The sequence below is a fragment of the Diabrotica virgifera genome, chromosome 3, assembly GCF_917563875.1.
Source record: "Diabrotica virgifera virgifera chromosome 3, PGI_DIABVI_V3a".
In the NCBI taxonomy this organism is placed as follows: Eukaryota; Metazoa; Arthropoda; class Insecta; order Coleoptera; family Chrysomelidae; genus Diabrotica; species Diabrotica virgifera.
This window is the reverse complement of record NC_065445.1, coordinates 251522070-251623087: the sequence shown is the minus strand read 5'-3', so window position 1 is coordinate 251623087 and position 101018 is coordinate 251522070. Positions and strand designations below refer to the sequence as shown.

General features: G+C 33.0%; 1 protein-coding gene and 1 pseudogene across 1 annotated transcript; both read right to left on the bottom strand.

The window, feature by feature from the left end:
* Positions 1 to 10106: 10106 nt before the first annotated feature.
* LOC126881691 (cytochrome P450 4C1-like) lies at positions 10107 to 49799 on the bottom strand. Its single transcript, XM_050646100.1, has 8 exons — positions 49632 to 49799; positions 40072 to 40181; positions 39929 to 40019; positions 34640 to 34825; positions 25830 to 26185; positions 25595 to 25663; positions 22016 to 22364; positions 10107 to 14403 (listed from the first exon to the last, which is right to left on the bottom strand). The coding sequence occupies exons 1-8, from the start codon at positions 49786 to 49788 to the stop codon at positions 14243 to 14245; spliced, it is 1479 nt and encodes a 492-aa protein (XP_050502057.1). The 5' UTR covers positions 49789 to 49799; the 3' UTR covers positions 10107 to 14242.
* Positions 49800 to 50803: 1004 nt separating this feature from the next.
* On the bottom strand, positions 50804 to 90306 carry LOC126881692 (cytochrome P450 4C1-like; annotated as a pseudogene).
* Between the last annotated feature and the right edge of the window lie 10712 nt (positions 90307 to 101018).

Below are 101018 nucleotides of genomic sequence, written 5' to 3'. Positions count from 1 at the left end.
ATTAACGACAATGCCCGGCCATTAACGACAATAACCTTAATTATTGGCCAATGTAAAAACTTAACGTAAAATTAGATTTTTCATCAATAATCGGTCAATAACGACAGTGGCCAGAAGCAAATGTCCAATGTTGATAAATCCATGCCTCAGAAGCCAATCACTGGTAAGTTAATAAGTGTTTAAAATGAGATGCTAAGATATTTCTGAAAGTAGTTGCAGAAATATAAGTAGTTATTAAGAACAAATAAAACATCTTTATTTATCATATTACGGGCAACATATTCATAAATACGAACAAGGAAATAATAATATTTTTATATACAGTATGGTGCAAATGAAAGGAATAAATTCTTTATTTCGTAAACCGGCGACTTTAAGGAAAAATCCCGAAACAGGTCGATTTTTATTTTTAAATTATGATATTTTGGCATATATAGCATACTAGTGACGTCATCCATCTGGGTGTGATGACGTAATTGATGATTTTTTTAAATGACAAAAGGAGTCGTGTGCTAAATTTAATTTATTTAATTCAAAATACATTTTACTGCTATCATGAATCAGAAAAAAAAATGTTTATTTCACAAATAAACAATGGTTTTTCGCTTAAATTAATGTTTAAACTTCATTCCAAGAGGCAGGTGGCTGGTGGGAGCTGGCTTGATCACTGAATTTCATTCTATAGTGATAGTGCTTTGTTATTTATTTTTTTAGCACCCGGTGTTCTCAAAATATTTTTCGCGTCTTTAATTTCACTTATTCGGCAATTGTATTCGTCACAGTTTAAAAATTATTTATTGTCATCACGTTTTCACTTGACTATTAAGTTTATATAATTATTAAAACCAGTGCGCACATCGTTGATATTGATATCCATGATAACACTTATTAAATAAATTTACGAGTAATTTCAACACGAAAACAATACACACACACATGAGGTAAAAAATAGTAAACCTACACATAACCTATCTTTTAGTCAAAATTTCAACATTGACCGATTAACAACGGGCATTGTCGACATTGGCCGGGCAATGATAGAAATGTTATCAAGAATTTAAAATTATCATCAATGTCCAGTTTCTATGGACAATAACGTTAATATCCGGCCATTGTCGACAATGACCAATTCAACCGGCCATTGTCGATATTGGCCGGCCAATAACGTTTTTGGCCGGATTTACGTCATTGTCCGTAACATATATAATATTATAGAAAGCTACTATGACGCAGAGCTCGGTTACCAAACTTGAAATACCAAATATTTGATAAAAATGTGTTATGGGGTGCTGGTAGCACCCCACGTGGCAGGTGATGGCTTAAAGTTGTATCTTCGACGCCATAGCCCATTTTTATTTACGGCCCCAAAAATGTTTCTAAGAATTTTTCTCTCAAAAATACCAAGAAGGCTTTCATCATTTTGAGATAAGGTCCACGTTTCAGCCCCATCTATCAAAACCGGTTTTATTAAGGTCGTGTATATATCAAGCTTTACTGCACGTTTTATATTTTTATTTTTTAAATGTTTCTGGCGGACTGGGACGTTTCGCCGTCGCCGTTTCGCCGTCGAGCCAGTTCGCCGTCGGCCGTTTCGCCGTCGCCATCCAGGCATTGGTTAAGTTTACAAGAACGTGATAACATACTAACTTTTTTTGTATTAAATGTCAGTGTAAATAAAATGCTGATGTTGCTAGTAAAACCAAGTTATATTTTCGTATTCAGCTATACATTGTTTTCGTCTGAAAAATAAAATAATTACAGTATTAAAAATATTTAAACAGTTACATTTCATAATTATGAGCAAGTTCTCTAAGATATTCTAAAATATCTCCATCGACATCGAAGTTTCGGACTAATCTTAAAATTCGCTCATCCGCGTCGCTATATTTTTTCTTTTTCAAGGGTGGCAGATTCCCAGCAACTAATTGTTTATAGTGAACGTCCCTACCCTTCTGCACCTTACGGAGGCTGTCGATAAATTTCTATATTGTAGGGTGGTCGACTCCTCCCTATTCATCGTCCTTTGATAGAGATTCCACATCTCCTGGGGAAATAATGGAGGGCGTCTACCATCTGTAATGATCATTCCGAAATTATAAGTACGAATGCTAACAACGCAATGGGACGGCGAAATGGCTCGACGGCGAATCGGCGACGGCGAAGTGGCTCGACGGCGAAACGGCGACGGCGAAATGACGACGGCGAAACGGCGACGGCGAAATGTCCTAGACCCTGTTTCTGGAGACCGTAAACAGTTCTGTTTGCTATTGCTATGCGTCTTTTTATTTCGTCGCTTGTCGTGTTTATTGAGTTTACTAGCGATCCAAGATATGTGAATTCCTTGACTTGCTCAAAGGTATGGTTGTTAATTTGAATTCTCTGTTCAACATTTCGGGAGTTTTTAGAAACCAACATATATTTGGTTTTTTACACAAGTCCTAATTCACTTATCGCGTCCGCAAGCCTTGTAAAACACTACACCATATCTCTCATATTTCTGCCCACTATAACTACTTTTCCTGTTTCATAGACTGTATTAATAAGTTTAGTAAGCATTTGTATATTGTCTTTGTTAAAAAACTTTAATAGTTCAACATGCATCTGGTCAAAGTCTTCTTATTATTAGCGCATAATAGTACCTCTTCATTTATTACACTGGTTAACACAATACTTGTTTCCTTAAATTTTTTTTCTCTTCTTGGGTATTTCTATGGGCCTGACTATGAAAAAAATTCTTTAAGATTTCTAACAGCTTTACTTTTTAAAATATACAGTTTTATACTTTTGACAAAATAAATGCAAAAAATTAATATATAAGTCAATAAAATCTTTATTGAACACTATCAAATGACCTTTTATATGATTTTCTTGAATGAACAACTTCAGGTAGATCTCGTTTCAAATTCCAGCAGTAGTCTGCCATCATATGTGAGTCCCACCTTCCCTGATATCGCTCTTCCATTGTCCGAAGATCCTGATGAAATCATTCACCCTGCTCCTCACTAAAATCACCCAGATTTTTTGGAAATCGGTCCAAATGTGAGTGTAGGAAGTGGAGTTTTATGCTCATGTTGCACTTTAGCTCTTGCAAGTTCGATAGCATACACTCGACAAGCTCGACATAGTCGTCGGATTTCTTATTGCCTAAGAAATTACTCATAACCGAAACGAATGAATTCCAAGCTTTGGATTCGACTTCAGTCATTGATTCGACAAAATTAGGATCTTTCACGAGTTGTCTAATCTGTGGCCCATCAAAAATACCAGCTTTCAATTTTTCTGTACTTAATCCTGGAAACTTGGGTGAAAGAAAATTGAAACATTCGCCACTTTTGTCAAGCGCCTTCACAAACTGTTTCATTATGCCGAGTTTAATATGAAGTGGTGGAAGTATGATGCGGTCTCGGCTAACTAAAGGCACGTTTATAATATTTTTTGTACCAACTTTCAGCTCTTCCCGCTCTGGCCAAACTTTTTGTGACCAATGAAGTTGTTTGTTACGACTGTCCCACACCGAGAGAACAATTTCTTTTCTCCTACACCGAGAGAAAAAAATTCTTGACATAAAGAAACTTTATTAATATTTAAGAAAGATCGACTTGGCATATTGCCTAAGAAATATATCTTTGTATGTAAGATATAATTTTCTAAAATATTTCAAATAAATTCTACTACAGCCAAAGAAATATATCTTAAACATGATTGAACTATCACTTTCTGGCAAACTTCAAACCCATTTATCAGAAAGAAATTACACTTGATGTTAATTAATTTTATTAGTCATAAAAATATATTTTCTACACATTAGAAAACTATTCTTTCTGAGCAATAATATTTCTTAGTAAGGAATATTATTATTTTACTATTAATAATTAATTTATTTAATGTTAACAAATATATTTCGCAGAGATGAACGTATATTTAGAGTTAAGTTAATATTTCTTGAAAATAAAGTGATATTACATACGGCGAAATAAATCATTGTGTTAAGGTAAAATCATTATTTATTAATAAAACAAGATATAAAACGTTATTATAACATACAAATATTTTCTCCACTCTTAAACCACTGGCTTCTACACAACAATAAAGGGATGGAGAGGCAAATCCAACTTCCTCAAATTTTTCTTCTTTTGTTAATAGCACTTTGTATATCAGCAATTCACTAAAACAAAATCATTATGTAGAAAGAGTAAACTTATTTTAATAAAAATTTTTTATAAAGATATAGATATTTATTTTGACAAATTTAGGAAATACAAAAAACACAAATACACGGCCCCACATAAGAACTATTAATACTAATAATAATCAATCATATTTAGTTCAAACATTGCATTATTTAACCTATACATCTTTGTTTATTTTTTTCTTTTTGTTAATGAAATATTAATTATTTATCTGTATAATATTAAGTCACACAATAAACATTGTTTAGCTAAAACAAGAGGGAAAATACAACCAATGTAAAACATTGAAGCAGACATAATAATATGTAATTTTCTTAATTTTTATAATCTAAAAGAGATAGCATACCTAATCATTAAGAAATTTTATTACGGGAAGTATTATTAGTTTACATCTAAGTCATTTAATGCATATTAACTAATTCACGGTTTTCGGCAATAACATTTCTTAACCATAAACATATATTTCTTTTAGACTAACTGATTTCTTTATCTCAAATAAATTAACAGAAAAAATCCTCAGCGTTGCACCCGCCATGTTTGATATAGCGTTGCATTGTATATTTTTATAGAAGACGATACATTCAAGAAACCTATTATGGTTGATACACATTTTTAAAAAGGTACTTACATGTATGAAGTTCTACCATTTCTGGAAGGCCCCGCAGTTGGTTAATAACTCCTTTCTTAATATTGTTCTGAAGCTATATTATATCATTCTGTCCCAGCTTTAAATTGTGGCATATTTCCCAGTTAGAATAATAAGCTCGTTTATTTCAGAGTCGTCCATCATTATACCTAAAAAGCATATAAAGATACTATTATGTTTCTTTTTTAACCATTCGGATACGCAACAATATTATTATTACATCTTAAATTACTCAATTTACTTTTATTTAATACCTATATATGTACGTACCTTCAAAATATCCGTTAATTTTTAAAGTACACCAATAAATCCAACATCCATCTATATTAACATGAACATATCACGCCATCTTGACAAACACTGACGACTAAATCATAAATAGTTAATCTGCGCAATTCTTTTGTGGAAGAAAATCTCTTTGCAAGTAACATTTCGGCATTAATGACAAAGTTTTTATTTTATAACCACACTTACTACAGAGGGTATTTCTGAAGAATTATTTCTTGTGGTTTAAAATATTTATTTGATTGCAAGAAAATTTCTTGTTCACAAATATAAATATGGATTAACTTAACATTATATTTCTTATACTGCAAAATATTTGTAGTTTTCAATTTAAGAAATAAAAACTTTAGGATAAGAAAATTAAATGTAACCATTAATGCATTTCTTAGTATTGAAGAAATTATCTGTAAGAAATTATTGAGTTGTGTTTAAAAAACTCGTTTCTTTATATGTGAACCGGTATGTTTAAGTTAATAGGATATGTTAACTTTTAAGAAATATTGCTCAAAGAAATCGGTGTTTTAGGAGAAAAGAAATTGTTCTCTCGGTGTAAAACACCGATTTCTTTGAGCAATATTTCTTAAAAGTTAACATATCCTATTAACTTAAACATACCGGTTCACATATAAAGAAACGAGTTTTTTAAACACAACTCAATAATTTCTTACAGATAATTTCTTCAATACTAAGAAATGCATTAATGGTTACATTTAATTTTCTTATCCTAAAGTTTTTATTTCTTAAATTGAAAACTACAAATATTTTGCAGTATAAGAAATATAATGTTAAGTTAATCCATATTTATATTTGTGAACAAGAAATTTTCTTGCAATCAAATAAATATTTTAAACCACAAGAAATAATTCTTCAGAAATACCCTCTGTAGTAAGTGTGGTTATAAAATAAAAACTTTGTCATTAATGCCGAAATGTTACTTGCAAAGAGATTTTCTTCCACAAAAGAATTGCGCAGATTAACTATTTATGATTTAGTCGTCAGTGTTTGTCAAGATGGCGTGATATGTTCATGTTAATATAGATGGATGTTGGATTTATTGGTGTACTTTAAAAATTAACGGATATTTTGAAGGTACGTACATATATAGGTATTAAATAAAAGTAAATTGAGTAATTTAAGATGTAATAATAATATTGTTGCGTATCCGAATGGTTAAAAAAGAAACATAATAGTATCTTTATATGCTTTTTAGGTATAATGATGGACGACTCTGAAATAAACGAGCTTATTATTCTAACTGGGAAATATGCCACAATTTAAAGCTGGGACAGAATGATATAATATAGCTTCAGAACAATATTAAGAAAGGAGTTATTAACCAACTGCGGGGCCTTCCAGAAATGGTAGAACTTCATACATGTAAGTACCTTTTTAAAAATGTGTATCAACCATAATAGGTTTCTTGAATGTATCGTCTTCTATAAAAATATACAATGCAACGCTATATCAAACATGGCGGGTGCAACGCTGAGGATTTTTTCTGTTAATTTATTTGAGATAAAGAAATCAGTTAGTCTAAAAGAAATATATGTTTATGGTTAAGAAATGTTATTGCCGAAAACCGTGAATTAGTTAATATGCATTAAATGACTTAGATGTAAACTAATAATACTTCCCGTAATAAAATTTCTTAATGATTAGGTATGCTGTCTCTTTTAGATTATAAAAATTAAGAAAATTACATATTATTATGTCTGCTTCAATGTTTTACATTGGTTGTATTTTCCCTCTTGTTTTAGCTAAACAATGTTTATTGTGTGACTTAATATTATACAGATAAATAATTAATATTTCATTAACAAAAAGAAAAAAATAAACAAAGATGTATAGGTTAAATAATGCAATGTTTGAACTAAATATGATTGATTATTATTAGTATTAATAGTTCTTATGTGGGGCCGTGTATTTGTGTTTTTTGTATTTCCTAAATTTGTCAAAATAAATATCTATATCTTTATAAAAAATTTTTATTAAAATAAGTTTACTCTTTCTACATAATGATTTTGTTTTAGTGAATTGCTGATATACAAAGTGCTATTAACAAAAGAAGAAAAATTTGAGGAAGTTGGATTTGCCTCTCCATCCCTTTATTGTTGTGTAGAAGCCAGTGGTTTAAGAGTGGAGAAAATATTTGTATGTTATAATAACGTTTTATATCTTGTTTTATTAATAAATAATGATTTTACCTTAACACAATGATTTATTTCGCCGTATGTAATATCACTTTATTTTCAAGAAATATTAACTTAACTCTAAATATACGTTCATCTCTGCGAAATATATTTGTTAACATTAAATAAATTAATTATTAATAGTAAAATAATAATATTCCTTACTAAGAAATATTATTGCTCAGAAAGAATAGTTTTCTAATGTGTAGAAAATATATTTTTATGACTAATAAAATTAATTAACATCAAGTGTAATTTCTTTCTGATAAATGGGTTTGAAGTTTGCCAGAAAGTGATAGTTCAATCATGTTTAAGATATATTTCTTTGGCTGTAGTAGAATTTATTTGAAATATTTTAGAAAATTATATCTTACATACAAAGATATATTTCTTAGGCAATATGCCAAGTCGATCTTTCTTAAATATTAATAAAGTTTCTTTATGTCAAGAATTTTTTTCTCTCGGTGCAGAGACGCACATGAAACAAGGGAACTTTGTGTACCCCCCTTGTTGACCTAAATGGAAGTTAACCATTTTAAGATCAACACAAATCACCCATTTGTGTGTGTGTTATTCATACTTAATTTTTTCCATAACCTTAGAAATATTTGCGTATGCTTCTTTTAAAGTCGTCGAATGTGCAATAGGTATGGATCCGTATTTGTTACCGTTATGAAGTAAAACACACTTTAAACTTCTTTTGCTGCTGTCTATGAAAAGACGCCAATCACTAGGTTGGTACTTTTTAAACCTATCTGTTGCAAAATACCACCAACATCGTTACAAAAAACTAAATCCTTCTCTTCAGAAAAATACGGCAACAGATTTTTTTCTCGGGTACGATAAAATGTAATTTTGGTTTCCGGAGTAAGCAAATTCTTTACTTTTAAACGAGATGCTAAAATTTCAGAAGCTTCTTTCGGTAAGTTCAGATCTCTTATTAAGTCATTTAGTTCTTTCTGATTAAATGGTTGAGGCTCTGAATGGCTACATTTGTAGTCTGGATCAGAGTCTTCACTTGATGTATTTCGTTCGGTTTCACAGAGATTTGGATCATCAGAAGATTTAGATGTGCAGAAGGTAAGTTATCATCTGTCGTTGAGCAGAAGGTAAGTTAGGATATGACCACTTGCTTCGATTTCCAGGGTTAATTCCATTTATTTTCACAACGCAGAAGTAGCAGTCGTCATGATGGTTTCGAGGTTCTCGCCAAATCATGGGTGTTACGAACATTATTGCATCTCTTTTTCCATTGGACCACAACCGTAGACATACCACACATTTTTGGCACACAATATGAGGAGCCCATGGCTTGTCTTGATAACACAATTTTATATTAAAATATTGATGGTACGCAGTTTTCACAAAGTCCGATATAGGTTTTCGATATTGTTTAAATATATATTCACCACAAATGTAGCAAAAACAGTCTGGATTAAGCAGACAACATCTTCTAGAGGAAGCCATATTGTTGAAGTTTGCCGGATACGGTAGTCGGAAAAACAAACACATGCACGACAAGACTATTACAAAATTAACAACAATAATGACGCCGGACTCTACGCACACTTTTTTGATACTAATAGTAACTAACAGTGTTGCCAATCCACGCTGTGCTGGTGGCAAAAACGGTTGTGCGCATAGGCAACCCAAATAACATTTAAAATCTTCGAATATCTAAAACGACGACAAAATTTGTTTTAGTGACCAATAAATAACAAAAATCTAAGTAAAAATAATTAATGAGGGTAGTTAGCCATAACTTAAAAACAAAAGCTGTTATAGAAAAATAATTACCGTATTTAAAAAATCTGCGCCGATTTGAGAAACATAAAAAAAATCACAGGAAACAAACAATTTTTTTTTGTTGACCAGTGTTATCATTGACCCGCTGCCTGGTTCTTCTGATATTATTGGACTGAGTATTTCATCTTAAAATAGACCTTCTATATATTATTATAATCTTTTTATGTTCGTTCTTTTGTTTCATGGTCTACTGCTGGCTTCTATCCGCTAGTTGACGTCAATTAGTTGATTTCCGTACCTACGTCTGTAGCTTCCGATGATTTCTCTAATCTTATGTATATTATATACGAGTCGCATCATTCTTGTAAATTTCCTGTTTCACAGCATTTCTCATTCAACCAAGTTTTCTTGGTTTTCCCTATTTTCTTTGTATTTCCCTGTCTATCTTGGCATATCTTGTTCTGTCTACAATTTTTATGATAATTCTGTTCTCCATCAATTTGAGTATCTCATACTTATTTGTGAAAAATTGTTTTATGTCTCTTCTAATTGGATGTTTGCATCCCGATATTTTTTGTTCTCGGTTGTAGCTGGCAATAATTCTTGATTTTCCTTATTTCAATAGTACATTTTGTTTTATTATTTTTCAGTGCTTGAGTACTTGGGACATGTGATGAGAGGACAAAAATACTCATTATTACAACTTATATGCAAGGAAAGATCCGAGGAAAGCGGAATGTGGGATGACGAGAACATCCTGGCTTAAGAACTTACGGAAATGGTTCGAATGCAGTAGTGCAAAGCTATTTAGAGCGGCAGTCAACAGGATCCGCATTGCCATGATGATTTCCAACCTTCGATAGAATATGGAACTTAAAGAAGGAGATTTCTCAGTGCCGAGAGATCAATGTTGTGTGTATTTTGGCTCTGTTTAAATTGTTTTAGATTTAACCTGAATTTAGCAGGAACTGGGTTGTGATCTTAAGATAAGTCGTTGCAAATTTGATATGAGTACAAAAACGACTTAATCAGAATTAAAAAACAAAGTGATTTACGCAGTGGTTGTATTCTACATTTTATGGTTTTCAAAAATAAAACACTTAATATATAGTTAAGTCCATGAATCTTTACCCGTGCGTCATTAATACCTGGAGAGATAAAACGCAAATTTGATAACTCAAATTTTAACCCGTAATAGGAATTTTAACCCAATTGCGAATCTGGACCTCCACTTACAGTTGAACAAGTAAAGTATGCCATCAAAAGAACCAAAGATGGTAAAGCAGTAGGCCCTGATCATTTTCATTCCGAATTCTTAAAACTTATGGACTATGACGGCATAAAATGGTTGACAAATATATTTATATTAAAAATATAAATATATGACACAGGCATAATTCCCCAAAAATGGCTAGAATCAAATTTTATAAATTTTCCAAAAAAACCTAATGTGAGAAAGTGCGAAAACTATAGAATTATAAGCCTTATGAGCCATTTACTTAAAACATTTCTAAAGGTCATTCACAAAAGAATATATACAAAGTGCGAGGAACAACTAACAAGAACACAATTCGGATTTCGTGATGCTCTGGGGACACGGGAGGCCCTTTTTGCTGTACAAGTGCTATTTCAGAGATGCAGGGATGTAAATTATGTAAATTATGATATACGTATGCTATATAGATTACCAGAAAGAATTTGACCGAGTAAAACATGAAAAATTAATAACTATAATGCAAGAAATTGGAATTGACAACAAAGATCTGAGAATTATTAGAAACATTTATTACAATCAAACGGCCAAAATCAAAATAGAAGACCAGTTGACTGATAAAATTGCAATAGAACGAGGAGTACGACAGGGCTCTATTTTATCTCCACTACTATTCAATATTTACTCTGAATGGGTATTTAAGGAAGCTTTAGACGGTTTTGCGAAGGGAGTATTAAATTAATGGTGAATGATTAAATAACATTAGATATGCAGATGACGTTATAGTTTTTGCCGATAATCTGAATGATTTACAGATATTAACAAATCGTATAACAGATGTCAACAACAGATACGGACTAGCTCTAAACATATAAAGAAGACCAAATTTATGACAATTAGTAAAAAACCAATACTAAACGCTCAACTTACAATCAACCAATATATCGAAAGAGTTGAGAAATATATATATATATATATATATATATATATATATATATATATATATATATATATATATCTGGGCACGAATTTAAATAGCCAATGGGACCACTTAACAGAAATTAAACAGCGAATAATAAAAGCGAAAGAAGCATACGTTAGAATGAGACCCATTTACAACAGTCGAGATACATCATTAAAAACAAAATACCGTCTGTTGAAATGCTGCATATTCACAGTTCTGCTCTACGGAATGGAAGCGTGGACACTAACTGTTGCATCTATGAATCGGCTCGAAGCTTTCGAAATGTGGTGTTATAGGGGCATCTTACGTATATCCTGGGTTGACCGAATTACTAATGTGGAAGTCCTGCGTAGAATGGGGAAAGAGTGTGAAATTCTCATAACCATCACAACAAAAAAAATTAGAATATTTAGGACCTGTAATGAGAAATCAAGAACGTTACGGCCTTCTCCAACTAATTCTCCAAGGGAAGGTAAATGGTAAAAGAGGACCGGGAAGAAGACGCATTTTCTGGCTTCAAAATTTACGAAAGTGGTATAACACGACTACCACTAAACTGTTCCGCGCTGCGGTAAACAAAGTTAAGATAGCCATGATGATCGCCAATATCCGGATCGGATAGGAACTTTAAGAAGAATAGGAGCCGTAGTTACTTACTGGTCACTTACTGTTGCGTTTAGTAAATTTCAATTTCCGACTTATCAACGACTTATTTCGTATGCTTTAAATGATGACGCACGGGCAAAGACTCGTGGACTCAACTATATGCCTGGTTTAACCAACAGATCTTAAGATTAAAGCGTGCTTTAAGCTCAGCTTAGGAAACATACGCGTTGAACCAATGAGTCATAGATCAATTTTTGGCTTGCCACGTGGATTGCCTCTTAAACTTCGCCTCAGTTAAGACGTGTTTAGATAAGAATCGAAAATTATGGTGTAACGTACACTCAAAAAAATTTAGTTCGTATTATTGATTAACAGTGATTATTGAATAGTATTTCGTTGTAACAATTTAATTTTTTGTTTCAACGAACTTTTAGACATTGACGAATGTATTTGGTTATTGTCACAATAATTGTAAAAACAACTAGAGTACATTAATCAATAACACTCAATTTATTCAGCCAATAATTAAGTTTCGAATATTTAATCAATAATGTTAATTCTGGCAGCAACTCACTTTCTTGATTTCGTAGATGACAAGCAATTACCTTGGTTTTTCGTGACAACGTACAGATTTCATTAAAACATGGTACAAATGTTAATATAGAGTAATATATGATTATTGTATAGATATAAACTGATTGTTGTGACAATGAATGCATTAAGCAATCTATTACTGCATTTAATAACCACAATCAATGTGGTCGTGGTGACAATAAACGTAGTTATTGAGACAATAAATGTTTTGCTTGACCATTTGAAATGTAACCGCTTTTCCTTATCGTGATACCCCTAGCTTCTCTGTGTTACCGAAGTGCCGAATAATAATTTCATTTCGTTTCCAAGTGTAGTTCGTAGTAGTCCAAGTTTTCGTGTGTCTATTATAGTGAAATTTCGGTCGAATTCTTTTTAAATGTATTCATTTTTTTCGAATCCTGAGAAAACTAATTATTATTTTTGAAAATTTAAACGCAAAATAAAATATTACAGTATTATCGAGGGTCTGAAGTCCCTAAGAAATTCTATAATGAATATTTTAATAAGTCACAGGGGTGAAAAAGAGAAAATTTAGTATGATTTTTAATTTCAAATATACCATTCAAAAGAAACTTTTTGTTTATTCTAAGGGACTTTCAGCCCTCGGTAATAATGTAATATTTTATTCTGCGTTTAAATTTTTCAAAAATACTTATTAGTTTTCTCAGGATTAAAAAAAATGAATGCGTTTAAAAAGAATTCGATCGACATTTTGCACCTGCATTCTCAAAGAGTATTAAAGTGTTATACATTTTTGGAATCACTATTTCAAACGCCTTTAAATGAGCTGTCACATGATGTACTTTCCCATTAAAAACAACAAAGTTATGCCTGTCACCTGAAGAGGGATCGCGTAAAGTTCGAAACATTGATGTTCTAATATACTTTGAATATTTTAAAAATCGACCTGTCCGAGCGTTTTGCTTATGTGCCAAAAATAAATAAGTTAATAAGGGGAGGGGGGAGTGTAACACTTATTCCAGCGCACTGTATAAGTGAAATCATATGAGAAATCACACAGTGTAAAGTCTATTAGGTTTAGGACAAAAAAGGGGGATTTAAAAAATAATATTAATCAATATCATACATTGGGCTAATGCATTCAGTAATTATTAATATAAAATACGTTTATACTAGGAATGAACGAAACTGATTGTAATAATGAATAGAATTGCTTGTAAAAATAACCATATTTATTGTGGGAATGAACGGAATTAACTGTATGAAAAACGGAATTAATTGTAGAAATAAACGAAATACGTTAGGAGAAATAAATAACACTGTTATTGGCACAACGAATAGTCTTCGTCGGTCAATTAACGACATTGTTGTTTCAATGAATAGTGTTCGTTGACTCAGTGAACAGAGTTCGTAATATCAATAAAGTGATATTATGGTATACATAATGAATATTCATCCATTCAATAAACGTAATACATTGGCTCAACTAACGAAAATATTGAATTGATGAACATCGCTTTGTTGTTCCAATAAAACCAAGAATTGGACAAATTTTAAATATTGCGTTTGTTGTCTGAATTAAAATTTTTATTGATATTACGTACCTTTTTCGTTGAGTGTAAGTGAGACTTAAAGCGGCCCTATCTATAAATTGAGCTGGGCTAAGCTGGAGCTTAAGATTTGTTGGTGAAACTAGGCATTACAGATTATTTTATCAATTAATATAAAATAAATTCAATTTACACTATAAAAGTTGGTCACTACAGTCACTACAAAATTCATTGGCTATAAAACAGCCAGTTCAGCATTTCTTGATCTAAATTTTTTATATTAAATATATTAAATGTCTTAATCTTTTGGTATAAACTTAATTCTCATTTCACAAGCATGTCGTAATACTATATCCCCTTTGTGTCGCATATCACATGGTTTGGTAACTGCTTCCATTTTGAAGCTTCTTAAAATTCCATAAAGAGCAGCCTTCATTTCCAGTAGGCCATATTTCTGTCCTGTAAAATAACAAAGTATTGGTCAGTTTTTAATACAGTAGATATATCTACTTACATTGTTTATTATTTTTTTCGAATTTCTTAGGAAATTATAGAAAAAACAAAAAAGTGACAATGGCGAAGATGATATCAGCAGTAAAAATTCAAAACGACTCGTCAACCCCATTTGAAATACATAGGGGTTAGATGCGCTGGCGTGTCAACTTTTTAATGTAGCATTAGAAAAAGTCATACGGGACGCTAATTTAGATAGCAGGGGAACAATATTCAATAGATCTGTCCAAATTCTAGCATATGCAGACGATGTGGACATTATAACAAGGACTAGAGCGAGAACTGCGGAAATCCTAACCGAGCTAGTAGCAGCAGCAGAACTAATGGGGTTACATATAAATCGAAATAAAACCAAACTCATGGCGACTAACACAAACACAAGAGCTGGAAATGTTGAAGCAGATCTAATCATCAATGACCAAAACTTCGAAGCGGTCAAGAGTTCATATATCTAGGGACATCGGTTAACCCCAATAAAAAAACCTTCAGGGAAAATTAAAAGACGAATAATAATTGCAAACAGGAATCTATTTTTTCACAGCAACGAAGGGTATCTAACGTAATATACTTGACGATGGGAAATTATCAAAAATTATCGGGTATAATATCACAAGAGAGTGAGAAGAAATTTAAAATAATGCGACAGTTTTTCGAAAATTTGTTGTCTGGCAATAGGCTATGGCCCAATGACAACAAATTTTAGTAAAAATGAAGCATTATTTTCTTATTTATTCTTACTGTCGTGTGATATTCGTAAGATAATTTTTTAATACGTATATTATGGATATTTTCTTAAATGTGACAGTTGTCAAAACTAGGAAACTGGTTGCCATTAAACAGAGACAATCTACTTAAAAAAATTCTATCGGTAATTTTCTACAGTAGATAATTCTCAGTATAATTTTAATCTGATTAGACAGAATTAAACACGTGATCAAATATCTTACTATACGATTGGAAATAATCAGTATAATTAAATGAAACCGCCTGCAGTGGACAAGACATGTAGCCCGGGCCCCTGAATCGAACATGATAAAAAAAATTCTAACAGCGCAACCCGTGGGAAAGAGAAGACGGGGTAGACCAAAGCTGAGGTGGATGGACGGGGTCACAGACACAAGATGCCGAGAAGATCGGTGTCGGCAACTGGAAAATGCAAGCAAGGGACAGAACAGAATGGCGTAGAAAGTTGAGAAGGTCCAGGCCGAGAAGGTCGAGGCCCTCTAAGGGCTGTAGCACCAAAATGATGATGATGAATAGAAAAAACAAACTAATCAGAACTATCAGGAAATATATGTTATCTTCTTTTTATTTTTTTTATTATATGTTAACGACTCATCGACAAGATCAACTCGACCTGTGAGCAATTTGGTATAGAAATAGACATTAAAAAACCCAAAGTGATGTCAAACTGAAAAAACCAAAGCGTACCTTAACCTTGCACAATAATTGGGCACATTTTAGGTCAAGGGATTCAAGTACCTGGAATTTTGGATCGACAGCAGCCTAAATCCTGATCTAAGATCGTGAATAGAACAGGCCAGAAAATTTCGCCAGAAAAAACTGCTTTGTGATTATCAAATAAAACTCGGAATTCGACTACTATCAAAATACTAAGTCTGGTCGACTTTCCTCTATGGAGTTGAGATATGGAGCCTTAAAACATCAACCGTAAACAAATTGGAGGCCTTTGAAATGTGGATCTACCGGAGAATCCTCAAAATTTCAAGGACATCGTATAGGTACCTCCAGAGCCGCCGCTACCATGTGTGCAAAGTGTGCATCGCACACGGGCGGCCGATTATAGGGGCGGCCAAAAGCAGGCAACTGATAATTTTTTTTGAAACGACAATAAATTACTGAAAAAATTACTTTAATTTCTAAAAAACTGAAGAACAGTTCCAATTACTTCAACAGCATGCAGACATTTTTAGAGTAATATATGGCATATCTAACTAAAGTTAAAATCGATGATGAACCTAAAACCAATTCTGAGAAAGTGTATCAAGCCCTTAGAGATGTAAACAGCTCAGAGACTGACATTAGTGCAATCGATTTATATGAAAAAACTAAAGCTATTCAACCATATTTTATCACATAAAAAAGTCCTAGTGCTATTCTTGAATACATTAACGAGAATAAACTTATATCAACATTTCCAAATTTAACTAGGTATAATTGTACGTATTAGCGGTCGTTTTCAAAACTTAAAATCATTAAAAACTATTTGCTCTCCTCAATGAAGCAAGATATACTTTCTGCTTTAGCAACGTTATCTATCGAACATGAAGTGTGTGCGACATTGGATATTAAAGACATTGTCAAATTGTCAAAAAGTTTTCCAAAACGAAAGCCCGAAAACTTCGTTTATAGTTTTTGTATGTGTTTATGTTATCTATTCATAGTTTATTTTAATTAAATGGACGTTTAAATTAGGATATTAGGATGTACCTAGAATGGACTTTGGATCATGGATACTATTCTGCATTCACAATCAAGCTGCAGTAGAAATAAACAAACCAAGACACGTTAACTGTTACAAGGAACACTCCCGAATCCTGATTTATAATGTATAAACTTTGTAAATCATCATTTGGGATTTACAATGTGTACACATTGTAAATAATGATTCAGAAGTGCTCCTTGTAACAGTTAACGTGTCTTGGTTTGTTTATTTCTACTGCATCTTGATTGTGACTGTGGTATAGTCTAAATGTTATAACGTGTCTTGGTTTGTTTATTTCTACTGCATCTTGATTGTGACTGTAGTATAGTCAAGTGGGTCTAGGACATTTCGCCGTCGCCATTACTTGTATATAAGTTTTGAATGGTTTTCGAACAATTATATTTCGAACACTTTTGCATAATACAGTTTTTTATTTTTGATACAGTAAAAACAATTGAAATTGAAATCCTTTTCTCAATATTGTTTATTTCCGGGAATCTGATAATGGTCATATTTTTAATACTGTAAATATTTTATTTTTCAGACGAAAACAATGTATAGTTGAATACGAAAATATAACTTGGTTTTACTAGCAACATCAACATTTTATTTACACTGACATTTAGTATAAAAAAAGTTAGTATATTATCACGTTCTTGTAAACTTAACCAATGCCGGGATGGCGACGGCGAAACGGCCGACGGCGAACTGGCTCGATGGCGAAACGGCCGACGGCGAAGTGGCTCGTCGGCGAAACGGCGACGGCGAAATGGCGACGGCGAAACGGCGACGGCGAAACGGCAACGGCGAAACGTCCCAGTCCGTAGTCAAGTATCTATTTACAAGTTATCATTGTTATGTATATCCTGCACGTTTCTTTAAATACTAGTACCTATGTTGAAACGACTAAAGTGTTGGAAGAGGGGCGGCAAATATTTAAGTTGCTCACGGGCGGCCAACACTTTAGCGGCGGCCCTGGGTACCTCAAACGAATAGCAATACCTGCATAGAATAGGCAAGGAAAGAGAACTTTTTAACACAGTGAAAGTTAGAAAAACATTATTAGTCCAGGGCGCATCTGTTTTGAGATGGACGTTGAGAGGTGACTAATATTTTTTTGCAGAAATTTCTTGGAATTAACTCTTATAATAACAATATAAAAGTTGCGTAATTAAATTTCCTATAATATAGGGTTGGTTACAAATTTTAAAAATTGTCACCCTTGTTGCAAAATAGCAATAATTGCGAAAAAACCATAAAAAACAAGTATTTGCATTTTACGTTTTTCAACCATTTATGCTACACTTAGGACTTTCATATTTTATTGATAAAAATTATATAATATAGTAAAACAATACTGCAAATTTCAATAATATCGGTGCAATAGATTTTGCAAAATAAATTTTGCAATCCAGCTTTCGCAAAAAAACTTCATTTTTTCAAAATGTTGCGAACTGAAAATAAAGCAGATAGCAAGTTGAAATTTTTTTTACACACAGAAGAATACCGTACCTTTCATTTGTAATTTTTAAAATTACAATCCATTAACTACCACGGCGTCAGGAATTTTTTTTAAATAAACATTAAATTTTGGTGCTACGCGCAGGATAGCGGTGTTCGATTCACAAAAGTTGATTTCCACCAAAATTTCTTCCAATCTTTATCTAATATATTATTTTCTTACACTATATTTTGTGGTATTTTAATGTTTTATTTCCAAAAAAGTCAAACTAATTTGATTATTGTCTGTGAAATATTTTTTAAACAGTTGCATATGTTTAAAAATAATAAACTTTTATTCTCTAACTTAAAATATATGAACAAATAAAATTTTTGCCAAAAAAGTGTTATTTCAAAGGACAAAGCATGTGTTTTTATTTTGAAATAAACAAATTTATTTATTTATATCGAAATGTACTAAAAATTAAAATTTGTCAATAATTATCAAAGGTCATTGGAATAAAATCAGAGCAAACTATCCATTGTCCTGCGCGTAGCACAAAAAAAATGTGTATTTAAAAAAATTCCTGACGCCGTAGTGGTTAACCGATTTTAATTTTGCAAATTGCAAATGAAAGGTACGGTATTCTTCTATATGTAAAAAAAATTAAACTTGCTGTCTGATTTATATTCAGTCCTGCAAGATTTTGAAAAAAATAATTTTTTTGCCAAAGCTGGATTGCAAAATTTATTTTGCAAATTCTATTCAACCGTTCTTAATGAAATTCATAGTATTGTTTTCTAATATCATAAAGTTTTTCTTGATAAAATATGAAGATCCTAAGCCTAGCATAAATGGTTGAAAAACGTAAATTGCGAATACTTGTTTTTTTTTATCGTTTTTTCGCAATCATTGTTATTTTGCAACAAGGGTGACAATTTTTAAAATTTTTAACGAATTTTATATTGTAGGAAATCTAATTACGCAACTTTTATGTCAGTACAACTTTTCTCAGAAATGAATACTTTCAAAGTTATAATCAAAAAACGAAGAAAAAAATCGAATTCTTCCTTCATTTTTCGACATTTTCATTATTTAAACAATGTTCCGGACCTTTTTGAGTGGGAAGATTTCTGCAAGCAATTTCTGCAAAAAATATGAGTCACCTTTCAACGTCCAAATGTACTAATATTTTTACAGATGCGCCCTGATCTATATACCTAGACCATACACAGTGTCGAACCCGCTTATTGGAATACCAGTTAAAGGAATATCCCGCTTTAAGGAATAGAAATTTGAGGTTCCAAAACGTTTCTACCAGGCACCAATGATCGGTTATTAGAATAACCCCGTTATAGGAATACTTTCGCTTGTCACGAAGGCTATTCCAATAAGCGGATTCGACTGTACTGAGAAATGATAAGTACCAATATGCTCAATTTATAGTGAAAGGAAAGATCGAGGGAAAGAGAGAATTAGGAAGGAAAAGACTATCGTGGCTCAGAAACATCCGACAATGGACGTGGCTAAATTGTGAACAGCTAATAAGAACAGCTGAAGATAGAGAAGAGTTTGCAATGTAGTAGCCAACCTCCATTGGGGAGAGATCACTTTAAGAAGAAGAATACCCAAGTAGCAATTTTTCGACGCATTGGTTGTCAGTACAAACAAATGCACTGTATATAACGTTGCCACAGTGGACTTTCAGTTGTTTCGGCCAACGACCCCTAACCCGACTGACATTACGATGTTACAACGTTAAGTAATATCTTTAGTTATATGGGCAACTAAGTTATTACTATTGTGACAACTACATATCACAGTTAAGTTTTTTCAACAATCGCAACTACTTAAAAACGTTATAATGCTAAACTAATTTACGCCCATGGGTTTTCTGGCCGACTAGGTAGTTGTCTCTCACGACCCCAGGGCCTTTACGTATAGTTCTATAGATGTGTGACACGTTTACGGCAACTTCAGGAGCAAAAAAAATTTACTTTATAACCTTACTTTTTTCTTATTTTATATTTTATTTTGCTGGAAATTTTCGATTTATTTAACAACCTGTTTATTTGTTTTTTATTAGCTGGTTTCTCCATTGTCCATTGTTTTATCAGTAGATTTGATAAGCTTAAATCTTTGTATCAGCTTTGCTAGACAGGGTTGTAAGGCCAGTTCTTACTCTTTCAGTACTATATCCGTTGCAAGATAATTTGGCTGAAACTCCGACAAAATATGTACTTTTTGTACATATTTTGTCTGAATTCCATCCGAATTATCTTGCAGCGGATAGTAGTTTTGCTTTTAAAAAATCAATAGAAATCAGTAGATTCTTTTTAGGCCTTGTAAATACAGTACAATCTGTGTTAACGGTTACCTGTCAAAATCGCCCGGTTTCATAATCAACTTAAAATAAACATTAAGTAAAGTTCACTTTAAAGTTGACATTTACCCATATATGAATTGTGATAAAGGTAGGTACCAACTTACTTAAAATTTAAAATCCACTTTAACTGATTATGAAACCGAGCGTTACAATCATTTTGAAAATTCTCCAAACCAATTATATGAAGATTTCCTTATTTAGATCTGGTATTTACCAGTTTCATTTCTCTGTCAATCTATTATCATCCTCTACGTCCTGAATCTTATTTTCGGTAATGACATTGGGAAATTGTAACAAAATGTCTGAAGATTAATTTAGAAATGGGGTGAATACTATTAAAAAGCAAATTTTATTTTAGTGATAACAAAATATTGAAATATACCAAACATCTAATAAAAAACATTGCCTACTAGAATTTTTTAAATAATATCAAAAATATACCAAAACAGTAGATATCTACTAAATGTGGCAACGCTGTTAAGGAGAATGATGCACTTCATTGCACTGGTCACATGACCTCTGTCACCCAATAAGAGGGTGCGTTCTAAAGTGGTTGGGATAGTCGGTCCAGGCCGTGTTTGGTCGGCGATTGGACTTCTCGGTTGTCTCATCCGTCTATGGTTTCTAATAAGGTATATTTTAAGTGATATTGGTAATGTTGTTTAATGCACCATTTTGTTTTTTTTGGGATGTAAAGAAAATAAAAACACAAAATATAAAAAATGCAGGCATTTTCTAATACCTTTAAAAGCACCATCAATACATTAAATTTATACAAAACATCTTTAACATAAATTCTGGCTTTTATATTAAAATTAGATTTTTTAAATTTGCATATTTTTTGTTAAAAAGGTGATAAAAAATGAGCGCGTGTGTTTTTAAAGGTGGAATATCCATATTTGACGGTAATCTGAGATGCGTTTATAAATTTCACATCAGGTAATTTTGTTTAAGTCCTTATTTATGTATTTATATAAATTTAAATACCTGATATGATGTCAAAATAGTTTACTTTTTATATAGGTAAAAAAACATAACCAGTCAGACTCTTTGAGCAACCATTGCACGCAGGCACTTTTTATAGTCGATTCAGTTGTCTCATGCAACGCTTAAGGTTGCCTAGGCAACGTCAAGACAACTCAAAAATCGTCCACCAAATTAGTGCAGAATTGGGTCGTCTTCTAGGCAATAACAACGTTGTAACAAAACGTTGCCACGCGGTAGACAACGTTGTCGCGTCGACAAATTGCTACTTGGGTAGACTAATAAATTATGGTTTACAAACCTAAACAGTTTCTGCTTCCAGCGCTAAAAGGTATATAAGAATACTGATGCCTTTTTAAAACATTTTCGAGTAAAAATCTATCCGCGTCAAATCTTTCGGGATATTCCCAAAATTCTGGCCGACGATGCAAATCAAAAATATTAATTCGTATGTTGCACCTCTTTGGTATAATGTATCCAGTAGTGGTTGTTATATCTTCCCTTGCCACTCTGGAAATAGACGGAATACTGGGAAATATCCTCAAGCATTCCTTTATGCATCTGTCCATATATCTTAGTTGTGCCAGTTGGGGGAAATTGGGATCATCAGTGTTTCCTGCTACGGTTACTATTTCTTCATAAATTTTTTCCTGAAATATATGTATTGTTATACGTTAGATCTATACATTTAGTTCATAACACATGTTACACAATAAAGACATCAAAACTGTACTTAACACGGATGTTCTCTTACAAATCATGGATCCGAACACAACATAACTCTCACTGGGATAATACACCCGGTCAAGCCCAAGTAAAATGCATATCGTCCCTTAGCTTACAACACCGCTCAAGTCGAAAATTAACGGTTTTTAGATTTTAATACCATTGGATAGATCTGCTCATTGCGCATCTAACCATTTGTCACATGATTTAGATTTCAGTCAATCAGATGCCGTAATTCACAAAGTAGTGACACCGCGCAAGTCGTCAACACCTGTATCATGGTCAACACCGCACAAGTCACTCTGTGATTATTATGTGTGTACGTGAGTTTTACTGCTGAAAAGTCTAGTATCCAAGAAGCTTTTATAGAAGATTAAGGGGTAATCTATATTATATAATAAAGTAATGTTTATTCATTTACGCGTATTAATATAGAAAGAAATGATAATAAAATAATTTAAGCGGTGTTTACTAACGGTATTTTTTTAACTTAGGCGGTGTTTCAAAATATTTATTTTCCTAAAAAGTGCAGAAAGTAATACTTTTCCGCACGCGACTGCAGTTTGCCGAACGACGCGAAGCGGGAGTTCGGCAAGCAGTCGAGTGCGGAAAAGAGACTTTCTGCAAGCGTTAGGAACAATATTTTTTCTACGAGTCTTTCACAAATTAATTCTTTGACATGGTTGTCAAAACCAAACTTTCAGCATAATTGGTTAGCATGACGACGGTCTTGGTTTCCATGACGACGATTCAAAACCACTGTTGTTATTGTCTGCTGATTTGACTTTCGAATATTATTTCAAAATTATTTTATTTCATCGAATTCTCGCGTTAATTTCATTAAAACATGAACACAATAAGATATATTTGAAATTAATTAGTAAATAATATCTAAATATTAGTTTATTGCATGCATTATAATTACTTTAAGGCCATATTAACATATCTAAATTAACACGCGTGCGGAAAAGTAAAACGCGTGCGGTAAAGTAAAACGCGTGCGGAAGAGTAACAAGGGTGAGGAAAAGTAAAACTTTCTAAACTAAAACGCGTGCGCGAAAGTAGACATTTTTGCACGCTCGTAGAAAAAGTAGTTTTTTTCGTCTCCTGTAAAGTTGGTAAAAATGACTTATGCGGTGTTGTTAGCTAAGGGAAGATATTGGATTGTCATGTGCTAAGAAGGCTAAAGTGCTGAGAAAAATATGCAGGAATGGGCCCACCAGGAATGGCAAAAAACTGGAAAAGGTTAGATCGCATGCAGACACATTTTGTGGACTATTAAGTGGCTAGACTAAGACCTAGAATGTATCTACGGGCTGCAGAACGACTGGTTTATAATAGAGCGTTTCCTAAAAGACCCCCTCGTTTTTATTTTTTCCTGGTGTTTCTGGTGTTTCTGTTTCTAACGTCATTTGTTGTTCCTCTGCATACCATACTTACAGTTTTTTAAATAGTCAATGCATGTATTCTGTTATATATGTATGTTTCGCCTTTATTAGCATTTTCACCTCCGTTTTTTGGCCTTTTAAAAGATTTCTTTTTTTTGTGTAGAGTAAAAGTTATGCTCTGGCTCTATTTCTTCTAAAAAACTTTCCTAGTGATCCAGTTCCTATATCCACTGATCATTTTTATTCTTCTTTTAAGAGTTTATATCTTTCCATTCTTAGTGTCCTATAATTATTCTCGTACGCTTTTTGTGACTTGGTTGGCACGTATTTCAGGTAAGCATGATTTACTTTCGCCAAGAACTTCCTTACAGAAAAACTCTCTAATGCTGGGGCCACAGTGACGTCTAATGCCGTTAATTAACGCGTTATTTGCATTACCACAAGAATGGAGATCAAGCATCCTAATACCTCTCTTTAAAAAAGGAGACAAATCGGACACGGAGAATAACAGAGAAATTAATTTATTAAACACAACATTAAAATTAACAACCAAAGTGGTTGTTCATTTTAGCAGCAAATATACTGAATGAAACTATAACATTAGCAAAAGAACAACAAAGTTTTAGATCGGGAAGATCATGCACTGACGATTTATTTATAATGAGGCAAGTTCAAGAGACATCGTTAGAATACAACAAATCGGCATATTTATGTTTCATGGACCGTAAGAAAGCATTTGACGGGGTCAAACTAAAGGACGTTATCCATTTCTTTATACTCAAGAGAGGTACCTATAGGAATAATTAAAACGCTCGAAAACATCTACCAGAACAATAAAAGTAAAAGTAGAATATGAAAGAACTAACGGACCAATTGAAGCTGGCAATGGGATACGACAGGGAGATTCCTTGAGTCCTTTATTGGCCAATCTGATCATAGTATAAATAATATAATTGGATAATAAAAAAAGTAAGAAATAAAAAAGAATAGGTACCAAATGGGAGAAAAATAACTTAAAATAATATGCTATGCAGACGATGCAATACTAATCTCTTAAAGTGAAAATGATTTACAACGTACGCTGGACCAGTTTAATATAACCGCCATAATATTTAACATGGTAAATTTCCCCAGAGAAGAAATAATGCACGGTTATAACAGCAAATCCAATAAGTGATGGAGTTTAAATATCTAGGCTATCTAGCTATGGAAAGCTCGAAACAGAAGTGGAAGATCAAGTAAATAGAGCAAACAGAACCGCAGGTTGTGTGTCGGAATGACACAATATGGAGAAATAAAAATATCGGAAAAGAAATAAAAGATAGAATTTACAAAAGAGTCATTAGATCAATAATGACACATGCAGCAGGAACACCTACACAGAGAAGATATTGCTCGAAATAGCGGAGATGAAAACCCTTCGAAAAATCGATGGTAAGACACTATGGGACAGAGCTAGAAGTACAGATATACAACAGAGTTGCAAGGTGAAGAATATTAATAACTGGGTAAGAAACAGAAGAGTAGAATAGAATGACCACATAAGACGAATGACAACAAATAGATTAGTAACGACAGCGAAAGACGGTTGTCCAATAGGAAGACGATTAGTGGGAAGACCACGAAAACGATGGAATGACAACTTACTGGAGGCACATTGAAAAACAGACAGATTCATGTCTATAAAAAAGAAGAAAAAGAACTTCCTTAGCTGAGTCTTAGATACTTGTTATGTTATAAAAAATACAAATGTAAAACAAACATACCTGTACTAACGGCTCGTTAGCCAACAGCAACAAAGCATGACAAAGTGCGGTACCCGTGGTATCATGTCCCTAAAAATGATAAATAAGAATAACTAAGAAAGAGAAAAAAAAAAAGAACTAATTAATTCTATTTTCGATTTGAAGCAACATATACAAAGCCTAAAGTCAGTTACGACCTTGCGGTCGCTTTTTATAAATATAAAACCCTTTTTAACAATTTATTCTTTATACTTACACCAAAAATAAAACCATTCACTTCATCTTTAATTCCCCCATCGTCTATCCCTCCCCGTTTGATTTTAGTGGACAGCATCAAATCTAGCAATCTCATTCTTTTAGATTCATACACATTCGAGTTTATGTCGATCTTGAACGACTTACTTCTTTCACTGATCACCACCGAAGAAAAATCGTTTAGAATTTTTAAAACATGTTGATGTCTTCTACCAGAGGGACTCAGTTTGTATAGCCACGGTATTAAGAACCAAGGCCTAACTATTCTATATACAAAGTCCTCGCCGTAGTCATGAACAGCTTGAACGTAGTCTTCACATTTAGGATCTTCTTGGAAATCTTTACCAAATGCTGTTTCTAAAAAGAGATACACATTGAAAATTTAACACTGATATTCCTCTTAAGCCACCACTCTGTAGGATATTAGGTCCCACAACGAATGCATAGGTTTTGAGAACTTCTACATTGTTTTGAAATCTGGCTGTATCTCAAACACCTATAGCACTAAGCAACCCTGCTTAAAACTGGTTTTACTGGACAAAAACATGATTTATAATAGCATATTGGGGCAGCATATTACCTTCAAATCCTGGCTGGGAAATCTCAGATAATGGTTTGGATGCAGCTCAACTGAACTCTTTCGGGGTGTAGTGGCAAAAGTGAGAATAACAATGATGATTGCCAACCTTCGTCGTCGAGATGGCACGTAAAGAAGTATATTACCTTCAAAAGCTACAATAACAGTTTTGTTTTGCAACACAGTCAATTGTACCATTTTTTTCAACTTATCTATGCATTCGTTTAATATCTTAGGTACGTGAAGGAGATTCAATATTTTCCTGTAAATATACAGTATCAAGTTGAGTACCTATCAATATCCCGAACCCTTGCTTTATAATAAATGACTCGGAATAAAGGTTCTTAAATTTTCTTCCTTTAGTTTACTATTATTTATAAGACTATTTGCATCATGAATAGAAGCTACTGCCACTTTAATTCTGTTCCTACCAATTCCTCTTACTTGAAGGATATTAGAAATTCCTAGTTCCTTGTACAAAATATGACCTAGTGTAATCGGATGTAAATGACCAAGATCGGTGTTATTTATTCTTTCAAAATAAACAAAAATATTTTCTTCTTCTTCTCGTTGTCCTTATACCCTTTAAGAGCGTCGGACACGCATTAATATAAATATTTTCAAGATTACAATTGTCTGAATATATGTTAAATCCTATATTGGGCTCTCGTTTTCTTCCATACTTAAGCTCAGATGACCTCCAGATGGTCAAACAATATTTTTAAAGACTCCTAAAAGTGTCTTCGTGTCTACATCATCCCCATAGGGGACAGTAACAGTTTTGTAAGTACTATGTGAGTTTGATTTTTTAAACACTACAGTTTAAAGTATCCATACAGAGAACTAAAACATCGTGTATCGTATCGTATCAATTTGACAGGTATTTGATAAAGGAAAATGAGTAATGTTTAATTAACTTTAATAAGTTATTACTAAAAGTTTAGTCATTACCTGCTTTTTAATTATTTCAGAGTTCTTAAAAATTTCAATATAATTTCAAAATTAAAGTCATTAAATCATCTGAGCAAAAAATTGAAGCGAAACATTCAACATTGTTTTTGGTATTCTTTTCAAATATGCAAACGGATTTGGAAAATTTCAATATACAGGGTGTTGTCTCAAGGTTAAAATTACTGTTTGCTCTGAACCCTTTTTCTTCGTTGGAGGACTGTAAAAAGCCAACGAGGGTATTCAGCACTTTTCGTGATGTCCTATCTTTTTTGCACAATGGTTTCTGCTGTAGGAAATTCACAAGGTTTAAAGATGGTTTGATAGGTTCTTTATTTCAGCGCATTCCACAGCACTAAGCGAACGTAGATTCCACAAAAATATATTTTTTCTCGTTGAAATTATTTGATAGATATGATATTTTTAATTTTCTGACTGTTGCTCTGGGTTACCGATTCCAAAAACTACTCGTCCCCCGTGAAATAGTATACGTACTTGTTTTACTTTAATTTATATTGACAATTTAAAATATTTTATACAAATTAGGATCGAACATACCGCCGCCCTTGAAGTTATATAGGGATACACTTCAATAAAGAAAGGTAGTGACTAATTACTTAAAAATCGGCTCGCTTAGGCTGTGGCTTGCAGAATTACAATGACTTATTATACAATACTTATACATACATACCTAAATACTACATAAATGAAAGAAAATTTAAAAGTAGTTGTTTCGGTTAAAGTAAAAAAAAAATAAAAACCGAATGTTTATTGTTCATGGGGTAACGGGCACAGTTTAGTAATGCTACGTTTGATAGTTCCATTTGGGGTAGCGACGCTCACGACGCGCACAAGTCCGTCTTTGCCAGGATGAAGAGCACTTATACATCCACGGGACCATTGATACGGAGGAAGACCATCATCCTTCAGGAGCACCATCTGTCCTTGTAATTTGGCCGTGTCTTTGCTATATCTCCACTTTTCTCGTTGCTGCAGAGTATGCAAGTATTCATTTTTCCACCTCGACCAAAAGTGCTGCATCATACGCTGCAAGAGCTCAAATCGGGTGAGCCGGTTGATCGGAAAATCCTCATAGTCTATAGCAGGAACCATGTTAAGCGGATGACCAATGAGAAAATGGCCTGGAGTCAGCACTTCCATATCATTGGGATCGTTGCTCATAGGAAACAGGGGTCGAGAATTTAATACACCTTCAATCTGAACTAAAAGAGTATATAATTCCTCATAGGATAAAGGATTGGAATTGTTTATAATACGGTACAAGTGAGTTTTTATTGATTTTATGGCACTCTCCCATAGCCCCCCAAAGTGTGGAGATCTGGCAGGAATGAAATGCCATGTTATTTTATTTTCTTGAGAAAAATCTCGGATGGCATTTGTTTTTAATACATTATATATACCTTGCAGCTCGTTGTTAGCTCCAGTGAAATTTGTACCATTATCTGAATACAAATCGGTGCATAGACCTCGTCTCGCAACAAAACGTCTTAAGATGCTCAAGAAGCATTCCGAAGTTAATTCACTAGCTAATTCAATGTGAATCGCTTTAGTAGTTAAACAAACGAATACGCAAATATATGCCTTAGTAAACCGACGATTTCGAAATTTCGATTCCTTAAGTTTGAATGGTCCAGCGTAGTCGACGCCAGAGCGCGCAAAGGGATGAGAGATATTGACTCGAGAGGGTGGTAAATCCCCCATTAAATTGTCCATGGGTTGAGCATTGCTTCTAAAACATGGAATACATTTACGAAGAACATTTCTGACCACATTTCTACCGTTTAATGGCCAAAAGGATTGTCTGACGAAGGATAGCGTCGCCTGGGCTCCAGGATGAAGGTTTCGCTTATGCTCATAAAATATAATTAATTCTGTCAGAGGATGCTTATGTGGAAGTAAAACCGGATGTTTAGCTGAGAATTGGATAGAAGCGTGTCTTAAGCGACCTCCCACCCTGATTATGTTTAGGTCGTCAAGGAATACGTTCAGAGAGCTTAATTTGCTGGAAGGTTTGACTTTACCATGAGACTTTAATTGGTGAATATCCTCAGGAAAGCTTTCTCTCTGAACGTGTCTAACAAGATGATGTGTGCTTTGGACCATCTCCGTTAAGGTGAGATCTCCAATTATCCGGAATTCCCTTGAAGTCTTGGCGTTGTAGATAAATCGAAAACAATAGGCCAGAACGTTCCGAAGTTTAGTATAACTAGAATATCTATTAACTAGTGAAGATATTAAGATTGAATGAGATACTTGAGATGATAGAACAATAGATTTTGGATTAAGTTCCATTAAATCGAGATCAGGAGTATGAGCTGTGAAGTTCGATATATGATTGTTTGAGGGCCAAGTATCCTGAGATTGCAACAAAAATGAAGGTCCATGCCACCATAAATCACATTCATGCAATTCGGACGGACTAGCTCCTCTAGATATTATGTCGGCAGGATTTACATTGGAGGGTATATGATGCCACTCATCTATTTTTGTCAATTGCTGGATTTCGGATACACGATTGCATACGAATGTTTTTAAAGTGCGAGGTTCAAGACCCAACCAGCATAGAACAATTGTGGAGTCGGTATAGAAATAAATTTTTGAGAAAGTAAGTTCTAAAGATTCGATTACGTTTTTAGTTAGGCGAGCAAGAGTAAGTGCTCCACACAATTCCAGTCTAGGTAGTGAAATAGCCTTTAACGGAGCAACACGTGATTTAGCGCACAGTAAATTGCTAAGTATACGACCATGTATATCAATAGATCGTACATATATGCAAGCTCCATATGCATTTATTGAACTATCGGAAAAGCCATGTAGCTCAATGTAAATAGTATCTTTCGTGGTGACTTGACGAGGTATATTAAAAGAATTAACGAGAGTAAAGTTGTCTATAAACGATTTCCAGATCTTATAGAGTTCGACAGGAATAGGATCATCCCAGTTAAGTCGCTGAATCCATAATTTTTGCATTAGAACTTTTGCTTGAACGATCATGGGCCCAAGGCAACCTAGAGGATCAAAAATAGAAGCTATGGTTGATAGGATTGTCCTTTTTGTAATAATGGATGGATTTGCTGTTATCCTTGTATTGTAGATAAATGAGTCAGTTAAAGAATTCCACGATATGCCAAGAGTTTTACTGTTTGGTGAATCTGTTATTATATATTCTTCTTTGTGATCGTCTATATTTATATCTGATAGCAGGGCCGTACTGTTTGATGAAAATTGTCTTAGATTGAAGCCATAGGAACTTAATATTGAAGTTAAGTTTCGACGAAGAGAAATCAAGCCTTGTTCAGTTGAAGCACCTGTGACCACATCATCGACATACGTATCTAGGTTGAGCTTACGACTTTCTTCAGGAAATGTAGCCAAAGAATGTATAGAAATTTCCTTTAAGCATCTAGTAGCTAAATATGATGAGCTTGCCAAGCCGTATGTCACGGTGTTTAACTGATAGATGGTAATTTCTTGGGAAGGATCATTTCGCCATATCACGCGTTGAAGGTTACGCTGTGCTGGTTCGACCAGTACTTGTCGATACATTTTGGCAATGTCACCGGTAAATACGAAGTTGTGCTGTCTAAATCGTAGCAATATGGAAAAAAGATCGCTTTGAACAACAGGGCCCACCTTGAGTGTATGATTTAGTGATATGCCGGTAGAAGTGGGACACGAGGCATCAAAAACGATACGAGTTTTAGTGGTAAGACTATCATTCTTTTCGACAGCATGATGAGGCAAATAATACAAAGGAGAAGAATCAGGTTCAAGATCCGAAATTTTAGACATGTGTCCAAGCTCGATGTACTGTGACATAAATTCGCAATAGGCTTGTTTTAGAATGGGATTTTTCTGAAGCTTCCTTTCGATTGATAGAAATCGTTTAAAAGCTATGTCATAAGATTTGCCTAGTTGTGCAATTTGAGGTTTAAGAGGAAGACTCACTTGAAAACGTCCAGTGTCGTCGCGAATTGTGGTACATTGAAAATGGACTTCACATTCTTCTTCTTCCTTAGTGTATTTAGAAGGAATCGTAATATAATTCTCTTCAATTTTCCAGAATTTTTCGATACAGGCCTGAAGAGGATCGGCCGATAAAAGAAAGCAAGAACTGGGACCAGAATGGTAGCAATAAGCTTGTGAAGGAACTGGGCCACTAACTACCCACCCCAATTTCGTTTGTTGTAAAAATGGTTGACCTTTATTACCCTTTATTTGTCCAGAACCCATGAGATTAAAAAATAAACCTGCACCAATGAGTAGGTGTACTTCAGAAGGATCGTAGAACTGAGGGTCAGCTAATGTGATATTATTGGGTATATTAATATAAGAAGGGTTGATTGAATGCTGTGGTGTTAGATCGGTTATTTGATTAATTACGAGAGCAGGCATTTTGAAAGTGAAATCTCCGTTTAAAGATTTTACTTCTAATTTTACACGTTTAGTAAGTGAAGTTGTAACGTGATTTATACCTGTTATAGGTAGGTTAACATGTTCATATGGAAGATTTAGTTTCTCAAATAGTTCTTGAGTAATAAAATTGGATTGGCTTCCACTATCTAAGATGGCTCTGGCCAGTGTGGGTTGCCGATTTTTGTCAAATGTTTTTACTACAGCAGTAGCTAACAGTATGAATGAATTGGGATTTTGATTAAATGAATATAAGTTACAGGATGTCTCTGGTTGTCTAGAAGTGCTAGGATTATTTTGATGAGATTGGGGAAGATTAGATGTGGAAGATATATGGTTTTTATTATGATTTTGCGACTCGGATTGAGTTCTATGTAAAAGGCTATGGTGTTTATTTTGACAAGTCTTACAAAAGTAGCTAGATTTACAATCCAAAGTTTTATGTCCGGACCTTAAGCAATTGGTGCACAGATGAAGCTCCTTTGCTTTTGCAAAACGGTCCGGTATCGGCATGGCATGAAACTTAGAACAAGAGTAGATAAAATGGTTATCTGAGCATAAACTGCACCTTGGTGGCACTTGAGCTAATGCGGTAAGGGTTGAAGATTTGTCAGATGACTTGACATTATGCCAATCTCTTTTATGAGATATCTTTTGGTCGCATTTTTGTTCAACAGATTCTAAAATTTTACACCTTTCTGATAAAAATTTTAAGAAGTGTTTCACATCGGGAGATTGCTTTCCTGCTGAGACTCTTTCCCATTCTTTTCGAGAATTGATGTCAATTTTGGATGTTAAAAGATATATTAGAATGGTACTCCACTCGAAAACGCGTTCCCCTAAGTTTTCCAAGGATTTGAAATGGTTGACGAAAGTGTCTAAAAGTTTTCTCAAGGAACGAGACGACTCATCTTTAGTAGGACTTAGCTCGAAGATGGATTTGACGTGAGCATGAATAATTGCCCTTTTGTTTTCATAACGGTCGCACAATAGATGCCAAGCCGTTTCATAATTTGCTTCGGTTGCGGAGAGTGCTCCAATAATTTGAGCGGCTTCTCCCTTTAGACTGGATTTAAGATAATAAAATTTTTCGATTTTATGAATAGTAGGATTGTTCTCAATAAGTGCCTCAAAGGTTTCTTTGAAATTTGTCCAATTTTCATATGTGCCAGAATATATGGGCAAAGGGATTGGTGGTAAATATGAATTAAGACGATGAGAGTTGAGCATTGGCGAAGATGACATGGATGAAGATGACCCATGAATGGGTGGTTGCTCCGTTGATGTGGGATTGAGAAGTAATGTTGCTTTAGCTACTAAGGCATAATATTTGCTTTCGAACTCTCCTCGTTCATCATCTTGATTGCCGAGGTTAGAGGTTGTATCAAATAAACAAATACGTTCAATGTCACACTGTATCTTTTCAAACTCAACAACTGACTCCTTTAAGGCATCCAGACGCGCTTGTAATTCAAGACGGATTGTGTCAGATAAAGGAGTTACACATTTTTCAAGGAAAGTGTTAAAACGAGTCACTGTGGATTTAACAGTGCCACGACGAGCTACAAGATGTTTAAGGTCTTCAGCACTAGCCATTTTTATCAATTAATTAACGCTAATAGGTTTGAGAGAAGGTTATAAATTTACTGTGTTTTGTGGAATATACTAATTAATAAGAATATTGCTAGCTATTAGTTGCAGTACCAAGTTAAAATAAGTAGATAAGCTAAGTAAGCAATAAAAAATAAATTGTTGAAGATGTGGATTAGGTATAAGGATGATACGGCTATGTTGGGCCAAATATTAATAATGCTTAGGATGTCTTTATTATAAGTAAATTGATTTTAAATGCGTTGATTATATTATAATTAAACGATATTCCCTTCGATGGGTGCTGCTATGGTAGGCTGGTTGTTGTATATTATGTATTAATTAATATGATTAATATTGTAGATTATTATACAAATAATATCTGATAACGTTTATTTCAATATTTAGATATGTTAATTAGCTTAAAGAAGTAAGTTTTTTTTTTAAGATATAAATCCAAAAATTATAATTTGTTTTTAAAGAAATGTGCCAAATGTTTAATATTTTGTATGATAAAGTAGAAAGAATATGAACTAAAACAAAACCATATGCCAATAAATTATATACTCTCAAAGCAAGATTAAAATAAGTGAATCAAATATTCTAACCTTACTTCTCGATGCTGCAAGCTGTAGGTACCAAATTCAGACGAAGGGATCGATGTTTTCTTCGGTTGTCAAAAAATCCGGACGAAGTAGACCAATGTTTGCTCTGAACCCTTTTTCTTCGTTGGAGGACTGTAAAAAGCCAACGAGGGTATTCAGCACTTTTCGTGATGTCCTATCTTTTTTGCACAATGGTTTCTGCTGTAGGAAATTCACAAGGTTTAAAGATGGTTTGATAGGTTCTTTATTTCAGCGCATTCCACAGCACTAAGCGAACGTAGATTCCACAAAAATATATTTTTTCTCGTTGAAATTATTTGATAGATATGATATTTTTAATTTTCTGACTGTTGCTCTGGGTTACCGATTCCAAAAACTACTCGTCCCCCGTGAAATAGTATACGTACTTGTTTTACTTTAATTTATATTGACAATTTAAAATATTTTATACAAATTAGGATCGAACAATTACTTTATAGTTTTTGATTAATCCGGCCTTGTTTTTTCCTTATGATTAGTGAGTAAAAAGAAAGAAATGATTAAATTCGATAAAACATCCTGTAACTCGGTTTTAAAAACTGTTAGAGCCAACTATTTCTGTTTCCCTATGAAACTCTGTATTTAATCTTTCCCTATCATAAATCAATGAATACTTACCTCCTATAGAAAATAAAGTAAATCTTGTGATGGGATCAACTACATCAATATAAGGTTTATCACAGTTCTCTTTGAAGTATTGGACGAGCTGTTTCGTTTCTTTGTTAAAAATATGTAAAAAATCTTCTAATATTTTAAAGTGAAAGGCAGGAGTCAATAATTTTCGTCTTCTGTGCCACATCTCACCTGAAGATGTAAATTTTTATCGTAAATATATTTTATTTTTTGTATTCGTATGGAATAACACTTGAGTATGGTTTAATATGATACACCTTTAAGAGCAACATACCGATAGCTATGAAAAGGAAGACATCTGGCCAATGCGGTCTTCCTATGGGGCTTATTAACGTTTCTCATTTGTTTCGAGCTTCTGTCATATGTCGTATAATCCGTGTATAATATTATTATACGACATATTTATGACAGAAGCTCGAAACAAATGAGAAGCGTTGAAGAGTCCTATTGTGACGTATGGAGCAGAAACTGTCACGCTCACAAAAACAACAGCAATAAAAATGCGAGTGGCACAAAGGCGCATGGAAATGGGAATATCGATTCTCGACGTGATAAAAAAAGACAAAATAAGGAACCAACACTCAACGAAAAAGGTACATAATATCAATAAAAATGTTAATTCAGACAACAAACTCAAAACTTAAAATTTGTCCAATTCTTGGTTTTATTGGGACAACAAAACGATGTTCATCAATTCATTATTTTCGTTCGTTGAGCCAATGTATTACGTTTATTGAATGGATGAACATTCATTATGTATACCATAATATCACTTTATTGGTATTACGAACTCTGTTTACTGAGTCAACGAATACTATTTATTGATATTACGAACTCTGTTCACTGAGTCAACGAACACTATTTATTGAAACAACAACGTCGTTAATTGACCGACGAAGAATATTCGTTGTGTCAATAACAGTGTTATTTCTCCTTACGTATTTCGTTTATTTCTACAATTATTTCCGTTTATTGTTACAATTAATTCCGTTCATTCCCACAATAAATACAGTTTTCCTTACAAGCAATTCTATTCATTCTTACAATCAGTTTCATTCATTCCTACTATGAACGTATTTTATATTAATAATTACTGAATGCAATAGCCCAATGTAGGATATTAATTGATTAATAATAATTTCTTAAATCCCCCTTTTTTGTCCTTAACCTAAAGGACTTTACACTGTGTGATTTTTCATATGATTTCACTTATACAGTGTACTGGAATAAGTGTTACACTCCCTCACCCCCTTATTAACTTATCTATTTTTAGCACATAAGCAAAACGCTCGGACAGGTCGATTTTTAAAATAATCAAAGTATATTATAACATCAATGTTTCAAACTTTACACGATCCCTCTTCAGGTGACAGGCGTGGCGTAACTTTGATTTTTTTTAAATGAGAAAGTACGTCATGTGTCAGCTTATTTAAAAGCGTTTGAAATAGTGATTCCAAAAATGTATAACACTTTAATCCTTTTTGAGAGCGCAGGTGCAAAATTTCGATCGATTTCTTTTTAAACGCATTCATTTTTTTTTGGTTTCTGAGAAAACTAATAAGTATTTTTGAAAAATTTAAACGCAGAATAAAATATTACATTATTACCGAGGGCCGAAAGTCCCTTAGAATAAACAAAAAGTTTCTGTTGAATGGTATGCCTATTTGAAATTAAAAATCATACTAAATTTTCTCTTTTTCACTCCTGTGACTTATTAAAATAATGATTATAGAGGTTCTCAGGGACCTCAGACCCTCGATAATACTGTAATATTTTATTTTGCATTTAAATTTTCAAAAATAATAATTAGTTTTCTCAGGATTCGAAAAAAATGAATACATTTAAGAAGAATTCGACCGAAATTTCACGATGATCGACACACAAAAACTTCCTTCTACTACGGACTACACTTGAAAACGAAATGCAATTATTATTCGGCACTTCGGTAACACAGAGAAGCTAGGGGTATCACGATAAGGAAAAGCCGTTAACTTTCAAATGGTCAAGCAAAACATTTATTGTCTCAACAACTACGATTATTGTCACAATGAACGCATTGATTGTGGGTATTAAATGCAGTAGTAGATTGATTAATGCATTCGCTGCCACAACAATCAATTTACATCTATTCAATAATCATATATTACTCTATATTAACAACATTTGTACATTGTTTTAATGAAATCTGTACGTTGTCACGATAAACCAAGGTAATTGCTTGCATTCTACGAAATCAAGAACGTGAGTTGCTGCCAGAATTAACAGTACTTATTAAATATACGAAACTAAGTTATTGGCTGAATAAATTGAGTGTTATTGATTAATGTACTCTAGTTATTCTCACAATTAATATTCAATTATTGTGACAATAACCAAATACATTCGTCAATGTCTAAAAGTTCGTTGAAACAACAAATTAAATTGTTGTGACAACGAAATACTATTCAGTAATCACTGTTAATCAATATTACGAACTAAATTTTTTTGAGTGAAAACCTTAGGAAAAGAACAGGTATCACTGATGTCGAACCCATAGCCAAGCTGGAATGGAATAGCGAGACTAAAAGACTCTAGATGGACCAGAAAACTAATTGACTGGCGCTCAAGGAAGACAAACGCAACAGAGGACGACATTAAACGAATGCAACAAGAAATGGCAACAAGACGCACAGAACAATGGAGAGTGGCAAAGTTGTACCCAGTGCCGGATTAACCATAAGGCAAAGTAGGCAGTTGCCTAGGGGCTTCGATCCCAAAGGGTGCCTCGCAGGACCCAAAGCGAAATAATAATAATCAGAACTAAATAAGAACTATAAATCATACTTATGTTGAAAAATTCAAATATCACCATAAAAGTAATGGTGGACGTATAAACTACATGACAATGTCTATATTTCTTCACATAGAAAGTCTATGCTGTGAGACTAAATCACTAATAAATGCCCTTTGGTAGAAGAAACAGTAGGTATTACAGATGGAAATAAGAAAAAAATTCGAGAGTGGAGCAGAAAAAGCAAGAAAAAGCAGGAGAAAGAAAAGATCCTTAAGCAAGATCTAAAACAGAACCAAAACTTATTTAAACTCAGTTTCACACAGAAATCCATAGCTTGTGAAGCTGCAGCCATTGAAAATACACGTGATGAAATAGAAATTACTGAGGGAAGCATAACCTCCGTAACTTAAGAAGATGAAAAAACATGTACCGACAATTCTATTCCAGTTCAAGAAGTTAAAGAACCAGAAACCAAAACTAAGATAGAAATTGAAGTTAAAGATAAATTGGGTCCTAAATTCGGAAAACGACATAGGATTACGAAATACAATAAATGAAGAAGTACGAAAATTTTGGATTGTAAAAGGTCCTCATAATGTAAAAACTTTAAAGGAAGTTTTTCAGCATAAAAAATAAATTTTAAAGACATTACCATTCCTACACAATCTACGGTTTTTCGAAAACATATCAGTGGAACAAAAATTAAAAGAGATTGGCTAACGTATTCTCTCTCAAGTGGAATATCATATTTTGGGTTTGTTCAGTCCGTGTACAACTTTTTGTCAGCCTCTACCCACCATTGGGAAGTTACGATCAAATGCTTAAATGAAACTCCACTAAGCGATCACATTCGCCACGATCTAGTCCTTAAAAGATCAAGTAGCATAGATAAACTGCAAGGACACATGCAACAGGACCTTTGTCTAAAGGTTATAACGCGTTCAAATCTGCTCTTCATACTCTTACTGAAGTCACTAATCAGAAAGCTGAAACAGTTCATCTAAGTGTTTGTTGAAAGAAATGTCAAAAAAGAAACATTCATAATTAATTAGTTTTGGTCAACAATTTTAGAACGCTTTCAGTAAATCATTACAAAGAGTGAACATCAAACTGCAGTTTAGCTTCTAAATTCACTTTTAGAGCTCTTAAAATACCAAAGAGATAGGTACTTAATTTTGCTTACTGCGAGCAGAATGCCTGAATAATTCGACTCGAGTAAACAAAAAGCGAGCAAGAAAACTACATTTTGATGATACTAATTCTAATAAAATTTTTCTACAGGATGGACAAAAGTTAAAGGTTGAAACATATCTACCAATGTTTTGCGTTTTTCCAAAATTGAGTGAATAAAGAAGTGTGCTTCAAAACTACAGGAAAACTATCCTGATGATATTGAATCTGAACTTGAAGATGAGCTAGAGCAGTTTAAATATTTTATAGCCCAGCTTCAAGAATTATAGGTAATAGTATATTATGCAACGAGCATTTAATGATGGTCATTATGAAGCGAGTATGAGGGATACGAAACGAGCCGTACGCGGCGAGACCGTATGTGATATAGAGTACGAGCTTCATAATGATAATTAAATGCAAGTTGTATACACTATTGTTTCTATGATCATTCTTAACAAAAAATATATTCAAATTTATTAATTTTGCAACACAAACAAATTAAGTAGTTTGTCAGTTTGACAGTTTGTTTACATATTGAGAACTGTCGAAGCGTATGTATTTGACTCGGCTTTCTTCACTGCGCGTGTACCACCTTTATCGCGATTTTATTGGTTAAAAATCTGTATCTTAATAAAAATCTGTATCATAATGAAGTTCATTATGATACAGGTATAGTAATTTTACTACAAAAGCGATATTACCTAGGTCAAAATTTTTGACGTAAGAGAACTGTCAAAACATTAGAATGTGACTTTTCATTATTGCCATATTTATAATAATAATAAATTATAATAATAATAAATTAATAAATATTATATAAATAATATAATTAATAATAAATAAAAATAATTATAATAAACATGGCAATAATGAAAAGTCACATTCTAATGTTTTGACAGTTCTCTTACGTCAAAAATTTTGACCTACGTAATATCGCTTTTGTAGTAAAAATACTATAGTAATTGATATATTGTAGTATGAGAATAGAAAAAGCAATTTATTCCTGCTTCACAGTAATTTTCGGTTATATCACAACAGGAGAACAGACATTTTCAAAAATGAAAATTATTAAAAATGGAGAATGCCTGGGACCTCATAGCTTGGATTGCCTAGGGGCCTCAAGATTCTTAATCCAGGTCTGGTATACCTTATTTAAGTATTTTCAGACGCATAGTCTAAAAATATTTGACAACCATTCTCGCAGAGAATGCTCCTCCAGCAGCTTTCAGCTCCTCAATTGTGGGAAGCCTTAAAAGAACTTAAAATAGATTGGCACCTGTTATAGATTATTATCGAAATACATATATTGATTTAGTGACAAAACTCACCATTACTCGTTAAAACTCCAAGCCCAATCCAGTCTTCGAGCATTCGATAAAATATACCTTTCTGGTTATGTTTTGAGTTTGATAAAACAAGCTACAAACAAAATAGGTTATCACAGTCAGTAAACGAATACTTAAAAACTTACCTGTATATCCTCTGGAGTGGTTAAGTTAACGATAGCGAAACCAAAGGCATATTTCTTGTATATAGGAAAATAGGTATTACATAGCTCTCTGTCTCGTTGGAAAACTCGCTCTAAAATTAGAGAATTTTTTAGTTAACACTTTCTTCTTAATAGGTTCCTATGGGAGATACATCGACAATAATTGACACAATATCAGGAGAAATGCTGTAGTCACTAGGAGACAAAGTATTACATATCATTCATTTAACTATGTAGCTGTTTGGAATTCGGGATAATGGTCATCTGATTGATATCTGTTGTCACCAAAACGAAGTTGCAACCAATGAACACCACAGCGTATGCAATGCAATACCGTATGTGCAAAGTGTGCAATGCACACGGGCGCCATCCTTTAGGGGCGCCAAAACCCGGTGTCAAAAATTGCAAAAAAAAGCAAAGAAACAAAAAACAAAAATTAATTTTAAAATAAAGTTGAGAAATTAAATAGGATTCAGTTTCAACAGACACGAAATTTTATTAGTATATCATCCAGTTACTGCCGATTCCCATTTGCGACAACATGTCAGAAGTCAGGCATTTTAATTTATTTTGTTATGCTTTTATTCTGTTTGTTTCGTTTTGATATTTTAGCCTACTAATAATATTCCATATACTTACGGTTTTTGTTGTAAATTTTAAAGAAGCGCTTATATTGACATAAAATTTGTCATACACATAGCTAACAAGAAAAGAAGCGATACCTACTGTGCCGATGGGGTACTCTCAGGGGTGAGAAAACATTCCTTCAAAATAAGTCCGGAATTGGATAAACTGACTAATTCTAAGCAAGTTTTGTTGTATAGAGATTTTCACTAAGTCAATTCTTTTCGAGTTATTTGCGAGTGACTATGTTCATTTTTCAACAAAAAACCCCGTTGTTAGACGGTTTTTCGCAATTAAAAAATAATTATTTTATCGAATACTCTTAGCAAAAATATAGCTTACAAGAAAGTGAAAAAAATCATCTATATGAAGTCTGCAAAACCCAGTAGAAGCAGAGTTGTAGCTAATGAAAAGTAGGTTCTTGTTCGCCAAATTCCAAATCGAATATTTCAACGTGAAATAACCAAAAAATTAAGCACTTTTCGGGGAAAACTCATTTTAACTTCTTTAAAATGTTTAAGAAAAACTTTATTTATATGATCTGTAATTTTCATCGGTTTAAGTGCTCATTTTTGAAAAAATTTGGTTTTAAAGTATTTTTTTTTCAATCTTGAAAACATTTCTTCTTCCAAATAACTTTAAAATTAATTAGTGATACCAAAAATCTCAAGCAGTAAAAAAATGTAGATTTTGCTTTTCTGAATATTTTGGATGTTTTGTTTTCCTGTAAGACAAAAATTGGAAGATACGGCTGTTCAAATTTTGCATACACTCATGATTAGTGACTCGTTCAGCCCTTTCGCGCATTTAACTACAGCCCTTTTCAAAAATAAGCACTTTGAACCGATGAAACTTCAGATCATATAAACAATACATAAGTAAAGTAACTTGTGATGAAGCGGTAACGAATAATTTCATTTGGGATGCTAACTAGGGGGTGGTTTTTATGATTTTTTACCAAAAAAGGGACTAACATTATTTTTAACATACTTACTTTTGATGTTAAAAAAATATAGCTTCTTATAAACACTTTAAAGTTGTAATTAGTTTTCCCTGATAAGTGCTTGATTTTTTGGTTATTTCACGTTAAAATATTTGATTTGTAATTTGAGAAATAAGAACCTCCTTTTTATCAGCTACAACTCTGCTTCTACTGGGTCTTCAGACTTCATATATACAGTATGTCCCTGTCAGTTGTATCCATATGGAAAACTTTTTTATTATTAATTTTACGAAAAAAAGTTATTCTTTATAAAAAGCTCTGCATGGTCCAAAACTTAAGATTTAACCATCAAATATCAAATTTTTTGAATATTATACGAGATATGTCAAAAAGTTTGAATTTCACTCAATAGTAAAGTAGCTTTATTTTTCACAATATTGAAAATTGCTATTATGAAAAGTTGTTTGGAATTAAAAACTTTATTCTAGTATGCAATTACATCCTTCTAATTGAAAATTTTTTTTTTGAAAAATTATGGATAACGAACATTATTTTCAGTTATTTTAATTCAGATAACTCTTTTGTTATTAATTTTACGAAAAAAAGTTATTCTTAATAAAAAGTTCTGCATGGTCTAAAATCTAAAATACAACCATCTTTTGTCAAATTTTATCAATTTTATACGAGGTATGTCAAAAAATATGAATTTCGCTCAAGAGTAAAATACGTTTATTTTTCACAATATCAAAAATTGTTATTATGAAAAGTTATTTAGAATTAAAACCTATGTTTCAGTATGTAATTACATCCTTCTAATTGAAATATTCTAAACTATAAAGGTACTTTACTTTTGATCTAAATTTTTCTTTTTTGACATACCTCGTATAAAATTGATAAAATTTGATATAAGATGGTTGTATTTTAAGTTCTAGACCATCCAGAACTTTTTATTAAGAATCACTTTTTTTCGCAAAATTAATAATAAAAGACTTATCAGAATTGAAATAACTGAAAAAATAATGATAGTTATCCATAATTTCTCAAAAATAATTTTATTCAATTAGAAGGATGTAATTGCATATTAGAATATAGTTTTTAATTCCAAACAACTTTTCATAATAGCAATTTCCAATATTACGAAAAATAAAGCTACTTTACTCTTGAGTGAAATTCAAACTTTTTGACATACCTCGTATAATATTCAAAAAATTTGATATTTGATGGTTAAATATTAGGTTTTGGACCATGCAGAGCTTTTTATAAAGAATAACTTTTTTTCGTAAAATAAATAATAAAAAAGTTTTCCATATGGATACAACTTACAGGGACATACTGTATGTACTTACACCATTTCTTTTCACTTTTTTAGGAGCTATATTTTTTTGATAAAATACTAACTTTTTGAGTTATTTGCGAAAATCCGTCTAAAAACTTATTTTTTTTTGTTGAAAAATGAACATAAATTGACTTGCAAATAACTTGAAAACTATTGAAAAGTATACAGAGAAAAATCTTTATAGAAGAAAATTTATTTAAAATTAGTCATTTTATCCAATTCCGTACTTTTTTGAACTTATGTTTTTTCACAACCAAGAAGGGGTGAAACTCACATTCTAAAGTTCAGTTTTCTGGTTTATTTCAAGCACCTACCTACCTTCAAAAAATAAGTAAAAAACATGATCCAAAATGCCTTAAGGGGCGCCAAAATCCTTTTTTGCACACAGGCGCCAGTACCCTTTACGGAGGCCCTGAGCGTATGGAATAACGTTAGAAAGAGTCCACAATATTACCTATTTGGGCGCCAATGTTAACTATAACTGGGATATAAATAGAGAATAGAGAACTTCATAGCAAAGGTTGGCGATAACTTCTGAAAAGTCTTCTCTATTTTGGGCTTTTCTTATTAGACTTTGAAAGTCTAACATCTTTGATATTGCGCAGCCAGGTCATTTATCGTCTACCCGGACAGTAACTTCCTTATATTTTCCCTTCTATAATAAGTTGAAGGAAGTTATACTTGTCGGGTCTAAATATGTGTCCAAAATAAGATGTTTTACGTTTCTTGACAATTTCTGTGAGTTCACGTTCTCTATTCATACGCCTTAAAACTTCTTCATTTCTAACTCGGTCGGTCCATGGAATTTTCAGCATACGACGAAATACCCATATCTCAAAGCTCTCTAAACGTCATAACGAGCTGACTGTTAACGTCCATGCTTCCATGCCGTGTAATAGTACACTATATACATAACACTTTAATCATGCGGTATCGTAGGGACAGATCAAGATTGCAGGCAGTGAGTAACTGTCGCATCTTTAAGAAGGTGTTTCTTGCCTGTTCTATTCTACATTTAATCTCTTGTTATTGGTCCAAGGTTTCATGTCAATAACATCCTATGTAGGTACTAAAACTTTTTCCCTTGTTCAACAAGATTCTTGTTAACTAGGATATTTATACACTCACACTATATAACGAAACTTATATGGAATCACCTGTTATTTTTTATTATTTTAAGTAAATTAATGCTAAATTAAATTTTCTTCCATCACATCTCTCAGGAGTCTAACCACAGGTTATAGAATCAAATTAACATACCTGCGAGCTATTAAAGTTGGTTGGATGAAAATTAAAGAATTTTTTACCTATCATAATTCCTTTCCAAACTTCCTCTTTTATATTTATGAACAAATCTGGTAGTTTCCGTTCTTGCTTGTCTTCCTCACCCTCTACGTACACGAATTCGTTAATCATCTGATTTTACACATCCTACTTTCGTTTGACAATAGCACACTTTTCCAAATTCCAATGTTCCAGTTTTGGTGTTGAAGACACAAATTTACGTGATCAATATTGTGCATGGTGATCTCAACAGAGAAAACTAAATCGATAGTGGTATTAACGGAACCGAGACGATGTAAATTGGTCGTAAATAACAAAATAATACAACAAGTGATGGAAACAGAATATTTACTTGGAAATAAAACTGTCAAGCTACGGAAAAGTGGAAGAAGAGGTACAAAAACAAGTGAACATGGCGAACAGAGACGCAGGATGTATCAACAACACAATCTGGAGAAACAAATACCTCACAATGGAAACGAAAACCAGCATATATAAATCAACAATAAGACCGATAATGACGTATACAGCGGAAACAAGAGCAGATACGGCTAAAACGCAAAGACTGCTGGAAACAGCAGAAATGAAAGTCTTACGAAAAATAACAAACCAAACTCTAAGAGACAGAGTAAGAAGTGAGGAAATACGAGCGGGATGTGGTATAGAAGAAATAAACATGTGGACCAAAAGAAGAAAAATATAATGGAATCAACACATAGAAATAATGACAGAAAATAGAATAGTACGAATAGCAAGAGACAAATCGCCAAATGGAAGAAGGTAATTGGGACGACCGAGGAAAAGATGGTCAGAAAATGTCAATTGAGGCTAAAAACCGAAGTAAAGCAGATATTGAGCCTATTTATAAAGTAGGAAGAAGAAGAAGAATATTGTGCTGCCGTATTCTCTGGATTCCATAACTTCCTCCTGCCATACAGGGTGTCCCAAACTAATTTAGCCACGCAATATCTCTTAAACGAATAGAGATTTTCGAATGGGACAAAAAGTGGTCTATTCTACTTATAATACACTTTAATATGGCGTAGAAAAAAAATCATCCCCTAAATATTCATCCCTTAGTTACAACCCCTAACTTTAATTTTTTAAATAGCACCCTGTATATTTTTTTATAGTTTTGGATGTGGTTTTCTATTGTCTATTCATCACATTTTTTTAAAATAAAATCGGTTCGTAAATAACCAAGAAAATATCAGTTTAGTTTTGTTAATTATGTGTCCCAGACTAATTTATCCAGGCTATATTTCTTAAACGAGTAGAGATTTTCGAATGGGAGAAAAACTGATCCATTACATTTTAATACACTTTAATATGGCGTAGAAAAAAAAATATCCCCTAAATATTCATCCCTCAGTTACAACCCCTAACTTTATTTTTTTAAATAGCACTCTGTAAGTTAGGGATGAATATTTAAAGGATGCATTTTTTTTACTCCATATGAAAGTGTGTTACAAATGGAATAGATCAGTTTTTGTCCCATTCGAAAATCTCTATTCGTTTAAGAAATATAGCCTGGATAAATTAGTCTGGGACACACAATTAACAAAAATTAACTGATAGTTTCTTGGTTATTTACGAACCGATTTTATTTTCAAAAAATGTGTTGAATAGACAATAGAAAACATCCAAAACTATAAAAAAATATACATGGTGTTATTAAAAAAATTAAAGTTAGGGGTTGTAACTAAGGGATAAATATTTAGGGGATGATTTTTTTGTACGCCATATTAAAGTGTATTACAAGTAGAATATATCACTTTTTGTCCCATTCGAAAATCTCTATTCGTTTAAGAGATATAGCGTGGCTAAATTAGTCTGGGACACCCTGTATAGTCTTTGGGCACAGCAACTCTTCTTCTTCTCGTTTCAACTAAAATATTTACACCTATAGCTTCCAAAAGCTGCAGGTTTCAAATACATAGTGATTCCATATAAGTTTGGAAGAGTGTAGATAGCTTAATGGGAAGTTCAAAAGCAAGGGAGGTAGAGAAACGTTAAATGGAGGAATGGGTAAAATATTACTCAGAGTTAATACAAACAAAAATATATCTATATACATATTTTCTCAACTTACGAAATAAGAGACACACAAACACAAGTTGCGGATTTTTGAAAACGAAATAAGGAATGTGCTAAAAAGGAAAAAGGATGAAAAATAGGTCAGCTGGCCCTAGAGACATACTTCTGTCTTAATAAAAGAATTAAAACAAATTTTAACAAATGCTAGTTCGATAAAGAAAAACTACCAAGGAATCGAAAATTGGCTACTTGAGCTGGGTACATAGAAAGGAAAAAGGCCCCAATAATTATTATATAGGAATATATGTCACACCATATGTGTAACCGGATTAACAGAGAAAAAATGTGGGGAATATTAAAGAGATATGGAATTCCATTAAAATACATAAGAATTATCAAAATGTTCTATGAAAACTATACAGCACAAATCATGCACAATGGGAAACTCACAGAACCAATCAACATAGACAGTGGAGTCAGACAGGGGTGTATTCTATCTCCAACCATATTTTTGATCTTAATCGACTGGGTCATGAAGAAGGCAACGAAAAATAAAACAGGAATTAGATGGAATGCTTTCGGTCAGCTTGAAGATCTAGATTTTGCGGATGATATACAGAGTGAGTTTTATGTATTGAAACACTCAATTATCTCGAAAACGGCTTGGACGATTTTTATATATTTTGGTAGGTAGGGGTTTTATAATGCGGCCGATATTATAATGCTAATTACATTGTTGTCATATTTTCCAATTTTCTGGAAATCTAATGAACTCTCTTATTTGAAATGTAATATCCTGTATATTTTTTGCGTTTTGAAGTCCTTAAGAAATACTGATTATTTTTTATGTTATATTCCCTACACCTAAATGCCATAATATCCGAGTTATTGCTACATTTATTTAAAAAAAAAATTAAACAAATTATAACAATAAATTTTTTTGGCCCGGGTAAACACTATTTTAGGTTGTTTGGATCATTGGGAACAAAAAAATCTTTTGTAATTTTTCTCTGAAATTAATCGTTACAAACAATTTAAAACTGAAAAAAAAAATCGAATAATGACGATTTTCAAGGTTCAAGAACACAAGTAAAAAATATAATTTTTAAAATTTTAAAGTACCTAAATTCAAACCCAACTCTTCTTCTAATAGCTTGCCATAAGATTTTTTGCCTCCTTTTATTGTATAACATCGCATTTTAATTTTTAATGAAGTGCATATGAGAAAACGGGCGATCGGGCTGCATTAACAACTAAAAAACTATGTTTTAAAATGAAACAATCTCAAATCGGCTCAAATCTCTTCTATAGGCAACTGATAAAATAAGCCTTGAGCTTGAATTTGGGTACTTCGCAGTTTCAAAAATAGCATTGTTAATGTGTGTTCTTGAATCTTGAAAATCGTCATTATTCGATTTTTTTCAGTTTTAAATTGTTTATAACTCGAAAACGATTCATTTTAGAGAAAAATTACAAAAGATCTTTTTCCACTTACCTCTACCGAAAGTATACTTTTCAGGAACTGATTGTAGGGAGTTGTACCTTTCCTCCCTAGGGAGGAAAATATTTTTCCTCCCTAGTAAGGAAAAGTAAAAGTGACGTCATGGTATTTCATTCATGAAATATAACTTATTGACGCCCTGTATAATATATATTTTCTATTACGTAAATATCTATACATTTTAACGTTTATTTATAAAACACCCTGTATTTTGCAAAATGGTAAAAACCAGTAAATTGTTATTTTGATTTAACAATGTTTACATTAATAATTTGACTTATATTTGACAGTTGACAGTTATATTGTACTTACTTGTTAGTTTTAGTTCTAATAAATTTTGTTGGTTAGTTACATAAATAAATTAAGTAAAAATGAAAAAATGACTTGTTATTTGAGGAAGGTGGAAAAACCATATGTATAACATGGGAGTAAAGTGTCTTTTCCTCCCTTGAATGATTACTGCCCTCCGCTACGCGTCGCAGTAGCGGAGTAGCTCCGCTACGCGCCGGGCAGTAAACTTCATTCTCGGGAGGAAAAGTAGCACTTTACTCCCTTTTTATACAAATAGCTATTTTGTTCCCAATGATCCAAACAACCTAAAATAGTGTTTACCCGGGCCAAAAAATTGATTTTTATAATTTGTTTAATTTTTTTTTAAATAAATGTAGCAATAACTTCAAACTTATGGCATTTAGGTATAGGTATAGGGAATATAACATAAAAAATAATCGGTATTTCTTAAGGACTTCAAAACGCAAAAAATATACAGGGTGATTCATTTGAAATAAGGAAGTTCATTAGATTTCCAGAAAAACGGAAAATATGACAACAATGTAATTAGCACTATAATATCGGTCACATTAGAAAACCCCCACCTACAAAAATCTATAAAAATCGTGGAAGCTGTTGCCGAGATAATTGAGTGTTTCCATACATAAAACTAACTCTGTATGTCTGGTGTCCGAAAAAAGACAACATATGCAGATAAAAACAGAAAAGGTGACAAAAGTAGCAAGAAAAATAGGATTAGAGATTAACACAAGAAAAACCAAATTTATGAAGATAAATACGGAAAGAGAAATGGGTATATTCATTGAAGGAGAAGAAGTAGAAAATGTACAGAAGTTTTGCTATCTGGGAAGCATAATTGACGCTAGCGGTGGAATATAAGAGGAAATTATTGGAAGGATAACTAAAGCCCAAAACGCGTTCTATGTGCTGAAGAAAACATGGGAGTCCAATAAATTAACAACCAAAACCAAAATCAGAATATTTAATACAAATGTAAATAGCATTTTGCTATATGCAGCAGAAACTTGGAAAATAAAGAAAATATTATACAAAAGGTTCAAACATTTGTAAATAGATGCCTTAGACGAATATTATAGATATTTAGATAGAAAATTTATTAGATAAATCGGATAAGTAATAAGGAACTTTGGAGAAAAACTAATCAAGAGCCGATAGCTAAAACGATAAATAGACGCAAATGGAAGTTTATTGGACACACGTTAAGGAAAAATGAAGGTGATATAACCAAACAAGCCCTGGATTACCAACCAACTGGAAAAAGGAAACAAGGCAGACCAATGTCATCCTGGAAAAGAAATATTACCAGAGAGCTAGAAGACAATGGGTTAACATGGAAAGAGGTGAAAGCCCTGGCCAGAAACAGAGATGAATGGAGGGGGACTGTAGAGGCCCTATGTTCCAAATGGAATCAAGAGGAGTAAAGTAAGTAAGTATGTGTCACACCTATGGTTAGCATAACTCAGTAGATATAGATAAAATTATATTATTGGATTAAAATGTTTTACCTGATGAATCTAAATTGTAGGCTGTTCCTATAATAGGCAAACCTTTGGGTCCGGGAATGGCCATTACATGTTTCCAAAATAATCGATTTTTTCGCTTTTTATTCACTAACCACATACAGGCTACACAAACTAGAATAATCAACACGACCCAAGACATTGTTATCCGAATAAAAGTGCGTACCTACTAATTGTTTATTTATTATAATCATAGTGAAGACAAAAAAATCACAAAGGTCACACGATATCGGCAGTCATTAGTTTGAAAATTGTTAAATTTTCCTAGATACTTTTTTGGTAATTTACACTGAATGATATACCGGTTGTCCTAGCTTTTACAATGTTTACCTACTTATTTGTTCATTACATACCTGTGTATTTTTAAATTTTATTAAAAATAGATTTTAATAATTTTCACTAATTTTGAGTCATTTTTACTAAACTTTTGCTCATAATTGTTTAAACGGAAATGATTTCAAAACCTGGACTAAAGAGTCAAGCTCGACTTTTTGATATTCTTCCATTGACATGCCTCATGTACTATTTCTGCGACTATAATATGGCACTTCCGGTTAGAACTTTTTAACCGGAAATTATATAAAAACCAAAAGTATCCATTTGTTCTTATCTTGCTGAGGCACATCGAATAATATATCGCTTATACTATTTCGGCGACTTTTAAACAGTACTTCCGGTTGCAACTCTAAAACCGGAAGTCCTATGTCAAATTTTTCATCTTTAGTACCATCCTTGGGTTATAAGCTTTTATTCAACATCTCATTTGTCGTTCTATCTGTATCAATAACGGAGTAGTTATACAGATGGACAGATAGTCATGAAACCGGAAGTATATATTTATTCTGGTCTTGCGAAGGCGCGTTGAATAATATATCACTTGTACTATTCTGGTGACTTTAACACAGTACTTTCGGTTGCATTTCTAAAACCGTAAGTTTTAGGTCAAATTTCTCACCTTTAGTACCATCCTTGTATTATAAGCTTTCATTCGACACCTGATTTGTCATTCTATCTGGTATAATGACGGAGGAGTTGACTTTATAGACAGACGGATATACGGACAGACAGACAGACGGACGGGGAGAAAGGTGTAAATAATTCAACGTTTTCACATTTTTCACTAAGTAAAGTAATCAGTGGTTAAAATAACTTAAAACTTTGTACAAAAAAGTATCACAATTTATTAATCTTAACATGGCAGCCATAAATTAGTAAAATAAATAACTATTTTCTAGGTATAAACTTGATTTTGATCCCAAATGCTGGTCTTAATACAAAATCTTGCTTGTGGACAAGAGTTTTCTGTGTTGTCACTGGTTCCAGTTTAAACCGCCTTAATACCCCACATAGAGCCGCTTTGAGCTCAAGAATGGCGAACTTTTGACCTACAAATTAAATAATAATATTTAGTTTTATTAATAATATTAACATTGTAACGTAACAAAGGTCACATCTTTGCTATTTTATTTTTAAATAATTATTTTACTTTATTGTCTTTAATATTTCATTAATAATTATTATCTTCTGTATTCGTTTTAACTTGCTTTTTCGTTAAAAACTTGTTTGGCGCTCGTTCTATAGGCAACTCTCTTTTCATTTAAATCATCTACTGAACGTACCCTGTATATCCTTACTCTCTAGATATCTGTCGTTTAATACGGAACATGGTTGTCCATCTACTCATACTTTGCGCTGTCATATGTCATGTCATACAAGCATTCATTTGGGAAATGTACCGATAGAAAGGGTTGATAAATACAAATACCTAGGAACCTGGATTTCACAGAAAAATGATCAAACAACAGAAATAAGGACCAGGATAGAAATAGCAACAAATAAATTTGTAAAAATGAAAACAGTTCTCTGCAACAAAGACCTTAGCTTAGAACTGAGAGTAAGAGCTTTGAGATGCTACGTGTTCTCGATACTACAATATGGACTTGAAAGCTGGACATTAAAGCAAGAACACATCAATAAGCTACAGCCATGTGAAATGTGGTGTTACAGAAGGATGCTTAGAATAGCATGGACACAGAGGAAAACGAACACGGAAGTACTGCGAGAAATGGGTAAAGAATGCAAAATAATAAACAGAATAAAAATAAGAAAGTTACAATATCTGGGATACGTAATGAGGGGACCGCGATATGAAATGCTAAGACTGATAATACAGGGAAAGATAAGAGCCGGAAGGAGTATAGGAAGAAGGAGAGTGTCATGGTTAAAGAATTTAAGGGACTGGTTTAGATGCAGTTCTATAGAACTCGTTAGAGCAGCGGTGGATAGAGTAAAGATAGTGATGATGATATCCAACCTCCGATTAGGAGACGGCACTTGAAGAAGAAGATGTCATGTCAATGAAAGTGGCAATTAGTAATGGAGGGGAAATTAATTTATTTAAAGAGATGAGCCCATCACATTTCCATTTTATTTTCATATTCTCTCTTGGGGTAAGAAAATTCATTATTTTTTTTGTAATCTCGGTTCAACATATAACAGTTTTTCTAATATTTTTTTTATATCTAACCTACCATCTTGTAAAAGCATGTGTTCTGATAGTTTAGCTTTAAATATATATTTTTAACTTACATATATGCATGGTTAATCAAATTATTTGACTAGTCCCGTCAGTATTAATTTTACTTTATTCCTTTGCCAATTACTACTTTTTACGATTATTTGGCAAAGGCTCGTTTTTCGTTTTTCTTCTTGATGTGTGTTTTTATCTTATAGATTTTTGAAAAAAAAAACCACTTTTCTCCCTCCGGGAGCTTCAAGCATCCTCAAATCGCCGGCGATACAAGAAACAGGAACATGTTATCCAGACTGCAACCACACCACCTAGACTGCAACGACCAACACCTGTAGGCCTGGTGGCCCTGCACACCTACAACACCAGATCCAGTTGCAGAACCAACAGCAGTACCATTCGACATCAAGAAGTTACCATCGAACCAATACCAAACGCCATAAGTATCATCTACAAATTGTTAGTTTTTGGCAAGAATTTGAATATATTTGTTAAGGCATTTAATAAGTCATATTTTTATTATATCTTTATTGAACAATAAACACGATTAGTTAAAAGTGTTGTTTTGTTTGCTTCCATTCTAAATTTTTAGAGTTCATATCTAAGATTAGGACAAGACGAACAAACACCCTGAGAGACTGAGCTAATCTAGGGTGAACGATAGCTATCTTAGTTCGTTGAAATATTATTTTCAATTAGCTGGGGTAGTCTATTGACTTATTCGTTTCAACATGTAGATACAGGGTGATTGATTAGTAGGGTAAAGCTCAATAGCTCCGCTATAGTAATAGATAGCAATAAAAGTTAAAAACAACAATTTTAGCCACCTTTGAGCTTCACATTACAAAATTAGTTAGAATGTTACAGGGTGTTCGATATCACAGTGGCAGACCTAACTTATGTTTTTTTTTTAAATGGAACACCCTATATTTTATTTTATATTCGAAATCCTGTTTAAAAATATAAAGGTTTGTAATGTTATACAGGGTATTTACAAAGTTATAACCAATTTTGTATGAAAATCGTAACAAGTTCAACTCCCTCTATAAATAAAAATTAGCACAACAGGAATGGTTTATTAATGCCATATTTTTTATTTATTGTCAAAATTTTTAAGAATTATTGATATTGCTAATTTTCTTTATATCAAATACAGGATGAGTCAAAACGCAAGTACATTATTTTCTCAGTAATGTTAAATGGAACACCCTGTATTTTATATCAATACTGAAAAGTAACATTAACGTATTTTAATTTTTATATAACATTCCCTATGCCCAAATTTATTAGTTTTCGAGATATTTTCATTTTTCAGAGCAAATTATTTTAGGTGTTTTAATTTATCTAAATTTTAAGTAAGCCATGACTGAATTGACAATTGAAGATTACCGATTATCAATCCGGTAATCAATATTACACTGTAGCAAATAAAGAAATAAAAATAATTTATTAGTAATAAATTTTACAAAAAAAAAACACAAAATACAATATTTTGTGAAGACAATTAAATAGTACATTTGCGGTACGGATACAGTACTTTTAAACTTGTATGTAAATGTAACAATGTAACAAATAAAGAACGAAACATAATTTATCAGTAATACATTTTGCAAAAAAAACATGTTTGAAAAAATTAGAAGCTACTTTTAATAAAATATTTGAAAGGCCTCAACTCAGCAAGAATATTTATTGCATCTGATAGTCAGGCTGCTTTGAAGGCTCTGAAGTCCACAACTTACGAGTCAAAAATAGCCTGGAATTGCAAACAATCCCTTAAACAACTGGTAAGTCGCAACAAACTAACGTTGCTATGGGTGCCAGTGCATAAAGGAATTGTCGGAAATGAGATTGCCGATAGTCTCGCAAAGGAAGGAGCTTGTACTCCTTTCATCGGACCTGAACCATTTTGTGGCATACCAAAAAGCCGCATAATGGAAGAAGTTCGAAAATATGAAAAGGAACTCAGTGCAGCCTACTGGAAAAATGTTCCAGGACAAAGACAGGCAAAAAGGTTATTACGACCCTCTGCCCGGTACGCGAAATTACTCTTAGAGCTTCAGAAATCTGATCTCAGAGTAATCACAGGAATTCTCACTGGACACTGCTCACTCAGATATCATCTCTGTAAAATGGGCATACTGGACAGTGGGACATGTAGATTCTGCGATGAGGCAGATGAGACGTCAGAACATATTATCTGCAATTGCAGAGTAATTGTTCGGCAACGCCATAAATATCTGGAACAGGTATTCCTTGATCCTGATCAGATTACAAACCTAGCTCCAAAACGGATAATGGACTTTCTTAGAAGCCTAGATCTTTTGGACTAAAATATAGATGTAGGGTATACACAAAAGATCTTATAGGTCGCAGTGTAGTAAGGTCAACTGGGCCAATCGACTCCTTTTGCAATCTACAATCTAATAAAATATTTTTAATATTTAATTACATAAGGTGTTCAAAATTATCTCCTAACACATTTATGTACGCCTAAAAACGATCATTGAATGAGCTACTTACTCTACGGAGCATTTGTAAATTAACACATCGAAATACACTTTCTATTCTATTTTTCATCTCATCCCTTGTTGTTGGAGGTATTTTATAAACTTCATTATTAACGTAACCCCAAAAAAATCAGTCCAGTTTATTAAATTCTGGTGATTTGGGTGGCCACGCTACTCTTTCATTGAAAAATGAAAATATCTCGAAAACTAATAAATTTAGACATAGGGAATGTTATCTAAAAATTAAAGTACGGTAATGGTACTTTTCAATAGTGATATAAAATACAGGGTGTTTCATTTAAAATTACTGAGAAAATAATGTACTTGCGTTTTGACTCACCTTGTATTTGATATAAAGAAAATTAGCAATATCGACCATTCTTGAAAATTTTGACAATACGATAAACAATATGGCATTAATAAACCATTGTTGTTTTGCTTATTTTTATTTATACAGGGAGTTATTTTTATTTGTACAGGGGAACTTGTTACGATTTTCATATAAAATTGGTTATAACTTTGTAAATACCCTGTATAACATAACAAAACTTTATATTTTTGTGATGGAGAAGTTAACAGAATTTCCAAAAACTCTCGAATCCCCAGAATATGACGTGCCTTAGGAACCAGGTACCCCGATCTCTGTTCTGATGGCGTATTTGTGTTCAGCAGCCCCAAAAATCCATGGATAATAAACATCTGCAGCAATTGTATGCCGAAATCTGTCGAAACTCCAGAAGAGAACCTGCCTTAGGCACCAGGTGCTCCGTGGGTCGGATCTGATGGCGTATTCACATTCAGCAGCCCCAAAAACCTGTGAGTTTCAAGTTACATTAATTTAGTACCGAAAGTTCTCGAATCTCCAAAGGTACTTAGGCAACAGGTACACCGATGTCTGTTCTGATGGAGTATTCCTGTTCAGCAACTCCAAAAACGTATGAGTAATCCGTTTGCATCAATGTAGTACCGAAGACCTTCGAAACTCCAGGAGCCCCTTTCATTGACCTTAAAATCCAGGTGCTCCGGGAATCGGTTCTGATGGCATATTCGTGTTTAGAGACCTTAAAAACCCTCGAGTAATTTATTTGCATCAATTAAATGCCGAAAACCATCGAAACTCTAGAAGATGACGTCCCTTGCAGTGGCCCTGGCCACCACGTCCTCTGGAGATCAATTCTGATGGCATATTCGTGTTTAGCGATCCCAAAAATCCACCAGTAATCTGTTTATATCAATTTTATGCTGAAAACCCTCGAAACGCTAGATGATGACGTTCGTTGAAGGTCAAGGTAAGGTCAAAGTAAAGGTCACCATTGGATCGCCCGGAAAAAACCCAAGACTACTAGTACTTTTAATTAATCCAAAATCTACATGTTGCCAGATAACCAGTAACTTGGGAATTGGAATACCCGGTAAGTCTTATAATTTTCAGAGTTTGTGCCTCTATATCTTGAAAATCCTCCATACGATCGAGATGTGCCCATGAAAACTTTTTATCAGATTGCTTCAAAGAGTATTTTCCGAAAGTATGAACTAAATCCACGGAGACCTAAGTTTTATAAGTAAGGTTTGTGCGGGGTACTTTTGGAAATAAAAAAATAATTACTTTCTATGCATTCGTCTCTAATGATACAAAAATAAGATTGCCAAAATTATAGGTAAAAAGATATATTACCTATACAGTTCCTGCTTCCAGCACTGAACGGAATATAGGCATACGGATGCCTATCTTTACAATTCTCAGGCAGAAACCTATCTGGATTAAATTTGTCAGGGTCTTCGTAAATTTCAAGTCTTCTATGTAAATCGTGTATCATTATATGTATATAACATTACTTTGGAATTACATAACCCGTTTTTGTGTGTATTTCTTCACCTGCTACTCTTCCTATTAGTGTCACACTAGGATAGAGCCGCAGGCTTTCTTTAACGCACCTGTCCAAAAAGGGCATATTTTTAAGATCCTGAAATGTGGGGGGCTGTGATTCGCCTAGTACTGACACTATTTCTTCGTAGAGTTCTTCCTGAAACAAATTTTACAAAAATTTCAAATTACAGGATTTTTATCAAATTTTTATATACATAAAAATATAAAGATTAATCTATTGAAATAGTGCGTTGTCGAAAAGTTGGTCGAAAACACTTCGTCGACGGAAAATTAGTCGACAACATTTGGTGGAAAAAGAATTGGTCGAATGCACAATTCAATGAATGTACAATTTGTCGACGAACATTTTTGATCGAATGGATTTTTCGTCGACAAAGACCCAAAGGGAATAATACATGGCGGAAACACACCCATATATAAAGTTAGTTTCTTTGTACACTTCGCGTCATATAAAACTGGTACACTTTTTTTCCCAATGTAAACTTTGTAAACTTGTGTTAATTCAGACTGACAATTATTGTTCGTGAATCACTTCGTTGTTGCCATCACAGATAACGGAATTGCACTAAATCTAAATACAAAAAATAACGTTTAAAATGTATATTTCACACATATTGTGTAACACATATTGTAACACATATATTTAAATTACACACTTGTTTACTGTAAAAGTTATTCATTTTGTGTTAATTTCAAATCAAATTTTTAATTTTTCCAGTGTGTTTTATTTATTCTACACAATTTAATGCAGTTTTGTCCTACAATTTACGAGAAATCAATCACACCTCTCAATTTGACATTAAACATAATAATTTAAAGTCATGTCAAGATTTATTTCTAGCATTATTTTTGAATTGAAATATTTTCATAAATTATAATAAAACACGAATCAGTAGAGAGTTTTTGCACCTCTAAGGGCCGGTTGTTCGAACGCTAATCAACAATGATCATTATCAAATATTTAATTACTGTCACCAACTGTCAATGTCAAGTTTGATTGTGTTGCTGAAATCATAATTATTGATTACAATTATGAAATTACTTAATCAGTTATGTTAATAATTGTTATGTTAATTGATTAACTAATCTCATAATTTTAATCAATTATGTTTTCAGCAACCCAATAAAAGTTGACATTGACAGTTGGTGACAGTAATTAAATATTTGATAGTGATCATTGTTGATTAGCGTTCGAACAACCGGCCCTTAAAATAACCGCTGATTTTGGCTCCGCTATGGTTAACTTTATTAAGCATAACGATTACGGCAACGTTAAAAAGCAGAGTTTTTGCAGCCTGTCAAGTAGGTTTTTCGTGTCATCGTTATCGTTATTTAAACATAACCTCACTTCACAACGTTATTGTAATTTTAAGCATATACTTGAACAGTTTTTGATATTTTAATTTATAGTTCATCAAAATTAGAATCTATGTAGATGTAATTTTACTGATTTTTTTACATTCTGGAAACAAAGAAATTTAACCATTACTATAACGATAACGATAAGCACTACTTTAAACCTCCGTAAATTAAGGAATCCCTTATGTTTAATAACGATAACGGATCATATATTCGCTACTGCGCAGAAGTAGTATAACGATAACCATAACGGAATTGCAAAATAAGAGGTGCAAAATCTCTCTAATGTATGAATACTTAATTGAGATGACGGAAAAGTACAATTGTTTTAGTTTTTAGTATATTAAAAAATGCGGTCTGTCGCACAGCCCCGTTTTTACCTAGTTTGATATAATATTTTCGTTGAACTGGCAACGTTGCCCTAGAAATTGGAATGACACTTGTGACAAGATCAACTTACACAACTTGAAAAACACGATTTTTGGTTATAAGAGTTGTACCAGTTTTTTTTGACGCGAAGTGTACCATATCAAAAAAAATTATTTTATAGATTGGCAGTCCTAAGCCTTGGATAAAGTGTGAAGGGAAGTTTATTCTCACGATTTCTTTACTTTTTTTTTATTGATATTGTCTGCTTATTGCAGTCGAAAACATTGTACGGAAATGTCTCGGATTCCCTAACAATTTATTAACACTTGTCCGTAAGTGCCCCAAAATTTGACTTGTCCGGAAATGCTCCGTTCGCAAGTGCGCCAACACCAAAAAGAAGAACTGTACAAGATCACTAATTAAAATATTGGTTTATATTTGCTGTCTACTCTCCCACCGCAGCCAATATTTTCATTAGATTTAAAAATAATTTTAAGATTTGGAAAAAAAATTAACAAAACCCCAAAAAAATAAAATCAGATATGTATAAAACAATATTGCAGTTAATAAAATAAATACCGATAATCCGTCGTTTGCCACCATTAATCCCTTTATCCTAAAGATAAATAACAGTTTGTCGACGACAAATTCATTCGAACAAATGTTCGTCGACGAATTGTACATTCGATGAATTATGCATTCGACCAACTGTTTGTCGACCAAATGTTGTCGACTAATTTTCCGTCGACGAAGTGTTCTCGACCAACTTTCCTAGACCCGCAATATTGAAGCTCCAAAATAATATTTATCATTCGATTTTTCGATTGAGGTAGCGGGTAGCATTTTTCTACAATCCCTGTAGAAGACAGGATGCTACGGAAATTGGTGACCATGCCTTATGGTAGTTGCTGGGTCTCCCTCCTTCCATGCCTGAAGGGGCCATGCTTAAAACAGCAAACACACGGCCTTCAGTCCCCGGCAGTGGGCTGATCCTTGGTCAAGGTAGTGAGCATATCATGGACAACGACAAATATATATCACTACGTGGGTCTCTACACATTTGGACAAAGAAATTAGGCCAGTCCAGATGGAGTGACTAAAAATGAAATCGACTTTGTCTATACTAACAACAAAAATATTGTCCATGATGTAAGAGTCCTTAATAGCTGTTCAGTGGGAAGTGACCATAAAATGGTATGAGCAAAAGTCATACTAAATCTCCAAAAACAAAGATACAAAATGGTAACAAAACACACCCGACAAGATGGAATCCAATCAAAAGCACCATGTCCTTCGAAGAGGAAATGCTGAGATGCTTGGAGACAACAAATGTAGACGATATGAATGTCAAAACTATGATTGTTAACTTCATAAAAGCTATTACGAACGCAGAGAAAACGTGCAATAAAAATTGCGGAAAGGATAAGGGTGAAAATTAGTCAAGAGGAAAAATACTTATGGATACAAAAAAGAACTAAAGAATAAACAAGCTGAAAATGCGAGCATTATCATAACGAAAACTTTGTTTATTTACGTATTTTAATTCGTAATATGGAAAATTGCTATTAAAAAGTAGTTTAGAATTAATAATTATGTTTTAATGTGCAATTATATCATTCTAATTTAAATGTTATGAACTATAAAGGTAGTTTACTCTTGATCTAAATTTATATTTTTATATACCTCGTATAAAATTAATAAAACTTTATATAATATGTTGGTTGCATCATAAATCTTAGAACATGAATAGCTTTTGTGAAGAATAACTTTTCTTCGTCAAATTAAAAATAAAAGAGTTATAAATGAAAATGTTGTTGATATCCATAATTTGAGAAAAATCTTCAAATATTTTTTTCCATTAGAATTGCACATATCAGACCATAATTTTTTATACCAAATATTTCATATACTGTCGGTTCGCTAAACTCAGACACAACAGGCAAGTGGTTTTAGTCAATAATAAAAAAAAATTACTAATTAGTTAATAATTACTAATTTTGCCAATTTTGGCCAAATTCGCAAAAAACAAAAAAATTACCTACTAAAATCACTAGCCAGTTGTGTCGAGTTTAGCGAACCGACTATACAGGGTGTCCAGAAACTCTACCGACAAAAGTAGACAGGAGATTCCTCAGATAATTTTGAACCACATTCACCTAGTCCGAAAATGCTTCCTAAGGGAGCTAGAGTTCTTTGAAGATGGCGTCTTGTAATTAGTTTTTCTTAAATACCTCCAGAACGCTTTTAGTTAGAAAAAACGAAAATTGGTACACATATTTATCTTCCAGAGATAAATCAATTGCATTTATGGTGACTTTGGGTGGTGGTTTTGGGTGGGGCAACGGTTATATTATCGCATAACTTTTTTGTCTAACTTTTAAGTACTTTTGATACTGGATTATTACATAGTGAGGTATTCTAGTACTAAAAGGTACTCTTGCTTTAAGTCGGTAGGACACACCGTTTTCTAGAAAAATCGATTTGAAAATTTTTCGTTTCCTGAATTTGAAAAAAAATTTGAAAATTAAAAAAAAAACTTTTAATACTAGAATACCTCCTAATTTAATAATCTAATGTCAAAAATCCTTAAAAATTAAAGACAAAAAGGTATGCGATAAAATAACCGTTGATCTATCCAAAACGGACGCATATGACCGGTACTAGAAATTCACAATTAATAAAATTGATTCATCTCTGGAATATAAATAAATGTACCAATTTTGGTTTTTCTAAATAGTTTTTTTTTATTGAAATTTTTTTTTGATATTCAAACAACGAAAAGTTTTCAAATCGATTTTTCTAGAAAACGATGTATCCTATCGACTTAAAGTAGGAGTACCTTTTAGTACTATATTGCCTTACATTTTAATAATCCAGACTCAAAAGTGCTTAAACATTGAAAACAAAAAAGTTATGCGATAATATATCTGATGCCCTACCCAAACGGACGCCTATGACCGGTACTAGAAATTTGCAATTAATGAAATCGATTTATCCCTGGAAGATAAATATGTGTACCAGTTTTCGTTCTTCTAAATAGAAGCGTTCTGGAGATATTTAAGATAAACTAATTACCAGACGCCATCTTCAAATAGCTCTAGCTCCTTTAGGAAGCAGTTTCGGACTAGATGAATTGGGTAAAATTATCTGAGGAACCTCCTGTCTTCGATTGTCGGTAGAGTTTCTGAACACCCTGTATTTTAATTTCATAACAAATGGAACAGTCCATTTATCACAAAGGGTAGGCCGTATACTCGTAAATATATACCTACTTAATAAATTATTGCTTTTAAAATATACTCAAATTGTATTTTTGAACATCTTATTTATTTTATATAATAATTAAATTCACTATCAAATGTCATTGATGTTTTATTAAGGCTATGGGTACATAATTCGCAAATATTTTACGTGTATCCCTACTTTTTCTGTCTTTACACGGCAAATTACGTGTATTAATAGTAAAATTCACACTGGTATGGATATGTAAACATTACTAGAATGTCATTCTACTTGAAAATGTCATAATTAATTTAAAAAGATGGCTTTTGAATGTTCTTGGATAAATGTTATTTTTATAATTGCAAATTATTAATTCAGTTAATAAATGTGATAATTTTTTCACTAACTATGTTTTCAGTGATTGTAATAATTTATTTGTACAACAAAAACTAATAATCAATCGAGAAAAGAGGAAAAGTGTTAAAGTGATTTTTTAATAATATATTGTTATTATGGAACGCTTACAATTTTGAACATCTCTAACAACAAAATACTGGGATCACAGGATATATCTGATGTATTCTCTGCTTGGATCTTCCACAAATCATACACAATAAATAACTTTTTATTAAGTTCACGTCTTTAATCAATTATTTATCAAATACACTATATATCAATAATATTTAATCAATTTCTCAAAATATTCCCGATGCAATGTCAAATATTTAAAATTGTCACTGATTGTCAGTGTGTGACTGACAATATATCTAAGAGCCGCTATAGGTGAAATTTCTTAATCATTTTAGGCACGATGGGACCCTATAACTTAAATAGTAGAACTTAAACGAAAACGTTTGAACACTGTGCCGTCACTTTTCAGTGGCACATGCGTCGACAGTGGCGCATCAAACTTTCCACTTATGGACGGGATAAATAAATTAAAAGTTAACAGAACTTACTAACAGAATTAAATTTTTTTAATTTTTTTAAGTTCTATGTTAGTCCTGTCGCCAGGGGGGTACAACGGCCTCCTGTATTCAGATGGACTTACCCAAGTTTTTATTATGTATTTTGGCCCGTAGAACACGAATTTTTTGGGTAACAGTTGATCCGGATGTCGATAAGATTGTTATAAATAAAGAAGTTGAGGAATTACATAACAGCGATTTCTCGCAAAACCAAACATGTTTTTGTATTTTTTGGGCCATTCTAACCAAAAAATGTTCCTACAAGTTTTTTCGTAGGATGCATAATTTTCGAGATAAACGCGGTTGAACTTTCAAAAAATCGAAAAATTGCAATTTTTGAACCTGAATACCTTTTGATTAAAAAATAAAATAGCAATTCTGCTTACCGCATTTGAAAGTTCAAGTCAAATTGTATCGGTTTCGAATATATACATTGCTAAAAATTTATGTGTTTATTGCTAAAAAAAGCTATAAACACATAGTGTTTCCCGTGCCTAATACATGCGTTTACATGCATGCTACGTAGAAATAGCCTCGCTTGCACTTGTACCTACTTTACCTACTCGTTCGATTTTAAATGAGAAATCATTGAGAACATCACTCCAGCACTAGGTGTTTATACTTTTGTTTAACAATAAAATAATAAATTTTTAGCAATGCAAATAACTAAAACCGATATACTTTGACTTGAACTTTCAAATGCGGTAAGCAGAATTGCTATTTTATTTTTAAATCAAAAGTTATTCGGGTACAAAAATTGCAATTTTTCGATTTTTTGAAAGTTCCACCGCGTTTATCTCGAAAACTGTGCATGCTACGAAAAAATTTGTAGGAACACTTTTTGGTTAGAATGGCCCAAAAAATACAAAAACATGTTTTGTTTTGCGAGAAATCGCTGTTATGTAATTCCTCAACTTCTTTGTTTATAACAATCTTATCGACATCCGGATCAACTGTTACCCAAAAAATTCGTGTTCTACGGGTCAAAATACATAAAAAAAACTTGGGTAAGTCCATCTGAATACAGGAGGCCGTTGTACCCGCCCTGGCGACAGGACTATGTGATTAACACATAGGATTCATCGTGATTTTATCCCACCACCCCCTTCCCCCTGCCCCCACCATCAAAAACTTCATTTTTCGTTTTTATTTTTTTTTGATGGGATGCAATCAATTTTAAAATTTCAAAAAATTCACACGCATAGTTGAGGCTTTTATAAAATATGCCTATTTTTTATAGACCCATAGGTAGAGTGTACATAACCTCAAAAAATTAAAAGAAATTTTTTTTTTCAAAAAAGCGTATAACTTTTTTTGAGGAATTGCTGCAGGTCTAATTTTTTCTTAATCTTATGTGTTTTATCAAACACTATATTTTTAATTTTTTTCAGATTTTTTCGTAAGTCTCCCCACCTTCAAAAATCCGAAAAACTGTTTTTTGGGGGGTTTTGGGGGATTTTCCCTAGTTTATAGACTTCATAATATATCAAATCAATTTTGTTTTTATAGGTTATATGTAACTTGAAGTAACTGAGTTCTCTAGAATATTTAAAAATCAGAAAAACACGTTCAAACCCCCCAAAACCCCCTTAAAAAACAGTTTTTTGGATTTTTGAAGGTGACTAACGTTACAGAAAAATCTGAAAAAAATTAGAAATATAGTGTTTGATAAAATACACAAGACTAAGAAAAAATTAGATCTGCAGCTATCCCCAAAAAAAGTTATATACTTTTTTTCAAAAAAAAAATTTTAAAATGTTTTTGAAGTTATGTACACTCAGCCTACAGGTCTATAAAAAATAGACGTGTTTTATAAAAGCCTTAACTATGCGCGTAAATTTTTTGAAATTTTAAAATTGATTGCATCCCACCAAAAAAAAAATAAAATTGAAAAATAAAGTTTTTGATGGTGGGGGCAGGGAGAAGGGGGTGTTGGGTTAAAGTTACGATGAATCTTATGTCTTAATCACCTAAAACTTAAAAAAATGAAAAAAATTAAATTCTGGTAATGAGGGAGGGTATTTTTTAATTTACGTATCCCGTCCATAAGTGGAAAGTTTGAAAAGTGACGGCATAGTGCTCAAAGGTTTTCTTTTAGGTTCTACTATTTAAGTTATAGGGTCCCGTCGTGCCTAAAATGATTAAGAATTTTCACCTATAGCGGCTCTTAGTCTAATATGCTGACAATATTATATTCGGCTGAGTGCGTTGTAAGACAAAGACAGATTTGGAAAATATTACCACGGCATTGTGTTCATTTTTTTCGAATCTTGAAAAAACCAATAAACATTTTTGAAAAATTTAAACGCAGAATGAAAGACTAAATTATTACCGAGGACCGAAAGTCCCTTAGAATAAATAAAAAGTTTATTTTGAATGAGATATTTGAAATTAAAAATCACACTAAATTTTCCCTTAGTTTTTCACCCCTGTAACTTATTAAAATAAACATTATAGAAGTTCTCAGGGACTTTCGGCCCTCGCGAATAACGTAATCTTTCATTCTGCATTTAAATTTTTCAAAAATACTTATTAGTTTTCTCAGGATTCGAAAAAAATGAATCCCCATTTGAATAGCATTGCAGCCGAAAATACGTACCGATCCTCTTAATACTTAATTTAAAATTTAGTTTGACATTCACGAAGTGTCAAACTCAAATGTAAATAAACTATGCTTTGCTGAACAAATTGGGATTAAATAATAATTCAGAATAACCAAATATTGTCAAAATTATTCAAATTCATTAATTACAAACGACACATAATATAAGGTACCTTGTTGTGCATTACGTCAATGGTTTTTAATTTCAAAAATAATTTATATAGGTACAATATATAACCTGAATTTACAAATAAATTAAAGGAATAAACGGTTTACTTACACAAGATTCGATATTTGATGCAAGATGTAAGAAGGTAGGTAATAAATTGATTTTTTTATAGTCACACAAAAATACGACAGCGCTTGTTCAATTCTGGAAGAGAAATGTCAAACATTTGTAAAACTACTAGATAATTATTACTATGCTTATTTTTTAACCAGGAGGAGTAAACTAAAAAGACAGATTCACACCCAAGAAAGTCACTAGAATAATAACCAAATACATCTTCTTTTTTGGTTGATCTAGTCGGCCCTCAACGGTAATCCATAAATATTATATTAAATTAATACGTCGCTAAAGAGTTCCAAAAACGACTGCTTTTTATATAAAAGCAGACTAACAATCTAAAAATTAAAGGAATAACACAGAAAACACAAAAATCGCCGATATAACTTAATTAACCTATGAAATGTCACTAGTGTCAAAATTTGATAAATGTCATTAGTGTCAAAATTTTATAACAGTGGCGTAAATTTGCCTGTGGTTGGGCCAATTACAAACAAGCAATACAGCGCGGTAAATTTGAATCACTCCTCTTGGTTAAAAAACAAACCAAGATTATAAAATCATAGTCTACTTGTAACTTGAGATTGATGTTTAGCTTTTTAAAAAGTAGCTTACTTCCTAACCAACCATTTGAGCTGACGTTTAGTGCGTCGGTAGGAAATAACCGGATTGTGACGTCACATTTTAGACTTTGAAGTCGATTATCTCGAAGACGGTTAGAGATATCGAAATGCCGTTTTCAGATTTGGATTCAGAAGGCAAAACTACGTAAGAATCCATCGATACACCTGCTCTAAGTATTGCAGGAGCGGCAACGCAATAACACACAGACTTTTGCAAATTTATAAACGAAAAGTTTTCGTTGAAAAGATACGAATGCACGTGTACTGTTATCTTAACATTGATATTAATAAAGCAGTGGCAGGACTTAAGACAATATAACACTTAAAATAATACAACGGTTTTCGAGAAAAATAGAAGTTTAAGATTGCTGAAGAGAAGTCAAGCTCCAGGTAAGACTATCATTAAGCTAGCAGATCGAAACGGACAAATATTAACAGATAAAGATAAGATAATTAAGATACTTCTAGAATTTTAAACAGAACTTCTTCCGCTTCTTCTTCTTCTTCTTCTTCTTCTTCGTCGTCTTCTTCTTCTTCTTCATCGTTTTCTTCTTCTTCTTCTTCTTCTTCTTCTTCTTCTTCTTCTTCTTCCTGTTCTTCTAATGGCGCTACAACACTTTGTGAGTCTTGGGCTGCTTAACAATGTTCTTCCATTCTGCCCTGTCGGATACTTTCCTTCTCCACTGTCTGATGTTCATGGTTTTAAGATCTCAACGTCGTCTATCCACCTTTTACCGGGCCTTTTTCTGGTTCTATTTCCTTGGGGCTTCTATCTCTGGATAAATTTTACAGCTCGATTATCTGACATTCTTCCTAAATGAGCAGGCGAGTTTAGTCTTTGTAACTTTACAAATATAACAATATATGCGCTATGCATTAGTTCATCCAGTTCGTAGTTCATTTTAATTCGCCACGAACCATCGCTGCAATGAGTTGGTCCAAATATCTTCCTTTTTAAACAAAACTTTGCAGAGAAAAAGTTAAGAAAACCGGCAACAAGTTGAAGAAAATCCATAATATGAGTTCCGAGGACATTCAAGAAATAACAATTGAAGGAAGTCCCAAAGTCATTAAGTCAAATGAAAAACAATAAAGCAGCTGGTGTTCACCAAAACAAAAGAAAAAGGACAAATCAGGTGGAAATGCAGTATTAAAAGCGGTGGTTCCATTATATAACTCATGCCTTGCAAAAGTTACACCGTAAAACTATTATATGGACCGGGAGATATTATACAGAAGTTCAGGCACGATTTTCTGAGTCGCGCCTTTTGCAATACTGGAAGGACAGACGAGGTACTTACAACCTGGAAACATCCACCAATTTCCTGTGATATTTTCCTGTAAAAATAGGGTTTTGCGATGAATTTGTGAGTTTTGCCATATCCGTAGAATGACAGGATACTATCGATTTTATGAAGAAAATTTTTTGGGCAGGAGGGTTGCAAACGGGCTAACAGAGTATATATGTATACAAACATGTAAGGAAAATAATAAGATTTTCATGATTTTCTGGGGCCTGCCAATGAAATAAATTAAACATATTTCTTTCAAAATGATCAAAAAAATGTTGGCATGACATCTCCTACTGTTTAAGTATACTTGTCCCTTGAGTCCTGCCTTTAAAAGGTTACAATACTCAAATGCAATCAATACTTTTTCGGTACTCGGCAGGAAGATTAAAGGGTTCAAGTAAGACGGCAGGATTCAAATTCGTAAAAAATTCCACTATTTTCTGAGTCATGCCATTTTGCATATGTTTCAAAAATCTTAATATAAGTCTCTTTACAAAGAGGCAGGATGGTTTTATAGTTATTTCGTATGCAGGGTGGGGCATTAGTGTGACAAAGTCCAATTACTCGTTTGTCGTAAGAGATACGAAAAAAAGTTATTTAGGTAAAACGTGGGGCACAGATAAGACCATAATTTAAAAATATTTTCTAATATACAGGGCTACCCGTATTGACAGGGTGACACAAACTTATGTTTTTTAATGGAACACCCTGTATACAATTTTAAGATTCCTCAGATAATTTTAAGACAATTTAACACAATTCACCTAATCCGATAATGCTTCCTAAGGGGCTAGGGCTCTTTGAAGATGGCGCCTTGCAATTAGATGTTTTTATATCTCCAGAACGCTTCCATTTCAAAAGACAAAAACTGGTTCGCCTTTTTACCTTCCAGAGATAAATCGATTCCATCAATTGCGAATCTCTAGTACCGGTCATAGGAATCCGTTTTGGGTAGGGCAACGGTTACTTTATCGCATTACTTTTAAGCATGATCGACACTAGATTATTAAATTGTGAGGTATTCCAGTACTAAAAGCGTTAAGACGGTAGGATGTACGTTTTCTAAAAAACCGATTTTAAAATTTTTCGTTTTACGTAAATTCTTAATTTTATGTCAAAAAATCGGCAATAACTATTAACCGTGTATAGTAAAAAAAGGTGTAACTGAACATCCTGTCATTTTGAATAATGTCTATTTAACTTATTTATTTTATAATAACATTTATTTTATGACTCAGAAAATCACGGAACCAGGGTAAAAGTTTTCCTCAGGGTTTTCCAAGGGACAAGTGCAGTTAAACGTTAGGAGACGTCATGCCAACATTTTTTTTGATCATTTTGAAATAAATATGTTTAATTTATTAAGTTGGCAGGACTCAGAAAATTATGAAAATTTTATTATTTTCATTACATGTTTGCATATCTATATACTCCCTTAGTCCTTTTGCAACCCTCCTGCGCAAAAAGTTTTATTAATAAAATCGATAGTATCCTGTCATTCTATGGATATGGCAGGACTCAAGAATTCATCGCAACACCCCTATTTTTTTTTCATGGAAAATCTAATTTTCACAGGAAAATGTCACAGGAAACCCGTGGATTTTTTCACAAATTTTAAGTACCTTCTTTAACCTTCCAGTATTGCAAAGGGCAGGACTTAGAAAATCGTGGTTGAACTTCTGTCAATATCTCCCGGTTTATATAGTAGTCATGTACAAAAATAGTGTAGAATAGATCGTCTCGAAAGAACTAAAAAATTTTGCTAAGTGTAAAATATTTCTTACCTGTATTGCTGATTCTTCTGCTAGTGCCATTAAAGTGTGAAATAAAGATACCGATGTCGTATCGTGTCCCTAAAAAGAAAGTAAATGTTAATATTCTGTTCCTACTCATTTTTTTATATAGATAGACATATCAGCTGTATGTACAAGTTATTTGCAGGAAAATCAAATTTTCGTATATTTGTAGGTTTGATATTACAATATAATATCAAAATTGTAGTCTAATTACATTGTATTCTTATAACATCGACTTATTTTCGCCATCGATGTAGCCGAAATGGCTTAATTTTTATACTGGTAAGGTAGTTCGACCTACCTATGTAGCTAGTTCCAACTACTTTGGATCTGAAATTTTTAACCTGATGATGGACTGATTAGTCCGAAAACGTTTGTTTTGTACTAGTAATGTACCCACTTAGTGTCCAACTTGGATCTTTTTAGAAAATTTTAATAAATTATATACCTACAAGAGAAGATTTTTACTTCCTTAGTAATTTTTTATTATGGTATACAGCCAATGAGAGGAATTCTTTCCTTTTTACAATATAATATCTTTCCTAGAAGCCTATTTGTTATGGCAGATACGCCAGGAAACTCTTTGAAAGTATATTATAGTGATCTGGAAAGACCATCATATAACCTTAAGCATTATAAAGACTTCAGCTTCAGAAATTTAAAGGGATAATCTTTTAGAAAAATGTATCTGGAGATAATAGGAGTAGTCCAGGGCTCACTTTCTTTCTTTCTCTTTCTTGTCTTTAACTCATTACTGAGGATTCTGATTGTGTCCTCTTCTATGAGTATGGTAAACTAGATGCTTCCATTGGTTTCTACCTTCAGTTGTCTTAATGTTTCGCAGAATGAACCTGGATTTGGACAATCCACCGAGTCAACAATCGTCCTATTGCTCTCCTTCCTGGAATTTTTGTAGAGAAAATCAGTCAATCAGATAGCAACGACAAATACTTGAACTATAAACGTAACACTTTTTGAGATAAAATTTTGTAGTTTTATTAAACTGGTGGTGTAATAAAACCGTTTTTATTTTTTTGAGTTGTGACACTATTTGAGCGGAGACATATAGTAAAAAGAGGAAAAGGAAAAATTAGCCCTCGTATTTTTGCCACTCATTGAAAACCAGCTATAATTGTGATTTAATCCCACTCTAAAAATATCTGCATTATAAACAAGAACAAGAAAATAATTGTTTCTTCATAAAATATTACTTCAATTGATATTTACCGCAAACATAAAGGTATCCAATTCTTCGCTAATTCCAGCTGCATCAATATCGGCGCCATTATGCTTTTGCTGCAAAAGGATGTCCAAGAAAGCCATCCTCTTTTGTTTAGAATCACTTGGAACAAAATCTTCCTCGCGCTTCTTCACTACAGTAGAAGAAAATGTATGTAAGGTGTTTATAATTTTCTTGTTTCTCTTCCATAAGAAACTGAATCTATATAGGAAAGGAATAAATAGCCATGGTCGGGTTATTCTGAGTGCGAATGATTCTCCGTAATCTATGACAGCTTGTTTATAGTCCATACTTTGTGGATTATCCCTTAGTCGGACACCGAGGGAGGTTTCTGAAAATTAATAAACAATATAAATAAAAAAATTGTATATAGTGAGTTGTTTCGTACACACTTATGAAAAGTGAATTACAGGGGAAGAGTAGCTATTTGTATAACAAGGGAGGAAAAGGCACTTTACTCCCATGTTATACATAATATGGTTTTTCCACCTTCCTCAAATAACAAGTCATTTTTTCATTTTTACTTAATTTATTTATGTAACTAACCAACAAAATTTATTAGAACTAAAACTAACAAGTAGGTACAATATAACTGTCAACTGCCAAATATAAGTAAAATTATTAATGTAAACATTGTTAAATCAAAATAACGATTTACTGTTTTTTACCATTCTGCAAAATACAGGGTGTTTTATTAATAAACGTTAAAATGTATAGACACTTACGTAATAGAAAATAGATATTGTACAGGGCGTCATTAAGTTATATTTCATGAATGAAATACCATGACGTCACTTTTACTTTTCCTCCATAGGGAGGAAAAGTACAACTTTGCTCCCTACAATCAGGTCCGGAAAAGTATACTTTCGGTAGAGGTAGGTGGAAATAGTATATTACTTTATGAGGCGGAGAAGCATGACTTTTCTTGACGCGCCCGATATTACGCGCCGAACGAATTGAGGCGCGTAATAGAGGGCAAGTCAAGAAAAGTCGCTTCTTTGCCGAATAAAGTATACTATTTTTTCTTCAAACGTAGCAATTTTCAACCATAAATAGTACAATTCATACGCTATTTTTACTCGAAATTAACTGTGACAACTATCAAAGTCGTCTAGATATTAGGAATTAAAATAATTAAGTGGTCGGTGGGATTTGCGTCTCCCTGGTTACAGTTGTTTGACAGTTGTTTGCAATTATTAAAGACAGCTTATTGTTGTTGCAACCGCAAGCGCAAATTTAGTGCGAAAATGGAAAACCTAAACGAAATTGAGTCCGCGGCTAATGATGCAGTAGCACGTTTGGGGCCCTCCAAGTCCGGAATAAAGTATCGGTTAGCGTACAAGCACTTCCAAGAGTAGTGCGATACAAGAGGAGTACGGCAAGTTACCCAAGACGTTTTACTGGCATATTTTAATATAATGGAAAATGAAAATAAATGGAAATCTTCTACAATGTGGTCACGATACTCTATGATAAAATCCGAGTCAGTTATTAGAAAAAATGTGGATATAAGCAAATTTTTAAAGTTACGTGCCTTTCTGAAAAAGACAAGCGAAGGATATACTGCACAGAAGTCTAAAGTTTTCACTAAAGACGAGTTTGATAAATTTTAAAGTTTAAATGCGTATCAAGAGTCGGGAACATTTTTGCACGGTTTCAATTTTGAAAATGCCTCATTAACTAATTGTACTTTTAATATTACTATAAATAAAAATGATGTTTAATTGTTGTTAATGACATTTGTATTGTTGCTTTGTGACATGTTTCATATTGTTGCCATGACAACATTTTTCCCTCCGCCGTAAAGAAATGGGAAAAAAACTGCTGCCGGCGGAGACATCAAACTTTGACAGGATCAAGTTAGATAAGTAATGTCATCATTATTTGACGTTTGAAGAAAAAAGTATTTTCTTCCGAGCTATGGTCAGTAATTTCAAAATATCACTATAAAGAGAGAGGGATACATGTACCTATTATTGAAAAAGAAGTTGTATCTTATGCAGTTATTTATTAGTATAAAATTTTTTTTCGAGATTGCAAAAGTTGTATGTGAAAATTTGTTTAAAAATATCTAGAATTGCCCAAAGGACTATTAGTCTATGCGCCAAATAGAGGTCACCGTGTCCTTTTCAATTCTGATGGACAAACTCAATGGTTTCTTATGGATTTTTGGCTGTTGATTACGAATTTCGAGGGTGGATTTCGATCCGAGTGGTCAAAAAATTGTTAAAACAATTTAATTGTTTATAAGGCTCTGGCTCATAAACTAAAAGCGATAAAAAAATATTTCAATTAAAATTTGTTCCTTAATAAAAAACGAAGGAAAAACGTCTACTAAACTTAAATCCAACAATTAGAACTCAAGATATTATAAAATTAGTGCACAATGCAAATTGCAAATAAATCTAAACTTTATCATAATTCGGCTTCTATGCATGCAAATGAACCTTAAAAGGCATCATTTTAAAGCCTAATTAATAGGCTTCCAAACAAAGTTTGTTAAATTACTTTATCTTCGTTGGTTTTAAAGTTATACCCGTTTAAAGTTATAATTTTCTTAAAAAAAATTGTATTTTAATTTGTTTATAAGGGTTTCAAGCAAATTTAAGCTATAAACATTTATTGTTTAATTAACAATAATGATAGAAGAACTCAAAAGGAACATTTTTAGCTAAAGAAAATGTGTGTAAGTTTATTTTTGGCCAAGATATCGATATTTTGGCTACGAATTTCGTCACTTACTTGACTGTGAGCCGATCTTGCGCCTCATAACGCGCCATTAAAATATCTATATCTTGGCCAAAAATCAACTTACAACATTTCATAAGCTTAAATTGTTCCTTTTGAGCTCTTCTTTCATTATTGTTAATTAAAGTATAAATGTTTATAGCTCAAATTTGCTTGAAATCCTCATAAACAAATTAATGTACAATTTTTTTAAGAAAATTATAAATTCAAACGGGTATAACTTTAAAAGAAATAAAGATAAAGTAATTTAACAAATTTTGTTTGGAAGCCTATTAATTAAGCTTTAAAATGAGACCTACTCCACTCTAAGGCTCATTTGCATGCGTAGAAACCGAGTTACGATTGATAAAGTTTCGAGTTTGATAAAGATTTACGATTGATAAAGATTGATAGTTTAAACTAATACTTATTTTGCAATTTGCAATTTGCATTGTGCACTAATTTTACAATATCTTGAGTTCTAATTGTTGCATTTAAGTTTAGTAAACGTTTTTTTCTTCGTTTTTTATTAAGGAACAAATTTTGTTTAAAACATTTTTTTAACTCTTTTAGTTTATGAGCCAGAGCCTTATAAACAATTAAATTGTTTATAACAATTTTTTGACCACTCGGATCGAAATCCACCCTCGAAATTCGTAATCAGCAACCAACAATCCATAAGAAACCGTTGAGTTTGTCCACCAGAATTGAAAAGGACACGGTGACCCCTCTGGCGCCTAGACTATATTACAAAAAATAAGTTAAAAAGTTTGATCATGGTAAGGTTAACCTTACCATCTGAAGCATACGATGGCAGGAAGCAGGATGCAGATGCTGTCTCGTCATAGTGGTATTTTGAAACTATTGACCATAGCTCTGTAGATGGCTTTATAAGCCAAAAGCGCTCAGTTAGCTTCTTCCCTTATCATTCAGATAAATAAAAAACCCTTAGGTGTTCAGATACAAATTTAAATATTAAAGCATCACTTCCGGCTTTTAACCAAAACTATCGATTTAAATCACATTTTTTATGTTTAAGAGGTTTACTTACCTGCAATAGAATTTAATGCAAACTCTGTTAAAGGCTGTACGACATCAATATAAGCTTGATGACACAATTTGTTCAAACTGTTAACGAGACTTTCCGTCTCATTATTAAAAAGTTCCACAAATTCTTGTAATATACTGAAATGGAATGCTGGCGTTATTATCTTTCTTCTTTTAAACCATTTCTCACCTAAAACAGACATAATATAACTAACGAATAAGTAATTATTTCGTTGTAAGATGGAACAAGGGCTGTCTTATTTTTCAGTTCGTTCAGAAAGCACGATAAGCACCCTAACCGGTTTCAAACCTTATTAGGTTATCATCAGAGAGAGCACATATGATTATCTCTTAACAAACTAAAATTCGGGCTGCCAGTATCGATTCTCAACGAAATAACATGATGGTATGGATGTCGTGGCGAAATCTCCTTAAGACAAGCGAAAGCTTTAGTTTTAATTAAATTAAAATATTATCAAAAATAAAACTTTATTGGAACAAATTTTCTGGTAACACCTTCATGGTTTCTAAAATTTGCAAACCAACGAATTGCCGGAGCAAAGAAGGCCGAGGGAGATCTAACATTTGTATCTCACTTCTCGCTTGTCCAGCGCGGTAAAATTCCAACGAAAAATGATCTCTAATACTCAATTAGGAGTAAAACTTTACTTACTTACTTAGTCCTTAGCCTTTCTACATTTAGGTGTAGGACTGGTGAAGTTGAGTTTGGCATTGTAGTCTCCATGCTTTCCGATCTTGCGTAAGGTTTTTTGCACTTTCCAATGTCAATATATTCTTCTCGACTTCTTTCCTGATTTCATCTACCCACATAACTCTTGGTCTTCCTCTTTTGTTTTTCCTCTGCACTCTCGTTTCGAACACTCGTTTTGTTAGCCTTTCGTTCGACATTCTACACACGTGCTCGAACCATCTAAGTTGTCCCTCTACTATTTTTTCATTGATTGATTCTAGTTTTAGATTTTATTTAATTGTTTCGTTTCGTATTTTGTCTGTCCTCTTTCTGTTTGCTGTTTTCCTTAGGAACCTCATTTCCATAGCATTGACTCTGGATTTTGTGTCCCCATCAATATCCATGTCTCGCTGATAAACATGATTGTTGGTCTAACTACTGATTTAACGACTGCCGTTTTTACCTTCTCCGGTATCTTTTTTTTTCCCAAAAATGTTGTTTTCATAGTGTTAAATAAGCTTCCTGTTTGTCCCATTCTCTCGTTTATTTCCATGTCTTGTTTACCATTGGATTCGATTATTACTCCTAGGTATTTAAAATATTCCACTTGCTCTAGTTGTTTCCCGTCTTATTCTATTGCGTGTGTCTTTCTCGTATTTGAAATTATCATTGTTTTTGTTTTCTCTGTATTAATTTTCATATTTATGTTTGATAGTTCTTCTTCTAGGATTTCAAGATTGTTCTGTAAGTCTTCTCTGTTTTCTGCTATCAATACCATGTCGTCTGCAAATAGTAGCTCCGATAGTTGAGTCCGTTTCGTTTGCCAGTATCCCAATGTTAGTTTTCTCATTCTTCGCTTGGCTTTCTTTATCGCTTCATCCAGTACCACTGATGATAGCAGTGGCCTCAGCACGCATCCCTGTTTGACGCCTTGACTTGTAGTAAATTCTCTGGATTCCTCGTTATTGGTTCTTACTTTATATATATATATTATTTTTGTACATATCCCTTACTACTTCTATTATGTGTCTGTCGACTCCCCTTTCTTTTAGTGTCGTCCATACATCCTTTCTTCGGATTCTGTCAAACGCCTTTTCCAGGTCAATGAAGCACATATGTATCTCTCTATTCTGCTTGACTCCCTTCACACTTACTTGTCTCAATGTGAATATTAGGTCTTGCGTGCTTCTGTCCTTCCTGAATCCACACTGTGTGTCTTCCATAGTTGTTTCTATTTGGGTTTTTATTCTTGTCTCTATTATTCTTGCCAATACCTTCCCAGGGATACTTGATATGGTGATACCTCGGTAATTATTAGTTTCTCTTGTTTCCCTTTTTGTGTATTGGTAGTATAATGTCTTTCTTCCAGTCCTTTGGTAATTCTGCTCTATTTATGATATCATTCATTAGTTCTTTTATGCTATCCATTCCCTCTGTCCCCATGAATTTTAACATTTCCGGGGTGATATGATCCTTGCCTGGTGCTTTGCCCAATTTTACTCTTTCTATTGCTTTCTCTAATTCCTCTCTTGTTATGGATTCCACTTGTTGTTCTTCATTCCTTTCTTGTATCTGCCTTATGTTATCAGTGTCTGCATGAATTAGCTCTTTGAAATGTTCTCTCCATCTTTCATTATTTGTTTTTCTTTTGTTAGTACGTTTCCATTCTTGTGTTTTATATTCGGCATCGTGTGCTCTTTCATTTGTCTGAGTTGTTTTAATGCGCCGTAGAAGAGGTTTTGGTTTTCTCTATAATGTTTTGTCATTATTTGTCCAAATCTCTCCCATGACTTTTCCTTTCCTGCTTTCACTGCTATTTTAACCTCTTTCCTTTTTTCTTTATATGCCTCATAATCTTCCGGGTGTTCTGTGCTTAGGTACCTCTTCCATTTGTTTTTTTGTTCTTTATTTTCTATCGTATTTCTTCCGTCCACCATTCCGTTCTCCTCATGTTAGTATTTGCTATTTTTGCTTTCACGCAAGTTTCCTCAGCTGCTTTGATTATGCTGGTTCTTAGATATTCCCATTTTTCTTCTATATTTCTATTTTTTGCCCTACCTTTCAGAGTGTTATCTAATTTTCCTTGGAATTTCTTCTTATATCTTTTCTCTTTTAATTTGTAACTTTCTATTTTTTTGTTTAATACCTTTCTTCTTTTTTCTTATTTTTCCTCTGTTGTTCTAATTTTCATTATTACTAGATGGTGGTCACTGCCAATCTCTGAGCCTCTTTTCACTTTCGTATCCTGTACTCTTTTCCATTTGTTGCTGCTTACTAAAAAGTAATCTATGATTGATTTTTCGTTTCTGCTCTCTTGTACTCTCGTGTATTTGTGTACTTCTTTATGTTTAAATTTTGTATTTGTTATAAATAGTTTGTTCTCACTACATATTTCTATTATTCTTTCACCATTTTTGTTTAGTATTTCTTCTCCTTCTTTTCCCATGCACTTCTCTATTCCGCTGTTGTTGTTTCCGACTTTACCGTTTAGATCTTCCATTACAATTATGTTTTCTTCTCCATTATATAGTAAAAGTAAAACTAATATAAATAAATAATCATTTCGTTGTAAAACGAAACAAAACGAAATTTTAGAAGCCACGAAAGTGTTACCAAAAAATTGGTCTCAATAAAGTTTTATTTTTGATCCAGATTTAGCCATATGGCTCACACTCCCTAAGTTTATAAAAATATAATGTCAACCTACCGTCAGCAGTTAAGAGGCCTGTCCCTAACCATTCGTGAATGAATTTGTATACAAAGCTTTTGGTAGAGTGTTTTGGATTATTAAGTACCATCTGAAATAAATCAATACATTTAATATTCTTGTAGGCCTGTTAAACAAAAATAATATGGACATATCCAGAGGTCAGATATGGTGGTTGTTGGGGTAGTTTATCCCTTGGTTTAAGGTTGATTAACAGAGATACACTTAGTTACCCATCTCTACTTTATTAGGTGATTAAATGCAATAAAGTATATTCAGCTGATGACCATATCTGACTGACTTAATTAGAATTAGTAATAATCTCGCCTTATTTCGTATATCCCTTTTTATAGATGCGTGGTTTGTTTATATGTTTTCACTTTAGTAGGTTGTAAATACAATATCATAATAAGCTTTATGTTTAATCAGCGGAATTCTCTGGGGCAAAGTCGCCGAATGCGTGCGTTCTACTTATATATTAATAAGTACATCGATATATTTAATATTGAAGTTATACTTCTTTAGGCGCGATGGGAGTGAATTTTACTTCAAAATCCTTAGTGCCGGACGCACGCGCGTTATACCTTTGCTCTGATTGGGTGTTCAAATGACATGTCAAAGATTATCCAATATGGCGGATGTAGCACAGCTGTGGTTTGATGTGGTCTATTTTTGTGGTTATGGCTGTTGTGTCATAAAATTTGTGAGAAGAGAAACAGCAGACAAAAGTTAGTTAATAGTTATACTGCCTTTTTAAATAGTTTCCGTATAAATTTTTAGACTTATTAACATAGAAAATATTCCAGGTGTGGAAGCCCATCAAACAGAGAAGTGACTTATTCTGTGACTGCGGTTTTCAAACACAAAATTACTGATAAAAACCGACTATCTCGAAGGCGTAGAGATCTGTGGATAACATCAATCAAGCGGGCCGATCTCATACAAAACTGAAGAATCAGAAAAATATTGTAGTGACTTTTTAAATAGTTTATGAAAGCGACAAGTACGTTATAATTGTAAATGTTTCAGTATCCTAATAAAAAATTTCATAGGTACCTACCTATTGGGAAAATTTAAAAAGAACCTACCAAAATAGTATGTAATGCTTTGATTTACATAATTTGATTACCATCAAAATTTCTATCAATATTCACCTAATATATTGTTTTCTTACTCATGTTTTGTTGTATTTTTTTTTCAATTTCATTCAATTCTAAATAATTTCAATTCAAAATCTAAATAATTTGGTTAAATTCAGAACCGTCAAAAGTTTAATTCGTTTAGTTACTTGATCTTCGCACGTGATGACACATGGTCTCCGTGGGTAAGTTTAAGGTGAATGAATTTCAATACTAACAGCGCTGATAAGCGGGTTCGAACCCCAATGGAAACTTTTATTTTTTTTATACATTTTAGGATTGTAAGTTTATTTATTATATTTTTTTTTCAGAAAATACGTATTTAGTTAAAATTTTTTCCTACATTTTTCAGAAATCATTTGTGGCATTTTTCAATGTGTTTGTTTGTGTGTGTTTTATTCTTTTATTATTTTAATTTTTGGCGCTGTTTTAATACAAATTTTTGAGAAGTAGTAAGTATTAAAATTAGTTTAATATTTAAATAAAATATAAATAAACTGTTTCAAGTATATTAATTTCGTTGAAATCATATAATAGAAGTATAAAATCTTACGTGCGTACAAAGTACACACATTCTTTTTATGTAACCTAAACAATCGTATTAAATAATAATTAATCTATGTATTTTTATTAATAGTCCAGGAACCGAAGCTTTTCACCTCGCAATTTTTACAGAATGGATCGATTTGCATGAAAATTTGAGAATAAGTAGTGGATAGTCCAAGGATCAAAATCTATATGACAACGAAAGGCGATTTTACCATGGGGGTGGTTGCTACCCCATCTCGGGGTGGAAAGTTTTTATTATATTTTGACCGCAAAGTTGATAAAAACATTCATGCTAAGCAAAAAATATTCTATACATTTTAGACTCAAAGCTTATTTGGACACAGACTACAGAAGATCTAGTACTAGACGCTTAGGCAGGGCGTATCTGTATATCAGATTTTATTGGTATTTTTTAAAATAGAAATTGATAGAGAAATGGAATTTTTAGAATCTGATGACGCAAACAGATTTAAAAAAAATAGGTATCTAACAATACTATTTCCACTTACAATGTTATTCCTTTATTCTATATTTACCTCAATATCCTCTGGGTTCACCAAGCAAACAATTGACATGTCAAGTGTCCATAATCTGTAGATAGGAGCATAGTTATTGCTGTTTTCTCTTTCAGTCTGAAAGAGTGATTCTGAAAAATACAGTTTATTTATTTAATTAAGATTATTAAAATAGAAGGAGAAAAATACTTGTATTAATAAAATAAACATAGACGGTTGTGTTTCGATTCAATTGGAGTCTCTTACGTGTTTCTAGGTCTACCCGTTATCAAAGAGACTTGTAAGAAGACTGAACTGGATTAAAACGAGCCAATTGGTAAACATGTTGAAATATCATACCAACACATATAGACATATATATATAACTAAAGAGATAGATATATTTAAAAACCACGTAAATATATGGAGTAATCGGGAAGAATACTACACTGTAGAGCACTATTTTGACCTTGATATACAGGGTGTCCCAAAAAAATTGGCCATAAATTATACCACAGAATCTGGGGTCAAAAATAGGTTGATTGAACCTAACTTACCTTAGTACAAATAGCACTTTAAAAAAGTTATAGCCCTTTGGAATTACAAAATGAAAATCAATTTTTTCCAATATATTGAAAACTGTACAGGGTGAGGCAGATAAAAGGCCTATTAGAGATATCTGGAGAACTAAAGGGAACAGAATCATGAAAATTGGGATGGAGGGGTTTTGAAGAGTGATCTATTTAATGAAAATATTTTCATCTATTTGCTACTTCCGATTTTACCGGAAGTTGCTTATAACTTCGTTTTTTAATGGAACACCCTGTATATTTTTACATTTTTGGATTCTCTTCGATGTCTTCGTTCTTAAAATATAAGGTTGTAAATGTAATAATATAGGGTAGTTTAAAAGATAATTACGTTTTTTTTTTCTTAATTTCGTAGCAATATTCACACACTGTAGAATTGTAGTAGTTTGACATCAAAAACTCTATTTACGTTCAAATGATTTTTAGTATAGTCTACTATTGTTAAGGATTGTTAGTATAACTAAATTTTGAAAATTTGTTTTTTTCTGAAATTTATATTTTCGTAGGTATTTAAAAAACAACCAATTTCGCAGTTTATTTGTTTAATAAAAAATTGAGCACCAACTTTTGGAGTAGAACTTTTTCATGTGTTGTTTATTATACATTTCTTAATGAAATTATAAAATGGTAAATCTTGTTTCATTTTTTCCGTAAGTAAAAACTCCATTGACTCCACTACTTTTGTTATTTAATAAGTTTTACTTAATCTTTTGTCTTTCATTTTGTTTTATAATATTTAATATTGTTATAATTAGGTATAATAATGTCAATTTGCGTAACTACCGCATACGTGTTGCCACAAAGTCTCTGACCTTTAGTAGTAGACCCCAAGGCCCAAACAGTGTAGTAATGACTTAGTATTTTTATTTATGACAAATATGATAATTCTTCTTCCGTTACGATAAAAAATGATAAACTAATTTTCACAAAAACAAAATTCTATAAAAATCTAATGAAGATTAAAAAGTTACTAGCCTTTCTAATAGTTAATATCTGTTTTGTAACATTTTTTAGAGATGAATTTAAATACTCAGTATGTAACAGTAGGTTAGACGAATACCTTAAAAATCGTTTTAATGGAAGAGTTACACACCGGGTTTCTGAAATTTTTTGCCTCCTTGGTCTCCCGATTTGACGCCACTAGATTTTTTTGTGGGGTTACCTACAGAAAAAGATGTCTATTCAAAGGCCATTTACAAATTTTCTTCTTCTGGCAATTTGTACTTTGCACACTGCTGCTCTTAAAAGATTTGTAGTGGTTGTGTTGAACCACGTACGTAGATTTTTCAGCCAGGAAATCCTTCGCCTTCCCGGTCCTGCAAAGGTGACTTTTCCCTGCAAGATTAGTTGCAGCAGTCAATATCTTTCACTGTTCCTCATGATGTGACCGAGGTATTCGATTTTGGCTGTTTTTATTATGATTAACAGCTCTTTTCCTTTTTGCATTCTCAGCAAAACACTCTGATTAGCAATGTGGTCAGTATAAGATATCTTCAGGATTCGACTATACAGCCACATTTCAAAAGCCTCAATTTTCTCACAGGTGGTGTCTGTGAGAGTCCACGACTCAACTCCGTACAACGGTATAGGAATGATAATATAACATCGTAGTACAAATGCAAGGTTCATAGATAGGGGGTAGGTTGTCTCGTAACTATGTGGACGGTAGCGAGGTGGAGGGGAATGCCCACGTCACTCGTACGACAAAGTTAAATTTGACAGTTGTTTGTGGTTGTATTTCCGTATATTTTTTGGAATTTTCTTATAATATCGTTTATTTGTTTAATAATTATTGAGTTTTTAAGTGTGTAAGGACAATATTATTATAAATACTAAATATTTATTTGGGTCATATATGAAGGCAGTAATGACTTGTGAAGTGTGTTTTCGTAGCTGTGATATATAGGTTAGTTTAACAATTTAAAAATGTAGTTTTTATGTTATAATAATGAAATATTTTTTAGATGAGTGGCGGTAACATTTGTAGCATAGCTACAGTAGGAAAATTGAAAGAATACCCATGAACGAACATATAAAACACGCTGTATTTTCCTGTCACTGTGTCACAAAGAAAATTGCCCAGCGCAAGTAAATGTAACAATAATTATTACATGTACTTGCGCTGGCCAATTTTTTTTATGACACGGTGACAGGAAAATACAGCGTGTTTTATATGTTCGTTCATGGGTATTCTTTCATTTTTCCGACTGTATATGTAAAAACAACTCCAAAATTCCTGAACCAGGTGGAAACAAATTAATGTTTTTTACATTTCCCAAATACCTTAACATTATCAAACAATGGATAATAAAATGTTGCCATAAAGATAAATTAAGATCTATCATAACTCTAATCTATCATAAATCTAAACATAAGAAAATATGTAGCAAATACTTCCTCGTGTCTGAATATGTTAATATTATATTATGTGTTTTTTTTTAACCTAATAATAAATTAGTTATATTATTCGTTTTTTTGTTGTTGCATACGAATAAAAATGATAAAAATGCTGTCCATTCTACGAAAAACATAATAATCGCGACAAAATATAATCGCGACAACGAATATTTTACTGTGCAAAATATTTTTTTTTTTTTATTTGCTAAGTGCTACAATCTGGTCTTTGACCAATGAGTAACTTTTTATCTATCCTATCTTACTAACTACTTAATATCTAAGAGTCACCCTTTGATGTCTTCTTAGTTGTCTTTATTATTACTGGCGCACTTTTTGATTGCGCACTATCACACAAAGCGCTGCTTTTCACTTTATCACGCACTACACCAACACGTTGCTTGCACACTAGTCGCGCAATGCTCCGCTATTAGCTTTGTCGCACACTACACCAACTCGTGAGGTTTGGCCCTCTTCAGTCTTCTTTTCTGGTTTGAGTTGTCCAGGAGCTGGATGGCCTCAATATTTTCGTGGAGAAGAAGTCTTTTTTCATGACTTTCTGCGTGTTTTCGGATTTCTTTGTCGACGGGCTCCATTCGTAGATCCTTGTGGATATCGTCATTACGGATGTACCAGGGTGCGTTAACTATGCCCCTTAATACTTTGTTTTGAAAAGTTTGTATTATTTTCAAGTTTGTCTTTTTTGTACATCCCCACAGTTGGATACCATACGTCCATACTGGTTTTATAACTTGTTTGTAGATTAGCATCTTGTTATACGTTGACAACCCTGAGTATCTTCCCAGTAGCCAGTACAATTTTTTATATTTAATATTTAATTCTTCCTTCTTTTTCTTTACATGGGCTTTCCAGCGAAGCTTCGTGTCTAGGGTTAAGCCCAGGTATTTGGCTGTGTTGGCATACGGAATGTCTTGTCCATTAATTTTTATTGGTGCGTACAGAATTTTTTTATTAGTGAAATCAACATGTACTGATTTGCTTTCATTCAATGTAATCTTCCACGTCTTAGTCCATTTTTGAAATTTGCTTATCGCATTTTGTAGTTTATTGGCTGTTTCTACGTTATCTTTACCTACTGCTAATATGGCGGTGTCGTCGGCAAAGGTAGCTAAACAGTAGTTATCGAATTCTGGTAGATCACATGTATAAGGGAGATATAGGACCGGACCCAATACGCTACCCTGGGGGACTCCGGCTTTTATTTCTTTAAGTTCAGAATAAGCATCATCTTGCTTGATTCTGAAATATCTATCAGTTAAGTACGATTTAATTATGTCTGTGTATGATTTTGGAAGAATAGTCTCTAATTTATGAAATAGTCCTTCATGCCAAACTCTGTCAAATGCCTGGGCAACATCTAAGAATAAAGCTGAACAAACTTTTCTTTCCTCTAGTGCATTTTCTATAATATCGGTGACTGTGGAGTTGGTCTATAGTTGAGTGTTTTTGCCTAAAACCAAACTGGTGATTTGGAATTAATTTTTTGTTTACTATAATTGGTTGCAATCTTCTGAGGAGAAGTTTTTCAAATAATTTAGACATTGTGGGTAGCAGTGATATTGGTCTATAGGAAGAGGTTATATGTGGTGGTTTGCCTGGTTTTGGTATCATTACTATTTCCGCCACTTTCCACAATGAAGGAATATATTTTAATCTGATCGCAGCATTAATTAAATAGGTCAACTTGACAGTTGCTTTTCTTGGGAGCTGTTTTAATATTTGTCCTGTTATTAAATCAAAGCAAGGAGCTTTTCTCGGGTTTAAATTATACTTGATTTCTTTTATTACTTCTTCTACAGTTACTGGCATTATGTCTCTTCTTCTTGCAAATGGTTGCTCTGTAATGCTTCTTCTTCTTGTTGTTGTTGATGCGGTTGAAATATTTTTTCTAGATGTGTAGCAAAGCATTCTGCTTTTTGTTCGCTGCTTCTAGCCCAAGTGCCGTCTTCTTTTTTTATGGGTGGTATTTGTATCATTGGTCTTTTTAATCCATTGGCTGCCTTCCATAGTGAGTATTCTGTGGATCTTTCATTCGTTAGGTTGTTTAAGTATGTCCTAATGGATTCTTCTTTAAATTCTTTTATCTCCCTTTTTAGTTGTTGGGTGAGATTATTTACAATTGTTTTATCTTGAGGAGCTCTACTTTGGAACCATTTTCGTCTTGATTTCCGTTTTTCGTATACCAGCGTTCTAATTTCTGCCGGGTAGTTGCATCCTTTTAGGCGTCTTTTGATGTCTGGAGTACATTCCCAAGATATTCTTTGGATGTCTTTATTTATTGAGTTGGTCAACTTCTTTTTCAATGTCTTTTACGGTTCTAAGAGAAACGTTTAAATTAATTGTTTCTTCTAGCATTTGTCTGAAGCTTATCCAGTCGGTGTACTTATTAGTTAGCGAAGGGTTATTTTCTTTATATATTATGTTTTCGCTTAGTGTTAGTGTTATTGCTGTATGGTCAGAACATAACTTATGACATTCATCTATTTTCAGGTAGTTTTGCGATATATTTTTGGTTATGAAAAAATCAATTAGGTCAGGTATCTTGTTGGGGTCAGTAGGCCAATAAGTTGACTTTCCTGTGCAAAATATGAAGAACGAAAGTAAATTGCAAATTATATTGTTGTTTATTGGAATAATTATTAGAGAAAAATACTTTCGTACTTCTTGTGTTGCACACTAAAATATTCGTTGTCGCGTTAATCCAAAACAGTATATTCGTGGAATAGTACCTAATATTTTTGCTTTTAAACTTTTTCTTCTATTTTTTTTTTATTTTTGTGCGAATTAAACTGTTTTCCCCATTTACAATAAGTGTTAAATCAATTCTCGTTTTTTGTCACCAGACTATAAATTTTTAAGGGAAAAAATTGATATAAATACCAATATAAGAACCACTTAATATACCTATACCCAAGAAAATCCCAAAATATATTGCAAAACCTAAGTTTTTGAACCATTTATTAGCATTGAAACTTATGACAACATAAAAATTGTCGTACGGATGACGTATTCCCGTTTTTAAAAAGTGAGCATTTGATTGGTCTACCAATTGGTATTGAAGAACTTTCGGGATAGAACAACTACCTGTATATATATATATATACACACCGGTGTATATATACACCGCTGACGTACCTAGAACACCAGGTACCCTTATGAGCCTTTACGCCGACGACACAGCGATAGTGGCCAAACATAGAAACGTAGATATAGCAGTGACCAACCTGCAAACAGCGTTAGAAGACATCGAGGAATGGTGTATAAAATGGAAGATAGCCATCAACTCGTAAAAGACACAAGCGGTACTATATAAGAAAGGAAGACAACAGCCAGAAGAAGAGCTGACGGTGCTAAACAACCCCATCGAGTGGAAAAATGAAGCTAAATACCTGGGAGTCATCATGGACAAAGGATTAACCTTTCAAAAACACGTAGAACCACAGTCCAGAAGGACAACATGGCGAGAGCAACATTAAGAGGACTCACAGGAAGAAAAAGTAAATTAAGACTAAAAACGAGGTTAAGACTAATAAATATAGCATAATATTACCGGTATTAACATACGCATCTTTCGCATGGGGACAAGTATGCAACACCCACAAAAAGAAGATACAAGCGGTCCACAACACCAGCTTAAGAGAAGCAGCCAGAGTCCCAAGATACGTCGCAGAAAGGTTCCTGTTCAGAGAACTTCAACAGGTGAGAGTCACCGAAATGGTGACAGATAAAGCAAGGGTCAAATTCGCAGAGCTGGCGCACCGCCCAAGTCACATACTTCGAGAGATGCTAGGATATGACGCGTTCCACCGATGGAAGCACAAACGTCCTAAACAGCAAATAGTGGATTAAAGTTAATCGAATAAAGCAAACAAAGAGTGACAAAGTAAAAGAAAAAGTAAAAGTGAAAGTAGTAGTCAGTTCGTGGCTCGAAACACCTAGTGCCGAAGAAACACGCAACCCAAGCGTAGGTCCAACACCACGACCAGCTAAGTCAGCCAGTAAGAAAATAGAGGAAAAGGCGCAAGCCAACAACAAAAAACACAAAAAAGACAAAAAAGGCGTAAGCCATCAAAAAAAACATAAAAAACACAAAAATCATAAAATTCTTGAGCACCAAGTCATTGGACCGAGCTCAGTGGGGCTTGGTACAGTGACTTGGGGCCCAAGCAAGCAATTTTAGTACCGTGGATAAGTAACTAGAAGATAAAGGCACAGAGCGGTTCACGCTGGCCTAGTTTTGTAATTCGATTATGCAACCACATTGAAATCCTATTACCCAGGATTCCATTGTGAAGAGCATTTGGCTACGATAGTTGTGCCCCCATCGCGCATCAGCGTGCTATAGGGGGGAAAGGGATAGCCTGGGGCATTGGAGCGAGGTGGGGTGATCCCTGTTTTTACTCGGGTCAAAACACCTCGCCCCAATGAATTGTTACACCCGAATGTACTTTTTCGATAGGATGAACATCTCCCACAGGTCGGGTTGAATCAAATTGCTTGCTTGCTTGCAAGAAACAGGCTAAGAAGTGTTGAAGAACAATAAAATTAAGTGCAACTACTCATGCAATTGACACTTTAATCACAGACAAACTGCAACAAGCTTCGCATTCTCGATACACAATGACTAATGTTGACTTTTATTGATTTGTATTTTTTTTGGCTGATAGTTTGTACCAATTGTATAATATTGCACTATTATGTTTTTGTATACCTAGCTATGATTAATAAACAGTAATATGCATAATTGTTATATTTTTCCTTTACTGTCAAAATTTTATTAATATACGTATATCTGTACCTATAATTATTTTTAAATAAAAATTAAAACACATTTGACAAATAATTGTATTTATTGTTGTGTTGATAATGGCTTGGAAAAGTGAATGAATAATTAAATATAAAGTTATATTAGCTATTTAATTAAAATAAGACAAGCCAATGGACATATTTTTGATAGTAAAAAAATAGGAATGGGGGGGGGGGTCCTTCCATCCCATGCCTCCCCCACCGGTGTTTGGTGGTACGCCAAAATCTTCGAAATATTTCAGGTGGTACGGAGTTGCTAAAAGGTTGGGAAACCCCTGCAATAGAAGAATGGGACGCAAGAAAATGTCCTGGCCTCGAAATATAAGGCAATGGACAGGGATTAACGACATACAATTTTTGATAGATGCATATTGCAAGAAACAGAGAGTTAATAGAAAATGTGATTGCTAACAGCCATTCGTGAATTTGTATCTTTAAAAGAGATATAGGACTGATAAAATTTGATATCTATTGGTTGCATATTTTAAAAATAACTTTTTTTCATAAAATGAACATAAAACTTTTTCCATACGTTGCCAATTTAAGTAGACACGCTGTATATATGTTAATATAGAGGAGAAAGTTAATATAAACAAACGGTTCGTATTAACTTTCTCCTTTGCCATTTATGCAGTGTGTTATACGTACATAATATTATATTAGTACATTCTTTCACGGTTTTTGCTTTAAATTTTAAAGAACGTCTTGGATTGACATGGAATTTGGCATACGCATAGTTAATATGTCAAATAAAAAAAGTGATATGGTGCCGATGTGTGCTTTTGACCTGGTGGTGAGTTTCACCCCATCTCGTGGGTGAAAAAATATAGGTCCAAGATTAGTCCCGAAATGGATAAACTGACTAATTTTAAGCAACTTTTGTTTTATAGTTTTTTCAAGAAATCAATACTTCCCGAGTTATTTGCAACTGAATATGTTCATTTTTCAACAAAATAACCACGTTTTTAGACGGTTTTCGCAAATAACTCAAAACGTAAGCATTTTGCCGAAAAAATATTCTTAGCAATACTATAGCCTATAAAAAAGTGAAAAAAATGGTGTGTATATTAGGTCTCTATACCTAGCAAAAGCAGAGTTATAGATAATGAAAAATAGGTTCATATTCGAAAAATTCCAAATAGAATAATTGAATGTGAAATATCCAAATAATGAAGCATTCTTGGGGAAAACACATTACAACTTTCTTAAAGTGTTTAAAAAAAGCTTTATTTCTGTTTTTATAAAAAAAATTTCTAGCATCAAATGTAAGCAAGTTACGCTCAAAATAAAGTTGGTCCCTTTTGTTTTGGCAAAAAAAAAATCAGGAAGATCACCCCCCAATTAGTAATTTAAATGACATTAATCGTTACCGCTTCACAAGTTGCTTTACTTATGTTGTTTTTATATGATTTGTAAGTTTCGTCGATTAAAAGTGCTTATTTTTGAAAAAATGTGGTTTTTAAAGTAAAATTTTTAAAAATTTTAATTTTAATTTTTTTTTCAAAGTAAATTAAAAATTGTTAATACCAAAAATCTTAAACAATCGTCGGCTTTACCTTTCTGAATATTTTATATTTTTTTGTTGTTCTGTAAGACAAAAATTGCTTAAGATTCGGTGTTTCTAAATTTGCATACACTCGTGATAAGTGACTCGTTCAAGCCCTTTTAACTACAGCTCTTTCAAAAATAAAGACTTTGAACCGATGAAACTTACAGATCATAATATGATAAATAAATACGTGAGTAAAAATCTTGTGAAGTGGTAACAATTAAGTTCATTTGAAATGCTAATTGGGGGGTGATTTTCCCGATTTCTTACCAAAAAAAGGGACCAACTTTAATTTGAGCGTAACTTGTTTACTTTTTAGGCTAAAATTTAAAAAAATAAGCATTTTTTAAATACACTAAAAAAGATAAAATGAGTTCTCCCCAAAAAAGTGCTTCGTTTTTTTGGTTATGGCACGTTAAAATATACGATTTGGAATTTGACGAATATGAACCTATTTTTCATTAGCTCTAACTTTGCTTCTACTAGGTATAGTGACCTAATATATACACCATGTTTTTCAGTTTTTTACGTACTATATTTTTCATAAGAATTTTTTTTCGACCAAATACTAACTTTTTGAGTTTTTTGCGAAGAACCGTCTGAAAACGTGGTTATTTTGTAGAAAAATTAACATATTCACTCGCAAATAACTAGAAAAGTATTAACTTGGTGAAAAAACTTTATGGAACAGAAGTTGCTTAGAATTAGTCATTTTATCCATTTCCGGACTTATTTCAAACATGTATTTTTCACCCCCAAAAGGGGATAAAACTCACCCCTAGGACAAAAGCACACATCGGCACAATATCACTTTTTCTTGACTTGTTAGCTATGTTTATGCCAAATTTCATGTCAATCCAAGCGGTTCGTTAAAATTTAGAGGTTTTGCAATTTGCAATATTTTACCTTTAAAGAACGTAAGTACTATATCTAAATATTAAATTAATGCAACTCTTTTAAATTAGTTCTATTGTTACGTTAAGTTTTGTTGATCCTAAATTGTTTTGTTATTGATTAAAATCAGATTGAACATAATTTGTCTAGAGATTTGCCACTCAGCCACTTATTACCTACTACTTAATTACCTGGCGTATGAATTTTATAGTGCGTCCCAAGGATAGGCCTTGCCTTTGGTCCAGGTATAGCTAAAACATGCCTCCAAAACTCCTCATATCTGCGTTTCCGTCTGGCATAGTAAACAATAAAAAGCGGAAAAACAATCGCGAACAACAACAGCGACACCATACTTTACTCAATATTTTTTAAGACTGGATTCACTCCTCCTTAAGATCTTTTATATGGTCTGCAAATTGATGACAAACATCAGGACCGAAGTAAGGTTGAACGATTGATAAAGTTGATTCATAATATTTATCTTCGCGTTTTGTTATGTAGTGTAAATTTATTGTGAATAAAGATTAAATAGTTTTTGGTTTATTTATAAAAACTAATATCGTTTTTGAAGAAAGTGTAAACAATTCTATAAATATTATTTTTTAATTTTTAATCTCACACCTTCCGTGTTTGGATCTATCAAACTACCACGAAGTTTATTTATTTTTTTTTGCTACAAGAATTGCAATTCGCTTGTTATGAAGAGAATCATCATCATTGGCTCTACAACCCGACGTGAGTCTTGGTCTTGCCATTTGGCATTTTGAAAATTCCACCACAAAACTTAATACCAAGTCCATTGAAGGAGTGAGCAAATTTAAGTACATGGGAACGTGGCTTTTTGAAGACTGGGCATCAAACAGTGAAGTAAAATGTCGCATTGAGCAAGCTCGTAAAACTTCGTAAAATTCAGGAAGGTACTGACATGTTCAGAGTTCGATCTTCAACTGAGACTAAGGTTTACTAATTGCTACGTATGGTCGGTGCTGCTGTATGGCGTAGAGAACTGGACACCTACAGAGAGGGATATAAAGAGATTAGAAGCCTTCGAAATGGGGCTTCATCACCGTATCCTAAAGATACCATGGACGGCGAAAGTCACAAATGCAGATGTCCTTAAAAGAATCAACCAACATCGCCAACTTTTCGAAACCATCAAGAAAAGAAAAAAGGCATATATGTGTCACATCATGCGAAATGAAAAATACCAGTTCCTCCAACCTATAAACGACGACACAATTTAAGGCAAGGGAAGAATGGGACGCAAGAAAATGTCCCGGCCTCGAAATATAAAGAAATGGACAGGGATTAACGACATACAATTTTTGATAGATACTGTTAAATAATTTTTATGGGGAGAACTTAGAGAATTAATTTTATGTCAAAGACCATGAGATCATAAATTTTCATCGCCCTGTAAATAGCCAAAATTTGTAAATAATATGATTTATCCTTTTCTGTCCTTGTGGGATCGGTACTCACCGGAGGGACCGCAGACGTTCGGATACAATTAGCGTCTCTTTGCAAAGACAATGACGTCGACTTTGCAAAGTAACAAGACACTTACTCAACATACACCCTACACGTGACACTAATACTCATGTTGTGACTGGCTGAATGACATAAAGTCCATGCCATTAAAAAAATGATTTAGCCGTAAGCAGTGTTTTCGTGGAAAGGGAAAAACGTTAGTGATATAGATTCTACGTACGGATTTATGCAATTCAAACAACGAACTAAATTACGGTCGGATTTAGAAAGTTAATGTGCCGCTTTGGAATAGACAATAGAATGTTTCAAAATGATTTCCTAGAAAGAAATCGACGGTTAACAATTTTATTTAGTTTTAGAATATAGGGTTTTTCTAGGATATAAGAAAACATTTAATTTTAATATCTCCTGGAAATTTGACAAGACAGAAAATTTGTATACAACACTATTTGTTCTTAAGAAATGAAAGTAGGGATGTAATGTGTAGAGAGAATGCTTGTGATTGGCAAAGAGATGGATGGAGGGAGAACAGAGTGGTTGAGTCTCAGATTGATAAAGGAAAAAGATTTACTGTGTAATTACGATCGGAAGATAGCAGTCCAGTTCGAAAAATAGTAATTTTGTGTAAAGTGGTGAATTTGGTAGCTGTGTAAGCAGATTCCTGTTGAGAAGAAATCGTGATCGAGTCGAGAAGTACAAACTCCTCGTGTCCGAAGAGATTCCAGTTTTCTGTCTGGAACGTTTTGCCGGTTTGTATCAATTTTGCACAAAATATCAAGCTGAGAGAAAAAATCTTGGAATTATAAAGATTGATATTGTTTGTATCGAGTCGGAGACTAAATAGAGGAGAGAGTTCGAGCGAGTGCTGTTTTCTGTTGGTGAAACAGTTTGGGAAGAGAAATATCGTAGCAGCATCCAAGGAGCACGTGTGGGAGAACCGAGGACAACGCAATCCAGGATAAGAAGTAACGAAGATAAAAAAGGTTAGTCAGATTATTTGTGAAAAGGAAAGAGTTGTTGTATATTACATACCATATTTGTCTTTTGTCAATTTAACAGTTTTATAGCATAATTTATTCATTCATAAATTCATAGAAGATAAATAATCTATTTAAAAGGAGAAAATTAAATTTTGTTTTTTTTTTATAATAATAAGAACAGTCTACCGAATCATTTAAATGAAATTTTGTTAAAGAGAAAAGGAGATAGTAGAATTAAAGATTAATTTATTAGATAAGAAATTTTTACAACAGGATAATGTTTTAGTATACATTTTGAATCTTATATTTATGGTATAGTATGGAAATAAATAATTTTTGTAGAATTTACATGATTTTGAGTATATTTATTTTCCCTGTTTTGTCCTAGATAAAGTAAGCAACGAGAAATACTCGAAGATATAAACTAAAGGTGATACATTAAAATCAATTAACCCTGTAGTATAGTATAGTTGATCCAAAAGATGGCATAACCCAGACATCCAAAGTGAAAGTTATCCTTCAACACCAAATTGTTCTATATGGTCCACACAATGTCCAGAAAAAAGTCACACCATTTTGAGCGTCGGGTTGGGGGGGGGGGGGAGGGGGAAGAAATCGGTAAATTCGTAGTTTTTTAAGTTTTTCGCCAATATTTCTAAAACTATGCAGTTTAGCATGAACAACCCTCTATACAAAATTGTTCTACATAAAATTTGAAATAAAAAAGGCCCTATGCATAATCTTTCTAAAATGAATGGTTCCAAAGTTACGGAGGTAGTATAGTATAACTGGTCCAAAAAAGGCCTAACCAAAACATCCAAAGTAAAAGTTTTCCTCCAACACCAAAATGTTCTATATGGTCGACATATTGTTCAGTAAAAAGTTACACCATTTTGAGCGTCCGGTTTGGGAGGGAGATGGGAGAGAAGCCGGTAAATTAGTAGTTTTTTTAAGTTTTTCGTCAATATTTCTAAAACTATGCTTTAGCGTAAACAATGTTATATACAAAAATGTTCTACATGAAATTTAAAACAAAATATGTTCTAAACATAATTGTTATAAAATCAACGGTTCCAGAGTTACAGAGGGTGAAAAGTCGAAGTTTTCGATACTTTTTATATTTTTTGGGCAATATTTATGATATAACTATACCAAAAACCCAGACATCCAAAGTGAAAGTTATCCTCCAACACCAAATTATACTATATGGTCCACACAATGTTCAGAAAAAAGTCACACCATTTTGAGCGTCGGGTTTGGGGGGGGGGGAGGAGAGAAATCGGTAAATATAAAAAGGATCGAAAAACTCCACGTTTCACCCTTCGTAACTCTGGAACCGTTGATTTTATAACAATTATGTATAGAACCTTTTTTGTTTTAAATTTTATGTAGAATAATTTTCTATAGAACATTCCTTACGCTAAAGCATAGTTTTAGAAATAGTGACGAAAAATTTAAAAAAACTACTAATTTACCGATTTCTCCCCTATCTCCCCCCCCCCAAACCGGACGCTCAAAATGGTGTAACTTTTTACTGAACAATATGTGGACCATATAGGACAATTTGGTGTTGAAGGAAAACTTTTACTTTGGATGTCTGGGTTAGGCCTTTTTTTGGACCAATTATATTTATACTACCTCCGTAACTTTGGAACCGTTCATTTTAGAAGGGTTATGCATAGGGCCTTTTTTATTTCAAATTTAATGTAGAACAATTTTGTGTAGAAGGTTATTCATGCTAAAGCGCTTAGTTTTAGAAATATTGACGAAAAACGTAAAAAACTACGAATTTGCAGATTTCTCCCCCCTCTCCCCCCCCAAACCCGATGCTCAAAATGGTGTGAACTTTTTTCTGAACATTATGTGGGAACAATTTGGTGTTGGAGGATAACTTTCACTTTGGATGTCTGGGTTTGGGTCTAACTATACCATACTACTGAGAATATTTTTTATTGGAAAGTTTTTATTAAATTTTGGTTTTGTTTCCATGAGTAGTAATTAAAATAAATAATTAATTAATTGAATTAATAAGATACTGATCAATCTCATAACAGAGAGAAAATACAGAGCATAATAATACATTTTGCAAGAAACAGAGAGTTAATGGAAAATGTGATCGCTAACATCCATTAGTGGATTTGCAACATAGATATAACACTGATAAAATTTGATATCTATGAACAAATGGTTAATATTAACTTTCTCCTTTGCCATTTATGCAATGTGTTGTTATACGTACATAATATAACCAAATATTAAATTAATGCAACTCTTTTGAGCAAAAGCAACTCTATTCGCAGTGTGCAAGTACTTGGAAAGAAATTGAGAAACGATCGTGCGCGAATAGCGGAGAAATAATGCAACTTTCTTAAATAATTCATATTGTCAATTCAAATTGTCAAATTGACGTACATTTCATATCTACTGTCATTGAAGAAGAAAAATTATATGTTGCTCCACAATATTGATATTATATGCAATTATTATATAAAGGTAAATTTAATTAATTGTATTTTGCTTGCAGTACTGCATTTTAATAACTAATTTTATTTACCACATACAATTGTTAACGTTTTAATAACATCACCTGAATCTTATTTTTTCTTCTTATTATTTTTTTGGACTATGGCCTTGACAATTATCCAGTAACCAGGACTAATATAATTGGCCAATATAATTAAAAGTGCGAATAAAGTTGCAGAGCGTAGAAACAGGTGTCGCTTTACCGAACTTGCACGGTCCCAATAACCAAATCAGATTGAGCAAATTGTCTAGAGATTTGTCACTCAGCCACTTATTACCTACTACTTAATTACCTGGTGTATGAATTTTATTGAGCGTCCCAAGAATAGGCCTTGCCTTTGGTCCAGGTATAGCTAAAACATGCCTCCAAAACTCTTCATATCTGCGTTTCCGTCTCACATAGTAAACAATAAAAAGCGGAACAACAATCGCGAACAACAACAGCGACAACATACTTTACGCAATATTTTCAACACTGGATTCACTCTCACTCCTACTTTAAGATCTTTTATATCTGCAAATCGATGACAAACATCAGGACCGAAGTAAGGTTGAACGATTGATAAAGTTGATTCATAATATTTATCTTCGCGTTTTGTTATGTAGTGTAAATTTATTGTAAATAAAGATTAGATAGCTTTTGGTTTATTTATAAAAACTAATATTGTTTTTGAAGAAAGTGTAAACAATTCTATAAGTATTATTTTTTAATTTATAATCTCACACCTTCCGCATTTGGATCTATCAAACTACCACAATAGTCCAAGTAATGAAGCTTAAAATAGGACAAAACCTTCGCAATTTTTACAGAATGGATCGATTTGCTTGAAAATTTAAGAATAAGTAGTGGATAGTCCAAGGATTAAAATCTATATCATGCTGAAAGGCGCTTTTATCATGGAGGTGGTCCCCGAAATTGCCACCCAATCTCGGGGGTGGAAATATTTTATTATATTTTAATTGCAAAAGTTGGTAAAAACGTTCATTCTAAGCAAAAAATGTTCTATACATTTTTTAGATAAAATTGATAGTTTTCGATTTATTCGCTATCGAACATGTTAGTATTATATCGAAAAAATCAATGTTTTTAATAAGTTTTCTGCTAATACATAACTCCAAAAGTTTTCGTTTTATCAAAACAACTTTACTTAATAAAAATGTACCCTGTGAAAAAAATAAACAAAACCGTTTCTTTAAATTGTAGCTTATTTAACCCTTAAGATCCTGAATTAATTTATTTAGCAAATTTTATTTTTTGTTTATTTTGATGTATTCAGGAGAAGGTTTTAACACAAAATACATACATTTTTTTTCTTAATTATTTTTGATTTTTTAGAAAATTGCCGTTACATATATGTAACGCTAGGAAGATATAGCAGCAAAAAATTATTAAAATATTTCCGATTATAAATTTCAAAATAACAAACAAATTCAAAACTAGATAAATGAAAAATCATAATCATGTTATTGTAGATGAAAATCTATGTTGCACTTGATGCATACTCCCACATTGCACTTGCAACCCATGGTACACACATATGAACTAGGGCATTCATCTGCATAACGTCTCCTTTTCTTATCAGGAATATAGGTCAGGAGATGATAAATCTTATCATATCTTATATCTGCGACTACTTTGAACGAAGATGGCCTGCCTGCATCTTTTGGTTTGGTACCATACTCCGTAAGATACGATGTTACTAGATACCTTCGAAATTCTAGTTGTGGCATAGGATCATAGCATCTATTATGTCCAGTTATGTCCAGCATCAATATAAATAGACTAATAGACCATTATGTCCATAGTTATGTCCAGCATCAATGTAAATAGACACCACTACCATTTTTTAGAGCAAATTCCTACTTGGTATGTAGCTACATTCTGGTCCATAAGATCAACTTCAACTTTTCTTTCACTAGTTGTTTAGCTTTTGTTGATGATCTGGAAAGTTGAGCCTTGGTAATATCATCATATATTTCGGAATCTCTTTTACTATTTCGTAAAACAAGTTCAACAGGTGCTATAAGAATTTTCTCGGACAGCCTGTTAAAATCATTATATTCCTCATCACCAGACTCCTCGTCTGTAAGCACATTCAATTCTGGGGGTTCAGAACCTATATGTATGTATATAGCATCAACGTCTAAAGTTTCAACGGCATCAAGCATCTCCAGCGCTTCTTGAAGAGAAACCCCTTTTCTGAAACAAAAAATACGTTAAAATTCTAAAAGTTCCGATTTTTGCTCCCATATGTTCCTAGCGTTACATATATGTAACACCAAAAATTAAAGCCATTTTTTACAAAACCAGGATAAAATTTCTAAAAATTTATATTATCAATAAGAAAAGACTTTAATTGATTCTCAATTGAAAACACTTTAAACAAAATATAATAACAAAAGAATAGTAAAAATATACTTACTCAAACTTGAGATCCATTTTTACCATAAATAATAAACACCGTCACATAAAACACTCAACTAAATAAACAGGTTAGATCAAATCCTCGAACCAACTGCTGAAAACTAGGAAACAAGTGTCCCTTGAAAGTCTTGCATCACCATCTAGTTAAATTTAGAATCACTTCCCGAATTTAAGACTTAAGATTTTAGCGGTTTCTGCGTTACATATATGTAACGCTAGGAGCTTAAGGGTTAATTCCCAAGAACCAAGAAAAAATTCATTCCATACTGGCATAACTTTCAATGTGCCGGTATAGACTAAAAAATAAGATATTTTTATTAAAAGTTATAAAAATTAAAAAGTGGCATAACATTAGTTTTATGAAAGTGTGCCGGTATTCCACGTAGAAGCAACACAAACACACCTAAAGTCAATGGCATATTAAAAATGTGACGGTATAGTGCTGCCGCTCGAGCGAAATGGAGGGAAATATGCACGTGGTACAACTTTGTCTAGGGGATTCTATGCAAGCTACCTTTATGCCGGTTTGGTTCAATTGTGTGGTCGGCGGACAAAAGCAGACAAGTCAATTTTTGAGAATTTTTTTATTCATTAAAATCATCTAAAAAAAATTATCTACCGCTAGAATAAAACAGACAAGTCAAATGGTACCTATACCTGTGGTTCCATATCAAATAATTATCTTTCTCATACTTACAATTTTATTTATTTTAGAGATGAACTCAACCAATCAAGAACTTTTATCTGGTTTAGATCCGCGTGTGCCTAACCAAAATATTTGACTTAACTGATTAGGTACATTTGTGGATTTTTCCAGTTATCAGTTAAAATGAATAACGAATTTTTGTAGTTTGGAAAAAATGGTTTTTTTTTTCAGAATAGCAAGATTAGCATCAGGGATACGAAGAAATGTTTAAATATGAAATTGTAGCTTATTTAATTCCCAAGAACCTGGTTTGCAAAAATTTTTTCTACGACAAAAATTGAGTGAGCTATTGACAATTAAAACTTGTAATAACATGCAAAAACCACCTTTACCAACCCTTTCAAAGTCACCTCTTTTTGCGACTGAGGGGTACCTAAACAACTTACGTTTTGCCGATGATATAGTCATAGTAGCTGAGGATCTAGGTATGGCAAGAGAAATGGTACAGGAACTCGTTTTGGCTACAGAAAATGTAGGTTTAAATATAAACATTTCGAAAACAATGACAAATTTGGTACCATACCAGAACATCAGTATTGGTGGGAAAGAAATAGAACTCGTAGATAGATATAAATACCTGCGACATGAAATTACGATTGGCAGGGATAACCTCATGAACTGAAGAGAATAATCGGCCTTGGGTGGGCAGCATTTGGAAAACTGAGAGAAACTTTTAAAAGTGCGTCTTCCCAGTCTTGACGTACGGATCAGAAACACTTACCTTAACTAAAGCTTTGGCTACCAAACTAAGAGTCACGCAGAGAAGATTGGAGCAATTAATGTTAGGAATAACTCTGAGAGATAAAATCAGAAACGAAGAAATCAGGAGAAGACCAAAGGTGACTGACGTCATCGAAAGGATAGCCTGGTTGAAGTGGAGATGGGCAGGACACATAGCCAGAATGACAGATGGGCGATGGACAAAGAGGTTATTAGAATGGAGGCCAAGAGAAGACAAGAGAAGCGTCTTTCGACCGCCTACAAGATGGACTGACGACTTAAGAAAGCTAAATAAAAACTGGATGAGAGCAGCGCAGGATAGATGGGGTTGGAAACGAGGGGAGGAGGCCTATGTTCAGCAGTGGACTTTTGAGGCTGGATGAAGAAGCCTGCTAACAGGTGAATTTTTTGAAACACGTTTTAAAAGCTCAGAAGAAATGCTTGGTTTTCTTTCAATATTTTTTATTGCTTTGATGACTTCTTCCTCAATTGGGATGTTATCTTTCTCTCTTTGATCGTCCATGCCATCGAGCTAGATTTCAGCTTCTTGCAACATACTTTTGCTTCTTATATTTAATCTACGCTCAAAATTTTATGCACAACTTTCTAGTATCTGGTCCTGTTCAAAAATTATTTCTCCTGCTCTGTTTCCAACAATAATTGATAGTCTACATCAGGACTTCCCAAACTTATTCGTCCTATGACGCCCTTGGGATTTTGCTATTTTTTTGCGACGCCCCTCAACCGAATCCCCAATAATACTTACCAATTTTAGACTTTAGTACTAGCCTAGTAACAGGTTATAGTTATATCATATACATTATTTAAACAATTATAATTTTTATTAGAAATTGAAAACGAAATCAAGACGTAGGCACAAAAAAGGGATATTTATTTATGTAACATTCTGGTTAATGTGAGGGAAGTGCTTGCTTGTTTGAGCATAGCTATGAAACCGGGACTCCAATATGGAAATTGTCACTCTAATTTCTTTTTCTAATTACGTATTTTTTATGGGAAATAAGCCACAATTTTACTAAAAAATGGATTTATTAACGTTTCGAAGCCCAAATCGGGTTTCGTTGTCAAAATACAAAATACTATTAAAATAAAACAAACATGTTGCTAAGTAAAAAAATTCTTCTAATAATTTATTTAATCTGACTCATTTATATTGGCAATTCAGACGTATATTATTTTAAAGTAGAAGACTTTAAAATGATATCGTCAATATTTATGAGTTGCGTTCCTGGGACGACTTTACTAAAAGATAGTTCATTCGATTACATGAAATCAATCCCAACTCAAGAATATCCGTCGCAAAAAAATCATAGCATGTGATCTGTCTTTAAAAAGACAACCAAATGCAACGATGACAGTAAAATTCTTGCGTTAGAGATTCCATAGTAAATCACGAGGGAAAACCAGGAAAAAACCTCGTGATACTATCCCGACATCGTAAGTATTTGGTCTTACATTTAATCTACCTTCAAAAAACTAATACCAAATTCTGACTTTAATATGTTTAAATTATAAATAATATTAATATTACATAGATATACAATAAGTAATACTAAAACATAAAATTTGTACTAACTCGATATGTTATTGACCTACTAATCGTGGTATTTTCTTTCTATTGACTTCCTCTTTCAGTATGGGTAACCACATCCTACTGCATTCTACCGAGTCTATAAGTCTTATATTAAAAACAGAGAATTTGATAGATCTCAGATATGTCAACACGCATGGGATAATGAACATAGAGTTCAGTGGAGAGATTCAAGTATAGTCCTGAAAGAATCAGATAGTAAAAAGAGAAAAATCAAAGAAGCGGCTCTAATTATGCTAAATGAAACCAATTGTGTCGCAAATTCCTCGGTAGAATGCAGTAGGATGTGGTTACCCATACTGAAAGAGGAAGTCAATAGAAAGAAAATACCACGATTAGTAAGTCAATAACAGATCGAGTTAGTACAAATTTTATGTTTTAGTATTACTTATTGTATATCTATGTAATATTAATATTATTTATAATTTAAACATATTAAAGTCAGAATTTGGTATTAGTTTTTTGAAGGTAGATTAAATGTAAGACCAAATACTTACGATGTCGGGATAGTATCACGAGGTTTTTTCCTGGTTTTTCCTCGTGATTTACTATGGAATCTCTAACGCAAGAATTTTACTGTCATCGTTGCATTTGGTTGTCTTTTTAAAGACAGATCACATGCTAT

What these genes read in the sequence shown, in the direction of transcription:
- LOC126881691 (XM_050646100.1), bottom strand. Translation starts at nt 49,788, where the DNA reads ATGTCTTGGGTCGTGTTGATTATTCTAGTTTGTGTAGCCTGTATGTGG. An exon ending in TGGAGTTTTAACGAGTAATG is followed by an intron (nt 34,826 to 39,928) that starts GTGAGTTTTGTC and finishes TTACATCTTCAG; the next exon opens with GTGAGATGTGGCACAGAAGA. An exon ending in TGAATGGTTTTATTTTTGGT is followed by an intron (nt 25,664 to 25,829) that starts GTAAGTATAAAG and finishes TATCATTTTTAG; the next exon opens with GGACATGATACCACGGGTAC.